The sequence below is a fragment of the Diadema setosum genome, chromosome 21 (assembly GCF_964275005.1).
Source record: "Diadema setosum chromosome 21, eeDiaSeto1, whole genome shotgun sequence".
NCBI lineage: Eukaryota > Metazoa > Echinodermata > Echinoidea > Diadematoida > Diadematidae > Diadema > Diadema setosum.
In genome coordinates, this window is record NC_092705.1 from 12,249,219 (window position 1) to 12,371,114 (window position 121,896).

At 38.8% G+C, this 121,896-nt stretch overlaps 3 protein-coding genes across 3 annotated transcripts in view; all 3 read left to right on the forward strand.

Moving 5' to 3' along the window:
• The window catches only part of LOC140244225 (peripheral plasma membrane protein CASK-like), a 133,735-nt gene extending 105,617 nt beyond the window's left edge, over window positions 1–28,118 (forward strand). Inside the window, exons 11-21 of the mRNA XM_072323860.1 lie at window positions 1,831–1,917; window positions 11,431–11,514; window positions 16,855–17,052; window positions 19,093–19,326; window positions 20,017–20,216; window positions 21,217–21,332; window positions 22,707–22,787; window positions 23,859–23,939; window positions 24,774–24,976; window positions 26,039–26,119; window positions 27,700–28,118. Coding sequence (XP_072179961.1) covers window positions 1,831–1,917; window positions 11,431–11,514; window positions 16,855–17,052; window positions 19,093–19,326; window positions 20,017–20,216; window positions 21,217–21,332; window positions 22,707–22,787; window positions 23,859–23,939; window positions 24,774–24,976; window positions 26,039–26,119; window positions 27,700–27,876 — 1,542 coding nt within the window. The 3' untranslated portion in view covers window positions 27,877–28,118. The remainder of the gene's footprint in view (window positions 1–1,830; window positions 1,918–11,430; window positions 11,515–16,854; window positions 17,053–19,092; window positions 19,327–20,016; window positions 20,217–21,216; window positions 21,333–22,706; window positions 22,788–23,858; window positions 23,940–24,773; window positions 24,977–26,038; window positions 26,120–27,699) is intronic.
• A 19,162-nt stretch (window positions 28,119–47,280) lies between these two features.
• On the forward strand, window positions 47,281–104,256 carry LOC140244936 (ATP-binding cassette sub-family C member 5-like). The gene is made up of 27 exons (XM_072324544.1): window positions 47,281–47,710; window positions 55,728–55,857; window positions 62,528–62,677; window positions 68,383–68,530; window positions 69,542–69,775; window positions 70,212–70,385; window positions 71,801–71,948; window positions 74,440–74,588; window positions 77,637–77,744; window positions 78,740–79,090; window positions 82,057–82,326; window positions 83,470–83,673; window positions 86,295–86,655; window positions 87,596–87,637; window positions 89,005–89,154; window positions 92,833–93,032; window positions 93,986–94,135; window positions 94,665–94,794; window positions 95,592–95,874; window positions 96,450–96,636; window positions 97,199–97,285; window positions 98,096–98,285; window positions 99,073–99,232; window positions 100,214–100,292; window positions 101,354–101,467; window positions 101,767–101,931; window positions 103,193–104,256. The coding sequence occupies exons 1-27, from the start codon at window positions 47,281–47,283 to the stop codon at window positions 103,328–103,330; spliced, it is 4,932 nt and encodes a 1,643-aa protein (XP_072180645.1). The 3' UTR covers window positions 103,331–104,256.
• Window positions 104,257–108,950: 4,694 nt separating this feature from the next.
• LOC140244522 (KICSTOR subunit 2-like) lies at window positions 108,951–120,949 on the forward strand. The gene is made up of 11 exons (XM_072324149.1): window positions 108,951–109,119; window positions 111,467–111,613; window positions 112,576–112,754; window positions 113,573–113,659; window positions 114,190–114,382; window positions 115,236–115,334; window positions 115,952–116,046; window positions 116,617–116,782; window positions 117,501–117,608; window positions 118,205–118,316; window positions 119,698–120,949. Exons 1-11 carry the CDS (start codon window positions 109,036–109,038, stop codon window positions 119,760–119,762), a joined length of 1,335 nt encoding a protein of 444 aa, XP_072180250.1. The 5' UTR covers window positions 108,951–109,035; the 3' UTR covers window positions 119,763–120,949.
• Window positions 120,950–121,896: the final 947 nt, after the last annotated feature.

Consider the following 121,896-nt stretch of genomic DNA (forward strand, 5'->3'; position numbering starts at 1 on the left):
AAGTCCTCGAGACAGTGTGAATTACATTATAATTGCTCCTTTGTTATTATGCTGGGAGGACCCCCAGGAACAATGGTGTATAAAGCACTGATGGGGCTACCCTGGCTAAAGAATATTAATTGATGAATGAATGAATGAATGAATGAATGGATGGATGGATGGATGGATGGATGGATGGATGGATGGATGGATGGATGGATGGATGGATGAATGAATGAATGAATGAATGAATGAATGAATGAATGAATGAATGAATGAATGAAGGAAAAGCATTGCTGCAAAATGTGTTTCACTGCAGTTTGCGGCACTTGAGACTTATCTTCTTTATCTCATATTTGTCACATGACTTCTACCTCAAGGTAATAATGCAGCAACAATCATGTTATGATTGAAAAGAAAACAAAAATCTGTATCTCAAGTCTGCATGTAAGAGGGAGACAGGTGCTACATTTAAAGCAAGCAAGAAAACAAAAATCTGTATCTCAAGTCTGCATGTAAGAGGGAGACAGGTGCTACATTTAAAGCAAGCTTTAGTTTAACTGATGTTTTTTGGGGGTTTTTTTCTAAGTGATATCTTAATCCTGTGTTTGGAAAGTAATGATGCGGGGATATGAAAGTGGAAAGAGGAAAATGTCAAAGATTACAGCGGCTTGTCTATTTCTGGATAACCAGTGACCTCTGGTGTCCCCGTCTTTTCCACCTCTGCCCCACCCCCATGACACACACACACACACACACACACACACACAGTGCATATCCTCTCTTAGTGATACATTTCTTGCTGTCTGGCATGTCCTATTAATCACTTCCCCCCTCTTCTAAAAACTTCGCTCATCAGCAGCTCAGTGGTCTTGGTTTTGCTGAGCTGCACGAGATAGTGTACAACTCCACACAGCCTCCTTCGCTGAACATGAATGCACATATTTGTGCAGCCTCCCTGTTGGAATTTCCTGCGATATATCGAATGTGTGTTTAGCTGCGTATTTGTACAAGGTATTGTTATCATATGTGTGTGTATGTTTATGTGTAGATGTTCAGACTTCATTTGAAGTTACTTTATGCAAAGTTGTGTTGAGTGCAATTGTTGCTTGTGTCCTTTATGACTGGCATTGTTGCTTTGTTTAATATCTAAAGTGTTACTACTTCCTTTTGATGGATAGCTGTTGGGCATGTGACAAGAAGAAATTATGGGGGCAAATAGTCAAACCTGTCTATAGTGGCCACCCAAGGGAGACAGAAAGAGTGGCCATTATAGGAAGGTCATTCTACATTTTGTGTGTATCACATACGTTATGTGTTATCCTGGTGTACATCTATGTGTAGTATTGCTTGCATTTACATATACACAGTATGTATTGTGTTTTATACATTGAACAATGCCGTTATTGATCAACTTATTACACAGTAATAACGTGCATACAGCCAATGTGCTTTTCACATGTTCATTATTATGCCTGAACAGTGAGTGAATGCAGCGATGGCATTCACTGAACTGTTATGAGTTCATGAGTGATTGGCATGGCTGCAAAGCAGAGAAACATGCTGAATTATCGGCTCGGCTGCAGCTCCATTGGACTGTGGCTGCCATGTATACACAGGTTAATGGTGGTCGCTGGCCGCGTTGGACAGGTGGCCGCTATACACAGTTTCTTTAACGTGGCTTTTCTGTCAGGGGCATTTTTCAGTGAATGCATACCAGCGGTGGCCACTATAGGCAAGTGAACACTAAAGGCAGGTATGACTTTAACTTATAAACACACACACGCACTCACATATTGTGTGCAAAGTCAGAGGTTTGAATTCGAGTTTGTTTCTTGGGTCTCATTGCAGTTGTATGACAAGATAAATACCAAGTCCAGCGAGCAGCTCCCCAACAAGAGGAACCTACCAACAGACGGTGTTCTGCGAACCAGAGAGGTAAAGATTCGTTGACAGAATTGATTAAAACAGAAGGTGTATCAATACACCTTTCATATACTTTATTAATTTATTTATCTATCTACCTGTTAATTTATTTATCTATTTTTATTTATTTATTTATTTATTCATTCATTCATGTATTCATTCATTCATTTATTCATCCATTCATTTATTAATTTATTTATTTATACATCTTTTTTTTCAAATGTTTTTCTCTTGTTACTCCCATGATATAATTGGATGGTATTCTTGTGAGTAGTCTCACTTCTAGCTGTGTTATACATTAACTCTTACCAAGTTGTTAGGTATGTTCATCTATAGAGCCTCAAGTATCAATCTTACAGTAAAAAGAAGAAAAGAAAAGCATTTTCCCCCAAAATTATACAAAGGTAGTTTCATTTTTTTTTTTTAAATTGACCTTGTGCAACAATTTGTCATTGAAATTAAGTAATTCAGATTAACAATTTGCCCTGTTGCTGTTAAAGTAAACTAAGTCAAGCTTGACTAGCTAAACTGCATGGACAGTCACAGAATTCAGGTGGTCAGTATTGAATCTTTTTTTTTTTATCATCCATGGTATAACAGTTTCATTAACCACAATTTACTAATGACCACAGACAGTTTCCAAAAGTTCTATGAAATTGAAGGAGACAAAACTCTTACATAATATCAAAACAAAATTCAAATTTTTAGAATTTTAAGAAAATATCAAAAAACTGAAAGGGGGGTTTGAGATAGCTTCAGGGCAAAAGGGAGATACTCAAAGCACCCCTTTGCTGTAAAGTAAACCTTTAGGCTGCTTGGCCCATCTATTTTGGAAGACTGAAGCGGTGCAGTTAAAACCCGCAGCTAAACAAATCCTAGGCATTTTTAGGCCCCCTCTGTGTTTATTGAACTGTCATCGCGTTTCCACTCGGGGAGGGCAGGGTAAATGTAACGCTCGCGTGTATGCTAGCTGGACGGCATCGTGTGCCCAACGAGCATGTTCACTGTGCGTATGATTAAAGCCTGCCTACGTCAACTGTGCGCATGTTGATAAATCATCTTGAGAATTTCACCCACATGTGTGTGTGTATGTGTGTATGGGAATGAGTGTATGTATTATAATGCTGTGCAAAGCCTGTTGGCAAGGGGCTACTAACCGCTCGACATGCACAAAATGTTTCACCGACATACATATTGTAATTGACAGACTTGCTCTAAGGCAGTATAATTGAAATTTTGTTTTGTTAATAGTTTGAATGTTATCTCTTTATTCATGTTATCATATTTCTGTCATCTTTTTTTTTTATCTGTAATTGGAAGATATTTGACAACAACATGGTCATTCCTCTTTAATAAAGCAATATGGTAACAGCGTAAATCATTTACTTAACAGTGATCACTTACATTCTTTCATTATCTGTCATAAGTGTCACACATTTTGATTCAGATGAATTTTATGTTGTAATCATCAAAGATATGGTCTGTTCTTCCCACATGAATTCTGGAATTGTCAAGGGCCAATGATTAATGAATACAAATTTATACAATGCTAAATTGTAGGTCAACTTGTACAAAAGCTCGCAAATTCATCATCATCATCACCATCTCATATTTCATCAGAGTCAGTCCTCTTGAAAAAAAAAAAAAAAAAAAAGAAGTCACAAACAGACAGATACTGCATATGGCATATATTTAGCAGGCCTAAGTTTTTGCGAATCGAGACTTCCCGACAGTTTTGCGAGCCATTGAATATGCAACTGGGGAGTACCGTAATGAATGGAGAAATGTTAAGTGTGCACGTGGCATTCATGTCAGTATCAGAGTGAATATTTTTTCATGTTGTTGAATATGCGAATAGTACCTGAGTCACAAAATTTGGGAAAATTAAAAACCTCGCGAAATATATGGCATATACAGTGTGACACGTTAAACTTCTGCTGTTAACATCCATTGCCCCATGACATAAAAAGTTGCTATACGTCGTAAGTCAAGAAATTGAACTAACTGGACCGTGCAAAAGAAAATGGAAATGGTGTCAAGGAACTCTTGCATGTGACTTTCAAATGTCTGTAATGTTTTAAACAAACTGACCTAATGGAATGGGCTTTGTCATAATCCTGCATTTTTATAACTGTCAGGGTGTACTAACTGCATCATACTCATTATTGCATGGTCTAAAATATTTCAATAATGAGGGGAAAATGAAAGTACTGATATGTTATTAATTTCCACATTAACAAATCAGTGGTACAATGTATCTGCATGAATGCACCAGTTGCCATATGATTGTCGTCATTATTCCCGCAATTAAAAGATGTTATGGGAATCAAACCATTTGGGAAGAGAGTACTCTGTAGAATAAGATATTCCCTGGGAGCGATAGTTTCAGATATTGTCGTCACACTTGGCATAAGTGTAGTCAAATAGAATAAGATGTACAATTATGACGTTCTTTCTAGTATTTGTTTTTAACTCTGTAGTACTGTGCATTCTTGAAACTATCACCTTGTAAGTTGTATTCCCATTTGTGATATATTTTAAATCATGTACATTTGTACAGTGTGATAACCATCCTTTCTGTGTATGGTTAGATTCGTTCAGATTTCCACATACTGGAATTTGAATAGCTTATCTTTAGACTGAGGAAAAGTTCTCAGTGAAATGCTTTGTGTAAGAAATTGCCCACAGGTCTTGCAATCATAGTGGAAAGCAGAATAAGTGTCTAAACCCTAAATTTGGTATCAATCCAGCAATTGTGGCATAACAAATTCAGGCACCATACAAGCCTGTGCAATGGGATTGAATTGATGAGTAATATCATTAAAAAAAACCAGACTTATTCAAATGTCCTAACAATCAGGTAACATTGATAATCTCAGATTCTGTAGTTGGCCTTTTAAGAAGGTTTGTGTGTGTCATTTTACTTTACATTTTATATTTTACTTTGTTTCTGTGTCATTTTAATGTATGACAGTACAGAAGTATGCTGCAGTCCCCACATTGTACAATGTAGCAGTGATGCAAGGAGTATACATTCAAAGAGAAGCTGACAGAATAACCATGATCCAAATGGTGAAGTTTGAAACAATCAGAAGGAAATAAATTGTGCTTTTCTTTTAGTCTATAGTAAAATATATGTGAGCATCACTTGTGCTGTCCTAATTTCAAAATATATGTGTACATAAGTAATCTTTATACTGTTGATTTTAGCTTCTTATGAAGAACAGGACATAAGTTTTATAAAGTCAAATAACAAAGTTTTGAGGTTGCTCGTAGGTCTTGCCTTATTCTTGTTTTCTTTGTTAGGTATAGTCAGGGCCAATGGGGGGTTTAATGAGTATATTACTGCTTCCTGCTTTTAGGCCCGTACAGGCTCTTCTTGGCTACACTGACTCACTCTAATTGAGAAATTAGTGCCAGAAAATATCTGCCCAGTTTACCCAGGCTCTTCTGGAATGTAGTGGAGGAAAGGGAAGAAGCACTGCTGTGGGGGAGATGGGGGTGGGGTGGGGAGGGGGAGGGGGGAGGGGGCACCTCCTTTATGATGTCATATAAGGAGGGAAAGGGGAGGGGTGGGGTGGGGTCAGTAATGCAGTGGATAAGATTGTTTGTAACATTGCAGGTTGCCCTTGCTTGTGTGACACATCATGTATCTGTAGAGCTAATTGTCAAGTATTGTTGTGTACGTGGCATTGCCGCCATTGTGTACACTTTCTGCATAGAAGAATGGGGGGGGGGGGGGCACACAGATCTTTGTCCCCTTACATAATGTCAAATGTCACCATGGAGATTGTCATTATGATATTATGTGTATTTCCAATTTGAGAAAGGGAGGTCTAAATATGTGTCAGTAATGAACGTTCTGTGACCTAAGGGACGTTTCCCCTACATGTTGTACATTCAGCATTGCTATTATGTGTGTATGCTTTAATCTGACCATGCCGTAATACTCGCATACCACGAACATTCTTTCATTGATATCAATGAAGCATTATGATATCATCCATTATGGCATGAGAAATTACCAATGTGCTGTCAAATTGAGGCCATTAAAAACAGTGCTTTCAAACAATACATAAATACAATGATTCTTGGCCTAGAATCTGTAGGGTGCCAACATTGTACTGTTGCGGAGGCAGTCGCATTATACAGGTATATCTATTTCCAATATTTTCTTAATTTTCGACTCAAATATTTGTGTAAAAGACAAGTTGATGATGATGATGATGATGAAGCATTGATGGGACAATGAAATTGAATATGATAACATAGTGAGGCATAACAGCACATACAGTATGTATCTTTATTGCAAAGTGTGTGTGTGTGTCTATGGAGCCTGCGTGAGGGACTACAGGCATGATATGCTCACGTACGGTAGGGGATAAGAGATATACAGTTCATAAAATATGACACTGAGACAGCAGCGAAGACACCGAGGCATGGTAGGAATTTGATGTAGACTCTTCTGTCCTGTAATATTCTCAGCAGTCCGTAGCACTTACAGAGTATCATAATGAGCTGCAATCGAGTGCACGGTCCATATCAAGTCCAACTAAACACAGCTAGAGATGGTATAATATTCAAAGAGGCTTAATAATGAAGACATGATATAACGAAGAGATTTATACAATCAATTAAATCTCTTTATACAATACTCTCATTTTGGCACAACCTTATCCCTTGTTGTCTTGCAAGACCTTTAATACAATCCCTCTAGATTAGACTCACCCAACCTTTTGGGCACTAGAAGTTTGCATTTTTAGTGTAGCCTCTTGCTAGAAAGTGTGTCTGTAGGCCAGTTAGTGTCTGCAGATAGTTGTAGAACAGAAGTAGTGGCCTCCAGTTGCACAGCATCATGGAGGATCCGTTGCATACGAGGCTCTGTTTACATGCGTCCATCCGTTCATGACCCTCGATTGTGCTGTGAATGTATCTGATAAGTTGATTCACAAATCATCATATTTTATTTAACCCTCTATATACATACAGAGACCTGATAGACTCTGTTCAGAGTCTGCAGGAATTTTCAGCTTCTCACAGTGATCTGGTTTAAAATTACCTATGGACTCACACATATTTTTCTTGTGGTTGGGTGCTGTTTATTATTTCAAAGGCTTATTAATCCAAAATGAAATAAAGTTTATTATTCTGAAACACACAAATTCACAAATACCTCTGTCAATCTGAAAATGAGGAAGGGGTTATCAATCCAAACATTTGTGGAATTATTAAAAAAAGGTTTGTAATTTGGAAAATGAAGCGGTTCATTATTCTGAAGGTTCTCTAAACCAATGATGAAATAAGGTTAATTATTCCAAAGGTTTGTTAAAATCCTAAAATGAAGAAGGTTTGTTATTTCAAATGTCTGTGAATTCAAAGATGAAAAGATACATACTCTAGAATCTTCAGAATAGACCGGTTTACTAATGTATGCACAGATCTTTAATTTTGCACACGGCCGCAACCTCGGGCAAACAAAGGATGCGAGCCTGCAACGTCGGCTGCTGCAGCCGTCCCCGACACGTCCCCACATGTAGACTTACGTGTATGTTGTGTACATGTGTGCGATGCATCAACTTGGACTTTACCTCCTGGCATTTCGTGTGGCTCTAAATCAATTCCCAACCTTAGATGAGGGAAAATTCTGCTGTGATCAAACGCAATTTGGACTATAGTTTCGATTTTATTGAATTTTGGCTTCGATTTTGTCTTCAGTAGTTCTGAAAATGGGTGGAAAACACTGATGCAACGGAACATATACAACAGTATGACCGCATCACTTCAAACTTCAATGATTTTAAGCATTATGGTTGATTGTGAAATCTAAACTAGACAACGAATCTCTCATAATCGATATGTTTCCAAGGATTTTTTTTTAAGTTAGACTCAGACTGATTAGACCTCATGAAACAGAATGACGATTTTGACCTATTTTTCTATTAACAATAACAGTTAGGGGGCCTAGCCCTACTAGATCTAGAGTAGATCTAGACGTAGACCTAAAATTAAAAACAAAAACAATGATAGACCTAACCTCCCTCACATTCGCAGTAGGCAACATTTATTTCCCCCGTTGACTTATTCATCACGACCCAGGTCTGGTACGTTGGTTTTTTGAGGTATCGTATGTCCGGTCGGCCTAACCTCACTAAAGGAAAACACGAAAAGGGCTCGTGTCCGAAACCTCATTGAACTTCAGGCTTGAAACACTCCCATCCGCGAAAAGACGGTAGTCCTCAAATGACTTGTATCCCTTTAGCTTTTCCAGTCATAGTCAGTCCGATTGATGATCAGGTAGTTGAACACATCAAAGAGTCCAAAATCCAGAATACTCTCGAAGTTGGATGTAAACCCAGCGAGCTTGTTAGGATCGGAGAACGAGCAGCCTACCAGAGCGAGCTTCTCCTGCAGTGACCGGCCGGTGTCCGCCCGGGAGAGGTCGGGATCGATGGGCAAACCCAAATCGGCTACGGCAGTTGCACTAGTTTGATGAGTTTCTCCTTGTTGTAGCCGCTTGTGCTCACATCTATATCCCTAAAATACTCAGTTAATTCCTTAACTGTTCAATTCTTCCATGGCTTGCTCGAACTTTGGCTAGAACTTGAAGCTGACGCCATCTCAAAGCAAGATTAAAGCAAACAAAAGTTGTCGATTATCCGCAGCGAGTAATGATCGTAGACAATAATACACGCGTGAATGCAAAAACAGTGTGGCGCGCGCGTCCGCGCTTATTTCGCTTGCCCGACTTAGTTACAATCACTAGGGTCGCGTGGGGTTGACGTCATTATGCATATCATTAGTAAACCGGTCTATTACAAACCCCTATTCAATTTTCTGATCAATGAACCTTCGGAATAACGAGCCTTATTGTCCCCGCCGAACGAGTTCGAGCAGGGGACTATGAAACGGGCTCCGTACGTGTGTGTGTCCGTGTGTCCGTCCGTCCGTCCGTGCGTCCGTCCGTGTGTCCGTCCGTGCGTCCGTGTGTGCGTCCGTGTGTGATCAAAATCTTCAATTTGCTACTTCTCTGTCATTTATGAGCCAATTTTGATTCTGTTTGCTTTATATGATAGCACTACATGGGAGCTTTAAAACTTCTACACAGAATTTCAGTCGTGACCTTTGACCTTGACCTTTGACCTATATTGTACATTTTGCTACAAAATGCTACTCCTTCGCCATTTCTAACCCGATTTTGATTCCGTTTGCTTTATATGATGGCACTAGGTGAGGGCTTCAAAACTTCTACACAGAATTTTGACCTTTGACTTCTTTGACCTTTGACCTTGATTTTTGACCTATATTGTACATTTTGCTACAAAATGCTACTCCTTCGCCATTTCTAACCCGATTTCGATTCAGTTTGCTTTATGTGATGGCACTAGGTGAGGGCTTCAAAACTTCTACACAGAATTTTGACCTTTGCCTTCTTTGACCTTTGACCTTGATTTTTGACCTATATTGTACATTTTGCTACAACATGCTACTCCTTCGCCATTTCTAACCCGATTTCGATTCCGTTTGCTTTATGTGATGGCACTAGGTGAGGGCTTCAAAACTCCTACACAGAATTTTGACCTTTGCCTTCTTTGACCTTTGACCTTGATTTTTGACCTATATTGTACAATTTGCTACAAAATGCTACTCCTTCGCCATTTCTAACCCGATTTCGATTCCGTTTCTTTATGTGATGGCACTAGGTGAGGGCTTCAAAACTTCTACACAGAATTTTGACCTTTGCCTTCTTTGACCTTTGACCTTGATTTTTGACCTGTATTGTACATTGGCTACAAAATGCTACTCCTTCGCCGTTTCTAACCCGATTTTGATTCCGTTTGCTTTATGTGATGGCACTAGGTGAGGGCTCAAAACTTTACACAGAATTTTGACCTTTGCCTTCTTTGACCTTTGACCTTGATTTTTGACCTGTATTGTACATTGGCTATAAAATGCTACTCCTTCGCCATTTCTAACCCGATTTTGATTCCGTTTGCTTTATGTGATGGCACTAGGTGAGGGCTTCAAAACTTTTACACAGAATTTTGACCTTTGACTTCTTTGACCTTTGACCTTGATTTTTTACCTATATTGCACATTTTGCTACAAAATGCTACTTCCGGCGGGGACATATATTACGCACCGCGTAATTTCTACTTTTCCTTGTTTCATTTTCTGAGAGACAAACCTTTGGAATAATGAAGCTTATACTCATTGACCGATTTCTCTAACAAAATGTGACTGCCTGTTGATTAAGATAGGGAGTGCTTTCCATGTAATTCTGTACATTGATCTTCTCTGACTTAACAAGAGTTTCCATTCAAATGTTCATATACTGTTATTAAATTGCTTCTAATTCAGGCTAATTCATATCATCACACAAAATGACCTATGTTTGTTTTGTTGTTGATGATACATTCTGAACAGAGTAAGAAAAAAAGTTGTAATGGCTGAAGATTGTGATCATCTAAGAGGATTATTAGAGTGTGTCATTGTTTACATTTGGTAAATTTTCCTCATGATCTCAAATGATTACATTGTGTAACTGCATCATCAAGACATTTCTAGCATTCATGCATTTCAACTTATGCTCACGAAGTGGGAAATTGTGTCATTCATTAGCCACTTGTATGTGCATGGATAATTAATGTATAGACTTCCTCATTCGGTCTATGTAAAATCTGATGTAACTGTAGTTGGTATTTCTCTCATATTTTATTAGGTTTTCAGAAGAATGTTCTTTCTTTCTCAGATGCATCGTTCATTGCTCAGTTATGGAATGGTACATACAGCATTTTCTTTGTGTTTGTGTTACCGTACAACTGTACACCTGTATGTGAATGTTTAGTGTTTTGTGTAGCATTCAGTGTATGTGTATGTGTATGTGTTATGTCTGTGGTTGCTCCATTCCCATAATGCATAGTGGCATGACATGGCATTCCCTTCTACATATATCACCCACTGACCCATTAATCAGCCTCAAAACAGCAAACCTATCACTGCCATTTTCAATCATTCAATTTTAACCCAGCGCATGCTTGTTTAATGATACTTTTACTTTTTTTCTACTTTTTTTTAAAACAAAAATTCTGTAGTTCACGGAATGCTGTAAGGGATGATTTTTACAAAACTCAGTAGTTCACGGAATGCTGTGAAGAATGATTAGAGAGACACATACACACACACTTCCAAAATCATTAGTCAACCCCATTCTTTAGGGAGGGGAAACATTCTGCTTGATTCAAATAGCAGTAGCAACAGCAAAAACAAAAAGAAGTGAATGTGAATGACTAAAAACAGGACTGGCCCAGCCTTTCTGGGGGGAGCTGGATGCCAGTTATTTGTGTTAATGTGTGTGTATGCGTGCGCATCCCCATGGAGGGGTGGGGTGCTCTTCCCGTTTTTACCCCCCTCCCCCTTCCCCCCAAAGCCCAAGGGTCATATGCAGAAGCTGAACGCAACATGTCTGCCCTATGCTGTTATTTCCAGAACCCCACAGTACAGTCTGTACATGTCACTACCGAACAGGTCCTGGAGGCGTTCAGACAGCACGCGCGAGAAAGCCAAGACGCCTACGAACTTCAGGCCATCCTCAGCGACCCCTACTTCAGGGTAAGTCCAAGTCTTGACCCAGGCCGGTCTTTTGCAGCTCATCAAACAGTTCCCAAGCCTCTGCTAATGCTGCGTTTACACCATGTTCCCGGCGGCCACAGCAGTCACGTTTCAGGCCACCGTGGACAAAACGGGATGGACATGAGACAACTCAACGGGACGGGATGGGCAAAAGTGTCAGGTCACGAGTGCCACGGATGCTGTGTCAAATTTTAAAACTGTCCAAAAAATTGCCACGGCAGTCTTGTTTCTAATGAGAAACCTTATTGACTGTAATAAACCAGGGTGAACGCAACAAAGCGTGACAGCCCGTAACAGGCTGTAACAAAATTTTGAGGCGGTCCACCGTAGGATGCGACGGAAAATATTGTGTAGTCTAGCCTGACCAGATGCTGTGAGAACTGAAACAAATAAGACTAGAATACGGAAGGGGAAAAACAGAAGAATATCCCATCTACCTGCGGCGCACTATGTTTTGGGCAAACGGGGTTGCCGTGGCCGGCGGGAACATGGTGTAAATGCAGCGTTGATAACCATTCTTGCTTGATGTTAGACAGATACCTGTATAACGTGTACATCCATACTCTATTCCTAAACTGTCATGTAACTTTGTATAGTCATGTTTCTCTTTTATTTATAATAATGATTACAAATCTGATTGTTTGGACAGTGAAGCATTGTACCAAATGTCATTTTCATATTATTGTATGTTAGGTTTATGTTTAAAAACACTATTCTGAGTTGCTGCAGATATTGGGTTGTTGTTGTTTTTTTTTGTACAATGGAAATGCTGTCTAGTTAACTGTAATGTTGTGCCTCTGCCGATAACAATGGTTGCTGTAGGCATTGAATTATGTTGTGCTACCTTGACTACAATCTCGGTACATGTACGACATCATGTTTTCATGTAAAAATATCCTCTCGATAACTGGCTAGTGAAAGAATAACAGTGATTGAAGCAGTGCTTAAAGTAGAGCGATGTAAACTGTGACCTAACTCACATTCGCACGACCAACAGATCATCCATTTAGGATTTCTGCAACATGGAGAGAAATCTTTTACTTCATATCAGTCCAAATGACTGCGATGCGCAGCTGGGTGAAATTATAACAGCTTGAGACCTGCAATGTGTCATTACCTACAGAATGTAAGGGGGTGCCGTTGTAGCTGAACATGCTGTACTCTTATCAGCCTGTGTGACGCAGTCACAAGCAAAAGTCTTCTGTTGTGCATGATCAACGGGCTAGATAGGTATCAGGCTGACATCTTTGTTCAAATTAAGTCAAGTCTGTGTGCATGATACATTATGATGTATTACTCCAGAAGAAAACAATTCCAAAATCCAAAGAACCTTAACTAATATCTTTATTAAAAGTTTATGACAGAAAAATTACATTATTCTGTCCAGGCCTTTTGAAAATGCTCACAGCATTATTAAATGATTGAAGAAAAAACAGAATAATGAAGAGTTGTTTGTGTTTTCAGGAACTTTGGCCCTTCTTACGTAGCTCAATCCCAAATGGTGGGTCCCACCTTTTATGAATCACTTCGTTTTAGATATCTCAGCCATTTCAAAAACAATTTTCATCAAATAAACTTTGAACTCCTCTTGGAATTTAATGTTCTTTCATTATTTCACAAGAGATTTTTCATTATCTCTAAAAATGATCTGTAAAAAATATTAGAAACCTGTGAATTCCCATCCCATTAACTATGAACTTTCTAGGATCAGCTATTCATTTTGGAGAATGGTTGTGTGCTAATGTGTAAGGAGCTATATACCCCACACTTAAACGTTGTATATCTCTCAGCTTTCATGGAAGATCCCAGAGGTCAATATTGTCATGAAGTGATGTGTAATCAATATTGTATCTTGTCCATCCATGGTAGCAAGTTACACAATATCTGAAAGTACACCGACAATGCTGTTGACAAGATCAAATAGACAGGAAGCTAGAAGGCACTGCTCATATCAGTGGGGTTGCTAAATTGTTATCATATGATGACCATCTTGACCTGCCTGACCACAGGATCTTTTGTTGTATTTTTTTTTTCATCAATTCATTGACTAAGGTTTGCTAGATTAAGTTTATTCTTTGCTCAATTTACCATTTTTTTTCCTGTTTTATTCAATGAGATTGAGATATTATATGCTTGTCCTCCTGTCCATATTTTCAAAACATACTATTTATATCAAGTTAGAAAGTGCAGACGTTTACTTTTTACTGAAGAGAAGGAAACAAACAATGCCACATTCAAGAATTGTTGTTTCCCTTCATATAGAGATAAATAATGTTATACATTTATGGAAAGATAGAGTCTAAATTTTTGCGAATCGGGAATTCCCAACGATTTCGTGAGTGGTTAAATTCGCGATCGTGGAGTCCTGTGCTGAAATGTACACGCGTACGTCACACCCACATCGGGATCAGAGTCAATACTTTCGCACGTCTTTAATTTCGTGAATAGCACCTGACTTGCGAAATTTGCGAAAATAAAAACCTTGCGAAATATTCGGCGTATACAGTAGATGAGTTGGTAGGTACGTACATATTAGGTAGGTTAACAGATGCAGCTGTAGATTCTTTTTGTTCTTTTACGAGTTGGGCTATCGTGGGGCTCTAAACAAGTTGATTGGTTCACACAACTGTGGGTTAAAATTTGAACTAATTAAAAATGAGTCATATTGCTACGTGTGTAATTGATACAGGGAGGGGCTAAAGATGAATGGGTCATAACACTTATGAGAGGGATACCTGTTTCTGCCATTAAGTTTTGTGCTACTGGAATGGATGTGAATAGATGCTATTCATACAGCTACTGAGTAAGACATCAATCAGTAAAGCTGTCATCAGCTTCCGTAGAACCCTTATGTTTTCAAAGTGGCTTATCATTTTATGTTCATCTGGCTGGCTTCAATTGCAATATATATTATCATTATTATTATTATGGGTCTGCCAAATGTCAGTCAGCTATTGGGTAAACATGATCACATGATAGCTGACCCAATATTCCTAATGTTCTCCCCGGAGCAGAACATTCACCAGCTGTTCTGCTTTAGGACAACATGTTTTGTATTAAAGCAAGTGGCAAATGATACAAGAACAATTGTATGGGTATACATATTTTTAGCACAATCAATGAAATGAGTTTCGTTTTTGTAAAACAGTGTTATAGTGCAAGTGTCAAATGATTTGCATAATGAATCAACATAACATTAAAGGGTGTGTACAGTTCTGGTCGAGGTGAGGATTTAGCTTTTAACGTTTTGCGAGATATTCAGAAACCACTCTATGAGATGCCAAAGAGCATGCAATTCTAAGGGGTATCAAAAGTTTATTTGATGAAAATCGGTTTTGAAATGGCTGAGATATCCAAAAACAAGGCGAAACAAAGAGATCTTTAATAAAAGGTGTGGCATGTCGCCTTTTATTATTATCACTTTTTTTGATATCTCAGCCATTTGAAAACCAATTTTCATCAAATAAATGTTGAATCCTTCTTAAAATTACATGCTCTTTCATATTTCATAAGAGGTTTCTCATTATCTCACTTAAAAATGTTCAAAACATGAATCCCCACCTCAACCAGTACTGTACAGTCCCTTTAACGTAAGTAACATAATCATGGCATACACATTTTGAAATGAAGTGAGCTCATGAGGCACATGAAGACTAAAGCTAGGTTGTGTGCACAGGCTTGTTGGTAATGCTATGAAAGTCACCACCACAGAATATTCAAGTTTAGAATATGGGCATTACCCGCAAAGTACAAATGTATTGTAACCCATGATGTCTAACAGACGATGACTTCCGTTTACATGTATGTGGTTAGATATACCTACAATTTTCCTACCTGCTTTAAGCAAAGCAGAAATTGAGATATTAGCAGTTTTTCAAACCATTTTTTTTTTTTCTGGACAGGTGCTGCTTTCACTGTGAAACAGAACATATTTTCATTGATACTCCTGCGCAGCATGCCTGAGTGACCCTAATCTTTCATTTTTGTGCACTTTTTCTCCCTTTTCTATGAAGCTACACCCCCAAACTCTTCCTTATTTCAATCACTCTTTGAATGGGTTGGGATAGTCCAATATCAACAAGTTCATCATTCTAAAGCTTAGAGCTTACTCTTTCAAGCTGTGAAAAAAAAAAAGTGGAAAGTCACTTCGGCCTACTTCTTGTGGGTTTGAGCTGGGCAATCACATACGTGTATACATTACGCTTGTAGGATAGAGGCGGCCAGAGAGCTGTATTTCTCGTAAGTTTATTGTATCTCCAAATTAGTGTTATGTTTATTTATACTGTTCGCTGTAAAGGCACAGTACATTCAGTATCTCAACTAAAAACAAACAAACAAACTGAACAAAACAGAAAACAAAACATAACAAAGCAAAACATTACTAGGAAAGTCAGCATTTTATATGCATATCCAATCCACCACCTGTCCGTACAAATAGGGTTGTCCATTTTTCATATTTCATAGTGTGTACACACACGCAATTTGTGTAACAGGGCAAGTCTAAAGTAAGGGCATGAGCCACTTTAATCAAGAGTAAGAAGGGTGGTGTTCACCCTTTGACCGTGATATCAGGTAGAGTGTCTGCTCCGGTCTCAAGATCTGATCTAAAGCCAAATTGGGGTTTTTTACCACTTCCTGAACCTGTGAGTCTGCATTTCCTTACAAGACATCCATCTACTTTGGGTGCAGAACAAGGAAAAAGGTCAATAACAGCATCAGTACGGGCCACAAACCCAAATAAAATGCAGGCAGCAGGGTGAACGTGAGACCGTCGCCTTTTACGGCCTTTTAAGATTAATGATAGAACAGTGATATCCTTTTTAGTCTACCTATATTTAGTCCTCATGCTTCCCGTCTCAAATTTGACAAAATTCCACATGCTGGGTGCAGAGTGTTTTAATTTCTTAAAACATCTAATATAAGCATCCCCCCCCCCCCCCCCAGACTTACTCCAGGAGTAACTTTTGATGATGATATTACCATGGTAACCACAAACCCTGAAACTGATTAGCTATTGCTGCAATCACTTCTCTTTTGCTTTCATCTTATCTATCCTGTGTATTGTGTATTCTTCCCTCTTTTTTTTTTCTTTATATCAATCGATTGTCATTATTCTGTATGCCCAATTTGTTTCCATCACCCTATCATTCTGCTCATCATGTCCTGATACTTTTCTTGTTCCATGTGATATCTTTGTCTCTCTGATATGTTCCATCTCTTCTGTCTTAACCCTTGTTGGTGGTATTCTGCTTTTATATCTTCTATCCTGTCCCTTTTTCATCCACCTTTCTGATATGTCCACTTTACTCCTCTCCTCAGGCTCTGCTGCAGGCCCATGACGTGGTCGCCCACGAGGTGTACAGCGACCACGCTATCAGGGTGACCCCTCCCCCTGTTATGCCCTACCTCAACGGGGACTCGGAACCCCTGCAGCCGCCCAACGGGAACATGGACCAGACGGACCAGGTGACGCGCGTCAGGCTGGTGCAGTTCCAGAAGCATTCCGACGAGCCCCTTGTGAGTCTGTAGCTCTGTGTTGTGTTGGCTGCGTAGAGGCCAAAAGGCATTTCTACCACAGACTTGTGCCGTAAAGAGGCCCTTCTTATATCTCCCTTGTATTTGGCCTCACTTTTCATGCCTCCTTTTTTCACCAAACCTGAACCAAGGGCCTATAAGTGAGCTGCCTGCAGTGGCACTTTGTCCATTGTCTTGTCATGATGATGTGTATGTGATGTTATAAACTACCTGCAAGTTCAGCTTCTTCAAACTCGTGGTCAGATTTTAACCATTGAGTAATGGCAAGAATCATTGCTATGAGTTAAGAATATAAGGTGCATACAAAAGTGTAAGTATATATTAAAGGATGTGGTACAGGTGGCATATATGTCAAAAAAGAAAGAAGGGTCCAAAACTGTAAATGCCAGAGATCTTCACCTGATTCAGAAGTAATACAGCTGAGTCATATCTTCATGCTCTGTAGGGGTCAAGAGTTTTTCATGATGGTGGCAATGGTAACCCATTAGTCCACAGAGGAGGGAAGAAGTACCACATTTAGAAGGGGTCCAGCAATAAAACTGATTATTTTTGTTACTTCTTGTGGCTGAGGAGGGAATGCAAAGTTGTTTCCATGGTTTGAAAAAAACAAAAGCAAAACAAACCTGTGGGGCCTAAAGTGGGGACCCACAAGGCCCCAAACTGTGGACTTTCAAAGTTCCCATTCCAGAATGGGAACTTTCCAAAGATTTTTTTTCCATTCCAGAAGAAGTGCAGCCATGTCTCATAGTTTCTAGAATCCCTCTTGAGTTGAAGAATATAAAGTTATTCATGGCAGTGGCAAGAATGGCCCATTGTTTGATAATGGAAATATCTTGGAAGTATTACACTGCAGTGGGTCTTTGTGTCGTACTCTGTCAGTTGAGACAAACTCTTGGCAGATCAGGATGATGCCGTAACCATTTCATCATTATCTTCAGAGTTCATTTTATCAGATTTGGCAGGAATCATCCATGTGCCGGTAGATAGAGATCACAGAATTACGTGGCAGGTACATGTGATAAACCCACGCTAGCCTTGGATCAGGGCTGATAAGGGATGAAACACAATAAATTTGGGTCGTCATCTCATACAGTCATCACCTTTGGACGTAAGTGAGATGATTGTTTGAAGGGCTCCTAAAGGGTTAGTTGCAACTTAAGTTAATGATGTCCATCATAGGGCACCACAGGGTTTGACATGATGGTCTTTGTCAAGCACCCATGTATCTTATATGCAAGGTGCTGTTTTCATCCCAATTTGGTCACGGAACAGGAGCATTACCCATAGCCCTTCATGTGACCCAGATTTGTTTGGGGCTAAAGGAAGTCTACTGCACCTATTGCAGGTTCTTGTATAGAAAAAGTGACCTTCATGACCTTGTAATCCATTGAGGGCGGACTGATTTTGCTACAACACACATTTCCCATAGACAACTGCCCGAGTACATAATACTTGGGACTTGTCCTCAACAGGTTAATAGCAGATAAAGGGGCAATTCTTATATTATTTCCAGTGATTATCAAATTAATGGTGGTCTGAAAAGTTGTCATCATGATACTAGTAATGCCCCGGATGTCAAACTGTAAAAAATGTGTAGCACACTTCCAAAATACTCATTAAACATTTGAAATAAGGTTGTGTGATAGGTGTCCACAAGAAAGGCCTGAGTAGATTTTCCCTGTTCATTGAATAAAAAGAGAAACTAGCATGGTATCTGTAGTCTAACCTGCTGGATCAGAAAATCTCGTGTTCTTAATTGTTTGGACTGGCAACAAGGAAGCTTGATAATTTTCTGCACAGATTCAAGTATTAAGGATTAACAGTGTGTCATAGAGCAAGATCCCTTTGTCAAACCCTTTAGTGCACTTGTCATATTATAATTATGTTCTTGAATATGATCATGAAATCAGGACTTAGATTTTTTTTTTTTTTTTTTTGATACTACCTGAAAACCTGGCCTCAGGGCCTATAAAATAATTCTGGAGACAGTATAACTGATGGACGATCTTATTCCCCTGCTAGGGCATCACGCTGAAAATGAACGAAGAAAGACGCTGCATCGTCGCGCGCATCATGCACGGGGGAATGATACACCGCCAGGCCACGCTCCATGTCGGGGACGAGATTCGCGAGATCAACAACGTGTCAGTGGCTAACCAGACCGTCGACCAGCTGCAGAAGATGCTGAGGGAACTGAAGGGGAGCATCACCTTTAAGATTGTCCCTAGCTACCGCAGCGCACCACAACCATGTGAGGTAAGACAGACGGGAAATAACAGGACTCAACCAATGCGGGATGTCCCACCATTCAGCAAGTTATTAAAGATAGACAATTGCAGCCTTTGTAATACTGAAATGATTTCCACAAGAGTATTCTAATACTATTTCAAATGTACGTATGATTTTTAGTAATACGTTGACTCTTTGTGATGGTGTTCAGGTGTTTTTGCACCTTGTCACCATGGAAGCATGATTAAATCAAGGTATAAAAATTTGGATTCTATAGAAAATATAAATTTTCAAGTTTCAAGTTTGTTCAAGGCTGTTTTTGGGGTGCCAGACCAAATTAATGCTCCATTATGAAATTTTCATCTTCTTCTTGGAAACACATGGTCAGTTTTTTGTTGTTGTTTTTTTTTCGCCAAACTTGGTTGTTGAGTAATAGAATGTATATTTGTACGAATGGATACCATGCAGCCCTACTCCCCAACTCCCATGTTCTTCCTGGGTAATAGTCTGCAAGAATGCATGGAAAGTGAACAGCGATATTCAGGACACACGAGAGCCGTTGGTCTTTTTTTGCATATCTCTCTACATTTTCTGTCTTTCTCTATCCTGATCTATGGTTAGGTGCTGTTTGACTGTGACCATGCACATACAACGTCCAGAAAAAAAAACAGATATATATGTTTCTTAATTTGTGTATCTCTTTCATGTATTGCGCAGATCTACGTCAGGGCCCAGTTTGACTACGACCCGGGTCAGGACGATCTCATCCCCTGCCAGCAGGCCGGGCTGAGCTTCCACTGTGGCGACACCCTGCAGATCATCAGCAAAGACGACCACAATTGGTGGCAGGCCCGCAAGGAAGGGGAACCCCTCAACGGCACCGCCGGCCTCATCCCCTCACCGGAGCTCCAGGAATGGTCAGTTTTGAATACATCCCCACAACGTACCACCTTGTCCTCTCCTCACATGTTTCTTCTTCCAGTACTGTGCAGAACCTCCTTGGAGTATACTCGAACAATTGCTAAAAGGCTGTCATTAATACAGACAGTCTGACTGATAATATTTATGGTCTGTGTGCAAAATTAAAAAGTCTCATGCTTGGATAAATGACTAGCCACCAAAGTCAACATCTTTTATTTTCTCCCGAAAGATGTTGACTGAAGGGTGAGCTGATGGCACCTTGGGGCAAGGAGTTCCACTGTCAGAAATTGCTGCTCTGCTCTTGTTTTTGTTTTGTTTTTTCCATAATTTCATTGATGAGAATATTTTTTAAAGAGAAACAAGGCCAACTTTGAGGGTAACACGTAATCTTGTCGATTATCATTTTTCTGATTGTGTCAATAACAAGGAAATAAACAAAATATTTTAGCTAAAAGCCATGTCTTTGCTAATAAGTTATTTCCAAGATGTGTCTGCTATTTACTTTTTTTTACAAGCTGACTTTTTTCCTCACATGGTATTTCTTTACAATGTTTTCATGCATGAAAACTGTAAAGGAGGACAAAAATTAGTGAAAGTTTCTCAAAGGTCCTCTCTTTTATGTTCTCATGTTGAATGGAAGGTACAACTGAATTTTTAGTCTATGAAGCACTAACAAGCTCAGCAGAACTAACAGATTCATAGATGGAAAGAATAGTGCATAGTGTTAACTTTCTCTTGCAGAAAACCAGAAGATTCTGCTATAAATGTTGTCTTGGCAACCTTGTGTGCTTGTTAAAGTGTTATTACATATGATTTTCAGATCATCCTTGTGATGTACATATTTCGTTTACACATACTTCTAATTTAGCACATACATTTTCCATGTGCTACTAATTTTATTTTGCTCCCATTCGCATCATTGCTCCAGTATGTTTTCCTCTATTTTATCATGCTATCTAACTTACAGCTCTCTCTATTTTATTGTTCACTTTGTAGGAGAGTGGCCTGTCTAGCCATCGAGCGAGCCAAGAAAGAGCAGCAGGCCTCGTGTACTTGGTTCGGGAGGAGAAAGAAGCAATACAGAGACAAGTATCTGGCAAAACATAACGCAGGTGAGCAAACCAATAGATAGCAGTGACATATGCCGTCTCATGTATTTACTCTTTATGTGCCACGTTTGCACACTCAACTCGGTCGTCAGTGTGTGCCAAGTTCACATATTTGCTCAAACGCACAAACCTGCCTAAATCGGCTGATAAATTGCCAAATGCCGCAGTACAATGAACGCTTTGCTCACAATTCCATACCTCACACATGTGCATTGCAGCTTGCATTGCCTTGTGATTGAATAGCAGTGTTCTACAGGAGATTTTGGAGTGAATTCTAATTCTATCACAGTTGTGTCGGCAAAAGTCCTGCCTCCCCAGACCAGGACAATAACATGGTTGCTGGCCATTTGCAAGACAAATAATCATAGCTTTGTCTTAAAATTTACATCACAGCAACATCTGGAAATTTTTCTCCAATTTTGCTAATTGCATGTCCGGTACTAAAGATTCGATGAAAAATTACATGACTTTGAAAAGCAGAATGTTTTCCAAACGAGCTTGTGCGTTTCGGTCTCAGAAAAATGTGGCACACGTGGGGTTTACACCTTTACACACATAGAGTTAAAGGTACAGATGAGGTACGGTGCTGTGTCGTAAATACAAGCAACCCGATGAAATAACGTCGCAGTCCTTTGTTCGCCAATTGGCTCATCCGCTGGAGCGCTCTCTTTGCCAATAGGCGTGGATGTCTCTAAACTAATTGCCGACGAATAGAGATTAACCGAATCCCCGTAATCCCTTTCGCGTCACCATGGCCTTCCTGTTGGACTAACACACGTTGTTACAACCAAGTGGGTTGGCTAACTTAGAATGAGGTCAAGTTTGGAAGAATTAGCTTATACCAGTAGTCACTATTTATCATGTGCAGATAGAAAACAAAAAACAAAAAACAAGCTTTAGTGCTTCAAAATAATTCTAAATGTGAGTTAGGGAAAAAGAAAAAAAAAACAATGTAAAAATGTTTATCAGTATAATCAATGTTAAGTATTGTTAAATATGCAAAATTTGAATGATAGCTTTATCAAAATTATTTCTAGAGTAAACCATCGACAGTGAGGGATATGTCCTTATATTTACGGGCTTTATTGCAAATTTTTTATACAGCAGGATGTTTGTGATACAACTGCCCTACACATATGCATCAAATGTGATAACTCAAACATGTTTTTGTAAACAGTGGCTTTAATACTGATGAAAAATCATGGCAAGTTACAGCTAAGTATGTGGGCACATAAAGGGTGAATGACCTCTATTTTTAAGTGACGCTTTCTGTTTTAGATATCATTAGGTGTCAGAGAGTACAGTTGTTTATTATCATGAGTGAGAATAAGTGCATTAAAGGTCTTCCAAATATTGTACTCTTCCATCTTCTAACAGTGTTTGACCAGCTGGATCTTGTCACATACGAAGAGGTGGTCAGACTGCCTGCCTTCATGAGGAAAACGTTGGTTCTTTTAGGTAAGTTTTGGGCTGACCGGTCCAGTCATTCATCATAGTATCTTTTATTGACCTTTAAAGGGATGGTACAGTATTGGTGGAGATGAGAATTGGGCTTTTAACTTATTGCGAGGTACCAAGAAAACACTTATGATATAGTACAGAGCATACCATTTTAAGAGGAATTCAAAGTTTATTTGATGAAAATCGGGTTTGGAATGACTGAAGCACCAAAAAACAAAGTAAAACAAAGCTATCGTAATAAAGTGCGGGTCCCACACTTTATTAGAATCGCTCTTTTTTGGATATCTCAGCCATTTCAAAACCAATTTTCATCAAATAAAAGTTGAATTCCTCTAAGAATTACATGCTCTTTCATATTTCATAAGAGGTTTCTCATTATCTCACAAAAAAATGTTAGAAACCTGAAATTAGGTCTCAACCAAAACTATATGATCCCTTTAACATGATGCTTTGTACGTGTTAATTGTGTGTGTGTGTGTGTGTGTGTATGTGTGTGTGTGTTTTCTTTTTGAAAAGTAAAATCACTGGATATTCTTCATATGACAGTTATAAGCTTTCTTTGAGCTCTTAGTGAGTTGATAGATTAGTCACACTTGTCTCATTTTGTGAGATGATATACACATTTATTTTAAGCAAAGTACGCCATTACAGAACTATTGTGCAGAGGTCTAATACAGTGGGATGTAAACGTTTGCATATGTCTTCTTCTGATGCGGGACAGGAGATGTGAATGCTGAGAGTGAAATGAATCGTTTGTTAATCGTCTTTTGGTGTCCCTGTGTGAAATTTGTTGAGATGCAATCGTCACTCAGCAGGCCTGATGGGAAGATGGAGATGAAGAAAGCAATTTCATTCCTTTTGTTCCCTTCGTTATTTCCTTTTCCTTCCACAACTATTCAACAACAACAACAATAACAATAACAACAACAACAACAACAACAACAACAACCAACAACCAACAACAACCAACAACCACAGACACATAATGCTATGGCCTCAACAAAGAAACCCATGCAATGAGTGTCGTGTCATCAGGTTCTGTCATTTTGTTTTCTTTCTACCACACAGGTGCTCATGGCGTGGGCCGGAGGCATATAAAGAACACGCTAATCACAAGTCACCCCAATAAATATGCATATCCAATCCCACGTGAGTGACCATTTACATTCATAGTACTTTTTTTTTTTTTCAGGAGATCAAGGATTTGTCCTGTTTTGCAATAAGTAGTTGTTACCGTTTTCATTTGAATTAATTCAAACAATTAAAATTACAAGTATAATACAAACTTTGTACCCGTGGCATTGTAGAGTTAATTTACGAAAAATAGAAAATGAAATGAATGAATAATATTTACAACTTCATAAACACTAGCAATTGTAATACGTGTTTATAGTTGGTAATGGTATGATCATTTTCATATCTGATGTGTTTTAAGAGGCATTTTTTGAATGTTCAGCTGTTGAAGAAAAAAGAAATGAAAGAAGAACACTGTTATACTCCAAGAATAGCTATTTTTCTTTTTTTTTTTAATGCTCATTGATATGTGGAAGATAATTTCAGTTGCATCATTATCACGTTTTGATGCAGATGTTATGTACTTCCAAATGTGCAAGAAAAGAGCATAATCGCTAGTAGTCATATTTGGAAGCTTAACTGAAAGCATCTCTTGAGGCTTTTTTGCGCAGATGATGTAAACTAGCTGTTTGATATGAAATCCTGGGATTCCCCACCCCCTGCAAGTATTGCACAGATGACTCCTGTTATAACAAAGTTTGTAGTATCAGCAGTTTTCTTTCGTTATATCAAAATTTTGTTATAGCCAAACAGATAAAATATATAAAGGTATATTGATGATTATTTTGGAACCTGAGTTTTTCCTTCATTGTGAATAAGATTTCATTATAAACTTGTTTGTTATAACGGAATGCACTGTATATGTCTATTTGTTTGAATAAATTCATGTGTCCCATTGATTATCTCCAGACACAACGAGGCGATGTAAATCAGACGAGGAGAACGGCAAGAACTACTTCTTTGTCTCGCACGAGGAGATGATGAACGACATCGCCAACAACAAGTATCTGGAATACGGCACCCATGAAGACGCCATGTACGGCACCAAGCTGGACACCATCAGGGAGATCCACAACAGGAGTCTTATTGCCATCCTTGACGTGGAACCACAGGTACGGGACTAAGGGATTTTGTCCTGTATGTTTTTGCTAGATCATGACAGTTTATAACACACATTCAAATACATGAAGGTAGGGATCATGACTCAGGTGCTGGAATATTTTGGGAAGTACTCTGGGGAAATCAGACGGTGGGTTGTTAGTCACTTCGACAGCGGTAAGAAATCCCCCCCCCCCCCCCCCCGATTCTATCGCATACATGATACATGTAGCGAGACGCTCTGTATCTTTTGTGCCAGCAGACTCTTCTCAAAGAGTTGGCATGAGAAGATTGGGAAAAGTTTCCATCAGGCTTTGCTCATCAGACAGCCTGGCTATCCATTCCCTAAGGCTACATGTTTATCAAAGTTTTGTTTCGATGGCCAAAAGTACTTCAATCCGTTGTTCCCTCAGCTAGTATGAAGTGAGGAGAGCATGTAAGCAGGTAAAGACAAAGATAAGGTGCATAAAATTTCTATGTGATATGAAACAGATAGATAGACAGATAGATAGATAGATAGACAGACAAACAGACAGATAGGCAGTCAGACAGACAGACAGACAGATAGATAGATAGACAGATAGATATACATTGTATACATATGTAGGTAGATAGGTAGATAGATAGATAGATGGCCAGACTGAAGCGTGGCGTTATCTTAATATCATATGGAGTCACACTCGTTTCATGATCTGTGTCTTTGGTTTTATCCTTTTGTACTTTCACTGCATGTTAACAACCAAGCAAGGAACGATGAAGAAATGTATTGCATGGGTGAGGCTTATGTGGAAATGTGTTAAGTCATTCCTCTGAATTGTGGATGGGTCTTGACCTAAAAACTTATTCTGAGAAATCGTAAGGATCTTTTTTTTTTTCTTTTTTTGGGGGGGGGGGTCATTATAACTAACAACCTTTCTAATTATGAATGTGTATACTCATTTCAGAGCACTGAATTAATTTCTTTCTTTCTTTCTTTCTTTTTTTCTTTCTTTCTTTCTTTCTATCTTTCTATCTATCTATCTTTATGTCTTTATTTCTATGTTTCTGTGTGTGATATCTGTTGGATGTTGCCACAGGCCCTGAAGGTGTTGAGGTGTGCAGAGTTTGCTCCATTCGTTGTCTTCATCGCTGCTCCAACTCTGACGGGAATGAATGACGTACATGTAAGTACCCCGCTCCCCATTCTATTAGCCTCCTTTGCAACCTCAAACTACTATGTCAAGGGCAAGTTCACCGCAATATAGATATGGACTGGGTGAACACAGCAATATCAGTAGAATGCATCAGTGAAAGTTTGAGGAAAATTGGACAATCTTTTCAAAAGTTACGAATTTTTAAGCTTCTGTGCATTCACTGCTGGATGAAAAAAATATTGCAGTTCATGATGTCACATGTGTAGAACGATATAAGGAAAATATAAAGAGAAGTCCACAAACTTTCATATTTTGAAAAAAAAGTACACATTCCCTCGACCTGTTACTAACGTATATGTACATTGTATGTTAAGGGTAATATTATCCCCCCCCCCCCTGCCCGCCTTCTGAAAGATGCAAGTCCAGTGCTTTTTTATTATTCAAGAAAAGTGAAAATATGTTGATTTGGGTTGTTTTTTTCCTTAGGATTAACCCTAAAAGGGCCGGGGGGGGGGGGGCGGAATCCGCCCCCCCCTTGACGTTTCGCGCTATAATTCTGTAACGCGAGAAGGCCTCATCGCGAGGCTTCTTGACTTTCTTCGTTCAAGTCTCGGGCAACTTTTGAGACCAAATTTGCAACGTCCGCGCATACTTTTGCGAAGCCACGCCCATTTTTGTAACGGAATGTCGCTCCAAAACGGGCACAATTTTGTGATTTTGTGTACATTTCCTATGGAAAACAGTGCTCTGTCATGAAAGGCATAAAAACCTGATTATTTTTACAATTAATCACTTTCATTGATTAATTTTGTGCTAATTATGGTAGAAAAGTGGTCAGTGACAATTTCCAATGAAAAAACAAAGAAAAAACAAAAGTTGAAAAACAAAGAAATACATAAGAAATTCTGAAAACAATAAAATACATAAGAATTGAAAGGAGTTTTGGAAGTTTTTGTGATGTACAATTGTTGAATATGCTAAAACAGATTTACAGATCAAAAATTAGACTCTCAATGCTTTTAATTAAGCTAAAATATCACCTTGAGCTTAATTTGCATAATTAATTAATTAAAATTAGAAATTGATTGTTTCAAAAAATCTTATAACACAATCTTGTAGATTATGACGCGGGTCTCACGCATGCAAAATTTCATCGCGATCGCACCACCGATGGCCGAGATCTCGGGGGGGGGGGGGGGGGGGGGGGAGCACTGTTTCCCCCCCCCCCCCCCCCCCCCGGTCTGAGCATAGCCAAAAAAGCCCGGCCCCTTTAGGGTTAAAGAAACTACTGGTGCTGGCATTTGAATTCCCACAGTTTAAGCAGCAATTTTTTGGTAGTACACATGTACCTCTGGATGAATTTTTGTGCCCCACACAGGAAGAGGAAGAATTAAATGGTTGTGATCCCTTGGGAGAGTCATTTTCTTAAGATTAAGTGTTTGGGAGTACCACAGAACAGAAACACATTTTCTTGACACATAGTTTTCTCTCTCCCCCCCCCCCCCCCCCCTCTCTCCTTTTCACTCACTCACTCTTACTTTCTCACCCTCCTCCACCCCCTTTCCCCCCGTCCCTTTTTGCCTCGCCCCATTTCAAATCCGCAGGATAGCAGCCTAGAGCGGCTGGCCAAGGAGTCGGAGCTGCTGCGGCAGGCCTACGGCCACTTCTTCGACCTCACCATCGTCAACAACGACATCGACGACACAATACGCACGCTGGAGAACGCCATGGAGGAGATCTGCACCACCCCGCAGTGGGTGCCGGTCAGCTGGGTCTACTAGGCCCGGCCCCGCCCCGCCCGTGCTCCTCCATCCATTCCCTCCTCTCATCTCGCTTCATCCCACACTCCCCAGTGCCAAGCCGAGGGTTCTCCCTCAGCCCACCAGGCTCGAACTGGCCGGCATTGTACCGGTTGTAACACTTCTATCAACCACTGGATTCCACTGCACAGACTCCTTTACCCATACCGTCGTCCTTGTCACGTCGCCAAAGTGTCCATTCTGTGAAGCAATCGACGAAGCATTGTTACCTTTCTACTCCTGATTCAGCTCAATGATGGCCTTCTTGTACATGTTTATGAAGCTGCTTCATCTTTTCTTTTCTTTTTTTTGAAAAACTTTAAAGTCAGAAGTTGCAAAAATCCATCGTACACAAGAAGTGATTCATTGAAAATTTTGTTGTCGACGATACGATCTGAGAATAATCACCTCCGTATATGCCGCAGAGCACTTTGAATAGCCTGAAAATGTTTATCAAGCAATCTGTTAGAGTAGAAAATGTGAATTTGAAAGAAAAGAAAAAAAAAAAGAGGAAAAGAATTTGCGTCCAGTGTACATGTGTACCTGCTGCCCTTCTGCATATATTGCTTTTTATCATTTGGAAGACGACACAGGTTTGGGAACTTTCACATCTATGCAGTGTGGAAACGTGGTCGAAGGAACCGAGAGTACCACGCCAGGAGTAGGAGGATCCGAAGACACTTCATTGACTTTCTGGCGAAAATTTTTTGCATGTGACTTGATCCTCGCAATGCTGGCGATAGGATGCCACGATTAGAGAGAGCGAGAGAGTGAAAAAAAAAAAAAATGCCAAGTCATTCTGTATAGAGCATATTATATTGGAACTCTTCATATTTTCTTTACATATTGATTATATATATATCTAGAGATCATGGGCTCCACTTTTTCCGAGCAAGTCTTTTGGTTTTGGACTTGCATAGTCATGTCACGTTTTGATTTCCCGTTAGGTGAGCCCGGTATTGAGATTGATCAGGTGCCAACAGTGCTGTTGTAAAAAATTCAACTGATGTTGTATATTTTATGACCATGAGGTAGCTATTGAGATTACGGTTGTGATCATGGCCTTTATTTTGTAACCCCTTTTTTGCAAGACGTTAAAGATCAGAAATAAGTCCGTTACCATCAAAGGTAGAGGATCTGTAAGCAGGCATCCACTGGATGCGAAACATGGGTGTGTCTAGCTACCCTCATCTCACACTCTTCCCCCGTTTCTTGCAAAATTGACACAACAGCAACCGGCCCTTGTGTCGAACATCAATGCACACAGTATTCCAACAAATCTTCAGGTTTCCCATTTCTGCGTACAAGCGCAAGTACATTGAAATCCCTCCCAGAAGGTAATCTGACCTAGGAGAGGTACGCTCTTTCACCCAAGGGTAGCTCTACCTTGCTCAGTTCCTTTTCCATTTAACTGTCAATTACTCTCAGCACCTATCATTGGCTACACTGTCCATATTGACCGATTCTGTGACGCGCTATGTGTATTTTTGGCATGGGCAGCGCCATTACTGCGGTGTCTCAGCCGACCCCCCCCCCCTTCCCACTCCCCACCCCTCTCCCTACATTAGCACGCGCGCAGAATGAAAAACTGATGCATGGTTGTTTTAACCAATGAGCGTCTCGTACTGAGTGCGCGAATGCTTGCTTAGTGCGCGAACCTTTGTTACAAGTGCGCGATAAACATGTTGCCCTTGGGGTGGGGGAGAGCAGGGGGGGTCGACTGAGACACCGCAATTTGAGCTCATGGCTGCGCCCAGTGCCATAAAACGTCTGCTGCCCTCAACGAACCCGAATCGGTCAATACCAGCACAAATTTGCGAGATCATGTTTTGTAAATGTCGGATTCATCAAGAGAGGGAGCAGCGAATAACCATGGTAACCTTTAGGGATACCAACTTTTCCATCAAGTTTGTGAGTGTGGATGTTTTTCACAGTTAGAGATTTCTCATCAGTAACCGTCCACGGAATATATGGTAGCTTTGTCGTGACAACGAGGCATCTCTCGACCCTGGGAATGCGTGTGCAAAGAATGGGATACTGTATACGCCATATATTTCGCGAGTCTAAATTTTCGCGAATCAGGACTTCCCGACGATTTCGCGAGTGGTTAAAGTCCTGTACTGAACTGATAAGTGTACACTCATACGTCACAGTCACATTGGGATCAGAGTCAATATTTTCGCGTGTCTTAAATTTCGCGAATAGCACCTGACTCACTAAATTCGCGAAAATAAAAACCTTGCGAAATATTCGGCGTATACAGTATTTACTCGCACATGATAAGAGAGAAATGGAAAAGGGAGTCCCTCATTAGATTCGAAAAATTGAAAATCCCTCTCGTGATCTCAGTGTGTTGATTAAACTTTGCCGGTTTTCACGTTCAACTGGCTTCGAGAATTATTTTTCTTATCACGATTTTTGTGCCCGACCAAAAGTTTGCCAAAAGAAGGAAGAGATTTTCTTTAAATGAAAAAAAAAAAAAATGTATTGTCGTGTGCGTAGTATCAGTGAAGAAGTGAAATTACGAGGGGTAATATTTTTCGAACTATTGCTATATGTATTTTGTTGTAAGACTCTATGGAGCATGGTGGCTGCCATTGATGACTGACAAATCGGTATAATTTATGATTATGTCGCAGGAAAGAATGTGTGTTCATATGAACACTAACACTAGCCTCATGTAGAGTTTTTTTGTTTGTTTGTTGTTTTTTCTTTTTTTTCAGAATCCAGTGTAGTAGCAGTGAAGATGTATTTACACATTAAATTGCTCATAGTGGCATAATTATTGGACATTGAATTCACATTATAACTTCATGAATGTGATCTGATAAGTTCTTTCGTACATTTCATCGACGACTGAGAATTTGTATATCTGTAACCAGTTTTGATTTTTTGTTAGTTTTTTTTTTTTTTTGTGCGTCGTTTCTTTCTCAGCATTATGAATACGTGTTTCCATTGTGATTTCATCGTCGCGACAAAACCGATGATTCGGCATCGGTCGTGTTTTGCTGTTCATGTTCATCTGCATAATAATGTTTTCATGATGACTTTGTATGGAAAAAAAAAAAAATGAAAGATTGTACATATTCTGATGAAATTGAAGTATGATATGTTTGACGATTATTGATTGTAACCAGTGTCAATGAGAAGACTTATGAGATGCTATAAAAATCATTTTCTTGCTTCTAGGCATTTTCATTTCCTCATCCCATTAAATAATGCTTATGGTTATCTCCCTCCATCCCCTTCCCTTCCCCCCCCCCCCAAAAAAAAAAGAAGACAAATCACTATCACCACTATCACTGTCGATTATATATAAGTAAGACGCTGTCATAAGCACATAACATGCAAGTAGAATATCATAATTATTAAAGTTGACATATACTGCGCCGAGTTGCACAAAGCATGTTGCATTTATATCGAGACATCATGGGGGTCATAGAATTAATCCTATCGAAGAGGAAATTGGCAAACTCAAGTTATTCTGTCATTGGGGAGAAGAAAAAAACAATTCAAGATGAATGCACTTTTCAACCACCTTTCTTATATAAGTCCATCTGACTCTAGGAAAGACATAAAAATGCATGTGCTGCTCTTTTGAAATATCTCGCAACAAGAAAACAGTTGATGCTGAATGAAACTTTATCATTGCTTAAATGTGCGAAAGAAGATTACTGGGTAATTACAGGAGATATGGAAGTGGTGCACAATACCAGTTTTGACAACTTGGACATAAAATCATAGTAATTAATCATTTTCAACAACAAGAAAAGAAAATAAAAACAGACTAACCCCATGCCAAGTTTCTTTTCCACCAGCTTTGCTGCATGTGGATAAACAAAGTGCAGGTGTAGCCTGCCAAATGGAGAAGCAAAGATTAATGGTAATGTTTCCCATACAGATTCTAAGGGCAAACCACCAATTCCCCCCCCCACCCCTGCCCCACCACCCATATATCTTTATATTTCTCTTTTTCTCTCTTTTTATCTATCTCTCTGTCTGTCACTCGAGATAAATTACGAAAATTGTCATAGTAAACTCTTCCAAATTGTGCTTTGATGTCACTTGTTTTCTCTTCTCTTGAAATGAATATCTCAGATGAGAATTGGACTCTGAACTTGCTCATCTGGCAGGAGTCACAACATCCCGCAACGTGCCTGGGCTGATTTATTGTTTGATCAAGTGTATCATCTCTTATGCCTAGGGGTTCCAATTCAGAAAAACTGTTTAAAGCCTTCATATTCATTAGTAATTTGACATGATGGTGTTGGAAAACTTCATACGCTTTCTTGAAAAGACTGCACCAGAAAACCATTCTGTCACTATTGAGATTTAACATCCTCAATTTGTGTAGAAATTTCAAGAAACGTCAGATTATTGACTGTCTCTTTTTCCCATGATACTGGTGTCAGTGCAAGGCATTTTTTTTCAATCTGTCTTTCAGAAAGACATCAGAAAAAAATCCTGCCATGTTCAGTGCTCTTATGTGTTCTTTCCTATTAAACCAGGAGTCACTTTTCATTAGATTGCACCACAAATACTCACATTGCTTTGCTGCATTTTTGATGAAAAAAAAAGAAAGGCCATCAATTGACAAATTTGCTTTCTTGATACCAAGTAAAAAATTTTGTCAAGGACCAAATCTTGCCAAGCACACTAATACCAAGTCAACACTCTTTTTCAGTGGCTGCCTAATCATTTGGTCATGTTTCAGCCGAAGATAGCGAATGCTTTCAATGTGTTTACGTTAAAACCAGATAATGCTGTACAATGCATAGTTTTGTTAATGCCATTGCGCTCTAAAAATAAGATATTTCACGATCAACGGTGTACGTTATGATAGACCCACGTGTCAGATGCTGCTGCGCGTCGAACATCAGCATTTGTCTTCATTGTGCTAGAGATATTGTGAGCAAAACATTTTTTTTTTTTGGGGGGGGGGGGCCTTGGTTGTCATCAACTGCGTCTTTACCAGCTGTGTTAAATTTTCATGGTGTATAATTCCTGAATTAATACTGATGCGTATAATCTCCCTATTCTAGCAAATCATTTTTTTTTATTTTTTTATTGTTATTCCTGTGTATTTCTCAATACATCAGAAGGTATTAATGGACATACCATTGATATCAATGATTTCAGTGTCTTGCCTGTCCGGGTATGGAGGCAGGATCCCATACATGCAATTTATTTCACTTAATACCTTTTTTTTTTTTCATGAACGAACGGAAGCATTTAAAAGTGGCCATCAATATGTAGAGTCACAAAAATTTGTGGATGCAAACCTATGTAATAAATGTCTTTCAATTTACATATTATGTGCTGTTCCCCAGTAGACAATGCAATAAGACATATAGATGGGATGTACATTTTCTGGATCTTCACTTCGTGCTACTAACTTGTATGACCTGGCTAGTTAGACTGTACTGAATAATCGAGCATTCTTTTGTCTGAAATTTGTGAAAAAGTGACAAGAACCAAAAATGAGAGAAAAGGAAGGGTAATTTATGAAAGGCTACTGGCCAACAGTCCTTATCAGAATTGCAATGTTTGGCTGTACTGGTGAACGGCTATGGGTGACCGTCAAATTGTGTACCTCATGATTTTACTCAGCAACTCAGATCTAAATGTTAAACTAGCTACTTCAGATACATTGTGCATAAACTGTTTTTTTTTTTTTTTGTGATTTGAGTATGAAAGTTAACACAGAGCATTTGCCAACCTAGATTTTCTTTCTTTCATTCTTTTTTTCCCCCAACATATTCAGAAACTTTCCACTCTCTTGTGGCACAACTCAAGAGTTTAAGTTAGAGCATTTCCTTAAAGAATTACTTGCTTTGAAGTCAAATTTTGCAAATGGAAAACTACAGGTATCTTTAAAGACTGGGATCTTCATTACTTTATTCTTCCATATCCTTTTGTTTGTGCATTTGAGTACCTGTGGCTACATATAACATAACATTTTAAAGGTAGGATTGTTTGTTTTTTCATTATCAAATTTCCTGTTTATGAGGAAAGTTTGCAAGTTGTCAAGGGTCATAATAAGTGATCTGTCATAGTATATACAGGCTGGGCAATGTTTTGTTGCTTTGGTATCGACTATTTTTCTTTCTGATATTTTATTCCTGTTTGATATTTCATATTTTGTGTAAACTTAAAAACTGAATGAATTGAACTTCTTTAGCTCGAGGTAAGCACATGCAAAACATGAGCAGGTATGTCATGGCAAGTGAAGATTACTATAATTTTGTCATCAAAGTGGCTTTCTAGGAGGAAAAAAAGAAGAAGAAAAAATGGTAACAAATATTACGTCTGATACAGTGTACATGCGGCAAATATCAAAGCTGAATAATTAAGTGAATATTTTTGTGTGTTTTGGTATATTGAGCAAAACGTGCAGAAGAGTATAAGAACTGGTATGTTGACTGTAACACTGCATGGCCTACCCTCCATTGTTTGTCTCGTTTTCCATGTGCTTTTTCTTTTTATCCATGTAAGACGTAGACTAGTAACAGAATATGGTATTCTTTGATTAGACCATGCTCTATTCGATGCGTGTTTAGCCGCGCTCTCGCTTTGTTGCACCTGGATGGGATGCGAAAACAAATTCGGCAAACTCGCGGGAGGAAGAGGCGAACGCTACGTGTCCGCAGAGTCAATTCAGACTGCATCAGAGTGCGAGGAGATATGTAATAAGACTAAGGCAGAGTCATCTCAATTGTATATGAAGGAGAATGTATTACTTTCCTACCAATTATAATGTAATTTACCAAGGATTCGTATTATACCTTACATGATACTTGGAGAGACAAAGGAAGGGGAAAGGAAAAAAAAAAGGCCGCCCTTGCGGCATTGCTTCATAATTATGTATTAAAAAAACATGTGAGTGAATTGATCATTATGATGCTTGCCTTTCATTTCTGCAGTGTGAGAAATGTTTCACAAGTTATACATGAAGTAAATAAATGAATGAGGTTGTGTGTGTGTATGTGTGTGTGTGTGTGTGTGTGAATTTTCTTGCATATACTCTATACATGTATATATATATATATATATATATATATATATATATATATACATGTATATACATATAGAATGTGTGTGTGTGTGTGTGTGTGTATATATATATATATAGAGAGAGAAGAGTTTCTTTCCAAAAGGTGCTAAATTCATTGTTCATGAATTTTTTATTTTTTTTTTGGGGGGGGGCAGAAATCTGTTCATCTTTAGCAGTTGCACACAATTACCTCTTCTTAGTACATGTATTGAAATTCTTGTGAGAAAATAGAGAAATCAGGCACTGAAAAGTGAGTTTTTTGGACCAAAAGGCGCTAAATCCAGGAGGGCTCAGTCAGAAACCAGTGTGTATGCTTTACCCGCTTAGTGACCCCAGAGTAATGCCAGGTTGGCTAGCTTCCCTGCCTGTGTAACTTTCCAGATGACCCAAATATTGCATGATTATTTGCTGTGGGAAAAAAAAAAAAGAAGTTCAGAGAGATGGAGGAAATAGGAGGACAATGTGTAGAGATAACAAGTGTCATCCCAGAAAAATATACAAAATGACAAAAACTTAGCTAAAACAACAAATGCATTTTGTACATCCCCATGCTAAAAGTTTGGTTCCAAAAGGTGCTAAATCCACAAAATAAAACCAAAAAAAAAAAAATCAATTCTTTAAAAATCATGGAGACAGATAGTAGGGCCTACATTTCGTATTCGGTTTAAGATACTTCTTTTGGTTTATCATGTTATTGAGGGAACAGCTCCTGATTGCAATGTTTGTTTGTTTCGTCAATACCAGCCTTCACGAACTCTTCGATCCTCAACTTCAGGTCTCTTACATATTCCGTTTTCTAGGAAATCTTGGGGGGAACGAGCTTTCGCTCACGCTGGACCAACACTGTGGAATTCACTTCCTCGTGAGCTGAAAGACTCAAGCTCTATAACATCTTTCAGGAGTAATTTAAAATCCTATCTGTTTAGCAGTGCATTTTGAAGACCAGTGTCTTTTGAAGACAAACTTTCATGTCTCTTTTTTTCTGCTTCTTCATCTTCTTCTATTACTGTGATGTACTTGTATTTTCAATCTGTTGCTTTGATGTACAATTGTAAAGCGCCTTGAGCATTTAATCAAAGTGGAGAACGGCGCTATAGAAATTGTATGTATTATTTTTTCAAAGGCACATTTTCGTCATCCTATTACGGAGTGCTATTATGTGACACAAGGTCATTGCTTGAAAACACTTTGAAACACGTGAAATAAAGGTTTTTCTTCTTTCCATCAAAAGTGGATTTAACACGTTGTATCGTGTGTTGGGGAGGGAGGGGTTGGATGGTAGGCCCTTGACTTGGAGCTCTATGCATATAATGCCTTTGCCAAAAGAGGGCGTACTTCATCGTATGGTTGATACTTCTTCGATCTTCTTCTTTTTCTTCTTCTTCTTCTTCTTCTTCTTCTTCTTCTTCTTCTTCTTCTTCTTCTTCTTCTTCTTCTTCTTCTGTTAAACATTCAAAAATTGATTTTTATTGGAGTCGAACATCGAGAAAACAAATCTAATTAGTCCAAACAAGGTCTTAAAATGGGCGTTGGATGATTAATTTGAATTTCGTGAAATCATACTGTGACCAAATTGTTTACAGTCCGCATTACGTATTAGATGAAGTGTTGACTTGATCTTGGAAAATGTCCAAGTGGCTTGCAAAAGTAGGGGATGCCTACACATTTTCGATTTATTACAAAATGAAATCTTCATTTCTAATATGATATTGTTAATCGCTTTGTTAGGATTCATGTTTCTTTTTAGGAGGAATTATATGATTGACTTTATACTAAAGAGAATATTGATTGCTTATAAAATAAGGTCTGTGTAAGTCTGCGATATCAGGGAATAATTTTCCTGGTATTGCATAGCAATTAATTTTGCTATGCATTTTGGCATGACTGCTACACAAAATGTAATTTGCATAGCAGTTTCATTACATAGACTTGTACACCATTTTGTTGAAAATGTATGTCCATCGACAAAAATTGCTATTCAATTTTGAGAAGGAAAATTATTCCCTGGATATATAGCAACGCATATTATTATAGATGCGTCTTCAAACAGTTAAGTTGTGTTTGTTGGTCTTTCTGTTGGTTTTTCCGTGTTCCATTATTTTCAATAATTCCTCTTTACCAGCGGTCTCAAGTAACGTTTCAATTAGAATAATAAGAATAACAATATAGTATGACTACTGATTCAGCGAAAGCCTTACCAGTCACAGCCAGTAGGTTTGTTCATTTTTAAGGCTTTGCGATGGTGCTATTTTTATCATGAACTATGAATGACACCAAATGTTATTACTCAGAAAGTTTTTCCCCTATACACTGTGCACCGTGCTCAGTCAGCGGTTTAACCTTCTGTGTATACTTTGAGTGCCAAAAGGTACATAGAAACCCATAGCTTTACCCCCCCCCCCCCCCGCGCGCAAAAAAAAAAAAAAAAAAAAAATGTTCCTGGCTGGCACAGAATTGAGTTTACAGTTCTTATCCATATAATGACGACACTGGGTTGAACGGCTCCTCCGTATTTCCTCAAACTTATCACCTATACTTACTTTCTAATATTCACGGAATTCCTAAGATAATGAAACGCCATGCATGTCATGCTTGTAGTCGTAGAAGGGACTGTTGATTGGCGAAAGAAGAACTTGGAAAGAGAAGAGTGGAGGTACGAAGTTACAGTACGTTATTTCAAAGGTTCGTTACTCCAAAAATGAAATAAGGCTCGTTGTTCCGAAGGTCCGTTAATCCAAAAATGAAATAAGGTTCGATAGGTTCAGAAGATCCGTTAATCCATAGGGGAAACGAAATAACGTTAGTTATTCCGAAGGTCCGTTAATGAAACAGGGTTCGTGATTCCGAAGGTTCGTTGGTCCGCATCGTCTTTACATTTTCGGATTAACAAACCTTCACTATCGGACATAATTCTCCCTCTCTCACTTCTTTCCTCCACTCTCTAGGTTCTTATTTCGCGAAACCAGTCCTTTCAAAGACTACATCTAATGTGATGGCCTACAAACGGTGTTACCACAAACCTCTCTTCCTCAAGGAAAAAAAGAGTAATCATTAGTTTTTACCTGCATCCGTCGAGTCTCGTGTTTTTACCCTCCGCCACGCATGTTTCCAACAACATATACAGTGACTTTCGTATATTCCACTATCAATTACAATAATCTGTAATTACACATTTTAATTTCCCGAGAAGAGTCAGTGTTTCAGAATGGAATGGGGATGGGAAGAAGAAAGTGGAGGAAGAGATAAAGAAGGAGGAGAAACTTGAAAAGGAGAAGAGGACGGAAAAGAAGAAGGGAAAGAAGGATAAGGAAAAGGAGAAACTAGAAGATTGAATTAAATCAGAAGAACAGGAGACGATCGAAGGAAAAGGAGGAAAGGAGGAGAAAGAAAGAATAAGGGAAATTGAAAGAAGAAGAAAATGAAGAATAATAAGAAGAATATATTATTCTTGATCGAAGACAGCCTCTCCGGTGTTGCCACTGCTCTACAATAGGATCCTGCCTTTTCATTAGTAATGAAACCCTGCGAAAGCGCTCTATTCAGATACACCTGAGTCGAGAGGGAAATACACGTGAGCAAAATGCCATGGCGATGGTGGTGCCGGTGATGGTGATGGTGGTAGTGATGGTGATGGCATTGGTGATGGTGTTTATTGGGGGCCATGGTGAGGATGGAGGTGATATTGTTGGTCAGTGATGGGGATGGTGATGATGATGCAGTGGTGTTGGTGATCGTGATAGTGCCTCAGTGTGTACGTATGTGGTACGTATATGGTACGGGAACATTGATGATGATGATGATGATGATGATGATGATGATGATGATGATGATGATGGTGATGATGGTGGTGATGGTGATCGTGATGGTGAGGGTGGTGGTGATAGTTATAGGGGTGGTTATGGTCAGGTAATGGTGTCGTTGGAGGTGATGGCGTTGGCGATATATAGGACGTTGGCGAGGGTGGTTACTGGCGATGCTTATCATGGCTGTGCAAGATGATGGTGGTGGTGATGGTGATGATGATGGTGGTGGTGGTTTGGTGATGGTGCTTCATGGTAGTTTTCGGGTACTGGTCTGTCCTAATGAGCCCATTGAAATGCTGTTATCGTTGTGTTTTAGTTATCTTCGATACAATGTACTGCCTTTTACTTTCAATCAACAATCATATTATTCAGGCATTAAGATTATAGGGCCTACAAAGTTTTAAGTGAAATGTATTTAGATAATACGAACATTATTTCTCAATAATTCGATTTATATATATATATATATAATTTTACTTTGTATGAAGGTGTGAATGCAACCCTCGCGGCCGTGTAGTATTACGCAATACACTGTACCAATATCGCTCGAAGTTGACTGAATATAAGCCTAGTCGGAAAAGTGAACAGTGTGACTCGGGAATTCATGACAGTAAAATATATCATCAACAGACCGTTATCTGCCCTGAAAAAAAAGCACACAGCGAAATACATGTCTTTTCTAACGCTACCAGGTTTAAAAAAAAAAAAGAAAAAAAAAGAAAGAGAATTTTCCCACTTGGATAAACACGGTGCCAGATAGAGCGGAGTGTGGTTGAACAATTAAACTTCAAACACAGCTAGCTGCAGCAGCACTTGTTTATCTACACAAGGAAAGAAGCTAACATAGTCATAATGAATGAATGGAGCTGTGAGCATCGCCCATCCACCCTTTCAGTGCGCTGTTTACAGTACGCAGTGTGTACGTATGGTACGGGATCATTGATACCACCACATCACAAATCTTTACACGTGGTGTGTGGACGTGTGCATCACCAAGATCTTTATGTGCATCCGCCGATTCCTACTGTACTGTTATAACTGTAGTGTTGTTTGATGTAATCCTTGGATCGTTGGAATCAGAGTTCCGCCGATGTTAAGGGTGTTTTCTAGTACCCTGTTTTACAATCTGGTTCAAGGGAACATCTCGGCCAACATTCCCCGGGTAAGGATTGTACTTGACTTTATCAGAAACATATCGGTTAGCTCTGCAGTAAGGGTAAGACATTATTTTTATCTCTTCAAATCACGGCCATCCACACCTGAAAGTGGTCGGCAACATCACACACTAGCCATAGCTGGCTTGCATGCGGGAGAGCGGCGCGGCGGGGCGCGGGCGGCAGGGGGATCCGGGATGAATCCGGTTAGACACCGCTGCTCACATGGCTCGGCGCCCATCGCCCTCGGCGAAACTCGTGCTGCGTTTTTCACGTCCAGAACATGATCTCATGCTCAGACCTATCCAAATTAAGAATTCAGGGTAATTAGGGGAATTGAGCTATCATTCTGGATACCTTTCATGACATGTAGTTGCCATCGCCAGCATAATCTCGTAAGTTATTGGAATTTCTACTCGATGCGATGGTGCATGGTGGATACAGTTCATGTTTTGGTTGAGATGGAGCTTGAGCTGAGGATTCCAACTTTTTTGATGATGATGATTTTTTTTTTTTTTGTGTGTGTGTATAGATAATGAGAAACCTTTTATGAAATATGAACGTGCATATAATTGTTAGAGGAATTCAAGTTTATTCGATGAAAATCGGTTTTGAACTGGCTGAGATATAATTCCAAAACAGAGCGATCCTAATTAAAAGGTGGGACCCACCTTTTACCAGGATGGCTTAAATTTGTTTTACATTTTAATTTGTTTTTGGATGTCTCAGCCATTTTAAAACAAATTTTCATCAAATACACTTAGAATTACTCTTTGAATGGTATGCTTTTTAACATTTCATACTGTGGCTTCTAAGTATCGCAAAAAGTAAAAAAAGAAGTTAAAAAAAAAGTAAAAAAAAAAAAAAAAGCTGAATTCTCGCCTCGACCAATACTGCCCTCTATATGATGTAATAACTTATCAATATTGTGTAATATTCTAATCATTTTCATGGCATAAGTCCTGCATTTTTTTTTTTTTAAATCCGGGAGCATGGTCTCAAGCTCAGACCTATCCAAATTAAGAATTTAAGGTTATTCTGTTGTGGGAATGTAACTGTGCGTACTCAGTTCTGGTGTTTGATGTCATTAAAGGAGACATTTCTCCAATTGGGGATTGAGTTAATGCTGCAGTTATAATAGTTCACACCAGTGAAGTTTGAGAAAAATCAGACAATCTGTTAAAAAATTACGGATTTTCAATGTTTTGATGCTGCCATCGCTGGATGAGACTATGAACAGTCCATGACATCACTGCAGAGGACACTTATATGGAAAATATAGATGAGAATTCTACAAACGTTTGACATTTTTAATGAAAGTGCACATTCCTTTGACTTGTTTTTTTGACATACATGTTAAAGGGATGGTATAGTATTGGTGGAGATGAGGATTGGGCTTTTAACTTTTTCCTAGATATCTTTGGGCCCTACTGTATAAAACAGTACCTGGTACAGAGCATACCATTCCAGGAGGGATTCAAAGTTTATTTGATGAACATTGGTTTTGGAATGGCTGAGACATCCAAAAACAAAATCAAACAAAGTGATCGTAATAAAAGGTGGGTCCCACCTTTTATTAGGGTCGCTATATTTGGATATCTCAGCCATTTCAAAACCAATCTTCCCCAAACAAACTTTGAATTCCTTTTGGAATTACATGCTCTTTCACATTTCATAAGAGATTTCTCATTAAATCTCACCAAAACAATATTAGAAACCTGAAGTAAAGTCTCAACCAAAACTATGCAAGCCCTTTAAGGCCAAAGGGTATTAAATATTTGATATTCCCCCTGCTTTCTGAAAGAGGTACAGTCAATTGCTTTTTCATTATGCTGGGAAAATAAAATTTTGCAGTATTCTCTTTATATTGTCTTTGTATCGTCTGCTGTGATGTCACAAACTGTTACAGTTGTCTCATCCAGTGATGGCGACACCAAAACATTGAAAATCCGTAATTTTTTAACAGATTGTCTGATTTTTCTCAAACTTGAGATTGTAGGATTTTCCTCGTACCAGGTTGACTATTGATTCAAATCACCCTCCAGGATTCCAGTCTGCATCATCATACACACAGTCAAAAAATATTATTTAGATTAAATGATTCTAGCGATGCATAACTAGAATTTTGAGTATGTAATTACTCACTCTTGGTACACTTGTGAAAAAGACCATAGTTAGTGATTCCATTTTGAATGAAAACTTTCCAGACAAATTGTCCAGGTCCTTGTTGCACTGACCCATCATGTCCCCGGGGTAAGTTTGCTCTCAATAGAAATTGTTACCTTGACCTCGTTAAATTGGCAGCTCTAGATTTTATGGTTTATTTTTTGTTAAAGAAATATGCTCAAGATGGAACCAGGGGAATTCAATAAAAGGACAAGTTCACATTCATAAACTACATACATGTGGATTTAGACACTGCAGCAATATTAGTAGAACACATTTTTTGTGAAAGTTTGAGGAAAATCAGACAAAGTGTTCAACAGTTATGAATGTTATAAAGTTTTCTGTCACCTATTGTGTTTGTCATTTTAATCTCTCTTTTAAAATCTTTCTTTATTTCTGAACACTTTTTGTGGACACTGTGTATACATAACTACAAAAGTTTGACTGTCAATTCATAATACACTTTTCCATGATTATATCAAGTGGTAATATCTAGCTGATGTGTAGTTATGCATTGATACCAGCAGCAGGTTGAAAATAGTTTGGAGACAATGTGTATTGCAAACACAGATATATTCCAACCCACAACCCAAGCTTATTATATTATAATGTGGAATGTGTACAAATCAAAACTTACAGAGGTCACAGTTCAGCGACCTGCCGAATATGCTCTGCATTATGTCTGGTCTTTTGTGTTGTCCGACAATGCAAAATACAAGTCTCCAGATTGTTGGAGGACTTTGATGTAGAGTTTGTCATGCTCCTGCTGGGTGAGCAGACCAGATTGATATTAACAAAGGTATATAGGACTCACTGTTGTGACAGAGGATTCAAGATTGGGAGTCTGTCTCTGGTAATCAGGACCTATTCAAGGAGCATGTTTTGTTCTTTTTGTATGTTTGTTTAGTTTTTTATTATGCCTCTGACACCAAGTGTCACCAGAGGCATTTATTTTTCTTTGAAAAGGAGAGTCAGGAAAATATATGAAGCAAAAAGAGGGTCCAAAGTCTACAAGCTCTTTACTGTATTATGAGCCTGGACTGGTTCAATTTGTGACAGTTTTATCTATCCAGCAGTTACATGTAGTTTAAATTCAGTCCTCCTCTCCCTCTCTCTCTCTCTTTCTCTCGCTCACACACACACACACACTATGCTTTGTTATTCTTGTGCTTTCAATCCAGGTCACTTTTTCCTCCTCAGTTTCTGTAATGGTTTGATTTCTTTGTTGTTTCCTGCCTAGTAATGCATGACATACAATGTACATTGTACTATGATATTAATCATTCCTCTTTGTACTATTATGCTGATGCATTTTTTGTCAAATACAGTGTTTGCATTTGTACCATTTGCAAAGTCCGAAAACACTTTTATGTTTATGGAACCTTTCAAAAAGTAGTATAGTTCCTGTAGGTTACCTACATTCAGTACATCTTTTATTTGGTCCCTAGTGACATCATAATACAGTTTATGAAATCAAGACTTCATCTAAATTGTTTAAAAGAGGTTACAAGTTGCGCCTTGAGAAGAGGTCATGCAAACTTTGTCACAAAATCCGCTGAGTCAAGAAACAGATCTTTATAACTTCTGCACTCATGGAATATTTTGTGGCAAAAGAAATTCCCATGCATTTGGCCCTTTGTGATACACACCCGCACGAGAGGTGGACATACAATTGTTTGCTGTACCAGGGAGGGAGCTTTCCACCTCCCTGGCTGTACATTGTAGTTTGTCCTTCAATAAGTCAAGAATCTAATTTAAAGGGATAATACAGTATTGGTGAAGATGAGAATTGGGCTTTTAACTTTTCGCGAGATACCAAGAAAACACTTATGAAATAGAACAGAGCATACCATTTTAAGAGGAATTCAAAGTTTATTTGATGAAGATTGGGTTTGGAATGACTGAAACATCCAAAAACAAAATACGCTGTAAAACGAAAGCTATCGGAATGAAGTGTGGGTCCCACACTTTATTAGAATCACTCTGTTTTGGATATCTCAGCCATTTCAAAACCAATTTTCATCAAATAAACATTGAATTCCTCATAGGATTACATGCTCTTTCATATTTCATAAGAGGTTTCTCATTATCTCACCAAAAAAAATGTTAGAAACCTGAAATTAGGTCTCAACCAAAACAATCCCTTTAACCTATGGTGTAGCATTTCAACGACTGCAATAAACACAGGGGAAATCAATTCTTTGCAGGAGCACACTAGATATACAGTTGAACCTCTATTATCCGGCCTCCCTTTATCCGGATCTCTCTATTATCCGGACGCAATCTCGCCGTGATTTTTTTATCTTTTGTAATAATTACGGGAGGAAAGGGGGATTCCCAACGGATACATTTCTTAATAATTATTTAGGTAAATCATTCCAAGAATTTATAAAAGAAAATGATTTCATTCTTGCAAACACGAACCTCTATTTTAGGGTCTGTTACTGAGTGTAACAATGAAAAGGTTGCAGTATAAACATTACTACATGTGGTACTACAATGGGCTACATCAGTACATGTACATGTGTATGTATATGTAGACTCTACATGTATAAAGCATTGAGTCTCCCGTATCCGGCCAAATCCCTTATCCGGACGAGCCCCGGTCCCGACTTGTCCGGATACGAGAGGTTCAACTGTACTTGCTATGTGTTGCTGAAGGATGAGAGTAGAATAGAGTAAGAGCAGAGCAGAGTGCTTGTCTCACTTGTCTGGTCCAACTGAAACTCACTGGTAGTCAAGTGACTTGAGTGGACTCTTGTCCTAAGATGCATTTCATACTCCATATTGCTTTGATGTGTACCAAAGTAGCAAATATGTTGACTTGAATCTCTAGATTACATGAAAAGATATGTATGTAGGCAAGGCTCAACAATAACTTCTTCTTTTTTCGGTGGCCAAAAATCATATTAAAGTAAAAAACAAACAAAAATGAAAATGATTATAAACTGTGACAATTATAAAAAAAAAAAAAAAAAATTGGTTTAATATGCTCTGTAGTGTAAGTAAGTTTAGAAAGTGTATCAAATTTAATATTAAATTGAGGCATAGAAATGATTTCCATGACACATGTTTAACATTTAAAAGAGTAAACCTTCTTTAACTGTATTATTAGAGAGATAAAATTTGACAGTGAAGTTTTGGCCGAGAGCAAAAGTGGCGAGGCCGAATTTGGCCATAAAATAGACTTGGAGCACACAATATACAACCTGTATAAACTTGCTATTATAGAAGAATGAGAGTAGAATAGAACAGAGTTGAGCAGGGTGCAATGAACTCACTTGCTCTTTTGCCTGATCCAACCAAGGAGCTGTAGTACATGTAGCTCCATGGTTCGACCGAAACTCACTATTAGTCAAGCGACTTTAGTGTCAGATGCTTATCTGTTTTATAATGCAAGTGGCCCTTGCCCACAATCTCAGTAGTGGGACAAGATAGGAAATATCCGTTGTAATACCCTGGGAGAGGTACATATAAGTTGTATGTATGCGCAGTCCAACCTTGATTATCAGCTCTCAATCTCTTAGTCAGACTTTTCTATCGTCCGGACGGGCTCACGCAGTGAAGAATAAAAGAAAAAAGTGATATCAAACTCAATTAAACTCCTAAAAAACTCATATGATTTACCTAAAATATTTCAGTCAGAAACATGTTATCAAATTTATATTAAATTATTTCAATTTCCGTAAAAATCAGACTAAAGCAGGCTAGCATAGATTACGCCACTGTGGCGGCGTACGCTACAGGTCTACAGTATTTAGCTGCGACTGCTAATATGTACATAAAAATTGTACATGACATTGTTTCTCCCATAACTAGCCAAATCACTTACATGTAACTGCGGACGGGCAACAGTCCCGACATGGCCATATATCCGAGGTCGGACTGTACTGCAGTGTAACAAGTTCTGCAGAAATATGTGGTAAACAGGCTTGACAAGAGTCTAGATAGTGCCGGGGTACATAGAATATACAGACTATTATTAAAGGTGAATTTTTCTTCCTTTTCCTGGCTCCAGATTTTCAACAATTACAAAAACAGATTTTCAGTTTGTATTGTTTTGTTTTGAATTGATTTCATTTTCGCTGCCCAATCTGTTCCAGGACTTTAAAAATCTCGAACAAATCTTGGGGTAGTCACTTCCGTACGGATCAGCCACGTGTCAAGATAATGAGAGGAAACATAAAGTTCGCTAGTCACGGTCAGGGGACAGACAGAAGCCGAGCTATTTTTTGTCAGCGATGAAAGGAAATCTTGAATTTATTAGGAGGAGCCACTGCGAGCGCAAATGGCTTCCCAAACGCTCGTGGCATGCAGGCCGGCGAGCTGCTGGGGGATGCTTCAATTCTCGAAGAAATGGACAGCCCTGCTGTTACCAAGGCAATTGGTGCTCTTTTGTAGGTCATCAAACTTATTAGACAGTGTACCACAACCCCCCCCCTTCCATGCTTGTGCCCCCAATACTCTATGATGAAAACCTGTTTGTTTTGAAATGTACAATTGTAGCTTGTAGATGAAAATATATTTTTCAATTTTGAGTGGGACTTATCTGTGAGTGACAAAAAGAGTTCTTGACAATTGCCTTTAGTTTTGCCATTTGTCTTCACTGGAATACCATTCTTTATGTGGGAATATACCTTAAAACAACAACAACAACAAATGGTTGCCTGTTCCATTCAAGATTGTTTGAGTGTGATTCAATCATTGACTTTCCATTCATATTCATGAAGTCTGCTCCGATTCTAACAGTTTTCATTGATGTGTTGCTTTTGATTCATTATGGTCTAAAACGTCAAAGAGAAAAATATAATATCTTTCAAAAAAAAAAAAAAAAAAAGATGTGAGTTTTAAAAAAATTTCTTGCACCAAACAAATTTGTTTATAGATGTGTAACATGTCTGTGTGTATACATAGGGGGTGGAGGGCTTTACCATTGATATGTCACCTTCCAACTGGATGATGAATACATTAATTCAACACGGCCCCCATCAGCTTCCACTCATAATGTTGCATTTAAGTAGATTGAACTTTACTCCTCAGCAACCCATTGTCTGTTATTTCACACTGTTGTTCATTCTTAGAAGCCACACTGTTTTCTCAATTTCTCCTCCACGATACAGGGCACCCGCATCTCAGCCCTTTGGCTCGACATGATGTGACTCTCGTTACACATTGCAGTCGAAACGTATTCAAACATTAACACTAAAAAATGGCGTCCGGTGGGGAAAGGGATCTCGGTTACGACGAAGGAGTGGCGAGCACAAGTACTGGTGGGAGTGGAGCAACAGGTGGCCCCGTGATACCAGCCATCGTGATAGGAATGGCAGAGGGGGGCGGTGGAGCCACCCCTGATCTGGTACAGTCTGCAGAGGGTGGATCCAGCCACCCACTCCGTGAGGGAGATGGAGGAGGAGGAGGAGGAGGAGGAGGAGGAGGAGGAGGAGGGGGAGGAGCACTTGCAGATGAAATGGAAGAGGAAGAAGAGTTAATGGTGGAAGAGGAAGAGGAGGAGGCCGAAGGAGCAAATGGTGGACTCCATGCAGGTGATGCAGGAGGAGCAAAGGGTGCAGAGGAGGAAGAGATACTGGAGGATGGATTGGTTGGAAGAAATGATGCCATCCCACTGGTAGCTGCTAATGGTGAGCTTTGAGGTGTAACTCCATTCCAAGTACAAATTAACTCTGGGAATAGAAATTGTTATAAACTGAACAGTAAAGATTCATCTATGTGGACTTGACAGGCATGAAAATTAAGTTGCACACATTTTTGTGAAATGGCATCTGTTGCAACCACATATTCCAAGTACATGAGCCAATATTTGGATTACTGGCTCTTTAGTTCTCCAATTAGTTTGCACATTGATGAAATATCATTGAATTATTGTAGCAACAACAACCCCTTCCCCCTATTAAAGTAACTCATTATTGCGAAGTTTTCACAACCCTGCAATTATAAATGAGATGGATATTATTCATACTCTGTCATTTCAAACTTCAAACCATCAGAAAATACCTGTATGGTAAAAGTTATGAGCAGGTCAAAGGGAGACTTACAAGGTAATGACTCCATACACAGTCATGGGGGGGGGGGGTGGGAGGGGCTCACTATAAAATGTCATCTTATTTGCCCAGGTACCTTTTACTTTTTCTTTCTTTCTTAACAGAGAAATTGTGCAGTTTACAATTATTCATTCAAAATCAGGATTGTCCCCTGAGGACCAAATATTGAGGTATTCTAAACAACCTGTCACTAGATTGCTTGCAATGGTTACTAGTTAGCACTTACTGTATGCATGGTATACAGGTGTATCTTGCAGTGTTTTCACAGTCTGTTGGTTCATTTCCATTGAGAAGATGGCTGGATAGGCCATATTCAGCTACATTAAGCTGGTCTTCCATGGGGTCCAGTTGGATGTGAGGTGGGACCACTTTACCGGGTTAAACACCCTGCTCTTTGCGATGAATGAATTAACACATGGTGCATGAGTTATTACTCTCTCATACACGGGACCTCCATTTTATGTCCTATCCGAGGGACAGAGTGTTTTGCCTCTTGCTAGAGGGGACGGTATGCTTACACACAACATTGCTCAGTGCAGACTCGGGTTCGAACCTGGGCCGCGTGATCGTGAGGCAGACGCGCTACCAACTGACCCAACTCACCGCCCGAAGTCAGTTGCAAAATCATCAACTTGTGATGATATTGCCCATTTTGTACCACACATGCACTTTATATTGACTTGAAAGGGGGGAAATTACTAATTTTTCATTTTATAAAACCTAATTGGCAAAATATTATACTCTCAAAATATATGGTGTATACAGCTATGTACAATATCAGTTGTTGCTACAATATAAGATGCCTATAGTGAGCCTGTCATTACAAACTCTGCTAGGCAGGTTTGTATCTCAAGTGTTTTGAAGTGTGTACAAATTGCAATAAAAAGTTAGTTAATTCAATTGGAGGTAAATGTGGATTGACTTCTTGATGTAATCCATACAAATGTAGCTGACATATGCCATAGGCCATGGGGTGAGCTGGTTTTTTCGCTTGTTTCGTTCCGACAACTGCGGCACTAAAATTTCTCCACAGCTACGTGTAAACAAATAACCAAAAAGGCTACAGGAAAAAGTTCGACACAAACCCTCCTGCAGTATTTTGGTAATTTAGGGGGAAACAGTGAACTTTTTTGTCACTGAGGAGCTGAATATGTACACTTTGCCGTGTACGATATTCATTCGCGAACGATCATGTGATGTATGTTATCCAATCCGAATCGAGAATTATTGTTTACGAGTCAAAATGGCCGCCCCCTGTGAGCCTGTCGACGCGTCTACGTCGTCTGCTCTGCCGAAAATTAAGATAGACGAAACCTATTTTGTGTGCCAAAGAGTGGATCAAATTGAGTGGGGGAGACCGTGAAATCGCAGACCAGAACGAAGTGATTCAGCTGCTCAGGGGGACTGCTGCAACCTACATGTACATAGGATAATTTACAGGTTAGTTTACGTGCGTACAGTCGTAGCAGTCGACACTGCAGTGCAGTCTCATTGCGTAATGACTACAAGTACAACGTTAGCTATGTTATGAACGTTGCTTGTGTATGTTTTAATGGACGCTAATGTTGTAGCTTAGCCGTTAGCGTGTCTGTTACATTTTAGATAAATTATCTTGAATTTCACCTTGGCATGGCATAGCGCCGTTATAATGTAGCCTAGATGAATTTTACATGTTCTATGTACAGCCCAGGTTAGGTTGATGTAGCTGCTCGGTGATATTGTTTTGTAAAAATCTTGACACACAGCACAGGACTGGATTGAAAAAGGTCTAAACTGCATGTAAATTTATATTTTCATAATCATGGCCATGGAGTATTAATATTAAAAATCCATCCTGTCTCTCTCACCCCGAAATCGGCGAATCCCCCCTCAAAACACACATTTAGCATCTCATTAAATTAACTTATTAATATTTGATATAAATAGGTCTAAAATACCAACAATGACAATAATGACATAATTTCAACAATTAAACTCCCTAAAACATATGATTACCATTATGTTGTGCCAAATTATAAAGCAGTGGCACTGGGTGGCGGTGATAGTGAAAGGCCAAGGATTACTAGTATTAATGATGATAAGGCAGTTGTATCATAATTATGATAATTGATATTGCATGTGATCAGGTGCTGAAAGCTGTAGATGTCATTTAAAATCAGTAATTGCACTGCAAGTACAAGTTGAAGTAGTTGATGATGACAATGATCATGAGGTGTTAATGATTACCTGGCATAGTACTAGGGCCTATTGGTAATTACAAGATTCAAATATTGGCAGTCAATAGTCTACCGTACATTTAATGATATATTGAGTGTAATGTTCAACCCCTCCCCCTAGCGTTTAGCCTTTTTTTCCCCCTAACAAAATCCAACGGCTAATCATTGCTGTTCATTTCTCCATTGTATTAAACAGGATTCCATGAAACGTGCTACAAGAGGTTTATAGATAGCAAACACCTGAATCTCGCTAGGAAACGAAAGCTGAAGGAGGAGCCTGGTCCGTCAGCAGGAGCATCTGTTTCCTCCCCTAAGACGCTCACATCAAGATCAAGATTTTCTTCTGGAAGCTCTTCAGGTTCTGCTGTGTTGCCTGTAAAATGCATCATTTGCAACAGAGTCAACCTGCTCATTACTTGCCAAGGGAAATAGGTCAATATGATTGATATTGAAGCATGAAAACATTGTCATGTTACTATAAGTTGTCCTTGATAAAATGGAGCAATATATATACACCACTGAAACATTCACACACATACACAAAGAACTTCAGTGCAAAGTTCAGAAACAACAGAATGTACTGTATATGCACCAATGCTTTGGTCAATGTGATTAATGTTCAAGAATTTACATCTTACCAAAGTTGTGCATGATAAAATGTCTTTGTAATACAGATTGCTTCCTGTATTTTGAATGCCAATGTTTATGCGACATGTTTTGACTCCTTGCCTCAGTATGTGATTGTTCGCCCTTTAGCAAACATTTCTGCCCACTATTATGATTTGATTAGGGTTGAATTATTCTAAGAACAAAGATGTTTTCCTAAGTGTGGGTTTTTTCATAAAACTGAATGACTACGATTAAAATTTGTTTCTCCCACTCTGGGGGAAAAAAATATGTAACTATTATTAATACTGAAACAGAATGTTCATGTAGAAAGGTGAGTACAATGTAGGTGTGAGTACAAAATCAGTTTGCTAAAACTAATACCAGCCAAATGAAAATTGTGCATAAGTTGAGTCAGGTTTGCACAGATCCTCTGATATTGGAAGTTAATTGCAATGTTATCATAATTTTTAATGCCAAACCTGTTTTACTCTCTCCAAGATTTTCAGGTACACATTGTCTCCAATACAGAATCCAGCAGTTTTCACTCATGAATGGGTAAACTATAATATTGCCTTTGTTTTATATATTGGCATTTTTCAAAACTTTTACACCCTTTCAAGGATATTTGGACCATGGAATGTTCCAGAAAATTTATTAAAACTAGAAAATTTGACTGATTATCATTTTAAGCTATCTTACATGAAAGGAGGTAGTGTCCCACCAACCTAATGATAGCAGTGAAAACTTCAGGAAATCTTATGAAGATTAAATTTTCTAAAGTACTGTAATATTTCATGAACAACGTGATTGCTATGTGATCTAAATATATTAAAGCTTCTTAAGAAGAAGAAAAGAAAAACATGTTTACTGATAAACAATATGATCTGTTTAATAGTAATGTCTCATGTGTGTAAATGAGTTTGTATGTGTGTGTGTGAGTGTATATAATATGTCAGTGTTTTTATGCACCTGTGTATGTGTAATGCACTGATCAATACATGTATTATATCATTGTGTGTGTTCATGTTTATGATGATCTTTTTTATGATGCTGATGTGATAAATGGCCAAGGCATGTAGAATAATATTGTAATACACTTGGGTATCTTCATAACTATGTGTGTGCGTATGTGTGTGTGCATGTGAGGGTGTGTGTGTGTGTGTGTGTACAATAAGATTCTCCCACATGCACGCGGACACACACACAAACAAACGCTCTGATTTTTTTTTTTTTTTTTGCCTTGAATGATTAGTCATTTGATTAATAATGTGTCTTTGAACAGAATATAAGGCATTTGCCTTGACCTCTGATACACATCAGGAAAAGCTGAAACATGAGATACATGTATAATGCAACTATTAAACCAAAACTTCACTTTTTTTCTAGGTACTGTATGGCTAAAAGCAGTGCTTTACAAATGTGTATATGTATTTCAGCTTAGAAACACTATGGGAACTATACAGCGGCTATCAGCCCCATACGCATAACTGCGGCCAGCAGCCCCATACGCATAGCGTCATGGGGCTGTGAACTGTAGCATACAGGATCATGACGGATATTTTATTGCGGACAAATATCAACTTAAAATCGGGAAAAAATCTTCAATTTGAAGACTTATTAATAAATTTGAAGTATTGATAACAGAGTTCGTGCAAGGTTTGCTTCTGCAAATAGTTCCTTTCTGTTCAAATTGATGACTAAATGTGACTCGGTCGAGAGGAAACTGGGAGAGCTACACTGAATTGACGGCCAGCGCATGCGCACACAGACATCGTATCCAGTCAATGGATTCGAAATTTGTGCGCAGTGATGTGTGCGCCTGCGCTGACCGTCAATTCAGCGTAGCTCTCCCAGATTCCTCTCGACCTAGTCATATTAAGTCATCAATTTGAACAGAAAATGACTATTTGTAGAACCAAACCTTGCACGAACCCTGTTGTCAATACTTCAACCTTACTTGTAAGTCTTCAAATTGAAAATTTTTTGTTCGATTTAAGGTTGACGTTTGTCCGCAATACTAGCCTGTCATGATCCTAAATGCTACAATCCGCAGCCCCGTTACGATATGTGTATTGGGCTGCTGGTCGCAGTTTATAAAATATGGATTTTCGCAAAAACTGCAGGATATTTCGAGGAGAACTTTTTACTGTATATTTAGGATATACAAAACATCACATTTCCGCATTCAAAAAGTAGTGCCAGTGTTGCTGGAACGAAACCCATTTTCTAAGCCTCTTTTTCCGCTTCACCCCATGGCCTACCAGTATATTCATTGTTATGAAAGATCTTTAAAAAAAAAGGCAAATCAATTGCCCATAAAAGCTGAATGGCCATTTACTATGTATACTAGTCCATGTATCATGATATTGGTGCTTACAAATGAAAGGCCATGCTTCAATCAGACAAGTGTACATTTTTATGCCTCCGCCACGAAGTGGTGCCGGAGGCATTATGTTTTCGGGTTGTCCGTCCGTCCGTCCGTCCGTACGTCCGTCCGCTTTCGTTTACGCGATAACTTGAGTAATATTTACTGGAATTTTACCAAACTTGGTCCAAGTATGAAGTATGATGGGGCAATTATTTGATTAGATTTTGGGTGAAATCGGCTGAAGGTCAAAGGTCAAAGGTCAAGGTCAAATCATGAAATTGTATCCGTTTACGCGATAACTCAAGACTGGATGGAGCAAATTTCACCAAACTTTGTTGGAGGATGATGTATGATGGGACAATTACTTGATTACTTTTTCAGTGAAATCGGACAGAGGTCAAAGGTCAACGATCAAGGTCAAATCCTAAAATTTATCTGTTTACGTGGTAACTCAAAACTGGATGAAGCAGCTTTCACCAAACTTGGTCCAAGGATGATGTATGATGGGACAATTAGTTGAGTAGATGTTAGTGACATTGGCAAGAGGTCAAAGGTCAAAAGGTCAAGGTCAAATGCTACAAATGTTGCAATTTCCCCCATATCTATGCAATGCCCGAAGGTATTTTCTTGAAACTTGGTGTGGACATGTACTACTGCGTAAAGATTCTCCAGAGAGAGTTTCATGTCATAAGGTCAAAGGTCAAAAGGTCAAAGGTTAGGTGAAAATGTTGCAATATTACTTTTCTCTCAAATGCTTCAATGTATCTTCGTGGAACTTGGTACATATGCATGTACTGTCTGGCAGGGATTATCTAGGGAATTTAGGGGTCATGGGTCAATAGTCAGGGGTCAAAGGTCAAGGTCAACTCCTCAAAATTTTACTATTTCCCTCATATACTAGTATATGCAATGCTTGCATTATTACTTTCAAAACTTAATACATGCATTACCTAATGGGAGATTCTCCAGGAAATTTCCAGCCAGAAGGTCAATGGTTAAGGGTCAAAGGCCAGGTTTCAATGCCCCCCCCCCTAAAAAAAAAAAAAAAAAAAAAAAAAATCTATTTTGTACCGTCATCACACTCTTTCTTCGTACCTTGGAAATTACTCATTGCATAAACTTTCCCAAAATTCCCCAAATATGTGTACCTGCACTCTTAGAAAATTATAGCAAACCCAGTTCAAGACATTTCTGACAAACCTGTCATTTCAATATTTTGCCAGTTATGTGAAACTGTCATGGATCACACATTGTGAAGACATTGTACTATACGCCTATTGGGAGAATCATGCATTATGGCGGAGGCATCAGTCGCCATAGCGACATTTCTAGTTTTTAACATGCAGTATGATTACTGTAAGTCTTGCTACCTCCAAGCTGATCACCTTTTTGATTTCCCTGACAAAGAACTAAGGAAGAAGAAAGGAACACCATAATAGTATGCATCTGAAGTGAAAATAGATCATTTGTAATACATTGTAATACAATGTACAGTATCTCCCCCCCCCCCTCCAAAAAATGTTACAATCGGATTCGTTGTGGAGGGTTCCGTTGTGATTTTTTTCTTTCTGGACATCGGTATATTTGCTGGTTTATCTTTCTTAGATCAGTTATTTGTCCATATATGTCGTGATTTGATTTCATTTAATAGAATAACTATCACCAAGTTGAAACCACAATGAATTCTTTAAGAGAAGTTTATTGTGTGTGTATGTGTGTTTATGTGTGTGTTTGTGCATTTTTGTGTGTTGTCTTCGAACTAAACTTATGAACTTTACCTGTTCCTCTCATCTACCATACTAACTTGATGATCAAAACATGTGTACATTAGGCAACCTCACGACACATCTTGAGTAACATACCCTCTTAGTGACCTCTGTCTACTTTTTTGCGGAAGCTGTGCAGGCTTTATACTGCAAGTCAAATCTTGGTCTTCATGCATTGCACTCTTGATTATATTTTAGTTTCCTTGTTTCTAGTTGGTTTTTTTTTGTGGGTGACTTTTTGAATAGTGTGTGGGTGAAAAAATTCTCACTCTTATCTGCTTCCTTCTCCACTAAAAAAAAAAAGAGAACAAAATAGATAATTGGTATATTATTGAGATATTCATGTTTCGCAGTCATAGGACTGAATTGCACATAGAATTACCTCATAAAAGAGACAACAAGGATTATAATACAGGAAAAAAAACCAAGTAAAATACAGGCATTATAAAACGAGGTCTTACGACGAGACATATAGAGCTACAGACCGGGCAAGCTGTAAACATTACAGCTTGCATAATATAAAAAGGGAAAAGTCCAGAGATCAGCAGATTTTCTGAATTTGACCTTAATTTAAAGTAACAAAATTTAAAACAACATTTACTTGTGTACATAATGTATATTGTATCATTTGCTTTCAGGTCAAGCACCAGACGGCAACCCACAGAGTGGTAGCAACCCTGAAGGAGCAGCGACAGACGTGACGTTCGGCCCCAGTGCTGATGAAGACGGCGGAGGCGATGCCGGCGGAAAGTACCAGAAAATGAAGCAGTAAGTCTCTCTGCTCGCCATTTTTGTACAATTTCATGAGATGAGTGTACAATACTCCAAGAAGGCCTTAGGGTGTTTTGGATTGTGGTACTCTTTCACGAACCCCCCCCCCCCCCCCAGCATCCACCAAGCTGTCTTTAACTATAGAAGATTACTTCCCAGCTAGTTGTTGCCACTTTCCAGCAGCTTCCACCTTGGGAATGTTGAAAGGAAACATTTATTTTACAGTCTTGGACTTATTTAATTATCATTAGCTGCTAGGCATGACATTTGGAGAACATCGTCATGGCTTTCTATGATAATCCTCAAAATTTGCACCGAGTTAAAGGCAACGGTAAGAAATCTTGACTGTTACAGCCCATTTGCTGATTATTGGTATGGTAAATGGAATTTATGTAAAGTTTCTGCTCTTATACAACGGCTTCCAAAAATAGATGTCTGCCACTTTGCTGCATGTATGATTATACAGCAGCTGCGTTTTAATGCATTGAGTTGGAGGAGGAAGTTTTTCATAACACAAGACAGGCGAGAGTGATTTGAAGGATGCCATGCAACCGAGTACCTATTGTCATTCAGAAGTGATTTCTGTCTCTGGGAATTATATAGCAACATGCAACCGTGCTGTGCAAAAAGGCTCATCCTTGTTCATCCGACAGGAGGGTACTGTAAAACACGATATTTTTGCGGCATGAATTTTGTAGGAATTGGAGCTGACGGCTTTTTTTTTTGTGGCATGAAAATTTCGCGAGTTGCCTCTTACATTCAATGCATATAGTGTAGGCAAGAACTTTCGCATGCATTTTAATTTCACAAATTTTTGCTCGCGAAATTTGCGAGATTAAAATGCACGCGAACATTTCTCATTTTACAGTTATCTTGCCGAAAAGCGTTCTTGGAACTCAGGAAGACATGGTGATAGATGCTGAGTTTTTCAAATTTTCCAAAACAAGATTTTTGCGTAGCTTGTCATTCTCTTTGCCATCTAAAGATTAAAAATAAAAGTTCAAATACCTGAATAGGTCCGTGCAATGATATGCAAATGAGAGTTTGCACTTCTAATGACAGAAGTCATAGTCTTTCGGGAGAGGACAAAAATGAGGAATTGTAATTAATGGAAAACCTTCACATGTTCAACAGGTGCGTGCCACACAAAAGTGGATAGTGTGGGAGAGGAAGGGGTACCGTGGGGAAAGACCTTGACTCATACTCGAAAGGTTTTGGGTGTAAACCGCACCCATAGCTCATTCACCTGTGTCAACATGAAACGCATGAAGTACTAAAAAAAGAAAAATGAATAATGAAACATCGAAGCCTTGATGGGTTACCACGGAATATGGTGTAAAATGTGAACTTGTCCAGTCACCCGCTGTTTGTAAATCAGTCATGAATTTTCTCCCGGAGGTGGTAAGGCTGCCAGTGGTTGATACCTGACCAGAATACAGCTGATTATAGGCTTTACAGATTGTTATCAGCGTGTCTGGAATAGCAGACAGTAGCTCGTATAGTGCTTTTTATAGATACTTGGTCTAGCATCTCCCCAAAGTTACCTCGAATGTTGATTTAGACAGGAAATCAATTAATGGACATTTATTCATACCATTATATTGTCTCCCCAAAATTACGTTAAATGTTAATATAGACAGGAAATTAATTAATGAACATTTATTCATGCCATTATATTTCTTGAGGTATTAAGGTACCTGCAGAAAACAGAGATTTGCCACCAAATCTCTTTCATATCATCAACCAAAATGTGCTTCGGATTAGTCCTTTAAAAAAAAATCTCCTTTTTCACATTTGTGTTGCCTTAAAATATACATTTACTGGGTAGGATACATTGAAATGGAGCTCTTTGTTCAATGCCTGTGATATTTTGTTGAGAGTGATTTTCAATTACAAATTTGTAGTCATTGGTGTGCGGCATGTGGCACAGCTGTTCAGAAATTGACCAGTTCATATCAGCCTTCTACTTGGTGCAGCTCAGAGTAGCACTGGTCTCTCGTAACAAATTTTTCAGAAGGCCTGTAGTTGTCTTCGTTAACGTGTCCATGAGTTTAATACATCGTAGGGTTTGTCGTTTTCCAACATGCGTTTGGCACCTGTAACGTGTCAGCTTTGATCCATCATGGGCTAGACAGGACAAATATTTTAGATCCAGGGCCGAATTCTTTGTGGTGAATCCATGACGATGCGGCATATGTCGCGAGCCAGAGAGTGAGAGTGGTCCAACGAGCTGTCACTTAATACCTGGATGGACGCCCTGGTGGTGTGAATCACCGTAGGCATTGCCTCAATCCAGATTTAATCTCTTCTTTGCCATCGTTGGACCAAAGAAATCAGTGTCAAATTATAGAATATACTCCAGCACCAGAGCCAAGAGGATTAAAAAAAAAAAAGGGGGAAAAACCTGGGATAACCATGGGGTATATATAGTAAGCCTGTACTGGATCAGTTGCAAACATGCTCGCAGGACATTAGTCTTCTATGAAGTGTACTTAAAAAAAGGTCAGATGCTAATGTAGATGACATTACACAACACCTAATAAGAATGTAGCTATGCGATTGGTTGATTGCCCATCATGTGACATTCAGTTAAAAGTACCATCGCACACTGTCTCTGTCAGCCATGCAATTATTATTATTATTTTTTTTTGTGAGCAAAAATGGATAGCGCATGGCGAATGTCACCAATTTCCATTGATTCCCGTGTTAAATTGACTCAAGGTTTTTTGTGCTATTGTTCCCAGGGAGATTTTTAAGTAGCGCCAGGTAGTAATAGAGTAAGGCTATTATGATGCCATGTATCACATGAAGCTTAAAGGTGAGATATGCAGTCACATTTGTGTTACAGGGAATTTAAGGGCCTCTATCTCTAAGGGAGACTTTGCCATGACTGCCCCGACTGTAGAGACCAACGAAGACATGTAGCTTGAGCTTTTTACCTTGAGAGTGACTGTAGGGCACTATATCTGAGATGTTTCTAAACAAGATGACAACTTATTCGCCCGGAAGTTGCAGAGACATTGCAACGACTTCACTGCTATGTCTCCAAGATGTCTTCTCAGTCACGAGGATGTCTCAGTGACGTCTCCAGCAGATCGCCAATGAAGTTATAAGTTTGAAGTTTTATTAGCAACAACACTTTGAACATGTACATATAAGAATCATAACACGTTGTATCTACCAATATGTGAAAAAAAAAATACTTATCTGTTACTCCTTTACGATAAAAAGATGAAATGATGATATTTGAGAGTTAGATATGATACATGTAGCATAATCTACAAAGTTGCTGTTGTTAACAAGGAAAGCAAAATTTAGCACAAGTGCTAGTCGAGATTGGTCACCTTGATCTTCATACTAAAAGCTAAATACAAAGAAAAAATTATTACATGGATAGTTGAATGAGTCTCCGCAAGGTTGCAGAGATGTCTCAGAGACCTAGCGTGCAAAATTGGTAGTCTCTGTGACTTGACCACGAGGAGGGAGACATTGTGGAGACCAGCTGGAGACTGGAAAAGGTCTCCAAAAAGAAATTAACATATTCAATTCTCTTGTAACTCCTTGGAAGCCAGGTGAGTCTCCAGGAGGCGTCGCGGAGATGTCAAGGAGAGGTGAAAAGATACAATGTACCTACATGTACTGTAGGAACCACTATGTATTTCTTGGAAACATGATTGCTCTCTGTTGGTGAATTGATAGTTGCTTCTTGAGTTGGCAACACAGTTCAGAAGATTCAAGATTCTGTTTCCCTTGTTAATTGGCAAGTTTTGTATTTACCCTGATTGCACAAGCAACACATAATGATAATAATAATATGAATTTATATTGCACTAAATCCACTCTATAGAGTGCTCAAACCGCTACATTGATACAATTGTACATGTATTATTTGTACATGTGTACAAATAATGTGATTTGATTAGTTTGATTTTAAGCTTTCTCAAAATAAAAGATATGTGTAATGAAATTCAGAGGTGTCAATTTAAAGGCAGGAAGATGGCAATATCTGGAGCAAACTTCTTTCAGTATTTTATGGGTCAATTGTCCGCAGTGGTTGCTCTATTAAAGTCTTTGAGTCACTTCTTTGTGTGTGTGTGTGTGTGTGTGTGTGTGTGTGTGTGTAAAATAGATGGTATTTTTTACCATCAACCATCCAGTACAAACTCTTCATCCATCACATTGCTCTAAACCTCAGGATGTCATGTCACCTCCTAAAGCCACCCTTTAGCTTTAAAGTGACAGTACAAAAATGCAGGAAGAAAACTTATTGTAGTCTGCCAAGAAACACATACAAACTAGATGTAAGAGCAAGTGAATATCAGGAAATAGAGATGTTCTGGTTGCAGCTAGAAATATGGAAAGTCCCCTCCTGGGTATATTTCTAATTGGCTTTCTCTTTCCTATCTCTCTTTCAGTTTAGATGTCACTCAAACAAAACAAAAAGATGAAATATTTTTGAAAATCTGCAACAAAAGTCACGTCCTGAATGAAAAGTAGTGATTGTAAAAGATGGCTTTGACAACTTCTGATAGAAAAAAAAAGAAAAAAAGAGAGGAATTAACTCATTCGGAAAAATTCAGAGGAGAAGTCGGAAACCTGAAGACAGAAGGTATATGCTCATGAACTTTAGTGCAAGATTTCATTTGAAACTATATTCACGAGTTGCATGACACCTGAGGTCCACTTGTGTCTTTACACAGCTAAAATGAATTGCCTGACACGTCAAGATCCATCTTCCCAAATTAATTTTGACAGGCCAGAGTTAAATACGGAGCATGAGTCAAAGAGACTCGGTGGTTACCCGGTGAAGGATCGCTTTTCTCATAGTTTGTCACGCTGTAAGAAACCCCCGCGTACATTGCACAGACCATAAACCTACAACGTGAAGATTTCATGATGTAGAGATCCCTCCCCTTTTTGATTGTAAGAAGTCAGAATCAGTGTTGCAAAAATGACTGGAAGCTATTGATCATTTCTTTTTAGTGTTCATCATTAATTTTGCCAAATGTAGCTGTAAGCAAACGATGGAAATAGGATTATGGGTATGTGGGATAGTGCACCGATCAATTTAGGGCGCCCTCGTGAAATGGATGCTGTGTCTTAACAAAGATAACATAGCAGAATATACTACTACACTCTCCCATCCCACCCCCCCCCCCCAAAAAAAAAAGAAAGAAAAAAAAAAAAAAGAAAAGGGCAATGGAGTGGATTTGATTGGAAGTTGTGATGTTAGCGGAAATCTAATTGAGAAGTAAATTAATTTTGTAATGAGAAAGTTATGACAGGTTATTGCCATTCCTTCTCAGGAAATGTGATGTACACTAAGCCTTTCAAATTGCAATTGCGGTTCGCTCAGCAACCAAATACAATTAATTACAAGATGCTGTTGACTCAGTCTATATCATGCAAAGTTGTGTGAGAACACAATGTTATAACCCTGATTGTTCGAATTTCTGGCCTTTACAGGACTAAAGCATACTGAGTACAATGTATTTTTGTCTGGATTAACAACAACAAAAAAAAAAAATTATCTGAGCTCTGGCTGTGCTTCACAGTTCACATGTTTGATAAGCATACTAGACATTCTCTGATTATCAAAAGATTTAAAGGGGATGGCTAGTAACTGATCAGTGGGAATCAGTGGGAATGCTGAGGGATGATTGTTCCAATCCTTGTGGGATTCATTTAAGAGTACATTATATATCTACTGTTGTGTGTAAATTATTTGCTTCAGAACGGTCTCATATTCAAGTAGTGTGCAGATTAATGCCCCGTCACTGACCAGGGACGCATACCTGGAAACATTAAACTGCACATTACTTGAATATGAGACCATTCTGAAGCAAATAATTTTCACACAAGAATAAATATATAATGTACTCTTAAATGAATCCCACAAGGATTGGAACAATCATCCCTCAGCATTCCCACTGATTCCCACTGATCGGTTACTAGCCATCCCCTTTAAGTTTCCTTCATCATGGAGAAATCAAAACATGAGGAATATCTCGTCAAGTCATTGTGTAGCTCATGTTTAGTTTAAACTAAGGAGATTCTAGTCCAGTTAACATTTAGTCTGGAAAGAAAGAGTAAAATAATTTTGATGCGTTCATAAATGAAAATTTTATATCGATATTGGGTTAAAGTCAGGGAAATTTGTGAAGTTTCACTAGTTTTAGAAAACAGTTCTTGGAATTCAGTTGATATGAATGTATGCAAATAGCTGAGGATGTCATCATATTCATGCTCTGTGTGGTGATGAGAATGATAACTTAACAAGTGATAGTACTAATAAAGGTTGTGATAACCGTGGTAATTGCTAGTAACAGTGACAGTTGTCAAGAGTGATTGTGAGGGTAGCAGTATTCAACGTTGCACACTGTCACTGGTCTGACGGTCCCTCACCAGTAAAAACACTGTCGGACCAGTAACTGTTTTCAGGAATGGACCAGTAAAACATGGAAAAACTGGGTACCTACTGGTCCGACACACAGGTTGGACCAGTAGAAAAAAAATAGGTTAGTGTGCAGCCCTGCGTTACATTGAAGATGTTGATGATACCAGTGATGATTAACTGTACTGATCTTCTGTCCATATTCATAGAGTCTTTGATGCCCGCGATGCAAAAGACTTGATAGTGACCAAACTTCTTTCATTTCCTTCCCAGACGGCACCCACTGAATGATGCGTCCATCATATCCATTCTCTATTACCACTGGCTCAACTTTGCCTTCTACAAGGCCTGGAAGAAGGGTCTGAAGAAGGATGATCTTTTCCCCTGCGCCCCCGAAGAACAGTCACTCCCAAACCACGAGAGGTAAGATTAATTGGGGGGGGGGGGGGGTGGGAGGGTGACAGTCACTGCTGGATGAGAAGACTTCTACAGTGTATGATGTCACATGCGTACAACGATATTAGGGGAATATAAAGAGAATTTCACAAAATTTCATTTTTTGAAAAAAGTACCTACACGTGTATTTCCTCGACTTCTCACTGATGTATGTTATAGGGTAATATTATTCTGCCTGCCTTCTGAAAGAGGCAAGTCAAGCGTTCTTTTATTATGCGAGAAAAGTGAAAATATGTTTAATTTTCTTTATGTTTTCTTTATATCGTTGTACAAATGTGACATCACAAGCTGTAGTAGTCTTCTCATCAAGCAGTTACTGAGCAGAAACTTCAAAAATTCATAACTTTTGAATGGGTTGTCTAGTTTTCCTCAAACTCTCACTGATGTGTTCTACTATTAAAATATTGCTGCATTCACTCAATCCACATGTCTATGAAGGTGGACTTGTCCTTAAATAGCAGAAATCTTTCCTATACATAGAGGATTCAGGGCTGTAGTAGGCAATCTCTGCTATCAGTTATGTGGGATTAAAAATGTTGTGCGTTTCAAAGCCATGTCATGACATGCAAACTGAGAGAATGTGAACATAATGGTAATGATCTATAATGATAATGATAATAATAATAATAATAATAATGATAGTAATAATAATAATAATAACAATAATGATAATAATAGTGATGATGATAATAATAATGATGATGATGATGATAACAGTAATAATAGTAATAATAATAATTATGATAATGTTAATAATAATGATAATAGATTATAATAACAATACATTCTGCTTACACTAATAAGCTAATTCCTCTACAAAGCCCACTTCACAACAGCAGAGATAATCTACAAGTATCACAAAGTAAATGAAGCAATCAACAAACAACAGCCAGTGCATGGACTACCAGTGCTTTAGCACCAATTTGCACAATTTTCCAAAAAAGGTATGGTTAGAGATGTGCCTGAAAACCTACATAGTGTAGAATTACAGAATGAGGATATTAAATCAAAATTGGCCACAGTGAGTGCAAGAGTGGCGTGACATTTTCCTTGTTTGTTTGGTCTATTGTCAATTTCTGTTTCCTATCCTTTGATAGCATTGTGAGAAACCGCTGATCCATATCATTAAACATGATAGAAAATGCAATAATAGGACTGTATTAAACCTTGCGAGACTTTTGGTAGAGTACTCAGGCGCGGTGGAGCACCCCAATTATCTCGCAGAAATCCATCGGCAGCCGAGCCTCATTTGCATAAAGTAAACAACATGTACTCGCATAGTTGAGAAAAAGTAAACAACTTCTCAAGCTAATAACAATTTAAGGAAACCTATTTTCGGGTTAAAATTGAGTTAGTTTGAATTTGAAAACATGTCCAAATATGCACATATAACATATTAAAGGATTTGACAATGATAAAATGTGAAATTTTAGCGAAAACCCGGCGAGCAAAATTACCAAAAGTATGCCTCGAAAATCATCCTAAAATTCACGAAGTGTGATTGCGGAACCAAAGCGCCATTCAAACAAAGTACACCGAAATTTATTTATCTGCTTGCATTTTAAATGTCATACCGTAATATTCCCGGCCATGGTTGTGTCGGAAAAAAACCGAAGGTGATGTCAAAAATGACACGAACGCAAAGCGTACAGGTCGGTCCCATGTATATATAATCGCATGACTGTAGCGTTGCATGTCACAGCACACACAACGCTTTGCTGCATGCAGCGTGCGCGGCAGCAGCTCAGCAGTCACCGCCGTGCGACACTCAGCAAAATTGACTGCGTCACATGCAAACCAACAATGAGCACGAAATCCTGAATCTCACGTACCACGCATGCCCAATATTACGGGAAAAGAAATGACGTCATTTTCAATTGTTTCGCTTACTACAATTTTCTATTCCAAACCCTGTAGAAACATGTTGATTTCCCAAAAAGTACAGGTGGAACCAAGTGAAAACTTTCACCATATATGGATTGAGGCCTGATAAACTTATGTTGCCAATTTCGGACACATTGGAGCCCGGCCATAGTCCAGTCGGAAAAAAACAGAGAGCATGTTTTGCGAGAGGTGATTTTCAAAACGCTTTAATATCTCAAGTTCTAGTGCAGCAAATTTCATAATTTTTTCATCAAAAGGAAGGTTTTTAAAAACTTAGATAGTGTGGGGAGTTTGAGTTTACTAGCGGCACGCATAGCGGCACAAGGAGAAGGTAAAGATTTGACTTTTTCATGCACACAGTTTCGGGCAGCCGTGGATGCCCGTTGGAAATTCAAATAGAACGGGGCGATAATGAGATGCAAATTGGGGTGCTCCACCGCGCCTGTACTGTGTGGGTGCAATTTGGGAGCATTTCTCTAGAATCATTTTGCGTTACTGCCTCCACATCACCTAAGGTTTGATTCAGTGTTTTATCACAATTATCATGTGTGCAGTCAAGGCAACTGAAAATAGTATTGTATTAAAGTGTACATGTACCAATACCCTCAGTATCATGTTTGCTGGATTTGTAGAATAGACTTGCCTGAACTGCAAAATATTAGAATTTTTTCAATCCAATTTTTATCTATATTGGGATTTGAATGTAAATTTTAAAGAGTATACAAAAACAAAAATGACTTGCAATAGACTAGTTGATCACCTGATTTTGTCAATCCAGTGATTGTGCTATCAATATATATATATATATATATATTTTTTTTTTTTCCCCCAGCTACATCTTGAATGATAGTGATATGCATTGCATGTACATGTGTGCATGTACTTTGATCAATACCTTCCTTTACAGTAGTTTGGTCAATTTCAGAATTGATAACTTTCTTTTTTGTCACCTAATGAATGATTAATTGCAGTTAAACTGACCACCATACTGCATGTTTGCTTGCGAAAAAGCATCATCTTGAATATGGAGAGGCATTGCGCTTTAAGATTTCTAGCAACCCTTCAATGAAGTGCTACCCAGAGGCCGAAGCAGGGGGCAAAGTTGTGCCAGTGCAGTTGTTTTTTGAAGCCAAACTTTATACCAAGATCCACCTTGATTGCTTAAGGCAAATGTACAAATCGATCATGACGGAAATAGGGTCGATGTACGTGGTTTCCCAAAATAACAAGAGAATCCAGACTGCGTGTGTGTGTACAAAGACCAAGAGAACATAATTCATGTGTGGAAAGATTAAGTCATGTGTCACTGTAATTTTGAGTCTTGCTACGGTACAGACTTTGTGTGGTAGTAATGGACCTTCATTTGGTTAACATTGCTGATTGGATTAGGTGCAGACCTCAGCGGAAATTAGCCTATCATGGGCGAAATGCAGTGGTCACGGCTTAATAGGGAGGAGTCAGGAGACATGTTTTTCTTCCGTTAAAGTGGAGCCCCCTCTCAAGCGGTGGCTGGTATTGGCCATTGCAAAGCACCCAACATGAAACAACTTGAATTGAATTAACTTAAATTGATGGGGTTTACTGCCATCAAAAACGTTAAGACAGGTGCAAAGTCCGAAGACTTATAATGCCCGTATACAAAATACAAATTGTACATAAAACGAATATGTGGGCATAACATTAAATCATGCAGTTATTAAAGGACAAGTTCACCTTCATTAACATAAGGATTGAGAGAATGCAGCAATATTAGTAGAACACATCAGTGAAAGTTTGAGGAAAATTGGACAATCGATGCAAAAGTTATGAATTTTTAAAATTTTTGAGGTGGAACCGCTGGATGAGGAGACTACTAAGGCTCGTGATGTCATATGAGTACAACAGTATAAAGAAAATGTAAAGAATATTCAACATATTTTCATTTTTTTTCGCATAACAGAAGAGCACTTGACTTGCCTCTTTCTAAAGGCAATGGGAATAATATTACCCATAACATATGTCAGTAACGAGTCAAGGGAATGTGCACTTTTTTCAAAAGATGAAATTTTGTGAAATTCTCTTTATATTTTCCTTATATTGTTGTACGCATGTGACATCATACACTGCAGTAGTCTTCTCATCCAGCGGTGACTGCACAAAAGCTTCAAAAATTCATAACTTTTGAACGGATTGTCCGATTTTCCTCAAACTTTCAATGATGTGTTCTACTAATATTGCTACATTCTCTCAATCCTTATGTTAATGAAGGTGAACTTGTCCTTTAAACCCACTGATATCCACAACAACAAGTACATGTGCGTTACAACACATCAAACAAAATGATGTGTTCTACTAATATTGCTGCATTCTGTCAATCCACATGTATATTAAAGGTGAACTTGTCCTTGAATGTTTTACCAGATATGCGGTTCTCTTGTGTCACAAGTCAGCCAAAATAGGAAAATCATGTCGCAGAAAGTGATTTCACTTTTTTAGAAAGACCCAAAAATATGTGATCTGAGTTCTGAGAGTTGCAAATTCAAGTTAGTGGGTGATGGAAAACTTACCAGACGGTATTGTACAGTAGTGGTTGAGGTGAGATTCATCTTGTAACATTTTGTGACATATTTAGAAACCACTCTTTGAAATGTTAAAGAACATACAATTCTAAGGGAAATCAAAAGTTTATTATAGCTGAAAATCAGTTTTGAAATGACTGAGATATCAAAAAAACAACCAGACAAACAAGGTAAAACAAAGAGATACTAATAAAAGCTGTGGCCTGTCAATTTTATTAGGATCTCTTTTTTGGATATCTCGGCCATTTCAAGACCAATTTTCATCAAATGTTGAATCCTTCTTGGAATTAATGGGCCAGTCACAAATCAGTTGCGATGCGTCGGCGATGGGTAAAACCCGGGAAATTTTAACAAAATCTTAAGACAGATCTCACGATTTTGCACCCGTTGGAGGCACTCTCCGGACGCCTGCGGCTTGTCGCAGATTTTTTAGGCATCGCCACACCCGTCGCAGTCCCTAACTTTGAACTTAAAATTGCAAGATTGCTCGCAAGATTTTTCACCCATTTTTGGCATCCCAGACACAATATCCGATGACCTACGATGCCCTCCGATTAATCGGAGGCGTCCTCCGAATAATCTGAGACTAGTCGCAAGATTCTGTGTGGGATTGGAAATTCAGGTTGAGATTCAATGTCTGCGAGTAGTCTCCGGCGCCCTCCGACTGAATCGGAGGCGCCCTGCGACGATTCGTACGCTTTCTGTGATCGTCTCCGACGATTTGTACGGTGGAATTGTAGTAAATCGCCGTGTATATAAGGGCGCCTCCGACCGGATCCCTAAAAGTTTGAGACGCTCTTGCTGCAGGAGGCTGTGACAGAAGATTTTGAAGATTTTGAAGATGCCAAGGGGAGCACCAAAAGATGATCGCAGATATCGTCTCCGATCGCCTCCGATGCAATCGGAGGCGATCGGAGGCTAATCCCACGATTTTTCGACAAAACCGGGTCAAAATCCTTGAAAAAATCTCAGACAATGTGACTGCTCCACTTTTATTTGGATTATTTGCTAGGATTGTTCAAGGATTCTTTATTTTCTACGACGACCCCTGGCCAAAACTAATCCCCGACAGATCGCTGACATTGTGACTGGGCCATAACTGCTCTTTCATATTCATATGAGGTTTCTCAATATCTCACCAAAAAATGTTATAAATCTGACGGCAGAACAAAACTATATGATCCCTTTTAAGTCATGTTGTCTCCTTTGTCTCTCCCCCCCCCCCAACAGATTTGCTCGTCTCTGGGAAGAGGAACTTGCCAAGCGAGGGCGGGAGAAGGCCTCCGTGGGGAGAGTCATCTTCAAGTTCATGTTGTTTCGAGTGATACTGGGCAGCAGCGTCATGATGTTGGCCTTGACCTGCTCCCTGTTTGCTGCTGTGAGTGCTCCATTCTTCTGCAGTTACTAAGTGTAGCCTGTCATGGGAGCAGCAAATTTCTCTATTGGCTGCAGCAATGTTGTTACATGATGCAAGGAAAGCATAATGTGCATATTCTGAAATATATACTATTTGATGTGCTTTGTAGTAGTTAGTTATGTTGTAGTTATATGGAATGTGTACCCCTTTGCCAGACATATAGACATCTTTTGAAATCTTCTGACCTACTATATTGTGGTAGAAATACCAAAGAAAAAAAAATGATAGAAATACCCCCCCCCCAAAAAAAAAAAAAAAAATAAAAAAATAATAATAATAAAAAAACAAAAACAAAAACAACTTTCCCTCCACCTATGGAGTTGACTGTGACTAAAACTGCTGTAAAAGTGGAATGAAGCAGTGCAAATACATTTGTCTTGGGATTCTCTGCTATAGTTCTACAACTGTTTTTGTAAGACTTAATACACAATCAACCAAGAAGTGCGTGGAAAGTGAAGCTTAAAGGTGGTTAAGTAATGTTATGTACATTGTAACTCTAAGTTTCTATGGATATATGACATCTTCTCTGTTAGCAGTGGAGTACAGTGGAGTATTATATTATAATATTATTGATTTTTTTTTTTTTGATGGGGGGTTGTGATAATGAGTAATAATGGCTATTTATGTACATTGTATAAGGAATGCAGAATTGTAGGAAACAGTGAGTCTACTGGAGGTGTATGTTGTCCTGCTAGATTCTGTTGGTGCACAATAGGTCCTTGATGATCAGTAGTCAATGGTGATGCTAAAATGTGTTACTATAGTAACAGATTTGTGTCACCCAAGCGATGCGTAACAATGGGAACTGAGTAATTCCACTTTCTTGATAGATTCTGTCAGCGTAAGAAAAAAAGCATCTTTATGATCAGTAAAATAAGTCACAAGTGTGTTCGAATGCTGTAGTGATGAATTTGTATTGCAACCAAGGGATGCGTAACTATGGAAACCAAATGATGTGTCCTCCCACTATAGGCCTACATAGTCAAGCACTTGCTGGAGTACGTGCAGCAGACGGAGACGGATCTCAAGTACGGCCTCCTCTGGGTCCTGGGCCTGTTTCTGTGCCAGCTCATCCAGGTGACCCTACTCTCCTTCCAGTTCTACCTCAACACCCGGTCGGGGACCCGCCTCCGGGCAGCGGTGGTGTCCACCATCTACCGCAGGGCCATCAGCGTCCGGACGCTGAGGGGGAAGTCAGCAGGGGAGGTGAATTGAACAACTTGCCTTGATAGCCTGTAGAGTGTTGCTGCTCTAGGCATGTATCTTTCCAAATGCATAACAATCATTTGAAAAGATTTGAATGCATTTCAGAGATGTTTCCCCATCCCACATCACCATGCTATTCAATTCCAGGTAAATTTTGATAATTTGTTGTGGCTTTGTAGGTTGTAAGCCACAATTTATGAATATAGCAACATGGAAATGTATTAGATTCGAGATACAGTGTATTCAGAAGTGTACAGAAATGCCCTCCTTCATGAAATTATAAACAATCAGTGCAGTTCACTGATGTTTCCATCCTGGATGAAAAAAGTTAATCAAAAGTTTTCGTATCTACAGTAGATGTAGTGCATGGGGAAAATCGGTGTACGATAAGAAAGAGACTAATTGTTTGTTTTTATCCCTGTGTGTGGTATGTCAGATCATCAACCTGTGCACTAACGATGGGCAGCGTCTGTACGAGATGGGTCTGTGGTGCCCCACCCTCATCTGTGGTCCTCCCGTTGCCATAGCGGGCATCGTCTACACCTACTTCCTGATCGGTCCCGCCGCCCTGCTGGGAACGGGCACGTTCTTCCTCTTCTACCCAATCACGGTGAGTTGTTTGTCGAGGGCGAGAATCTCACCTCACCAAGCGAGACCTCGCTTTAGTTGAGAGAGACAGAGATATCAAGAGGGGGAGAGAGATAACAAGAGAATGAGACAGATAGGCCCGAATTCACGGAGGTGGTACAAATGAAACCATGGAGCGCCAAGTGTCGCATGGAATATTTCGTTACGAAATTGGTCATTTCGTTGACAAAGTGACCGTTTCGTTAACGAAATTATCATTTCGTGGACGGAATGTTCATTTAGTTTTATACAAAATGTCATTTCGTTACAAAATGATCATTTCATCGACGAAATGACTGATTTCGTAACGAAATATTCCATGCGACACTTGGCGCTCCATGGTTTTTGTCCATGGTTTAAACCATGGTTTCAATATGTACTACATGTACAGTGTACCTTCGTGAATTCGGGCCATGGAGATCAGATTTTCAGGTACTGAAAAACATGCCGTTTTTGCGGCATGAAATTTTGAAAATTGCCACTGGCATTCAATGCAATATAGTGCAGACAAGAACTTTTGCATGAATTTTAATTTTGTGAATATTTTTTTTTTTTTTCTTCTTTTTGACAAACACTGCTTTCATTACAAAATAAAACCTGTTTTCAATGATACTGCTGCACATCATGTCTGAGTGACCTACATGGTATAATCTTTAATTCCTCTTTCCTCCCTTTTCTATGAAACTGCACAACTCATTTTTCAATCACTATTTGAAGGGGTTAGGATGGTTTCAATTTAACAAGTTATATATCATTTTAAAGCTTAGAGCTTACTCTTTTAAACTACAGCATAATTTATACAATTTTGTATGTAGAAAAGTCAATATTCATTTTGGCCTACTTTTTGTGGGTTTCTGGGTAGTCACAACAGGGTGTTAAAAACCCGCTTGCCTGCTTGCCAGTGCAATTTGCTCCAGAGAATTGTGATGTAAAGTGACAGAAACCAGGAAGATTTTTATCTCATTAGGTTTTTGATTAAAGGGATTGTATAGTTTTGGTTGAGACCTAACGTCAGGTTTCTAACATTTTTGGGGATGAGATAATGAGAAACCTTGTAGGAAATGTGAAAGAGGTTGTATTTCCAAGATGAATTCACATTTATTTGATGAAAATTGGTTTTGAAATGGCTGAGATATCCAAGAAAGAGCAATGCTAATAAAAGTTTGGACCCACCTTTTATCACGATCACTTTATTTTACTTTGTTTTTTGGATGTTTCAGCCATTTCAAAAACCGATTTTCATCAAATAAACTTTGTATTCCTCTTAGAATGGTAATGCTCTGTACTATTTCATAATGGGTTTCTTAGTATCGCACAAAGAAGTTAAAAGCCCAATCCTCATCTCCACCAATACTATACCATCCCTTTAATCTTTTACCTTTTCATATATTGATATAGATGGCCATGGCTAAGCTGGTTGCCCTGTTCCGGCGGCAGGCAGTTTCTGTCACTGACAAGCGAGTGCGCCTCATGAATGAAGTCGTTTCCAGCATCAAACTCATCAAGATGTACGCCTGGGAGATGCCCTTTTCAGACAAGATAGCGCGTAGGTCAAATGTTTGTTTGTTTGTTTGTTTTTGTTGGGTGAATGGCTTCCCTCGCTAATAGAGTCATCTGAATGCCTCAAGAGAGGTAGGCTTTTTGGTTTGTAGGAAATCATAACTTTTCATGGTGGTCTGGAATAACCACAAAATCATTACTGAGTATTCCTTCCGAGAAGGTGTATTGATATCCTCTTTTTGATGGAGGTGCAGTCATGCAAATGAATGCAATGAACTTGATGGATTTGACATGATGGCACCACAGCTGTCCCCTCTGACGAAATATGCTGGCTAGAAAATGAAGATATCAAAAATTTCATACACCTACATGTACCCTGATATTTTTTTAATCTGTGAGTACTAAAAATATATGATGCATACTTTGACTGAGTGAGTGATGAAATAGTATGCACTTGAAGCTCTGTTACAAAATGTTTTGTGGGTTTTTTGCGGATGTATTGTATTCAATTTTCCCATTTATGAACTAAACTATTCCGTATTGAAAATGTTTTGTCATTACTACCATTATGCATTACTTATTATACAGATGATGCACAGGTCTGAATGCATCAGTAGAAATTGTGTGCATGAAGTACATTGTAGCTGTTGAATGTTTAACCCACAAGGTGAAGCCATATGGATATGGACCAACTTCCATAGTTGCCACATGCACATTTCTACTGGCACACGGGAGACTTCCATGGGGACAGGTTTTTTTTTTTTTTTTTTTTTTTTTTTCCAGAAATCTATTCTTTTGATCATGTAACCTGATGGCAAATCTACTGGATACATTTTCCTTTTGGCTTGCCATAGATGCCATGCAGCCAGTAGAAATCAACACACAGCTATCAGCCAATGAGATCACAGATGTTTTTTTTTTTTTTTTTTTTTTTTTATCCATTAAAACTGTGATATTTTCTGGGCTCTGCACAGGTTGCAGTACTGCCTTTGCCTTTCATGAAGTAGAGTAGAATAGAATTAAAGTGCCACATGCATTAAAAAGAAAAAAACATTGGTGATATTTGATACTTTATATCTTTTTTGGTAGCAAGTTCAGTAAGGTCATAAATTTCCAGAAAGTTACAGTTAGAGGAATTAAGGTTGGTACAATGTACCATCAAAATTTGTAAATTCTATTTGTTGATATACAAAATGAGGGTGGCCACGTTGCAAACACACATATCTTCCAGGCTTATTTGGTAAGTTTCGATATACTCTTTGTTTCTTTTATCTGGTCTTGATATTCCACATGGCAAAGCAATTTCTTCTCATGATAGAAGAAAATGTAGGAGGGCAAGTCGAAAATACACCCAATCACACAAATATGGCATGTTTCTCCAGTGCGATCAATGATTTTGTATAAAATCTCCCTAACCATTTCTTTTACATTGCAGCCTGAAACATTTTATGATAATAATGATAATGATAATAATGATCATCACCACCATCATCACCATCATCATCATCATCATCATCATTACCATCATCACCATCATCATCATCACCACCATCATCACCATCATCATCATCATCACCATCATCATCATCACCACCATCACCACCATCACCACCATCATCATCGTCATCACCATCATCATCATCACCACCATCACCACCATCACCACCATCACCACCATCACCACCATCACCACCATCACCACCATCACCACCATCACCACCATCACCACCATCACCACCATCACCACCACCACCACCACCACCACCACCATCACCACCATCTCCATCATCACCATCATCATCATTCTAAGATTTATTGTTATAAAAGAAGAAGAATCAAATTAAGATGTAATTCCTCATCACATCAATGTTTACTTGGGGTAAAAGAGTGAAATCCAGCAAAGAGACTGCCAGAGGTTTCATAAAAAATAGACATGATTTAAAGTACAGAAATTTGAAGGCTTTGTATGGTTGTGATGAGATGGTGATATTACTTGTAAATCACAATGTTATGCAAATAAGATGTGGTGATGAGATTGAAGCACCACAAGTCTTCAATTGACCTAATGCAAGTCTGCTCTAAATCTCTTCTGTTCTTTTTTTTTTTGGTTTGTTTGTTTGTTTGTTGTTGTTGTTGTTGTTGTTCTTTTTTTTTTTGGGGGGGGGGAGCAAAATAAACAAGAATAACATATATCCCCCGCATAAATTCTGAAATTCTGTCTTGTGTGTGTGCTTGTGTGTTGCTGCAGCTTTGCTGTGATGATCAATACAGGGAAAGGCTTGTATTCCTACCCTTGATTATTAACCAAAAATGCAAAGATAATTTTTACCATTATTTTTGTCAATGTTATATCTTATTTTTGTCAAAGTCAACAGATTGTGGTCTGGAATTTCATTTTCAGCCATCTTGGTATCGGGTTGGTTAGTGTATGCACTGCTACATGTAGTTACTTGTACATGCATTTGAGGTTGTCTCATTGCATTCACACATGAAATGACCTTTGACACGCGTTCAATTTGTGTCCGAAATTCCGACAGACATGCGAGCGGACGAGCAGAGGGCGCTGGAGAAAGGCGGCTACATCCAGAGTCTGAGCACCATGGCACTTCCGATCGTTCCCGTCATCGCTTCCATGCTGACCCTAACCCTGCATACCGCCCTCGGAAACAACCTTACCCCCGCGGAGGTACGACATTAAAAAAAAATTAACGCCCAAAGGACCCAATAACCACACTATCATTTTTGGATCAGCATGCATACATTGTCATATGAATGATCATATCTACAATAGTCACTACATTGCACTAAGCCTATAGATTTGCCACACTGATTTTTTTTTTTTTACTTTATTTTACTCCATGTTTTAAAGCTTCATCTAGGATTCTCAAGGTCATAGAATACTTGAAAAGTAATTGGCATATGAACCATTTTTTTCGAGGCCCAGAAAAAGGAAAAAATAACCTCCAAAAGCTTATTGAAAAATCATGGAATAGTCATGATTTTTTTTTTTTTTTAGGAGGTGCAAAAACCTTGTTCACTTTATGCTTCGTTACATTAAGATACTGATATGCAACACGAAATATGTTGTTGTACTAAATGCATTTGTGTCACACCAATGCAATGAATGCTCCCTTGTGGATTTATCTGTTATTTGCAGAAAGCTGATGTTTGCTAAAAAAAAAAAGAAGAAATTCCAAAACAGCAACAACAAACCCACGTTTGGGAACTGAGGTGCAACCTGCAGTACATATTACCCTTTCTTCTGTCGCCCAGTGCACAGATTGTGGCATGCACAGGGGTCAAATTACGCATCACCTGTGAGAGACGGAAGGGCCATGAAACTTCATAATGCCTGCAGAAATAACCGTCTTAAGCACCAACCGTTGCAAATATCTCGTAATGAATTTGCTCTCGCGGGCAAATTAGATTAACCCGATCTGGTTAGGTCGGGATGAGTTGTGTCACTTCCTAGAAAAAATGCTGAGCCAGGTTTTCTTTACCTTGCTTCTCAGGGTGGCATTAAGACTGCCCTTGCAAAAGAAGGAGGATGCCTGAATTGGATTGTTTGATGCCACAGGAAAGGAACTGAATTCTGCTCGCAGGTTTAGGTCATCGATGGCCGTGACCAATTTCCTTTCCGACATGAAGGCATGATTAAAGTCTGGGTGAATTCCCTACTACCTGTCAAACTTTAACCTGTCAGGAAGAATGGGAGGGGTATAGCATGTCAAGGGCAAGATTTATATTAAGATGCAAATATAGAAGTACATTTTGGTTAGACAGATAGATCAATCTATAAATAGCTTTATGAGATAGATAGAAAGATAGTAGATAAATAGATAAATTTTATAGATAGATAGAAAGAAATAGATATATAGATAGCTAGACAGAAATATATAGGTGAGAGATAAATGTATAGATAGATAAGATGAGAGATAGAAAAATGTAGATAGTAGATAGATAGGAATATAGTTATATATATAGCTAAATAGAGAAATATATAGAGTAGTATAGAAAGATAGGTTGAGCAATAGGTAGACAGATAAACAAATATGGAGAGACAAAAATAGAAATAAGACAGAGAGAGAGGCTTGTAATAGGAAAGCATAGAATAAAGAAGTATATAGGGGCGATGTGAGAGAATATCAGACTCTGAGGCATGTGAGTTTACCACAAGGAACTATGTGTTCTGTGTGTGTTGGTGTGTGCAAACATATGCATGTGAAACAGGGAGAATAGAAAGAATCTGTGCTGAAGAAAACAGTAAGGCTATTTGAAAGTGTGTCACAAAAGGACATTAAACATTGAGACATTATTGCTTGCAAGAAAGAATGAATGCGGTCCCTTTATAGTTTCTGTGTCACATTATCATAAAGGTACAATGTACATTGAAGTTAACAGCCTGGATTTCTGGATGTATTCTATTTCGTAATTATGAATTCTATACTACCAGGAGTATTTTCTGTCTGTCTACCACTTGAGTTTTTACTTTCAGTCTCAGTGAGCTTTTGTCAATTTAAGATCCCTTTACACATCATGTGACAAAGGCACCTTCCTTAAACCCATTGAGGACGGACTGATTTTGCTACAACATGCATTTCCAATAGACACTTGCCCGAGTATACTCGGGACTCGCCCTCAACGGGTCAACAGAAAGTTCATACAAGAATAATTTGTAGTGAATTGAATATCGGAGCAAAGCAAACATGTGTAGTGCAGTAGTGAGTGTTCGTATGTTAGGAAATTATCAATTTAAGATGACAGGTTCGAACATTACTGGTTCCCCTTTCCACCATTATTTGTTAACATGTAGATCAGCAGTTGTGATCTTACAAATGAGTTTGTACAGAGGATGACAATTGATTGAAGAGAAATAAAATGACCATAGCACATCTTTACTCCTCTGCCTAAATAATCTCTATCTTTCAAAGATTGAATTGTGGACATTATTCAGATTCAAAGATGATGATCAGAATAGCAGCAGCACGATAACCCTGCAAGTCTGACGTCACTCTGATATGTTTTCTTCATTTCCTCCATTCATCATTTATCCTATTTAAGGGAAACTCCGTCCTGATATCATGTTGCTTTGTATAAAAACAGTAAAATCAGAGATGTAGAGTAGATTAATGAAAATTTTGGGAAAAATCAGCACTACATAAATAGTAAAATTGTGAAATGGTAATGTTTGGAGAATTTAGACAAATTGGCAACTCTAGATCTGTGATGTACAGTAGTTGTTGAGCAGCTCTCCATTGTTTTGTACACTAAATTTCACTAATTTGCATTTTTCTCAAATATTTTGGCACAGATAGAACTTATCCACTGAGGAGGACATGCAGAAACATGAAACATTTACTATAAAGGAATATGAAGAACAGAACTGAAGATAATTTTGTCTAGTGTGTCAAATTTTTTTCCCCAAAATTTCACTGATGTGCTTTTCTGATTTTCCCATTTTTATTAAAAGCAATGTGATATCAGGGTGAAATTCCCCTTTAATTGATTTATTAATTAAGTTTTATAAGTAATCATTTGTTCCTTGTTTGATTTGTGAACAGGATTATCTGTGTTTTACATTGTATATCCAATAAAATCCATAGATGCTTCTTGTCCAGAGTCAGAAAGAAATGTCAATAATAAAGTGATGTACATTTTATCTGTAGAGACCATTCATAAGCATATTTCTTTGTGTCATATAATTCTTTGTTGTAACGATGCAACTTTCTTACAGGCTTTTTCTTATATGGCCTGCCTGACTGCCCTGCGGATAATCCTCGTCATGGCCCCCTTGGGAATCAAGGCAGTGTCGGAATCCATGGTGGCATTTCCTCGCATCAAGGTGAGATCGCGAAGAGCAACGCAGTGGATGGATTATTGTTTTTCCTTTCAGAATTTAGTCCAAAATCGTTGGCAGTTTTTCCTTTCCAGATCAGACTTACATGTACTAGTGTGATCTGTCTGTGTGCAAACATTTGTCAGGGATCACTTTTATTCATTGCTGGGAATTGTCAGGGAACTTTTCATAAACCAAACTGAAACAGAAAGTGCATCAAAAACATTCAGTGATACACAACATAGACTTGTGATGCACAAATATTTACAATCCAAGAGGTTTGCAAGTCTCATTGTGTACATGAACGTGTTCAAAAGATTATTTCGTTGGTCACCAAGTTTGACAAGAAATTGTGCTTGTACCCAGATTGGATAAAGTTAGTTTATTATTGGTCAGAAATTGTTAGTTTTGTGTTCAGTGATATTAAAGAGACCACACATCTGATCAGACGACACCAGGAAAATTTTTGGCTCACAGGTTTGTCTGAAGTGGAAACTGCCTGAGAAGTATTGTGTATGTCTGATTGTGCAGTATAAAATGCAAACATTAATCCACATCTGTTACCACTTATGATCAGTGGATATGGAGTATAAAGGGTAATTCAGAAAGTATTCTTAGTAAAAACACTGTGAAAGTTGAAGGAAATATCAGACTATTCAAATCTGATGAATTTTGACAGTTTTTGGTAATGTTGCCCCCTCAAGATTGGAACTCTACAGCAGTTAAATGATTCTAAGTTAGTAGAATGATGAAAGGCAATGTATTTGAGGCAGTTCATCATTTTGAGACGATGCCAGGTTTGATGATGATGATGATCATCATCATCATCATCATGACGATAATATAAACAATGATTGTGATAATGATAATGATGATGATGATGATGATGATGATGATGATGATCATCATCATCATCATCATCATCATCATCATCATCATCTGTGCCAGTTGGCAAGCAGATTACTGTGAGGATTAAACTCTCTTTCCTTCAATACATCCAGGAATTGCTCCTTATGGAGGACATAAAGCCGTACACGGACAAACCGCAGGATCCCAGCCTGGCTGTGGAGATCAAGGCGGCCACCTTTGCCTGGGACAAAGAGCAGACTGTGGACTCTGGAGGAGGGGGCGGCAAGAAAGGTGGGAGGAGCGCCTCCAAGGATGCGGGGGCCCCGGGACCCTCCAGCAGCAAGGGGGCGGGAACCAGCCGAGAGAAGGGCACAGGAGCCAAGCCCAATGGGGTGGAGTCGGGGATACCACTGGTGAAGAACGGAGGGGAAGGGGTCGTCTTTGAGGAAGTGGAGGAGGAGATTGTGAAGACGCTGTTTGATGTCAACCTCTCTATGAAAAAGGTACTTACTGCCACAAACTGTTCACAATTTTGTTCTGCTTGTATAAGTTTAATCCTTTTTTACCACTTTGAGGACGGGCTGATTTTGCTACAAAACGCATTTCCCTTAGAGGCCTGCCCGAGTATACTCAGACTAGTCTTCAGCGGGTCAACTTAGGACTCGTGTGTTTAATCTTGCCCTAAACTGTATGTCTTTATGACAGAGATTTTAACCTTGTTTGCTGTCATCCAGGAATGAAAATTAACCAGTGGGACAGAACTTAAAATCTCTACAAGCACCTGTATGACATCATAGGGGATTACAGATACTTGTTTTCTTGCCAGTTGACTTTAGATTTGCTTGTTTTCTCAGAGGATGTGGTTTTACTATACATTTCCCATAGATGCGAGAAACAAAGGCCATATCGCCTTTCATCCTGCTATTTACAGTTTTTCCTAGGATTTTCTACAAATTCAGGCCTTGCTGTTGTGATTTTAAGTTAAATCATGGCCTTTGTGCCCATTTCTCGAAGTGGATCACGTGGGTCATGCAAATGAAATGCTCGTAAATGTTCAGTTTATGTGACAAAGTAGGCCTGTATTCCCAGTCAGCTGAAAGGTATCGTTTTCATTCTACGTATGTAAGAAAGTAAAGGGAAATGCAAGGGATACTCACTTCATATGGGAAGACTTGAGTGTGACTTGAAATCCTGCACATGTTATTATTTTATCAACCGACATCTTTGGACAAACTCTGGTGACAGATGAGATAGGTTTGCTACAAGGTTCCTGTAAGATATGCAAGATTTTCACATGCTCCGTCTGTCATAACTCTGCCATCTAAACTCAATAAAGAGATGAAATGATTCTTGTGACCAGCCTGTTCTGGGAATACCATTCACTGCTTAGGAATTTCCATCCAGCATCTCCAAATAAAGTGGAAAGTGTCCTTGTGCAACACCAAGTTTTTGCTGGTACAATTTGCCCCGTTATTATGAAAGCGGATATACCAGCAGCATTTCAAGAGGAGACATGATTTTTTTTTTTTTTCACAGCATGTGTATCGGTGGAGCATATGGCATAATCTATCTTGACAGCTGTATTTACCTAGTCTCTTCTGATATTGTGTGGTGTGCATGTTTTCTGGAAAACTGCCTTTGAAAACAATCTGATGATATATAATTTTATTTGGTTTTTTTTCACACTGCATCTTTTCTCAATCCTTTCTGCCGCTGACAACCTGGCATTCAGAATGTGTGTTTATTTATTTATTTATATATTTATTAATTAATTAATTTATTTATTTATTTATTTATTTATTTATTGATTTATTTATTTATTTATTTATTTATTTATTTATTTATTTATTTGTTTGTTTATTTATTTATTTATTTATTTATTTATTTATTTATTTATTTATTTATTTATTTATTTATTTATTTATTTATCTATTTATTTACCTATTTATTTATTTATTTATTTGTCTATTCATTTATAATTTTTTTCATTCATTTATTCATCCATTTATTCATTTACTCATTCACTCATTCATGCAGTATGTTGACCTTTAAACTTTATTTAATCTGTCCTCCGTCCTTGTGTCCATTTTGAGTGATAACCGAAACTTCTGCCTCATTTCCTTCAATCCTGTTGGTGAATGACTTCTGCCTTTGTCAATTTGAGATACTACTGTTAGAGGCATCAGTCTTGATAGACCAAATTCACTCATGTGTTCAGACATGAAGATACATGCAGTAGTACGCTTGTCAATCGCTCATTTCTACGAAATACAGCGTTAGCACTCTCAATCAGACTTGCATGCATCTGTTGTTGCAGTGTCGGGTACTGTATACGCCGAATATTTCGCGAGGTTTTTATTTTCGCGAATTTCGCGAGTCAGCTGCTATTCGCAAAATTAAAAACACAAGAAAATATTGACTCCAATGCCAATATGAATGTGACGTACGTGTACACATTTCTCCGTTCAGTACAGGACTCCACGATCGCGAATTTAACCACTCGCGAAATTGTCGGGAAGTCCCGATTCGCGAAAATTTAGACTCGCGAAATATATGGCGTATACAGTAAGTCATTGTTGAGTGTTAGGAACATACATGTACAGTGCCTTTGTGATGAATGTTCTCACGAAGCATATATGTTTTTAATATGTTTGTAAAGCATTATATGACCCACAGTTTGGGTAAAAAATTGAATCAACTTCTTAGTATCAGAGGCTCAAAGCTAGCATGACAACAAACGCCAAGAGACCACTTAAAGGGAAGATAAACCCCAAGAGCAATGTGGATTGAGTGAAAGCAGCAACATTAGTAGAACACATCAGAGAAAGTTTGAAGAAAATCGGACAATCGATGCAAAAGTTATGAATTTTTAAAGTTTTGGTGTTGGAACCGCTGGACGAGGAGACTACTAGAGGTTATGACGTATGAGTGAACAACAATACCAAGAAAATATAAAGAAAATTCTACAAAAATCCATTTTTCATGAAAATTACAAATTTCATCAACTTGATATTGACATATGTTAGGGGTAGCAATTATTCCCCCTGCTTTCTGAAAGAGGTTGGTCCATTGCTCTTTCATAATTCTAGAAAAGTGAATTTTTGTTGAATTTCCTTTATATTTTCTTTGTATTGTTGTCCACTCATACGTCATATCCTCTAGTAGTCTCCTCATCCAGCGGTTTCAACACCAAAACTTTAAAAATTCATAACTTTTGCATCGAATGTCCGATTTTCCTCAAACTTTCACTGATCTACTAATGTTGCTGCTTTCACTCAATCCACATTGCTTTTTGGGTTTACCTTCCCTTTAAACATTGATTACCCCAATTTTCATCTGAGTGAGACTGAGATACGGTGTACAATTTTAGTATATTTTTTTGATTGTTACAGGTCAAGAGGTATGCCCTAATTATTTATTTCTACTTGTGTATGAGGTATGTTGAACCCTTCTCTCTGCACACTTTCAGGGTTCTCTCCTGGGTGTGTGTGGTGGCGTCGGCAGCGGCAAATCATCGCTGATCAATGCCGTCCTCAGTCACATGATCAAGACGGACGGGTCCGTGGCCGTGGACGGCAAGTTTGCCTACGTGCCCCAGCAGGCGTGCATCTTCAACACCACGCTGCGGGAGAACATCCTCTTTGGGTTGGACTTCGACAACGACCGCTACGTGGAGGTCATCGAGGCCTGCGGATTGGCGCCTGACCTTGAGATCCTGGCCAATGGAGACCTGACAGAGGTGAGTAGATGTTCTTCACAGTGGGATGTGCCCAGTCAAAGAAACAGAGTTCTGTTTTCAATCTTCAGTTCATGCCATTCTATAGTGTAGGACCACTGGTACCCTTTCATGGCACTATTTGTATGCAGTTGATGGTGTAAGGCCTTTCTGAGTCGATTTTACTTGTGGGGTTCTATGACAATTACCCCGTGGACAGTTACCCCAGACCCTTTCCCTGACCCTAACCTTAATCCTAATCCTAACTATGCTAACCCTAAACCTAACCCTTACCCTAATCTTTACTGTAACCCTATCACTAACCGGTATTTAGCCTGAGGGGAGGGGTAGTTGTCCTCAGAGGGTAATTGTCCAGATACGATATGGGGGATCAAAGAAAACCTAACCTGGACAGTCTATGTTGTTAAAATGACTTACACATGCTGTGAGAAAATTTTCTTGAAGTGAAGTTGTATCAATAGTGAATGCAAACAGAATATTCGCTCATGCTAATGTTTAGGTTCATTCATTCATTCATATATTTTGGCAAAATATAAAACAATATACAACTTACAGGTCATTACCAAAAAAAAAACAAACAAACAAAAAAACCAAATACATGCTAGGTCTCCTAAGAAGCAATTATGTGCTTTGGTTGATATGTAGTTTTGAATTGCATGTGCCATTTTAAAACTCAAAAGTTTGTACATGTGGACGGTGAGTTGGTTCAGTCGGTAGCACGTCTGCCTCACGATCACACGGCCCGGGTTCGAACCCGAGTCTGGACTGAGTAATGTTGTGTGTAAGCATACTGTCCCCTCTAAGCAAGAGGCAAAACACTCTGTCCCTCGGATAGGACATAAAATGGAGGTCCCGTGTATGAGAGAGTAACAACTCATGCACGTAAAAGATCCCACTTCATTCATCCATCGCAAAGAGCAGGGTGTTTAACCCGGTGAAGTGGTCCCACCTCACATCCAACTGGACTCCATAGAAGACCAGCTTAACTTAGCTGAATATGGGCTATCCAGTCATCTTCTCAGATGGAAAATGAACAAACAAACAAACATGTATTAATTTTCTACAGTTCAGAAATAAGTTATTTATTCTTTGGTCCAGTGTTTAATTTTGTCTGTCGTACTCTTCTCTCGCTCCTTCGGCCTGCAGATTGGGGAGCGCGGCATCAACCTGAGCGGGGGCCAGAAGCAGCGCATCAGCATTGCGAGGGCGGTGTACTCCCAGCGGGACATTTACCTCCTGGACGACCCGCTGAGCGCGGTGGATGCCCACGTCGGCCAGCACATCTTCGAGAACGTGATCAAGAAGCTGCTAGTCGGACGGACCGTCCTCTTTGTCACCCACCAGCTACAGGTGAGGACAAGGGAGGATGTTTGACCCATTTAAGACTAGTCCTGCATATACTCAGGCAGGTGTCTATGGGAAATTTGTGTAATGGCAAAGTCGGCCTGTCCTCAGTGGGTTAAAGGACAAGTTCACCCAAATATATGTGTGGATTGAGTGAATGCAGTAGTTAGTAGAACACATTGGTGACAGTTTTAGGAAAATTAGACAATCTGTTCAAAAGTTATGAATTGTTAGAGTTTTGGTGCCGCCATCACTGGATGAGAAGACAACTATTGTTTGTGATGTCACATACAATTTAGGAAGAATGATCTAAAGAAAACATGAATAAAACTCGACATATTTTCACTGTTCCAGCATAATAGAAGAGCACTATACCTCTTTCAGGAAGCAGGTGAAATAGTCTATAAAAACCCTTAGCATATGTCAATAATATGTGGAGGGAATCTGTTCTTTTCAACAGAAAAAAAAAATGAAATTTTGTGGAATTCTCTTCACATTTTCTTCATGTCTGAAATGGGGAAAAAAAGTGAAGATGTCTGTCCAGTTTATTGAGAAAATTGTGAGACCAAGACATTATCAGCTTATCGAGTTTTTATATTTGATTGCTTTTTATGCCTCCGCCACGAAGTGGTGCCGGAGGCATTATGTTTTCGGGTTGTCCGTCCGTCCGTCCGTCCGTCCGTCCGTCCGTCCTTCCGTCCGTCCGTCCGTCCGTCCTTCCGTCCGTCCGTCCGTCCGTCCTTCCGTCCGTCCGTAATGAATTTTGTGGACAAGGTAACTATCGAAACCTGTTGAGGTATCCTAATGAAACTTGGCATGTATGTGTATTAGGGGGTGAAGTTGTGCCTATCAACTTTTGGGTGCACATGCTCAAGGTCAAAGGTCAAAAGGTCAAGGTCAAATACATAAAATTTCACTATTTCCACCATATCTATGAATGCCTGAAGATATTTTCTTGAAACTTAGTGTATACATGTATTACCCAATTAAGATTCTCTGGTGAAAGTTTGGGTCATGAGGTCAAAGTTCAAAGGTCAAAAGGTCAGGGTCAAATACATAAAATTTCACTATTTCCACCATATCTATTGAATACGTGAAGATATTTTCTTGAAACTTAGTGTATACATGTATTACCCAATCAAGATTCTCTGGTGAAAGTTTGGGTCATGAGGTCAAAGGTCAAAGGTCAAAAGGTCAAGTAAAAATATTAAAACTTCTTTTTTTTTTCCTCCATACCTTGGAAAATTGTTCAAGGTATCTTCATAGAACATAGTATATTTCATGGGGTTCATGAGGTTCATGGGGTCAAAGGTCAGGGGTCAAAGGTCAAGTGCAACACTTCAAAATTTTACTATTTCCCTCCTATCATGCAATGCCAGCAGGGTTATTTTTTTTTTACACTTGGTGTATGCATACATGTGTAACCTAATAGAAATTCTCTGGAAAGTTTTTTTTTCTTCTTTTTTTGCCTCAAAGGTCAAAAGGTCAAAGATCAAGTGAAAGTGCTGAACTAACTTTTTCCTCCATATCTCGGAAGTGGCTCAAGTTATCTTGAAACTTAGTACATATTATGCATGTTCTACCTGAAAGTGATTATCTTACAAATTTTAGGGTCAAGGGCCAGATGAAAATGGTAACAATTTACTATTCAATTCAGAAATTGCACTTTTTCTCCACACCTGTACCTTGAAAATTACTGAATGCCTAAATGTATGAATGAGTCAAAGTCGAGTTAAAAGTCCTTAAATCCCTAGATACATGCTCTCCTATTCATCCAATTAAACCTAGGTCAAGGAAGGTGAACATTCAACACATTTGTGACAAACTTGTCATTTCAATATTTTGCCAATTTTGTGAAAATGTAATCACACATTGTCCACATGTACTATCTAGACCTATTGGGAAAATCATGCATTATGGCGGAGGCATACCAGTCGCCAAAGCGACATTTCTAGTTGTAGCTCTGTTTTACAAAAACATCTGAAGCTGTAAAGGCCATAGCTTCCCTTATGTAAGGTCTGTTTTTTGATTGAACTTCTACTACTGTAAAATGAGGAATGGTTGCGTGCATTTTGATTTTGCAAATTTCACGAGCGCCAAGATTTGAGAAATTAAAATGCAAAATTTCTTGTCTATGCTATATGCATTGAACACGAGTGGCAATTCGCGAAAATTTCATGCATCGAAAAAGGCCGTAGGCTCCAATTTGTGAAAATTTCATGCCGCTATTTTTTAAAAATATGATATGTTTTACAGTACTCTGTATGTTTGAGTTTAATTCATTGATTGAAGCCAGCTTGAGTACAGTTTGGAATTGAAATTCAGTAACCGCTGAACTGTAGATATGTCAACCATCTAGACAATGGGCTAACTTCTCAACCAATAAAATCAAACCTAAAGCATCTGATGATTGACAGGTTTCATGCATAGGGAAATCATTAGGCCTTGTTGAGTATTATCATGATATAAAATGACCACAGCTCATTCAAGAGCCTTGTGCAAATGAAAAAAAGAAAATGATACAGTTATTTTCATGATTTAAGGAGCATTAGAAACATTGTCTAAAACTTTTCCACTGTAGAATCTCCACAGTTTACAGGAGTATGGCAACAATTCATCTCTTTCAGTATCTGAACCAGTGCGACCGCGTGCTCTTCATGAAGGGCGGTCGCATCTTCGGCGACGGACCCCACGGCGAGCTGATGCAGAGCAGCCCCGAGTACAACAGCCTCATCCAGAACTTCCTCAAGGAGCACGAGATGGAGTGCGACGTGGAGCGGGAGGTCAAGTCCCGCAGCCGCGCCCTTTCCTCCATGTCACTGCGCTCGCTGGACTTCATCAGCCGCACAGAGAGCTTCCGCTCCATCACCAAGAGCTTTCGGGCGCGGTCCAACCAGCTGCTGCGGAACCAGTCAGTGCAGTCCATACCGGAGCAGACGCCGCTGCCGGTGCGCGACGCCGAGAACAACATGCCCAAGAAGCTCACTGGTATGTCGCAAAAAATTGTTTCTCTGGCTTGTAAAACCTTACTCACAGGCTTTTGGTGCAACCATCCAACAGCCAGCAGATGGCGAAACCTATGTCCATGGTAGTGACATCATTTGGTAGTCAAACAGCTGGAGTAACAGAGTTCAGTCTTCCCAACACTCGCGTCTGTTCAGAGTTCAAGATGCATGTTATCCTCTCTATGTGGTCTTTCAGCTGGTCCACTGGAGGAAACATGAATTACAGTAATCTCCACACATGGGATAAAGTTTTTATTTTTGATATATGCATGATCTGTACACTGTTTATCAATTGATCCAGAAGTTTGAGTGATATCGCAAATTAAATATAACAAAAAGAGTGACAAGTTTTCCTTAGTAAATGACTTTGGAAAAACTTGTGATTTGCAAATTTCCACAATCTTTTCACTCACACATCTTGAATGTAGTTTGGGATTAATCTCTCATTTTAGACTGACTGTGGACATGCAAAATGTATCAGTTCTCTTGGTATGATGAAATTTCATTTCCCTCCTTTTCCCCTTTGCTTCTTTTTGTTCCATGTGCCTAAAACTAACTTGTACCCTGTTATGCTGCCCTTGCTTAAATATTATTTGGCTGTTTTGTTATTGTAAGATTAGGATGTTGACATGTAGTACAAAGTGATATTTTTGCCACATTGTATACATTCATTAGGCTCAGTAATGTGTTCACTTTGTTCAAATCCATCTGTTTAAGGATGAAAATTGATATCATGTCAAGCACATGCTTGTCTAGTGCAGCCACATGGAGTCAAGTTTCTTTGAGATGTGTTCATCCCAGAGAGTGGCAAAGTGGGGCTCTCTTCCTTTTAATAACACAGAGATACTGTTAAAGCCAAATTCGTTTGCGGACAACCTGCTGTCATGGTTGACATGTCTCTCTCTCCTTTTTGCCACACCCAGATGGCTCGACCGATGGCGAGGATTTTCTAGATGTGTTTGCATGTGAGTCTTTACTCAACTCCACAATTTCCTCAAAGCCTTTCAATCTCTCTCCCTCACTTTCTATATATCTGTCTGTCTGTCTATCTATCTATCTATCTGTTTATCTATCTATCTATCTATCTATCTATCTATCTATCTATCTATCTCTCTATCCATCTATCTGTCTGTCTGTCTATCCATCTATCTGTCTGTCTGTCTATCCATCTGTCTGTCTATCATCTACCTCACCTCTGTCTATCTGTCTATCTATCTGTCTATCTATCTATCTATCTATCTATCTATCTATCTATCTATGTGTCTGTCTGTCTGTCTATCTATCTATCTATCTATCTATCTATTTGCCTATCTAGATCTATCTACATCTATATATATTCTATCCATCTCTCTAATTGCCTACGTGTATCTAGATCTGTTTATCTATATCTCTTTATCCATCTGTTTATCTATTCATCAATCTGCCTCTTTCTTTCTTTCTGTCTATCTCACTATTTGACCCTGTATCTCTCTCAGTCTGTCTCTACCTCTCTTTCTATATGTTTATCTCTTCTCTCTCTCTGTTTATCTTTCTATCTAACTTTATGTCTCTCTATCTTTCCATGTAATCCTCTCTCTCTTTCTCTCTCTCTCAACCTTTTTCTCTCGCAGTCTATCTATCTGATTACCCATCATATTTACCAAATTTATTCCAATATCTCATTGATATTAAATGAATATGTGATACTTGCGAACATTTTTCCTCATTATTGTCAAGCTTATATGTCATGTCGTCATCATCAATGAGTCTGCCCTTGATTACGTCAAATTACCTGAAATCTAAAAGTGATTACTGGCATCGAAGAAGTTCAGCTCATTCAGTCCATCACACCATAATTAGCGACAAATGTCAGACATTAAACACCATTGCGACATTCTTTACCTCATCAGCTGGTTACCTCATTTGTTCACCAATCAAGCATATCACTGCATTCTTCTTGACATACATGAATGTTTCTCAAGTGGTAGTTTGCTTTTTAATCATCAGCATCCCATGTAAAAAAAAAAAAAATAAAAAATCAAACCAACATATCATATGATATTTTTGCCACATCAGTGCAGCCTCAGCCTTGCATTCATACGATAATTGGTGAAAGTATTTTCTCTAGAGATAACTGATGACAATTTATAAGATAATTCAAAGCACTGATATACTGCTCTGCAGAAAAGACCTCAAAATCTGCTCCTTTTGTGTTTGTTTGTATTTTTCTTTTTAAGGTACAGTCGTAATATCTGTAGCATTTATTTTTTGCATCCTTTCGCTCCTGGTTTGATAAGTTGAGTTTCACTTCTTCCATGCATGCCTCCACCACTTGTGCCTGCACTATGTGCAGCCCTAAGTGGGGATGAAATGAAGGATGTAGATTCTCATAAAGAGGATGAAGATGAGGAGGAGGTTTGGTATGATGCAAACAGTGAAGAAGATGAAGAGATAGAAGAAGAGGAAGCCGATGAAGATGAAGAAGTAATGTTTCACTACGATGGTAAGCGATCTTTTACCGGGGACCACTGGTTGCTCACTTTGCTGTCCTATTTTACATTATATTATTTATTTTGCTCTTTGCAATTACTAACCCCATCACACATAGTTCTTTTGCATGCTTTTACTCCACCAAACCTCTCTGTTACAGAAAAATATACCCCTGGGAAAAGGCTGTCGTATCTGCTATTTATAGTGAATCAAAAACTACAGATCAGTGAAATATCGACGCAAATCTAAATAACCACACCCAAAATGCCAAAATGCCATGACTAGCAGAATATCAGTAAAGCATCAAATATACATGTACACCTGTACATGATGTCAAACAAATATCTTGATTTTATAGATGTCACATTTTGATTTATAATGCCGACAGAGGCCACTTTGTTTTAGTATAGTCAACTTTTCTTTGTGAGTGTAGAGATCAAAAGTTAATTGAAAACTTTTGCGATGGCATTTCCTTTTTTATTTTTCTTAGTCAAAAGAGAGTAAGAATACAGTGTATTGAGTATTGATTATTGAGTTAGCTTGTGAAAGAGGTGTGAGGTGGTATTCCTTTTGGCCACTTTAGAATAGGCGGAATGAAAGTACAACTTTTTTGAGCGTTAATGAATGTGGATGTAAAATACCTCTGTCATCACGTTAAATAGCAAAATTCAGTTCATTTTAAAGCGTTGTCAGCTCAGTGTAAATTTGACTTTTGTTTGCCGATTCACTGACTGTCAGACTTTGATTTTTTTGGAGGGTTGGGGCAATTCATCAAATATTCTCTGATCTGTTGCTCTGAAATCACTGTGCAAAATAAGTTGCAGTCACACTGGCAAAACTTCACGTTTAAGTTCTCGAAGTTTTGCCGGTGTGACTGCAAACTTTCCACTAAAACTTGGGAAATTTCCCGAACCCCTGCAAATCTTCTTGACGTTTGTGCAGCCCAGACACACGCAACTGAAACTTGGCAAAGTTTATCATATTACTAGTCCGTTGTGGTGCCTCCAAAGTGTGGAGGATTGAGATGTACTTATATGCATTGTTACATCACAATCACTAGCTGTCAGATGATGCATGCTTTCTTCTATATTGCGCATGAGCGCCAGTGTCCCAAACTTCGAGAACTGAAACTTTGAGAAGTTTGGTTGCCAGTGTGAACAGATGAGCAAAGTTCGCAAAGATTTCTCGAAGTTAAACTTTGAGAAGATTTTGCCAGTGTGACCCCAGTATAGTATGGCAGTATAGTTTTCGTGAGTTACAAATAGTTGCAGTAATGCACTCTCACTTAGGATATTGGTGTGTGTATGGCACCTAGAATAGATTTCGCACTTTTATATCAATATCAAAGGATTTTTCCCCCATCTTGTCACGTTGATCAGACTTCCTTTAAACTGTCACCCTTTTGTTTCACACAGGAGTGATGTCATTTTCCTTCCTAGATTTAATGTATTTAAAGGGGACATGGACCCAGTAGCCAAGAGGGCGCTATTGGGTGGCGTGATGATAGCTGCCATCTTCATTACGAAGATTGACAATGCCAGTTAAAGTAGATTTTGGACGTGAATTGCAGGCGCCGCCTTTTGTACAGGTTCAGTAGTCATTCACAATTTGCTGTACATAGCGTATAAGTATGGTACAAGTGAATGTTGGACTGCTCCAATCGTATTGATCTTAGGTAGATTGTGAACTAGTCTTGCACTTACACAGCAATCCATTTATGAGTACCCACTTGCACATTTTACACATATTTAGATGCAAGTTTCCACAGTTAGCTACATAGACAGCAAACTTTGTCCCTAGATGGTCTGTCTGTAAAAGGTAGAACCAGTGCGGAAAAATGGCTTAATCAAGAAACAAACTGACTTTTCTATCATTTTTTGCTATTTTTGTCATACCCACTGTACAAATCATTTTTATTCGGACGTTTGGAACATGGTAGATGTGTGAGCTTGGGTTCATGTTACAGTACCATCTTGAATTCTGGGTCCTTCCCCCCCCCCCCTTTTTTTTTTAAATCACAACTGCACAGAATAGTGTGAGTGTTTCTGACTTCAGTTGAATTTGTAACTGCATTCCTCCTTCCTCCAATTAACCTCGTCGTAGATTTTTAATCTACCTGATCTTCATCGGCACATTTCATCTCATAAAATCCTGTTTTGCATGGAACATTTTGTTGTTATTGTTGTTGCTGATGGTGGTGGTGTTGTTGTTTTTGCTGTGTTGGGCAGAAAGCCTCAGGCTAGCTTCCTGGTTGTCCGAGACAATCTTGGTATGAAGGTACAGTGTGTATACACTGAAATTGAATGTATTTTGTTTGTGAACTTTTCTCTCTCTATAGCACTTTTAGCTCTGTGTGTGTTGGTGCTGCCGTTATTTTTGTGTTGTTTGTCATCTACATGCACAGTATGCTTTCCATCTGGTGGTGGGTTCTTTTTCATTTTCTTTCATTTTTTTTTCTCTGTGGAATTGTGCTTTTTCCCCATAGAAGTTACAGCTGTAGATGGGCACAGATCTGCACCTTGCAAATGTATTCACAACACTGCATATTATATACATTGTACATACATTTTAGTCATATATTATCTGTGTGTATTCCCTTTATTATGTTCTTCACTCTTTTGCACTGCTGAAAAAGTCCTGTGTGACAGTGTCAATATGTAATATAGGGATTGATGTTTTCTACTTCTAAATGCATCTACTGTATCACAATGCAATGAAAAATTCTATACATATACAGTATGTAGTGGATCTAGTCTGCAGGTAAGTATCGTTTGAATACATCACAAATTCATTCTTTGTGTTTATTATATCATCATGATGTGATCATCATTGTTTCTAAACATTGTCATTTGTGAATTTTTCCCATGCATGTTAACTCTGTCGTGTTGAAAAATATGTACTTGTTATTGCTTGTGCATGAACTCTGGAATCAAAACTGCAGAATGTTCTGTAACCAAGTATTGCCACCAAGTGACTCAATATCCAAGTATTTCTCCATACCTATGGTCATTATATTTGTCTATGATATATTTTCCATTTTTATCACAGATAAAAGGATTTTCAAAAATATTTCTTTTTGCTATGATTCCAATGTCAATTTTCGATGTACAAAAATGCTCTCTGATCTCTGCAAACCAAAAACATGTTGATATCATAATATGCTAGTTCTCTGCTGGAAATGTGTTACTGATGACTCTCCATCAGTGACTATAGTCTGGTGGTATAGTCAGTGAGGTGTAGAGATGGAGAAAAATAATGCTTTATTCTGCTCTTTTGCTGAAAATACCCCCAAAACATATCTTCAGTGCTGGTCATGGGCCGGAAGACAGGTGGTATACTGGTAATGATAGTAGTAATGATGTACAGTTATCTTGATGTCACTCTGTTATATATTTCTGTTCGTGATTCAAGTAAGATGGATATGGTAAGAGGAATACTAGGTATTGCAACGTCATTCAATGTGATGGTTCTCCGTTCACCAAAACAGCAGAGCAGATGCTGTCCTTACCAGAAACATTTCAGTAAATGTCATTGTTGGTCCTGGAAAAAAAAAAGGGCAAGCCACAAATTCATATCAAAAAGCATCCTTCATGTTCCTCTTTCTGTACAAATTAGTTTGTGATTCAAGTAAGATGAAAAGAGATAAGATGTGATGATCTTCATGAAGAATCTCTGGTTCTCCATCCTCCAGGAAAGCTCAGCAAGGGGGAGGAAACGACCGTCAAGACCAAGCCGTCCCGGACCTACATGGAGTACGTGCGGGCGGCCGGCGGGTTCCTCGTCTCGGGGCTGGTCATCTTGACCTTCGTCCTCTCCCAGGGTTGCTCCACCTTCAGCAATCTCTGGCTCAGTCATTGGCTGGAGCAAGGCAACGGAACCGAGGTCCAACTGGTGAGGGCGCTGTCTCTCCTTCCCTTCACCCCCAATTTTCCCAAGTTGTAAATTTTTTATTTGTGTTCTCTTTTAGTGAATAAAATCCCATTTCTGTTTTTTTCAGAGTGATAGACTAATTCTTGTACCCTCACCTTCATCTTTCCCCTGTTATAAACATTTTGTTGGTTTTCTTTTTTACTTATTATCATATTTCATTTTTTTTTTTTGAATGAGTGATTAGTTCTGATACGTGGTTTGACTCTGCATGCATTACTTCAGAAGGTTATGAAACTGAAAGTTTCATATAAGGAGAAATCATTTCCCAGCAGGATATATTGAAAAAAAACCACAAAAAGTGTCGGTCAGCAATTATGTGCGTCAAAGCGTGCGATCATCGGAAATGGTCGAGTCCAGTCAAGATTCTTCAACTGTGTGTGTAGTATCAGAGAGATCAGTGATAAAGCTGTGCACAATCTGTTACGAAGATTCTCAAATATATCTGAGCTGGACCAGCCTTCCCACTCCATGGTATCCTCATGTTACTGTATACGCCATATATTTCGCGAGTCTAAATTTTCGTGAATCAGGCATTCCCAACGATTTCGCTAGTGGTTAAATTCGCGATTGTGGAGACGTGTACTGAACGGAGAAATGTACACACGTACGTCACATCCACATCGGGATCAGAGTCAATATTTTCGCGTGTTTTTAATTTTGCGAATTGCAATTGACTCGCAAAATTTGCGAAAATAAAGACCTCTCGAAATATTCGGCGTATACAGTATTGGGTGTTTATGTGGATGTGAAGAGGGTTTCATACTGATGATCACATGATGCCCACCATTTTTCTTTCATGGAGCCTTTGATCAGGGCGGTACAATTAATTATTGAACAAATGATCATTCCAGATGAGAAGCCCTCATTCAAGACCTTGTAATAAAGTTCAGAAGTCTTTTCATCTTTCCCTACAGAACTTGAGTAAGTCCGACTCACCACAGGACCAGTACGAAAAAGCAAATATATCGGACAATCCTCATCTCCGTTTCTACCAGCTTGTCTACGCCGCTTCTGTTGTGGGGTGTGTGTTGTTTGGAATGCTGCGAGCCTACTCTTATGTGAAGGTGAGATTTCTGCCAGTAGATTTGATTGTCAGATAGTCATGAAATATTGTCAATGAACACCTTATTTCATTTTCAGAATAACAAACTTTTGGGATAAACCTCTTTTTTTTTAATGTCAGCCATTTCAAAGATGATTATCGTCAAATAAACTCTTAATTCCTCTTTAACAGAATTGTATGTTCTTAAACATTTCACGAAGTGGTTTCTGAGTATCTCACAAAAAGTTAAAAGCTGAATCCTCACCTCAACCAATACTGTACTAGAATTCTGTCCCTTTTAAAGAATTATGACCCTTATATAATTTTTGGATAAACAAACCTTCAGATTAACGAACCTTTGGAATAACAAACTTTTGGAATGCAAACTGTAACTGAAGCACACCTTATGATTGTGAATGAAGGATTGATACTGCCTACAAGTTTGTAGATCTGTGTCTATGAAGGCTTTTGGGGTGGGGGACCCTGTAAACTGCCATTATCATTACATATTTTGATATGCACACACAATTATCTCATATGATGCCTTACAGACGACGTTGAGGGCAGCGTCCAGGATTCATAACAGCGTCTTCGTCAACGTCATCCACACTCCAATGTCGTTCTTTGATACGACGCCGTCTGGTCAGATCCTCAACAGATTCTCCAAAGATCTAGATGAAGGTAAGAGAAGTTATCACCATACAATTTACAGGGGTTTTGTTTTCACAAATTTCGTGAGTCGGTTGGTATTCGCTAATTTCACAACTGGCAAAAATATTGACTCTGATCCCGACGTGAATGTGACGTGTATGCATTACTGTACCTCCATTCCATTACTGTACTCCACGATCACAAATTTAACCACTCACAAAATTCTTGGTAAGTTCCAATTCACGAAATATGAATTCGCTATATTATTGGCGTAAATAGTAGATGAAACAGAAGCAATAAGAAAACAATTGAAAGGTTTCTAACCACCATGAATTTGTTTTCCTCTTTGCATATAAACTTGTGTTTCTTCTTCCACTTTTTATCCAAATTTGTTAACTCACTTACACATACTATTCAGTATGGGTAAATATTTTGGGTTTATTTGATCAATAACCATAGAGTATGCCATGTTATGGTAATTACGAACTTTATACTCCAGGAGACACAGATTTCATTGTAGTGTAAGAGCATATAGACACTCAGCTTCCGAACCTTTGAAATCTCAAGCACTAATCATGTTTGACTGTTAGATGAGCATTGAAGATGCAAATGTACATGGCATCCCATATTGGGATATTGCTGAATTATATTTTGCAAGACAGCGAAATCAAATAGACATTTTTTAGAACTAGTGCTTATTAAATTTTCGATGAAGGGTACAAAAGGTAATAGCATGTGATATAGGATGCCACATTTATCTCAACATTGCATCTCTTCGCTCAGACACCACCTACTTCTTTCTCCAAACTTGTTCCCCTGGTAACCAGCCGACATCCGGCTCCCGTTCGTGATGGAGTCGCTGATCCAGAACGGCACGTTCATGTTCTTCAACATCTGCACCATCATCTACATCTTCCCATGGTTTCTCATCGCCATCACGGCCATGCTTACCGTCTTCGGTTTCCTCAACCGCTTCTACCGGCCGGGTCTGCGCGGCATCAAGATGCTGGACAACACGCTGCGCTCGCCGTGGTTCTCCCACGTCACCAGCACTATGAACAGCCTCTCCACAGTGCACGCCTACGGCAAGAAGGAGGAATTCATCGCAAAGTGAGACTTACAGCCTTACTGCTGTTGAACTATCGCTTGGTTCATTCTTTGGTTTGATCTGTGGCCCCTTTCAGTTTAAGCATTTGGTCAAGTTGTTTAAAAGTTGTTGATACAATTGTACTGGCTTGATTGTTGTGAATTCCTCTGGGGACGTGAAAGCCCCTTGACGGTTGTGTTTACCATTTCTTGATGATATTTACAACATGTTACATGTACCTTTGTTTTTCACTTTAATACTGTATAAGTATCTCATTTAGTAAAGCTGAAGACTAGAAGAGGATGTCTCTCAAAAACACAAAATGAGATGAAAAGAATACCCTCATTGGAGGAGGCAAACACATTTCAGCTAAAATATGCCCCTTTGCCTGCTCAAATACAATGCATGTCCATTATAACAAACATGGTTTTAACAAAATTCTTGTTACAATGAAGTAAAAATTCAGGTCCCAAGATTATCATCTATATTTGTATGGACATTTGAGAGCTTGCGTGTGGATTTAGTGACCATATTAGGGAAACAATGATGCAAGTATGCACCATTGCTTGAAATGTTGGTTTCTTGATGTCCACTGCAGGTTTGACCGCCAGCTGGACGCCCACAGCGTCCCCCTGATGCTCTTCATGATGGCCAATAGGTGGCTGGCCACCCGCTTCGACATCATGACCGTGTGCCTGGGAGTGGTCACCGCACTGTCCATTGTACTGACCCATGGCAAGACACCCCCCGGTCTGGCCGGTCTGGCCATCACTTTCACCATGCAGGCAAGACTCAACTCTTTAACTTTCTGCTTTCAGAGAGCTACAGCTCATTACTCTGCTCTTACAGAACTAGAACTTGGCTCTCTGCTTTTAATAGAGCTAGAACTTTATCTCTCTACTTTCAGTTTCTCTAGTTTCAATATCAAGGCACACCTCATCATATTCCTACAGGATGCTGAACCTTGCAGCTCTACTGTTTACAAGTGAAGTTGGCCATATTCTGCAAGATGTGCCATGACTCTAAAGCTTCAAGCCTCTTTGTTAATACTCAGTCCGACCTGACTCTGAAATTGAGAGAGTTAGAGAACCAAAGCATGTAAAATCATGTCTAAGCCATGACTACATTGTTTTTTCTTTGTGTATGATTTGTTAGAAAAGGATAGTTGAGTCCATTATTATCAAAAACACTTTGAAGTAGACTGAGTAATATTATTCATGTGCTGCATACCTGTTTTAATGATTTCAACTGAAATAAACATTCTCCTGTTGTGGTCAATAATGTACCTGAGAATGTTGTGGATTGTTGAGATTTTAAAGATTTCTTCACTTTGGCTCACGTCGACAGGTCCTTGGTATATTCCAGTTTACCATGAGGTTAGCAGCTGAAGTTGAAGCAAGATTCACATCAGTCCAAAGAATCATTGACTATACAGTAAGTGAAGGCATTCCTATAAATGTCTTTTTGTCACCCTGGCTGTAAAGCTGTGAGCATAAGAGATGAATTGATGGACTTTCAGAATTTACATTTGTATTGATGATTAGAAAAAGAGATACTCTAAATCCAGACATTTTCACATGCATGAAACTTTCGCAAATTTCATGAGACATTGTGATTTGTGAAAGCAAAATGCGCGCTAAAATTTTTGTCTGCGCAATCCAGTACACGTGGTATACTTAAAATGTTGTCATGGTCAGCTAGTCGTAAAAGTTTCAAACTGCTAGAAAGGTTGTCAGTTCCAATTCGTGAAAGTTTTATGCTGCAAATGTTTCTGGTTTTACAGTATGATGATGGTGACAATGTTGAAATTAAAGGTCATTATATTGTAGATGATAATAAACAGTGATTGTGTTTTTGAAAGCACAAAATATTGTAAAATAATGACAAAGATGACAATGACAAAAATTGATGACGCTGATTAATAAAAATGAAGATGATGATGGTGATGATGATTAGTGTAATGGTCATGATCACCTTGACAGCAGTTTAGACAATGATAGCAAAAATGATGATGACAAAATTGAGGATATTAAAGCATATTCTCAAAGACGAACATTAGGTGTTTCCTGTACTAAATTTGTTTCTCGTTCCCTTTGACATCTTTGATTTGATTTAACTGTTTTGATTCCACCTGCATAATGCTTTACGTGTGCATTTAAGAGATAAACGTTACCAGTACATGCATACTGCGTAGTCTTACCCCGAATCTTAATCCTAATCCTGATCCAAATCTTCTCACCGTAGAACCTTCCGAGGGAAGCTCCGCCCACCATCAAGGGCAAGGAGCCACCCGCCAAGTGGCCTGAGCACGGCCGGATCGTCTTCCGCCAGGTCAAGATGCGTTACCGTGACAACCTGCCGCTGGTGCTGAAGGGGGTCACCTTTGTCATCCGCCCCAGGGAGAAGATTGGCATTGTCGGGAGGACTGGTTCAGGTGTGGAGAAATATTTTGAGCAGTGATTTGAAACAGGTTTTCTTCTCCTTCTTTTTTTTTTCATCAGAGCAAGTCATCTTGAAGGAAGTCATCTTGATTCAAGCAAATGAAGGAAATAACTTAAAATTGTGGAAAATCAGTCAAATGACTTACTGAAGTAATTTGACAGACTGTTTTACCCTCAAACTCTTCATAGGAAGCACTGTAGCAGATACTTAAATGAGGACATAGCCACTGGACTCTTTTCTGACTGAGGAACAATTCTCTTTCTTATGACTTACAGTACATTGTATGTACAAATACAGATTGTAGATCCAATGCCCCAAATTTACGAAGGAAGATTAACCCACATCCATGGTTTTCAGTTAGTCCATTGATTAAAAACAGGCACAAACTGGAATACATTGTACATCACATACGTATGTGCATGTCAGTATACTCTCATTATGGGATATCTGTTCTCTTACGCAATGCGCCACACACATTTATACTATGGAAATTTTCCTCATCCGAGGACCTGATTTAAAGTACCTTTTTAAATTCAGGCAGTGAGATTTTTCATGAACCTGTGTGTAAATAGATTGATGAATGGAATGAATATTGCATAAAAGGATATGTGAAACTTGTCGAAATGATTCATGAAGTATCCTGAAATATCGACAGTGAAATTATTTTGTAGGCAAGTGGCTAAGACACTGTGGCTCATGCCAAAACTGAGTCAAGGACTTAACAATGATTTTCACCATTTCGTAATGTCGTTTTCTTCACTCCCACCCATCCGTTACAGGCAAGTCGTCGTTGGGTGTCGCCCTGTTCCGCCTCGCCGAAGTGGCTGTGGGCAACATCGCTATCGACAAGCTCGACATTGGTGACATGGGGCTGAGGGATGTGCGTTCCAAGATTTCCATCATCCCACAGGATCCCGTGCTCTTTGTCGGAACTGTCAGGTAGTAGTGGTAGTGGTAGTGGTAGTGGTAGTGGTAGTGGTAGTGGTAGTGATAGTGGTAGTGATAGTGGTAGTGGGAGTGATAGTGATAGTGATAGTGGTAGTGGGAGTGATAGTGGTAGTGGTAGTGGTAGTGGTAGTGGTAGTGGTAGTGGTAGTGATAGTGGTAGTTGTAGTTGTAGTTGTAGTGGTAGTGGTAGTGATAGTGGTAGTGGTAGTGGTAGTGGTAGTGGTAGTGGTAGTGGTAGTGGTAGTGGTAGTGATAGTGGTAGTGGTAGTGGTAGTGATAGTAGTATTGGTAGTGGTAGTGGTGGTAGTAGTGGTAGTGGTAGTGGTAGTGGTAGTGGTAGTGGTAGTGGTAGTGGTAGTGATAGTGGTAGTGGTAGTGGTAGAAATGTTAAAAGTAGTAGTAAAAGTAGTAGTAGTATTAGTAGTAGTAGTAGAAGTAGTAGTAGTCACGGCAGTGTTCGTAGTAGTGGTAGTAGTGGTAGTAGCAGTAGTAGAAGTAGTCGTACTAGTAGTAGAAGTAGTAGTAGTCATAGTATGGTTGTAGTGGTGGTAGCAGTAGTAGTGGTAGTATTAGCAGTAGCACCAGTAGTGTAAGTACAGTAGTAGTTGTAATAGTAGTAGTATTAGCAGTACAAATGATAGGTTGTAGTACAGTAGTAGTAGTAGTAGTAGTAGTAGTAGTAGTAGTAGTTATTGTAGTGGTGGAGGTAGTGGTAGTAACAGCAGCAGCAGCAGCACTAGTAGTAGTAGTAGTAGTAGTAGTAGTAGTGGTGGTGGTGGTAAGTAGGAGCAGTAGTAATTTTTAGCATTTACACTTGTGACAAAAAAAAAAAAAAACAACAACAAAACTGTACACATTTTATGATGAGCTCCTATCTAACTATGTGTATCTACTTTAGGTACATACCCCTACTTGGAAGCTGTACACTGTACACAGAACACAGAGATGATTTTTGGTTTTGTCCATCCACAGGTACAACCTGGATCCATTCAATGAACGCACAGACGAGGAGGTGTGGATGGCGCTAGAGAGAACACACATGAAAAATACAGTGAGTCTATTTACTTCCTGGGTGAGAGGTCAACATGTCAAGTAACTCAATTAAAGAGGCATGCATCCACTAGAATGCCTACATTGAACAGAGATAACAGCATGCCATGGCAGATTGCTGGAAAACGTTCAAGCTGTTTGAATTTTTCTCATTGCCAGTCGCATATCATTGGTGGCCCAATTCATTCGCTGCCCCCTGGGGTACATTCGAAAACCACAAATAGTACCAGTCAGCAAATATGTGCATCAAAGCGTACACTCTTCGCTGATGATCATCCCCAGTCAAGGTTCTTTGACTGTGTGTGTACATAAGGATTAGTGATAAAGCTATACACAATTTGTTATGAGGATTATCACATATATCCAAGCGAGGGCAGCCTTTCCACTCCATGGTATCCTCACACTACTGGGTCTGTAAGGTCGCAAGTTTCAGTCAAAGTATATCTCTCTCCAGACATAAGTATCCCTGTGTGAAACTGCAAATGTTTGAATCTTTCAATGAATATCTATTTAATAAATGCAAACAAAGGGAAACTGTCCAGAAATGAAAGTAATTTATGAGTGGAAAAATGAGCAAAGAAATTTGGATGCCTTCGATGGAATCCCAATGGAATCCAATTTTGTTTGCTCAATTTTCCACTAATGAATTATTATTTACACGTAGTGCAATGAATGTATACTTCAACACAATGTATTTCACTCTTTGCTACAGTGTTCAATAGCTTACCATTGTCCCCCTTTACTATACAGAATAAAACTGCATGACAGTGAAGAATACTTGCTTTAGCTATGTGTTAACCCGTTGAAGACTAGTCCTGAGTATACTCGGGCAGGCGTCCATGGGAAATGCGAGTTGTAGCAAGCTCGGCCCATCCCCCACAGGTTAATTTTGACTGATGAACAGGAGTGTTGCTGAATGACCCCCCCCCTTTCCTCTCCCGCCCCCCCAGAACAAACAACAACAGCAAACAAACAATGATTCTCTCCCATGCAATGAACACAACGATGTTTGAAAATATTGACAGACTCTTCATACAATGTGTTGTTCATCTCTTCTGACAGATCAGCAGGTTAGACCAGCAGCTGATGGCCCCTGTAGTGGAGAATGGTGAAAATTTCTCAGTTGGGGAGAGGCAGCTCATCTGCATGGCAAGAGCACTGCTCAGGAACAGCAAGGTGAGGAGAGAAAGGAACAGGTCACCAGTCTACAGTTACACTGTATGTTTGACTAGTAGTCGAAAAAATGAATTATTATGAATCTTGTATTGGCATTAGTTGTCTTCATCTCCATGCTGCGCTAGTTTCAGGTAATAACTTTATTCCAAGGTAATCTTTCACCAATGAATGAATTAAAAAAAATGTTTAGGTTATTTATGTTTGTACAAGAAAAATAAAGAAAGTAAATCACACTCTTTTGGAGTACATCAAGACACCAAACATTACCATCGCCTCAACCTGTCCGTGTTCTACCACAGATCTTGTTCCTTGACGAGGCCACGGCGGCCATCGACAGCGAGACAGACTCGCTGATCCAGGCCACGATCCGGGAGGCCTTCCGCGACTGCACCATGCTGACCATTGCCCACCGACTCAACACCATCGTCGACTCGCACCGCATCATGGTCATGGATAACGGCAAGGTGCGTCTTCGTGGGCTCCCGCCGTTCCTGCTTCCCACAGCAGCGAAGTGTCACAATAGCCTTGGTCCCACTACACAAAACTATGCATAGTTTCATGACCCAGTAATCGGTTTTTTGCTTTGTGTAGTTTTTGCTTTGGGCAGTGTGACCGCAAACTTCTTGAGAAGTTACTAGCGAAACTTCCTATGAAAATTTCTGCGTGCACTTGGGAAGTTTCTCACTACTTGTGAAACCATGTATAGTTTTGTTAAGTGTGATCATGCATGACTAAAAATTTCGAGAAATTTGTCACATGATTAGATTCATTTCATGTTGTTTGCGCACACTGTGCAATTCTTATGCATGCTGTTGCACATTTACATTTTTCATATTTGAGGATGCACGGTTACAGAGATGGACACCACAGGTAGTTTCACATCACTGAAACTACAGGTAGTGTGGTAGTGCGATGGCATGCTCAAACTTCTGTGAGTTATCGGGAAGTATATTATTCATATTTTTGGGGCACCTAATGTTGCCATCCAGTAGAATGCATAAATTCAATTCTATGCCACCTTCAAATTGGCTTTGATAGCCTGAGAATAAAACAAACATGCAGAATGAGTCATTGAAATTGAACCTCAAAAATAAAGAAAATATGAAGTTTTTGTGTTTTCCAAGTTTTCACAAATGTATGATCCTCGTAGCAACTAAATATGTTAATTAGATAAGGTGATCTTGTCTTGGTCTCCTAAGTTTTCTCCAGTAACCTACCAACAAATCTTCACCAAATTTCCCCTCCCCATTATTGTTTGATTGAGAACAGCAGATTAGAGAAACTTAAGGTGAAATCAGACACTTAGGAAAAAAGTTGTGACAATTTGCAGTGTCCGCAAACTTCACATCTTATGTAGATATGTTTTTATAGGTACATATATTCATACATACATATAGATTGACAGCAGACATATAGTGGCAGAAATGTTACATCCCTTGAAATGAGATGAAGAGAAATAGATTTTTAAATGTGAAAATGCATCTCCTTAATTTCATGCTCTACATTCATTCTAACATTTTGTCATCTCATAGAGTTGGGCATTAAGATTGATCTCATCAAATTTCGTCAATTTGTCATAGTTTTCAAAGCTTGCAGCTGTCATGCCACCCTTGTCTAACAGTCATGAAAGTACATGTGGATGACAGATGTATGTAGGAAACATGTTTTTCTGAAGCCAGTCACGTCCACCTTTTCTTATTCTCCACACCCCCTCCCATCCCCCAGATTGTGGAGTTTGACCGTCCAGCAGCCCTGATGTCCAAGCAGACGTCCATCTTCAAGTCCATGATGGAGGCAGTGGGTGCCCAGAAGGAGCTAGCCGAGGTGTTCGGCTCCACCAACCAGCTCCAGATCCCCAGCTAACGAGAGGAGTGGCCATCACCCCACCCCACCCTAGTTTTATTCTCCTCCAATCACTCCATCCAGCATGATCTATCGTCAATGTTTTCTAAGGTGTCTGCAAAGAGAGAAAGATAAAAATGGAAGAATATATCTAGCCACCTGGTTGCTTGTGGCAAATAATAATCTGTAATTATGTATCTGTGTACAGATCCTCCACTTGTCATTTAAAAATGATTGACAAAATGCCCCCCCCCCCCTCTTTTTTTGCACATGCTGCATTGCAAATGTGTTCATTGCATTTTACCTTGATTGATGGCTCCTGGCCAGCAGGTGGAGAGGTTTTTAAATGATACAGATTGATGTTTGCTGCCTAGTCCCATGTATTCAATACTATGTATTGCTTGAATGTGGACTACTGAGTAATTCAGTGCCACAGGAACTCTATACACTACAGTGTATGTAGGCCTAGTATGGAGTATGTATCATGACGAAAGGAACAGGGAGAAATTTACATGTACATTGTAGGATTGCTGCTTCAAAGCCGGTGGTAAATGCACGCTTGCCTTTCTTTCTTACTTTGTAAAATGATCAGGGCAACTGCGCAAATGGTCCATGTTCCTGTCAAACATGATCCCAAACCATATTTACTCCTAAATTTGTAATCATGTGCTATGTGGTGCTGAAGTGGTAAGACCATTTATCATGCTCTTACGACTTGCCGATGTTAATCAACTCTCTGTGTGTGCCCAGTATCATCTCATTGTGAATGGGATGGTTTTAGAATGACAAGGAGTCATTGTCCGTTCTTAGGGACCTGTTTCATAAACTGTTCGAAAGTTATGCATGACTTTATGAAGGACTGGAATATGACGTGCCAAAATGTGTGCAAATTTTGTTTTCCTGACGTTTTAACAAAGTATGACTGTATGTCAGCGTTTTTATCTATATTGGGGCAAAATTACACTTTCAACTGAAAACATGTAATAACATGTAAGAATAATCATTATCATCTGCAAATTTCAACTCTAGCTATTGAAATTAACTGTGACTAGGAAACCCACTTGGCTTGCCATATTTTAGTCGTTTGTAAAATTGTGCGTAACTTTACGAACAGCTTTATGAAACAGGGTGGAGATTAGTAGTTTTGGCTCGTGCTCTAAGCAAGATGTGTGCACAATGGAATGTATGTATCCGAGTTTCTCAGATGGAAAGTGTAAGATGAAGACCTGGCAAATAGTTTGTAGATCTCTTTCATTCTTTCAGTAATCATACCGTGCAAAGTGACTGAGAAACTTATTCAGGGAAACAGGGTCTTTGCCAAACGTATATGTAACAGTGTATCGCATATCGTTCTATACTGTACGCTTACTTTAAAGCTTGGCGATACATCTTTAATTTCTTCTTTTTTTGCTCTGTTTTGTTATTATTTTTCCTGTGCAATTCAAAGCATGCATTTCTTTTAGTTGTACATGCAAGGTGCTAACAATAGAAAGGAACAGGTGGAATAATGTCATTTACTTTCAGTAAGAAATGCACTTTGTGTTACTCAGGTTGCAGAAACAACCCAAGTGAAAGGTCTTGTTTCACAATAGATGAAGTTTGGAATCAATCAGAGGTAAATGGTTCTACACACTACCACTGTCTGTGATATTGCATTAAAGTGAAGCTGTGAAAAAGCAAAATGAATTCAAAATGCTTCAGAAAAACTTAATGAGCATCTGAATTTTAGCACAAAGATACCTTGGTACAGGTGGTACAAATGTATTAACATATTCCAAAGCTATTTATGCTTAATTATTTTCTCTTATAATGTGAACATCATTACTTGGCTTATCAGCAAAGTATGATAATTTGTTTGAAATGAGGCACCGCAATGTTTGACAATGTGTCTAATCATTATTAAGAGGAAGATTGTAATGTGTTAGTTGGAGAGACACATCAGCTGAGATTGTGATGATTAAGAGGGTTAAGTTAGTGTCAGAGCAATGCCATGATGCTACTCCTGTGGCATGTATTCACATACATAGTGCAATCCCCCTAAAGGGGTATGCACTAAGTAGTAATTATTTCTGATAATATTCTCGATACTTTTCACCACGTATCATGTTTGTTACACTTCGTATAGTAATTTGTCACTTTGTGCCTTGTAGGAGAGGAAGATACTAAAGTGAAGATTCAAACACAGAATTGCAAAAATAGTATACTATGGGATATGTGTTATGTGTTATGCTGTAACTGATGATTACACCTTATTTCTATGGTAATTGTGATGTAGATTAATGAATTTGTGGTGAGCATTTTTCCCTGTAGTTAATAAACAGACACAAATAAACTATGTTGAGATTTACATGTCCCTCAAAGAATTGTAAAATCTTATACTGATAATGGCTCTGAATTCTTTACAGATTCTGGTATATTTAGCCAAAGTCTGTAGATACACCTTGAAAAAAAAAAAGAGACCAATATCACTCAAGTATTTATCCATTCATTCGCATAATCATGACCAATAGATGACTGGCCCCATTGTGTGTTGCATATCTGCACACATGAATTACTTGAGTGAAGTATTATCTATATGGCAAGTAAAGTCAAACTAGGAGGGATTGGAGATTTATTCTGGCCTTAATTACATTATATCGTGTAAGAGAAAAGCAAAATGTGTGAAATTAAGATTTATTTTTTACCGTGATTTTTGTTGGAAACGATAATCTTTTATTTTTTTATCGTTTCAAGAGCTATGGTGCTGATTCTGTGTCTGTACATTGGTGTGTGTATGTGGGGTGGGATATTTTAATGTGTGTGTGCGTATGTGTGTTTGTATGTTGTTTGCTTGTCAATATGCATTACAGTCGTGTACATAGATTCAATTTATTAAATGTACCTTTTTTAAGAAGCAGGTTAATGTGCCAGAAGAACTCAAAAGTCTTTATGGGTGTCAAAAGTTGTGCTTGATTTTCATGTCATCTGATTTATTTCTCTTTTTTTATGCACATGAACTTTTTATTTATTCATGAGAAAATTTAGGGTAAGTTGCAATGTGGCATCACAATATTTGCCATTTATGATAATGTGTCAATAAAGAACTTTTAGGGTTTGTTTGGTTTTTCTTTGTTTTTGTTTTTGTTTTTGTTTTTTTGCTCACCTTTTGAATTTTTAAATGTTCTGATAATGTTAGATGCAATCACTGAGAATGCTGATTATCTGTCTTACACTACGTATTTGTCTATCTACCAATTTTTCTCTCTTTCTGTATCTCTTTATATACCTACCTACCTATCTATCGATCGATTGATCTATCTATCTATCTATCTATCTATCTATCTATCTATCTATCTATCTATCTATCTCTATCTCTATCTTCCAATCTATCTTTGTCTCTATCTATCTCTCTATCTGTTATTTTCCTTTCTAATCTATCTTAATCTATTCATCTGTCTTTCTGTGAGAATTTATAATATGGCAGTATTTCTTTGTATATTTCTGCATATGTCTACGAATTGTATCAACTCTTATCATTGTCATGGTAAGATTAAGAATTACTGATGGTATGTGGAGCCTCATTCTTGGAGAAAAAAAAAATGCCAGTATATGATTGATACCCAAGATATTTTACTGTCAAGTGAACAGTATATATTCTTGGTTAGTATGAAATGTACTCTCTTTAATATCAGTGGCATTTTCACAGATGCCTTGTCTCTGGTGCTGTAAATTAGCAGTGATGATAATAAAGCTTGTTGTCATGGCATTAAATTGATTACTTGTCAGACATCAAACCCTTTCAAAATGATTTTTGTGTGTGCCTTGCTTAATTTGGTTTTGATGTTGTTCACTGTTATGGTACACCAACAGGGGAAGTATCAGCCATATGTTGAGATTAACTAAAAATTATGGTGTGCTGTATGTCTTTTTAAGATATTCTAACTTTGTAATGATGATTATTCATTTTTGAAACTTTTTCATCCAGGTATTGATATACAAAATTAACTAAGAGACCAAGGATTTTCTTTTTTTGAAAATATTGATAACAATTTGAAGGGGATTCCGAAAGCAAACTAAAATTGAAGGAGGAAACCAGTGGTATACCATAATTTTAAGTTGATTTTTAACTTCATATTTAGGATTGACTTAAATTCTTCATGAAACGCCCCCAGATATAGAAAGGTTTTAATGTACATGTACTATATTAAGCAATTTTTCTGGTCTCGTGGAGTTTGTTGTATTAAGAGTCCACCGAGCTTACTTAAATTGGAAGATCGAAGGGAGATTGATAAATGAAACACTAGTATTCATCAATCTTCTCTGTGTGTTTCTTGTACACCAAGAAGTATTAACCCATTAGTCACTGAACCGCCAGAAACTGCCCATCTTGTTACTTCCTAAAGAGCCTAAAACGGCTTGTCCGCTTTTTCATAGTTCTGTGCTTTACCATTTTTATTTTCATATATAACATATGATTACATAATTTGAAAGAGGTCAAAGGTCAACAAAAGTATGTCAGAATTACCTCTGTGACACACAAGTCTTTTGGCAAAGTCTTCATAGGCTTTCAATTAAACATAACTTTTAATAGACAAAAATAAATGTGAGCTACCGGTATTTGTATTTTGCATATAATTTAGAAATTAAGTTGTCAAAATGAGAGTATATTGTTGTACCTTCCAGGAGAACAGTAAGTCATTATGTACAGAAACTTTAGATGCTAAAGGGTTAAAAGCGTTTTGAATAGTGGTGACAAGAAACTGGAAACCAAGATGGGAAGAGGAGAAGGGGGAAAAAACAAAATGGAGAGAGAAAAATTCATGCCAAAAGCTTGAGAAGACAGAGCTGATGGGGAATAGGAAAGAGACGGAAGGGGAGTAAGAGCTTGACAAGTAGCAGTTCAGAAACAGATCATAACGTTTTTGTTCTGTCTGCTTTATAAAGTCATCTATAATTGAGTTCTGTAAAGGTTGAACTGAGATCGGCATAAAAGAGTTTGGATATTGTACAAAAGCTTTGCTTTTGACTTACCAGGGATATTACAATATCTCTTATATATATATATATATATATATATATATATATATATATATATATATATATATATATTTTTTTTTTTTTTTTTTTTTTTTTTTTTTTTCATGCTCCCCTCTCATTTTGTTTACCAAGCCAGCTCGGAGATATACATTGTAGTGGTGTAGTGGTCATGAATCTCAACTTATTTATAATAATTAATGAGAACGATGGTATTTAAAATTGTAATTGCAACATTTTTACTTGTTTTGTAGTAGGCCTGCATTGTGCAATGGTTAAGAAGAATAATGCTAATGATTTCTTTTTTTTTTATTATTCCCTGTTATGTTTTTTTATTTTGTTTTGTTTTGTTCGATTTTGTATGTGTGTGTGTGTGTGTGTGTGTGTGTGGCTATTTTGTAAATATTTTGATGTATCCATGGTCTTTTTTTTTCAATGCCAGCAATTCAACCTGCGGGCTGCGATGGATGTAACTCAATACAATACTTTTTCAAGTCAAACTTATTCAAGAATCTCAGATCTCAATCACTAACTCGGTGATCCCAATGCATATCGTGGAAACGCCGTTATCGTATTGATCGTAATCACTAGTAATGCCGTAGAGGGCAGAATTTCTACAGCACAAAAATATACGGTCAAAGTTTAGAAATCTACTGATAAACCTTTGATAAACTAGAATTGTAGGCGCTAGTTGTTCTCTCAAAGAGACCAATATGAGTGCCAATCATGAAGCTGTCCTTGGAGACTGCTTTGAGAAGCTGAGTCAGCTCATGTTCGACAAAGTGAAAGAATTGTTGGTGAGTGCCGCATTACGAGCAAGTGTTACAATCCCACATACGCATATTCGCGTTAGTGCAGGGCAGGGGCTACTACTAGTAAAGGATGATGGCTGCCTTTATTAATTGGCAATGGGGGCATTTCATAAAGCGTTTTGTCCGACAAACTTGTCAGACAAATTTGCTCTCGGCCAGTCAGATGCAAGGATTTCAGTAGCTTAGTTTGTCAGATGAAATATCTGACTGAGTGACAAAACACTACATGAAATGCCCCCGGGCCCAGGTATTGTTGGGTGTCTAACACTCGCAACACCATGAACACTAACTATACACAGCCCAGTCGCTGTACATGGTACGTCGCGACAGGGCTGTACGCGCGCGACCACCAACCACTAGGAGAGCGACGTAATCATATCACGATAGCTTTGACTTTTGATACTTACGTTCATTTTTGTCACCTCAAACCCATCGAGTATACTCTTCAATATTTACTCTACATCTGATGCTATCAGTATTCAAATGTACAAAATGAAACTTACCGAAATTGATCATCATATCCAGCATGTCCACACCGGACACAATCTTTCACGCCAGGCCAAGTTTAGATATCGGGTGGTCACGTGATGTGAATGCCCTTTCAAAAGGTCGCGCTGTCGACCGTGCTGTTAGTCATAGTGTTACACTCAAGCAGCGTACGCACGGTTACTAGTATACAGCTATAAACTGTACTGGGCTTGGCGGCGGCTGGCGTCTGGTCGGGCGACGAGCATTCCATACCACGGTTATTGTGTAGCAGACGCCAAGGTTTGTTCGACACTTTCAACGTACACGCGCTCGCTCTGGGGCACATCCGGTCACGCATGCGCATAAGTCAAGGCACCATTTTGAATCCTGCAACGACGAAGCCCGACGGTCAGGAATTGCGCCAGAAAGTGTAATTTTATTTGTTCCACGGACTTATCGCAAGTGGTCTCCATGGACCCAGTGTGGCGGACTATTCTTCTGTAATAGAAACATGCATTTAACGTGAGTAAAGTATTCTGTTTAAAGGAGAAAAGTATACATTTTCCTAAGTTTTGTAGTTGTGTTGAGGTTCCTCACTTCGAGGCTGCATGCCGCGCACGTCAGACGCTGTTTTCGCATAGCGTAACAGCGTCTGGTCGGGCTACATGAACACTAACTTTAACACTGTTTCTACACTAACGGTGAGTAACAATACATCGACATCCTAATGTTTTTCTATCTATAGAAACTTGAAATATCTCACAATTTGCCTGAAATTTTACTTACATTTCAAGAAATGCTCTGAATTCACAAGCATGCATTAAAATAAAAGTGTGATTTGGGGTAAAGTTTACACGCTCTAGATAGCTGCTTCAAACATGTGGGGTGTTTGATACCAACGTATTTTGATGCACTCGGTTGCGCTGTACTTCGAAACCAACACCCCTAGGGTCCTACCCTGTTTTGCCAATGCATTGCGTATAAAGTGCCCTTAATGCTTTTCCAACATGTATTTATAATCTACGGTATACTAGTATATAGATCTAATTGTTTTGCTGTTGATCTTGTTTATCATTGGGTTTTTCAGTAATATTTGGACATTTTCAAATCCCCAGTGAAGAACAGAAAACCACTGCCCTTTAAATGCTTAGTCTCATGCATGTATGTACAGTATGTTCATTCTTTACACGCAGTGCTATGAATAGAGGGGTGTCGGTTTCAGTGTACAGTGTTGATGTGTTGGACACCTTCCATAATCACTGTCGGTGTCGGTGTCAGTCGGTGTCGGTGTCAGAATCGTGTTTATAAAATACCTGGTTCTAAGTTGTAGAGACTAGGAGTAGGATCTACAGGCGAAATAAAAGTATCAATGAAGGTTTGGACCCTAAGTATTTATAGATCTGGAGAAGGCTAAACTTGATCGAGAAAAGTTCTAGTCATTTTGTCACTTACATGATACTTGATGGCAAGGAGTGGAGTCATGTGCGGAAGGGGGAGGTAGTAGAAACAGCTCAGGAACTATGACGCAAACAATCATTCTTTCTCTGCAATTGTCCATTTTGTAAACTCTACCAATATAAATAGTCTCGAGTTCTATTTCAGCAGTTGAGATTAATCACATCGTTAGGCAGCATGAAACTTCAGATTTCTTCCAGTTCCAGAGCAGAGTGCCAATTCTGGAATATTTCTTTGAAAGAATAGAGTTTGGTGGTCTCTATTTTTTGGTACCATTATAGATTTCATAGCTTTGTTTTGTGTGGGTTGTTTCAGTTAGAGACTACCAGCATACCTATATGAATCTGTTCGCTTTTGCACAAAGTTTGTGTTTGTCTGTGACTATTTCCCCCTGCCATCTTGTGATCAGGACAAGGAGAAGGAAATCTGCAGGCTGGCTGGAAATGCTGGAGGTAACTGGACAGGGCTCATGAATGCCCTCAACTTCCTTGCTGCAGGTGAAAAGAGCTATGTTTCACTGGCCTTCCTGGAGTCCAAGTGGTTCAGCAGAAAAGAGGTGAGAGTAGCTGTGAGCTATGGTGATCAGTTTGTCCGTTCTGCAGTCAATCTAAATTGCGCAACAGGTGATTTCAATTCTGCTGCTAGTGCTGGTGAGCACTGGTGTTATGTCACAAACAACATTTCCCATACTGCCTTAAAATGGGTGGCAAAAACATTGTACCAAACTTGAAATTACAAATTTGATCATCCCTTGGGGCTGGTGTTAGCCAAATGGGAGAAAAGCATGTAAATCGCCAACAAGAATAGTGGAGCCCAGTTCAGCAGACGACATTCAAAACTCTTCCCAACACACTAGCTACTTGTACTATAACTATGTCATACTTTTGCATTCAATCTGCTGACACCAAGTGATTGAAAGTTCTGGCTTATTGATAGTGGTAGTGTTGAGATAACACTAATATCAGCACTAGCACCAAACTTACCCAATGAGACATTTCCCTTCATTTCCATGCAACCTTTTCTATGGACTGTTGTTTTTGACTTGCCACTTTCCTTATTAAATGCAGAGGCATAGTTTAGCACCATGCATTCTGTTTGAATGCCTTGCATATATGAGGGCTATAAAGTTGATGGTCCATTCCACAGATGTTTACTCATACAAGTATGCTTTGTTTTGTTGTCATCATACTGTAGATATAGATCTGTGGTATTATGAGATCAGCATGGTATAGAATATGTGTGTGTTACCACACTCCCCTCCCCCTTTTAAGGTTTTATGCAAATATATGTGTATGTTGCAGAGCCAAAACAGAGACATACTGCATCAACACAAAATTTAACAAGACTGACCAAGAAGCAGTTCAGTCTTATAGATAGCAGGTTGAAAAAAAAAATCCAAGGAAATTTCCTTCACATTGTCCGGAGATTCACTTAGAAATATGAATGGAATTCATTTTAGCCTCATAGGCTATTAGCAGGTGATGTTTAGATCATGTTCATTTATCTCCGTGCATGCAGTCAGTGGGCAAGGGCATGTATACGGTGGCCATTGGTGAGCTGCGGCGCGTTGAAGGCAAGACCCAAGAGGTGACCTGGTCACAGGGAGGCCCAGGACAGGTGGCAGCAGACAAGCTGCTGGGTCACTTGTGTGAGCAGCTCTGTCACTTCATTGAAGCGAGGCAGGAAATGATGGCAGTGTATCCATTTGTGGCTAAAGTCACAGTCACATACTTGCATCGTGATATGATATTTGCTCAGAATGTGACAATTACTCCGGTTTTACTTTCTCCAAGGACTTACGGTTAGGGTTAGGGTTTGATGGGATTTTAGGTTTAGTTTGATGTGAGGATTAGGATTAGGGTTGGAGTTATGTTTGTGGGTAGAATTTATGGCGTAGTGTGCATATATTTCCTGGGAGCAATTGTCACAGGAGCAAATGTCATGGAACCACTTGTATCATATACATCATCTCATTAGAAAAAAAATAACTACACAAATTCAAAGATTATCTTATATATGATATAGACTGTACATGTAAAATGACGCAATGAAAATATGATATCAAACTTTAGGAAATAAGGACAAACTGAGGACAATAGTCACCTTAATATTCTTGAGCTGGGTTGTGGACTAGTGTTTCTAAACTAGGACAAAATGTTACTCCAAAGCAAAGTTTTAGAGAAACATTGAGATCAGATATCCTTGAAAAAAATGATAAACCAAATGAAAACATTACTTGGACTGTCACTGGATTTCAACATTAATGAATCATCTTAATTATATGTTTAAAACTGAAAAAAGTTTTGAGACATTATCGAAGCTAACTGTGCAGCCTTTACAAATAAAGTGAGCTGTTGATGAAAAGATGTTTTAAATTTTATAAGACCCCTCGCACATGATCGAAATTAACACTGCCAAGATTTTGGTTGTCAGGTACTTCAGGGAATGAGAATGCATGCAGGTTTGAACAAGAAGAATGATCTTAGGTGAACTTTTCCTGACAGCAACTGTTCAGATATGAAAAGTTGAGCAGCCTTGGAATCCAGGGAAGTGATGTCGACTACGGTGAACTGAAGAGCACTGTGGAAGAGATCCTCAATAGGTAAGACATCAACTATTGATATTTATATTTGAAGTTTACATGTTATGTTGTCAATGAGACATCATCATGTAATCTTTTTTGACAGTTTTAGTATGTGATAGCAATACTTTATTGCACATGTGAGTTGAATCAAAAGTTTTAAAGACATAAGAGTTGTTCCATCCTTTTTTTTTCTTTCTTTCTGTCCTCGCTGATTTGCTGTCATGGGTTTCATGTTGAAGATAATCACAGATGATGTGAAATCTTGAAGAAAATCTTTGTTGTTGCGATCAGTAGGGAGATACCCTAATATACCCCCAAATGTTAGGCAAGACCATCCTTAGTTTTCAAAAATCAAAACAGAAGAGTAGATTATGATAGTGATGATGATGATGCTGATGGTGATGATAGTGATGATGGTGGTGATGATGATCGTGGTGATGATAATGGTAGTGATGATGATGATGGTGATGATAATGGTGATGAATGTGTAGGGTTGAATGGGATGAAATCAATTGGACAAATTCACTCACTGTTCATTCCCTGTACAGAACCTCCAAGCGGTTCCATCACCCGGTCCTGGTCCCGCTTCATAACAGCTTCAACGTGGAGCTGGAACTGCTTCGGACCATCTTCCAGACGGAGTGCCACATGAGGGAGTGGCGATTCCTGCCCGCCCTGCTCCGCCTGCAGGACTCCCACCGCCGCCTGGAGGCCTGGGGGGCAGCCTTCAAAGCCAAAGATGTGAGTCTGGTAGCAGTAGACTATAAAAGCCGCTGTTCCAATTTGTCATTTTCACCATGATTTGGCAATTTTCTCAGATTGGGAAGGATCGAGTGAAACATGAGCCGATCTGGACACAGTATGATGTTAGAATGAGATTTTTTACAAGAATTGAGAACATGGATGCATAGATCAGGGGGAGGGACACAGCAGCGAGACCACGTTGTTGTCTAGTTAACTTCCCGTTCTTGTGCCGATGTTACAGAACAACTTAATTTTACTCATCCCATGGTGTTTACCGTGTCACTACGATCACTCCGCTTGCTTTACAACTCAAAATGGGCAATTTTGATCAGGGAGATCAGGAAGAAATTTTGAACATGTGATTGCTCAAAATTTGTTCCCGATCTGAAAAAATTCCCACTTCAACCCCATCCTCCAAACACTGCTGCTACGATGTTTCTGATTTAAACCGATCTCTCTACACTTTTGCCGCTCTCCGTCAATCTGATAGATCAGGGTAGATCGGGGTCCAGATTGTGATAGTGGAATGGGGGCTTAATCAAATGTTGTCATGTCTGTCTCAGGCAAAGTGATGTCTAATAGCCTCAACTATCAAAAACAGGGTTTTTGTGATACTCTAATATAGTGCGCTATAACGTAAATGTTGTCATACACACATTATCAATGTTTTTTCATAGAGTAGCATGTGTATGTAATTGCTATCGGTACCAATGATGCCTGTTTGGTGTTCTGTAAACTCTATGTAGTCATTACATCAGTACTATTGTTGTCGTTAGGATCATCAAGTTTTGCCTCACCCAATTTTTACCATTTCAATGATGTTCATTCCCCCATCCTCCCCCTCTTCCAGCCCAGGAAGAAGCTGTATGCCCTGGTGCAGGTGAAGAACTCTGGTATCCCGCCCCTCTTCTCCTGGCTGGTCAAGATGCAAGGAGCTCAGATATCAAAGGTCAGGGGAACCTGTGTTTTGTTTTGAACGCTATGCATATTCTGATGAGAGAATTCAGGGTTCAAATCCCGCTGTGGCACTTGTGTCCCTTTATCCTCTGCATTTCACTCTGCTGAGGTTTATTTGGTGGTAGAAAAAATTGTGGAATGTTTCGCATTATCGTTACTGTAGCTGGATTAAACCTGTCTGTGCTTAGAGTGCCGATAAGCACAGATGCCCCTACAGCATTTTACACATTATCCAGTGTTCGTGGCACAGAAAGGGTTAAAGCAGGCTGGGATAAGGATAATATGTAATAACACAATTTACTCTGGAATTTACCTGTGATAATGTACATTTTAAGTGAACAGGGACTTGTCAATTTTCAAAAATTGATTTGAAAATTTGCAGTTGTAGCAGCAATTAAGTTAGGAAGTATTTGATGATTATGTCATGGCACAGGTTGCATGGTTACTACCAATATGGAAATTTGCTGATTTGATATGAGACAAAATCTATAAAGTAAATGAGTAATATTTCAATGTTGCTATACAGTGAATTCACTTGTACACTACTGATTCACAGAGATGTATATTTGTATATTTAATCCTCATCCTTTTTCTTTGTTGGAATCTTAGTTCAGCCTGTACTTCCACAGCACACTCAGCAAGCAAGCTCCAACGGGCGAAATGAAGTTGCACCTCTCCAACCTCCCCATCGACTACTACAGCAAGTTAGTATCAGTGGGGCTCAGCGACCAGGGCTCAGCAAATTTTTTTTCCTGCCCAAAGTTTTAAGACATAGTTCCCACTGACTGCTACAGCAAGAAAAAGCAAAAATAACTCTTGACCTCAAGTCAAAGCAATCAGAATTTGGAAATAAGATCATGTGAGTGTTATTTGCTAGTAATACATTTTTTTTTTTCAGGTATGGATAAGAATGGAGCAAAGTTCTGTTGCAGCCACTTACTAAGAAATTAGGGAAATTCTTCTGCAGGATGGCATGATTGTTCAGCCCTTTGTCAGTCCCTTTTTAATCTTAAAGAAATTTTCTGTCAAAAGGTCTCTCCTTACCCAGCACAAATGGCACGTCATAACCACAAGGGCTTTGTCAATTTCAAGAAGAAAATGATGATGGTGTTAGAAAAGGATGTACCAGGCACTAAAAAAAAACTTGAATAGCCAAGTGATGGTAGCTTCCAAAGGAATTATCCCTTTATGGTTTGTAGGATATGTAGTATGTATCAGAGAGTTAATGAGTCTGAACCAGATAGAGTCTGCCATTTTTTTTTTCTGTCCTCCAGGATTGTGGCTTTCCAGAAGAAGACGGATGCCTACAACATCTCTCTGGTCCTGAACACGCAGGGCTTGGGAATCGCCTTCCAGGGTCTGGGCTACCACTTCCCTGATGATCAGATGCAGCCTCTCACTGGGATGGACAGCTACCCGGCCATATTCTCCTATCCAAATGTAAGCCAGCATCATTCTCCACACCAGTGTATCTGTTGCCATGACTACGCATCATCTACCCGCTATACACAGTTCCGAGATTTAGTTGCGATTGTGTCATGATATATGTTTTCTGGTTCCCTTTGCGAGTGTGCAAAGTACGATATACACGGTTGTAACCAGGTGTACAAAAGTTGTATTTGTGTAATATTTGTGACCTACATGTTGTCTTTACAGCAGCCATCATCATTACCTATTTCGTTTTATCATCATCTTTACCATTTGTGCTATGGCATTACTAGCATTATCATTACTGTTGTTGCTGCTGTCATCCTTAAACTGACATGAGATATACAATATAATTTTGTACACACACTGTTTACGATTGCAAAATTGTTGAGAAACAGTGATTACATACACTTCACAAGAAAAAAAAAAATTGTTGTGTGAGAAAATTGATCAGTGAATGTTGCTACAATGTATGAAGCTGGAGTACTGTGTATGGTATGAACCAGTGCATTGTGCACTCAAAGATGTCACAGAACTAGTCCCGATTCAGACTTTGTTTGTTTGATTGCTTGCTTGTTTTTTTTTTTTTTTGTTTGTTTTTTTGTTGTTTTTTTTTTTTTTTGGGGGGGGGGGGAGCATTGTAATGTGCTTGATCATCTGCCAATCAGATAGATGTCATAATAAATTAAATAGCAAGGAATTTGATTTCATGTTCCCTCTGACCATCTAGGAACGGCCTGCCCACCTGTGGCCAGACATCGTGATGCTGATCATGACGAAGCATGAGTCGGCCTCTCTGGACAGCATCACATATGAGATTGACAAGATTAGCAAACAGGTACACCTCTACCTCGCAGGCTGATCTCAGCTTTAAAAGACCTCATTACTTCTTTCAAATAGGTTTTCACAGAAAGATTAAAAATCACGCAAACAGAGAGATAGAAGTTTCATCACATTCGGACTTGAAATGTTTGAGATTTAATGTTTCACATATATTATAATAATCCATTCAGGTCAGGTGAGGTGATGATGTCACAACCTCACAGCTCTCCCATTGGCCAGCACACAGATCTTCAATTGATTTCCCATTTTGAAAATAAATCAAGAAGAACCTGCTTTAAAAAAAAAAGAAGAAATATGACAATATGTTGAATCCTGTTTATATTTTCTTTATATCGTTGTCCTGCCGTGATGTCACAAACTGTTTTAATCTTTTCATCCAGCAATGGTGGCACTGAAGCTAGATTCATAACGTGTGAACAGATTGCCCTTTTTTTCCCCCCTCAAAGTTCACTGATGTACATGTGTTCTACAATTGCTACATTCACTTGAATCCACATAATTTGGGTGAATTTATTCTGAAACTGGGACCAAGAGTGCTTTGATTTTTGACAGTTTTGTTTTGTTTTGTTTTGTCTTTTTCTCTTCCTGTAGCCCCAACAGGTGACCTATTTCATTGGCCACATTGACCGAAGGATGAGTCTGGTGGTCATCTTCGAGAGCAAAAAGTCTGAGAAGGATTCCAACACCAGAAGCTTTATCCAAGGTGAGAGTTGTGCCATGTAGGGTGAATTCTCTCTCTCATTCAGGTTGACTCTCATTCATAGATTACATCAAATCTCAGTCATACCATGGACCTACTCCGAACGGACTTTCAACGAATCCAACCACTTTGAAGTAGGAGAGCCACCATCACCTTACATCACATTACATGCTTGTATGTGCATCTTCATGAATACATTCAGATATGTTAAAAATGATGATTGTACATGATTGTCCTTTTTCTTTACTATCTCTTTTTAGTCGGGAAAAATGTGCAGAAACTTTGGAAAGTGAGTTAACAAATCATAAGCAAGCTGCCAAAATGTTAGCTTTCTTTGGCAAAGTATGTGCACATAGCTAATGAAAATGCTTGAGCAGTAATATTCCATTACAAACCACAGCTGCTCATGCATTTTCCTTGATTTTAAGAGAGTTATTACATTCTGCATATGTAGTTTATAGATTTATCAAAGCTGCATTTTGTTTTGCTCCGGCTTGCTGGTGGAGATGATCATGATATCAAAGCAAGGAAGAATGTTTAAAATGCTGTAGTGACACTTTTGACATTGACAGAGGCATGCATTAGTTAACAAAATGATGAATGTCCTTGTGTAGTAGGTCTGTGGTCATTCCAAGGAGATGTGTTCCACTAATATGGCTGTATTCACTCAATCCACACATATTTTGGTGAACTTGTTCCTTTAATCACGAGGCCTTCAATAACCATGCTACTTACGCATTGTTAGGCCCAAGTGTAGTCATTGTTGATCAGGCCAATGATTAAACGTGGAAACATCAGTCTCAAGGTTTTGAGCGATACTCTCAAGATTTTGCATGATGGTGTGAAGGTCTTGAGTGACACTTTTGTGGTTTTGTCTGTCAGTTTCAATGTCTGTCTAGACATTGTCAAGGCATTGTCATGAATGACAATTTCAAAGTCCTCAGTAGTGCTACTCAGGTTCAAAGTATAACAGTTCGGGAAGTTCTTTAAAATCATCCATTTTAGTAATTACCATGAGATCCTTCTTTGTCTTGAAATTTCCTTGAATTTATGTCACATTACCAGCGTGAGTGAGAGCTACATACCAGCTAGCATGTTATTGTCAGTACTTGGTATCATCCAAAATGAAAAATGATGTTTTGAGTGTATGCATCCTAAATTTGGTTCAGCATGATTTATGTGAACAAATTTTCAGTTGGTGAATCAAGAGTTTTACCTTAAGATTTTATTTTATTTACATTATCTTAAAAAAAACACACCAACTTTTCAATGAGTATATGTTATGATGTGCAGAGGTTGGCAGTCCCTTACGCTGGTAAATGTTAACACCAAAATCTCAGTCTTGATCTGTTTTTCACCATCTTCCTGCCCACACCGTGTCCAGATATGTGCACTCTCCTGAGAGGGAGCAAGCTACTGGCCAGCCTGCGGCCGGGAGTGAAGAGTTGACGAGACCGCGGCTGAGCCAGGAACGGGCGTCGGCGAGCCCAGACTGAGCAGAAAACATCCATCGCTTCCTCTTCATTGATCGCTCTCTGAGAGCAAAAGGGGATGACTGTGCAAAGCAGAGCATTCTTACCAGGTATCAGCGGTATGTCAGGATTGTGGCATTTCTTCCACCAAAAGGAAAAAAAAAGCTGCCAGAAACAATAGATTACACCACGATGTCAAGCCTCGTGTGGAGAGTACGCTGAAATTATCGTGGAATCCGCAGCAATAGCTGCTGTAACAGTGCTGTCACGTCATGTGCAATGTAGTAAGATTATCAACATTATGTTATCAACTCACATTACTCTTCTTCTTCTTTTTACAGGCAAGGTTTTTGGAATGTGCTGTAAAAGCATGGGCAGAGCTGAACAGTCTCCATTTATTGTTCCATCTTCACTTCAATCTCATTCTCATTAGATTGTGGCATTTGGAAAGAACATAATTATTGCTTTCTAACCAAACATTCTATTGCTTCTGAAATTGGAAGCAAGGATAGAAAGGAAATATTCTTGCTGTTAAAATTTTCATTCCATTTAACCCGTTGAGGACGGTTTGATTTTGCTACAACACGCATTTCCCGTAGACACCTGCTCGAGTATACTCGGGACTCGTCCTCAACGGGTTAACTGAATGACATTGGGCTCTTACAGATGATTGGAGGATAGTGTCTTGCTTGAATAATACATGTGTACCTTCTAACACTTGACATGAATTAAATTACTTTGCTTTATAAGCAGCAACATACTGACCTGTTTGATAGGGAGTTGTTCTTGAGAAACTTTCGGCAGGTAGAAAGTGCAGAATGTATCAAATCCACATTGAGTTTGTGTTTTCCTAACCGAAAAGAACAGTTCACCATATGTACCTGCCGAATCCATTTCAACCAGAGAAATACCTGGTGTACATATGCATGTTGATCTCAGCACTTGCATGAAATTTGACTTCCGTGCTAGTTGATTTCATAGTTGACTTGCAGAGTGTAGCAAGAACCACAAAACACAAGCCAGAATCTGCTGATAAGCAAGGACAACTTTTAGTGCCGTGTTCAAAATTGTCTGTAATAACACTACATGTATTTCCAACTTTGTGAAATGATGTACGTTCGTATGCAAGAACAAGAATAAAAGTATATCATTCTGTACAAGAAATACCTTTCTCATTGTCTATATTTAGAGCAGCTTTTGTCTGAAAGCCTTCCTGGTCTTTTTCCATTTTCTCATCAATCATATCTTTTTCGCAGCAACAATGTCACCATCATTACCGATGTCATCATCACTTTCACTGTCATCATCATCATCATCATCATCATCATCATCATCATCATCATCGCACTCGTCATCACAAGAAATGTAAAAGCATTTTGTGCCCAGACCTATGTAACCTGTCATCTTTTTCCATCACCTCAAATCACATTTCATACTTTAAGAAGTAAAGACGTAACACTTTACTGTTTCCATTGCTCTTCGAAATTAATCCCCATAAAGCTGTACCAGTAGCAGCTCATTTACTGTCTGAAGTGCAAAGGCAACGTTTGACACCAGTCTACTAGGTAAAAACATACCCCTGGACATGAGAAGTTTGTTAATTACTTGTCAAATCTCCTTTTTGTTTGTTTCTTTTTGGAGTCATTCAATATTTTATGTCTAGTGTCATCTGTAGATTGAAGAGAGGAGTAAGCATCAAGAAACTTGACGAGGTGATTAATTTTCCGTAAATGTACCTTGGTTTTGAACTACTATGTTCTATATAGGATTCTGATTGATATGCACCAGAGCTACGATTTATTGCACACACAAAAATCAGTATTTTTGCATCACTGTAAATCAATGAAAATCAATCCAAAGAAACTGACTCTTCCATGATTAAAAAGGAACCTACTGGTAGCAATATACTCAGATATCGTAAGTTTAATTTCATATGACATTTTCACCAAAAGAAGAAAATGTACACAAATTTTGCAGGCAGCTACACATGACTTTTATTTACGTTGAAAGACACCTATACATTGTACAAGCAGATTACACACTTGTAACACTTGATTTTTACAGCACATACAAATAGAGATGTATTATGTAATAAACAATGCCCTCACAAC

What these genes read in the sequence shown, in the direction of transcription:
- LOC140244522 (XM_072324149.1), top strand. Translation starts at nt 109,036, where the DNA reads ATGAGTGCCAATCATGAAGCTGTCCTTGGAGACTGCTTTGAGAAGCTG. An exon ending in CCCATCGACTACTACAGCAA is followed by an intron (nt 116,047 to 116,616) that starts GTTAGTATCAGT and finishes TCTGTCCTCCAG; the next exon opens with GATTGTGGCTTTCCAGAAGA. An exon ending in CCATATTCTCCTATCCAAAT is followed by an intron (nt 116,783 to 117,500) that starts GTAAGCCAGCAT and finishes CTGACCATCTAG; the next exon opens with GAACGGCCTGCCCACCTGTG.
- LOC140244936 (XM_072324544.1), top strand. Translation starts at nt 47,281, where the DNA reads ATGGCGTCCGGTGGGGAAAGGGATCTCGGTTACGACGAAGGAGTGGCG. An exon ending in CATGCCCAAGAAGCTCACTG is followed by an intron (nt 86,656 to 87,595) that starts GTATGTCGCAAA and finishes TGCCACACCCAG; the next exon opens with ATGGCTCGACCGATGGCGAG. An exon ending in CACTGCTCAGGAACAGCAAG is followed by an intron (nt 101,468 to 101,766) that starts GTGAGGAGAGAA and finishes GTTCTACCACAG; the next exon opens with ATCTTGTTCCTTGACGAGGC.